The 121,896-nt window shown below is 39.9% G+C and overlaps 4 protein-coding genes across 5 annotated transcripts; 1 reads left to right on the top strand and 3 right to left on the bottom strand.

Moving 5' to 3' along the window:
* Positions 1 to 55,739: 55,739 nt before the first annotated feature.
* On the bottom strand, positions 55,740 to 64,273 carry LOC129169848 (phospholipase A2-like). The gene is made up of 6 exons (XM_054756705.1): positions 62,336 to 64,273; positions 62,090 to 62,237; positions 61,878 to 62,011; positions 61,692 to 61,806; positions 56,820 to 56,895; positions 55,740 to 56,683 (listed from the first exon to the last, which is right to left on the bottom strand). The coding sequence occupies exons 1-5, from the start codon at positions 62,382 to 62,384 to the stop codon at positions 56,841 to 56,843; spliced, it is 501 nt and encodes a 166-aa protein (XP_054612680.1). The 5' UTR covers positions 62,385 to 64,273; the 3' UTR covers positions 55,740 to 56,683; positions 56,820 to 56,840.
* ppp1r3c2a (protein phosphatase 1 regulatory subunit 3C2, duplicate a) lies at positions 55,995 to 56,818 on the top strand. The gene is made up of 2 exons (XM_054757753.1): positions 55,995 to 56,714; positions 56,792 to 56,818. The coding sequence occupies exons 1-2, from the start codon at positions 55,995 to 55,997 to the stop codon at positions 56,816 to 56,818; spliced, it is 747 nt and encodes a 248-aa protein (XP_054613728.1).
* Positions 64,274 to 64,438: 165 nt separating the features above from the next.
* On the bottom strand, positions 64,439 to 73,004 carry prkab1a (protein kinase, AMP-activated, beta 1 non-catalytic subunit, a). Its single transcript, XM_054756704.1, has 8 exons — positions 72,887 to 73,004; positions 72,038 to 72,226; positions 70,933 to 71,099; positions 70,752 to 70,845; positions 70,534 to 70,648; positions 70,178 to 70,311; positions 69,002 to 69,070; positions 64,439 to 67,326 (listed from the first exon to the last, which is right to left on the bottom strand). The coding sequence occupies exons 2-8, from the start codon at positions 72,185 to 72,187 to the stop codon at positions 67,249 to 67,251; spliced, it is 807 nt and encodes a 268-aa protein (XP_054612679.1). The 5' UTR covers positions 72,188 to 72,226; positions 72,887 to 73,004; the 3' UTR covers positions 64,439 to 67,248.
* A 5,132-nt stretch (positions 73,005 to 78,136) lies between these two features.
* Positions 78,137 to 120,931, bottom strand: phf24 (PHD finger protein 24). Of its 2 annotated transcripts, XM_054756700.1 has the most exons (9): positions 120,560 to 120,931; positions 103,363 to 103,778; positions 98,112 to 98,297; positions 91,196 to 91,274; positions 90,644 to 90,846; positions 88,887 to 89,053; positions 83,663 to 83,695; positions 82,652 to 82,729; positions 78,137 to 79,320 (listed from the first exon to the last, which is right to left on the bottom strand). In XM_054756700.1, exons 2-9 carry the CDS (start codon positions 103,774 to 103,776, stop codon positions 79,224 to 79,226), a joined length of 1,257 nt encoding a protein of 418 aa, XP_054612675.1. In that variant the 5' UTR covers positions 103,777 to 103,778; positions 120,560 to 120,931; the 3' UTR covers positions 78,137 to 79,223. The 2 variants fall into 2 exon arrangements, with proteins under 2 accessions (XP_054612675.1, XP_054612674.1); XM_054756699.1 differs by lacking the exon at positions 83,663 to 83,695 and having other exon boundaries at positions 120,560 to 120,929.
* Between the last annotated feature and the right edge of the window lie 965 nt (positions 120,932 to 121,896).

A 121,896-nucleotide genomic window follows, 5' to 3' on the forward strand; every position in this document is an offset into this window, starting at 1 on the left:
ATCCTGCTTTGTTGTTTGCAGGAGTAGCTTGAAGATGCCTGTCATGTTTTGCTTTGATTTGATGTAGCTGTTACCTGTTACCCCAGGATGCAGGGACATGGTGGCAGGTTGGTTAAATAAAGTCTTTCACAAAAGATAAGCTCACACGGAGCAGCACAACACACAAAAAGGCAAAGTCCCAAAATAACAAAGAAGGCTAGGAGGTACAGCTAAGGCAAACATAAAACTCACCAAGCGAGGTGGAAACTGGAACACGCAAGTAAAGCAAGGAATACAAGGAAACAGGAGATGCAACGGAATGCATCACGCAGGTAGCCATAGTCTAAGTTGTGTTTTCATCCTGTCCTGGCCGTCCTGGTTTTTGTTTTGTTTTTAGAAAGTTATGAGAGTGTTCGGGTTTTTACTGTTATTTTTGATAAAGCTGGATTTGTTAATAAAGTTAATATTATTTCATATTTTTTTATATGTGTCCAGTAAGAACTATTATTTTCTTACAGGCCATTTTTTCTAATACATAATACATTTTTCATATCATTATTTCAGAATTTTTGGTAATCACTCTTAACTAAATAGAACCCTAGTTACAATTCAAAAGCAGGTGTGCTCCCCAGCTCCCTCGAACCAGAGTAAAGGTAATGCATTCAGTCCAAAATGAAAGCACACAGGAAATAATGACAAAAAAAGAGTTAACCCAACCAAAAGTCCACTGTCATGCGGAACATCGCAACATCAAAATCAGATTTACATGTACCATCTAGATCATCATTTTTTTTTTCTCAAACGCTGTCTTGGACTCAAAAATGTAATTAATATGAAACCACAAAACATTCATTTCAGGTAAGCCAACACAACTAGTGCTGGGCCATTTGCACTATTTTAAAATCAGATAATTTTGTCTTTTATACAGACTTAAAACTGGTATTTTGGAAAATTCCATCCGGGGGCCATTTAACATCAGCACTCGCAACACGTTTTTTACTATGACAGACAAACTGTGACTGCTGATTTTACACACACCATATGCACAGCATGCGCCATACATTATTTGACTGTATTCATAATGAAACTGTGCACTGTTCAACCTTCAAATGCTTTTTCATTTGGATAGACAGTTGTTGTTGTACATGTGGCATTAGCCTGAGATATGCAGTCAGTTACAAGAAGAAATTACAGTACATGGTGTAGTAAACAAAACAAGCTGTTGCAATGATATGTCGTTTTTGCTTTCAGCCCAAGCTAAGAGGCATGTTAGCAGACAATGTTTGAGGGCAATACCAATGTCCATTATGAAAAAGTGGCAGCACTCACATCTGGTCAGGGAGCAAATCCATACTCGGATGCTTTTCAGCAACGCTGACTCAGTGCAAGTCAATTACACCCTGCACTCAAAGTGGCAGGCAGGGCAATTCCGCCGGTGTCTGTGCTGAGTGATTGCTGAATTTATTCATCAAGGTACAAGTGGCACTTCAGTTGCACACAGCTGAATGTAAAACGAAAAGTCATCCAAGTTTGAAAAAGACATCTGGAGGTTAACTAGGCGGAGCTGAAAACTCCTCATTAGTAGGACAGGGAAAGGTCACCAAGGTGCTTGGTACAGGCATATTAAAGTATCCCAAACATTCAGAGTTTAGATGCAGTTTCAGAAGTAACAAGCAGAGCACAGACCACCATCAGGATTAAAGTGTTCCAAAAATTAAAACGCAAGTAGCATTTCCTGCAATTACAGTAGTAGTGTGCACTTTAAGAATGAGGCGGTAAATGGCCCTTAATTGTGAAGCTACATACAAATGCAAAAAAAAAGGGAAATGTGTCCAATATAAAAATAAATACAATCTAAAACTGTATTAAAACACAGCACAACAACCATAGCTTCATCGGTATGAATGTGAGTGTGAAAGGTTGGTTGCCTAAATGTGTCCTGCAATTGGCTGGCGACTAGTCCAGGTTGTACCCGAAGTCAGCTGGGATAGGCTCCAGCATACTCCCGCGACCCTTATGAGGACAAGCAATGTAGAAAATGAATGACTAAACTATAACTAATTACTTTTTTAAAGTAATTTTCCCAACACTGCATTGGAGTGTTATGTGCTTATGTGCTTCCTCCCACATCCCAAAACCATCCATGTTAGGTTAATTGGAGGCTCATAAATTGCATAGATTTGGCATTGACATAAACAGGCCGCGCCCAGTCCGGGGTGTGCCCATGCTGGCACAGGAATGAATGTGTACATTGTCATAATAATATGTAATGCTCCAAAATTGCCTGTTACTGTTTCAACAGGTTCGTTTCAGGGTTTTGCAATAATGCAGTGAAATCAATTCCGTATACAGTTTTATTTCTCAGCAACAAGTTATTTATTGGCAATTTTTAATTGTATTGTAACAGGCTCTCAACTTGATGATATTTCCCCGCATTTGCTTGCAAATGTTTCCATATCTACATATCCTGCATAGCCCTCCTCAGGTCATCCCACAGATGATCCACTCGTCTTGTTTCCGGATGGCATAAAGCAAAACTTTGATCTTTTAGGTGGAGCCATTCTTTTGTTGTACTGCATCGTTGTTATCGTGAAAGGTGAAATTCATAGCCATAACCTGTTCTGCCTCACTTGTTGCAGTTTTTACAGTGACTATATTTGGGGTTCCTGGGGGTGGATTTGCCTGCGTGCACCTGATTGCGGCGGCAGAGAGATTTCCCTTGTTTTCACCACACCGCCATGTGTTTCCAGCTCTTCCTGTAATCTTTTTGTTCTCTGATCTAGTTCATCCAGTACTTGATATTTCTGGTTCACTCTTTTGGCATCTCTCTCCCTTTTGTGGCTCTGTCCACCTCTTTTAGTTTATTCAGTTGCCTCTCTTTTTCGCGTCTGATGTATCGTTTTTGTAAGTACCTTTTTGTATTACACCATTGCTGTGCGTTTTTTTGTTCCTAAATTGTTTGTTACCTTATCATTGTCTGCATCTGCATTGGGTTCCAACTTATACTGTGTCAAACCGTAACAGCGATCCTTCAACCGTTTAGCTGTCAAGCATATACCTGGAGATTTTGTGCCAAAATTTATAGTTGGAACTGTTCATAAATCATTCCACTCTGTTCCCACCTGAAGAAAAAGGTTCCTAAAGCATGACGCTGCCACCACCGTACTTCACTGTGAGTGTGGTGTTTATGCACCCAACGTACTATTACGGGGAAGAATGATGGCACAGACATCAGGTTCAGAGCACTATTTGTTTGAGACACAAGAGCAGGTGAATTGCACCTCTCATCTGCACTGCTAAAAAGTAAGGGTGATATTGCAAAATTAATAATCCACTTCCTGTTTGCGTGATTATAGATGGATAATTATTGAGATCATTATCACTACTCACTGTGGCAAAAGCTTAAATGCATATTCAATATATATTTATTTAATGATTTACAAGTATTTAATCTTCACTCAAAATGAAGCACAAACAGCAGACCCCACAGAGAGGGGGATTTGACCATGCAAGCACCATGGAGAGCAGCACAATGAGAAACTGGGCCAAGCGTCGCAAGAGTCTCTTAAACATTCCAGCACCATGGAGAGCTACACAAAGAGAAACAAGCGCTGCCCTACTCTGATACAACACTCATTCAGGCGGTATTTGCAAAGTGCTGGAATTGCACACAACAAACACTGTCTTCTACACAGTCAAATAAAAATGCATTACATGGTAGCTATAGCTAACCAAAGTAAGAATGATTGATGTAACTGCCACAGACCAAATAAAAATAGGTAAAACTGTGTCACAGAGAGGCTGACTAGCCAGGATGCTTTCATCATTAATGGGATAAAATGATTACTAGTCTGTTATTTTAGGGAAGACCGCTAAAGGCTCTTTGAGGACGCAATTTGAGATAATCAATCTTTAATGAGATTTTATGAGGGAGTGCAAGTTTTAGCCTGAGGTTGCATTCATTTATGGACCTTTTGGAGCCCTAGCCTGAGCCTTAGCCACGTGTTCTAGCTTTGACTCTAGTGTCGCACAGTGCCTGTCAAACAGATGCTGAGTCAAAGAAGAGCGGAACTGCCAGAAAAGCAAAAACTTGCAAGCCTCTGTGTTCAAAGGGAATGTAAAGGCAGGTTAAACACAGGTGCCAATACAACTGTTCAGAATATAAGTGGCAACACATTAGATTTTAGTACAAAAGCGTATCCTGTTCAGGGTCACAGGTGAGCTGGAGCCTATCCCAGCTGGCAAAAATTGGGCTTCAAAGATAATAGGTCTGCTTTCATGGAAGACTAAGGAAATTAAAAACTTTTCCCATTTGAGAGGCAAATACAAAAAAACAATAAATCAAATACTAAAGTAAATTTGATTAACTGGATAATCAGTTGATCATCGATCCATTGATTCATTGTTGCAGCTCTATTTAATATTCGGTATAAGATTGATGATTTTCCGTGCTCTTTGTATATGGGCACAATACCAGAGCAAAACAATACAGTACTATTTTTATCACAAAAATACTATATTAAAGTTATTAATATGGTAGAATATGATAAAAGTGCTATCTTGTCTGCAATTAATACGGAAAAAAACATGATTAAATTCATTTTAGGATTTAACAGCCCTAAAATACAACATGCAATGAAATGGCTGTTTTCACAAAAAAAATGGCAAATTGAAATTGAAATGTTATCATTTTAAAGCGGACTGACCACAATATAACAGTGAGGTGAAGTACTGTATATTTAATATCATACCAAGGAATCTTCCCCGCAAATTTACAATTACTCTTAGTATGTTTGTATTCATTCCAACTAAATTCTCATGAGAACCGACTGTGCATGGAAACAAACCGTCCTGGGTTATAAATGGAGTTCATCATTTGACATCATTGCGCTACAGGAGAACAATAACATTTTCGGTCTCTCATCTGACCTAGTTTCCTTCTGAAACTTACCTTCCTGTCTGCCCTGCCACAGCAACACACTTGAGCTGCCTAAAGGAGACTTTGCACCCACTCCTGGGATTTACAAAAGATGGTGTCACTTTGCTAACATTAATGACTGCCCTCATTCTGGATGGAGAGGATGGCACATGCAGCCTCTGCGTGATAATTGCGATGTTAATTGTGACGATACCTCAGCTAATCACGGACTTGCACACCTCTGTGTCATTCAAGCACAAGGAGAGGCCGGGGTGAACACAACAATAACACCATAAGGAATTGCTGAATGTGTTAAATTCCTTACGTTTTGACAATACGGTGAAAGCTTCACAGATGAGAAGACGCAGCTCTCATTCAGGCAAAGTATGACTAAGTACTCAAAACTAAAGGTACTTCACATCAAATTTTAAATTTTGTAACAATTGTGCGCATTTAAAGAGTGTGGTTGGCAGTGCTTTTAAGTAACCAGTCAAATGTCAAGTGCATTCTCTTTATGTCAAGTGCGGTGGCAGTTTTGTTTCTTGACACCGCTGAGCCCTTCTACTTCAAACATATACAGTAAGCACGCTGGTTACCTTCACAATGCATTACTGTAGTGCAGGGATGTCCACTTTTTTTCCCACAGAGGGCCGCATACAGAAAAATTGAAGAATTTGGGGGCCACTATGATATGCTTTGTACATTAAAGATGCAAAAACACATCCAATGTAAGTCAATATATGCTAAAATATTTGAAGAATACATTGACATCTTGGCTTTTGTGTTATAGATGACACAGCAAAATCTAAAAGTATATCTCATTAATAATGAATGGATGTATTGTATTTTCTGAGTTATAACACTTTTTTTCATAGTTTGGCTGGTCCTGCTACTTATATTTTAGATGCGTCTTATATTTCAAAATATACATATCATTTAACATGTGCTGCCATTTAAGTTAAAGTGGGGCGGTGTTTTGTTTTTTTTGACAATATCTAGTGGCTGCAATACTTCATTGAGTTGAGCTTGTGACGCAGTTAGGCAGATAAATGGAATGATACAGCGCATACCAGGCGCTTTTTGTTACAGAATGCTTTCTAATACTTTCTAGTGTCTGTAAGTAATGTGCAAGTATAATTATATGTTACCTGTATGGACTGAGAACTGTGTCTCTTTTAGACAGCGGTGTTTAAAGTGTCTTCGAGAACATTGTGACGTTTATTAAAAAGCTAATGTTTTATTGTACCCATATACAGCTAAACAAAAATGGCTTTGTCTTCTTCTGTTATGAATTTCATGTTTTTAATTTTTAGTCTGGAAAACACTGCCATTTTCAGAATATGCTAATGATGATGATCAATGATTTGAATTATTTTTTTGTATTAACCTAAGGGAGTCTATATTATCATTCATTATCTTTTATAAAAGGATATGCACATGCAAAAATCAACAGAAAATGCACACTAATTTTTGGTTTTGTCACATATTTTTCAACGCTTTGGGTTGCTGATTTAAATTGAATCCAAACTGTCCAAACATTCACATTCCAAAGGTCCACTGTATATTTTTCGGCACGCTTTCTAGGGGTTCCAGGTTTATTTGACACATCTCTTAAATGAACTAAATTATCTTCACCGAAACGCTAACATAAACCCCCGGGGCTGTGCCCTGTTATGTAGGATTTCTTTTCACATGTTCCACTAATCTTCTTTCACCCTGATGTGTTTTGTAAATGAATACATGTGTACCATTTATCTTAAAAGTAGGAGTAAAATAAAAAAAAAGAAACAATTAAATAAGTAGTCTGAATATGTTGCACATCTAAGCAAAACTGTGCTTGCAGTCCAACTATTTATTCAATGCCGAGTCTTAATCAATACTTTGATATTTCGAATCCTTTTGGTATTCACAACATTCACTACAAATTAAGCTTTAATGCAATGAAGTGTTGCAGAAATGCCAACCATAAATCTTTATTACTTTGCATGGCTTAGTAACATACAGGTGTGTGTCCTTTTGTGCTGGAAGAGCAATGTCCTTCCATAATTAGACTTGACACTTATTTCATTTGGTTCTGTGGGCGGACCAATAAAGAGGAACCAGGATTAAATTATTAGATAGAATTCCTTCTCACTGATGTGTCCAGCAGAATTTTCATTTGCAAACTGTCATAATCCTGTCTAGTTTTTTTAATATGCATTTAGAGTTTTAACTACTCTACACTCGAACACTCCAGCGTAAGATGTTTAATGCCTTAGGGTCCATCTAAAAACAAAATTGACAAAAACTGAAACATTTTTTTCCCATTAATACACTATGACAATCAAATTAATTCCAGACACCCTTGCATGTTATCGTTTGCCTTTCAATTGAGAGCAATTATAGTTTTGCATGCAGAAAACCATTCGAGTTGATTGAAGACTTGTTGACAAAGATGGCAATGAGGCAGGGACGCTCTTACATTCAATAGTGTTTCTCACCTTCTTCATCAAAATGCTGGCACTTGCAACTTTGTTTGGCCCCATTGTGGTTTATTTCGCAGCCACGATCGTTTAAAAAAAAAAGCAGAGATTTGTGGCGTAACTGAACAACGGAGTCAACTGCTGATCATGTGCAAGGGGACAATGACTTCCAGTTCTGGTTTCTGGTTGGTAGCATGCTAACAGGCACATTTTCTTCTAAAGACACACTACAAACACAGTTGGACTCGTGGGGGGCATATTTATTCATAGTAGAATAACACCCAGCTATCTCCTCATGTATGGCCTCTGATCCCAGCTCGTTCAACAGCGGGTATTACCAATAATATTGATGTTTTGATTTGAACTTGTACTGTTTTGATGCTTGACCTTGGGTATCAGCTGGCCCCCACTGTAATGTTCCCACCTTATTTACTGGAAGTACAGTGGAAACTTGGTTAGCATCATTAATCCGTTCCGATGCAAACTGAATACATTTTTCTCATAGGAAATAATGCAAATCCAATTAATCCGTTCCAGAAAGCTTAAAATGTTAACAGAAAACATGTTTTTATAGTCTTCAAATTCTAGTTTTACATACAGAAAATGCATGTAAATGATGAATGAAAGGGATAAATGAACATTTAAGATTAATTTGACCTTCAGTGAAAAAGTGACATGACGTGGCAGCAAGACCAACATCTTCCTTTTCAACACCACTTTCCTGTTTTGCCATCAGTTTTTGTTTTTTTTTAATTCAACAGTGTTTCTCGCCTCATCCCAAAATGAAGCCCAAGAAAGTTGCAAGTTCCAGCATTTTGATAAAGAAGGTGAGAAACACTACAGAATTCAATAAATAATTCATGACAAAACAGGAAGATGGTTTTGAAGAGGAAGGTCTTGATCTTGCTGCCGCATCGTGTCTTTGGGAGCTGTCACGTCGTCGGTGAAGGTAAAAGTAACCTTAAATGTTCATGTAGCCCTTTCATTTGTCATTTATATGCATTTAGAATTGGTTCATGCATGTAAAACTATAAACTGTGTTTTGTGTTAACATTTCTGAGAGTCAAGTGCCGATGACATCATAGATGGGTGACATAGCTGACTTCCAGTTGCAGTTCCATTTTATTAGCAAGCTAGGGACGCTAACGAGGACATTTGTATTAAAATATATTAAGAACTCAGTTGGTCTCGCAGAGTGTATTAATAAAATGACAAAACCTGTGCCATATTGTACGCTAACCGAAAAATGTACGTAAACTGACGCAAAATTGTGGTGTACATTTTCAGTGTTGGAAAAACACGCTAACCGCCAACTGAGATTCCATATCTGTTACTTTTCTGTCTTCCAAAATTGCTACCCTTTTGATTGGTACATGAATGGCAGAGTATGCGTGCTGTGTACACAAGCTAACCAGCGGTGGACTTCATTAGTTGTCATTAAAAGAAAGCATACCAAGCAGGCCATTTGTTGTTGTTTGGTAGCGTATGAAGTCAGCAGCCGTGCACATTTTTCTCATCTCCTCTACAAGCATTCCATTTCATGACTTATTTAGTTTGTTTCTGATTCAGCATCTGTCCGTCCCCCCCCCCCCCCCCCCCCCCCCCCCCCCCCCCCCCGTCGCTTCATCTCCCTCCCAGGGCGTGCTTGCATGTTTGAGTGTGTGCATTGGAGCGGCCGCTATTCACTAAAGGTTGCCTTTCATTTTGCTTCTTTTCTATTATTCCATGGCTGTCTTGTTCTGAAATGTCTTGTTGCTGAGACGCCTGTGTCTCCCTGCTGAGATGTTTTCTTTTTGGACTTCAAAGTTAAAATGAGACCGCACACTCCGCCTTGGGAAGCAGATTTAACTTGTGCCAAAAAGATGACTCATTTTGAATGTTCACCAATCGTCAAGAAGCTCTGGTTTGGTGGGAGGGAGCATATTTAATCAGCAGGCACATGTTATATTTCCTAGTTACCACAGGACATATGCATGTCAATAATGACTTGTACTTGGATAATACAGTATTTAGACCTAAATATATACAAGCGCACAAGCAATCTGGAATCAATCAGCAGATTATTAGCGGGGTTAAGCCTTACACCCATGAACCCCATGACTTCAGAAAGCCTGTCAAGAGAATTTAGTGGAATTTCATTGAACAATGAGTGTGAACAACCTTTCTCTCAAGCGCGTATCCACTTATGGTGGAAATATTATTATTTTTTTAACAAGACAGGGATTCACAGTGTCTACCGAGAAATCTGTCTGGCTCAGTCCCAATGAAAGCCCAGGTACCGAATGCACCGCCTGCCACTGACAAACACAAAATGTAGCTTTGAAAGCGCTCATATTACACCTAGGCAAACATTTCATTTTGGGTTTGAGTTAAGTTCTTACTTGCATCCCTGAAACATATCATATTTGTGGCAATATGTTCTCTGTTGTTTGCAACACAGCTGCCTGATTTGGTGACGTGTGTTATGGTGTGACTTTTATCTGGAGTGGATAACTGCAAGGCTTTGTGCTTCCACAGAAGTCACGTTTTTGTAACTGGGAAGTAGCTCAGTTCTAAGCTAATATTTGTTTTTATAATTGAGTCAAAGAAGAGCGGAACTGCCAGAAAAGCAAAAACTTGCAAGCCTCTGTGTTCAAAGGGAATGTAAAGGCAGGTTAAAGGCAGGTTAAACCTATTTTAATGAATTCTCTGAAACATACTGTCTGGTACACTGAATGTCTTCAGAAATCACCCATTTCGAATATCAGTAAGCGTACATACAGTCAATCGTAAGGAGATTATGATGAACAGACTGAGCTGTGATATGACACATAATGCTTGCAGGAGCAAACATTTTGAGGACAAACAAAAACAAATGAATTCATTCATAATTCAACACAGTGACAATAAAACATTTAACTGAAGGAACATGAGAGAATATTTAACCACACTGTAACAGGAAATATATGACCTGTTTGCGCTATGTCCCATATTTGCTTTTTCTTGCTTAATTTCATTTCTACAATATTCTACAAGCCAATAAAACATGAACCTCGGGCCAAACACATCTGCTTTTGTAGTTCTTTGTCAGGCTTGAGCACATGACGTGAAGTCAACTCAGTAACCACAACACGTCGACTATTTAGCTTGTTAGCCTCCTTTCTCCCAAGCGAACAATGGTTATTAAAGAGAGAAAGGGAGTGTTATTGGAGCTGGAGCTAACCATTGTGTTATAACAGTCACTTTTATTACAAATATAGATCCAACATTGGAGGAGTAGGCGTTCGCAAAGGTGGGCGTTATATCCAGAGGAAATAATGTAGTACAAGCCGACCAATCGCAGCTTTCAAGGTCCGTGTTGCAGCAGCGTCAGATTTGATTGGAGGTACACGTCTACGCAATAGGTTTTGGAGGTGGCGGAGCGAGCTGGCGTAAAGTACGCCGAGTGAAAAAATCTAACCTGAAACCAGCAAAATGTGTACCTGTAGAGCAGCAAAGCGTATTTAAGTGTCAGACGATGTGTCAAGTATGAAAAATGCGTACATGGTGGCAGGTCTCATTTGTATTAATATATATTAAACAATAAATACTCTGCTTTAACCCGAAAGTTAAACGTAACAAAAACAAAACAATTTGCTTTGGTGGGTGGTTTTATGGAAAATGATTTGTGTGAATTTAGAGGCAGATTTTTTGTGAACATTGTAGTCAGGTTTTAAATGTATGGTGCCTTTTGACTTTTGTACTTCCGCTGTATATTGTCAGGGGAAAACAAAGTCTGGGTCAAAGGAAACATCAAGTTTTACACCAAGAAATCAATTTTCCTTCTCAGGACTGTCATTTTGATAACCATCATCCCTGAAATGTCACAATATTTAACCCCCATTATCTCCGCTTACGCGAGCATGCGTTTTTTGCTTTGACCTAATAACAACCTGATCATAGACCTCAGTATATCATTGATTTTGATGTCATTGATTGAGAGAACCAAATTGAAGCGTATGGTCTGAACAAGTGTCCTGCTTAATTCGAACCACATACTATATAATTTGTTAAAATATATCTTTTACGTCAAAAACTTTTGCTTACCTGATTCTAGTTTATATAGGTTATGTCTGTTTTTAAATTATTCATTTGACCTATTTTATTGTAGTCACAGCGTTTCTGTTTTCCCCAAATTCAGCTTTTGCTTTACGTAATGCCCGAACATTTTCCACAGGAGATAAAATCAGCTTATTTTGAATTGGGGACACTGCATTTGTCTCTAATTGGTCTTTTAGTCAGAGAGTCAGAACCACACACATAAACTGTCATGGGACACTACTGCAAGAGTAAATCGGGCGCATTTCTCTCCTCCAATGGGCTCAAGTGTCTCACCAACCCCTTGGATGTCACAACATTTCTTTACCTGGGGAGAAATTGCATTTGAAGGATCTTCCAAAACAAAACCACAGTGCGGCTCACGGGTGGGCAGGGACAATAAAGAGGGCTGTTAAAAAAACTGAAATAGATACGGAACAAGGGGGAACGGGTGAGTGGAAGAGGAGCGGGAGTAAAAATGGCACAGCGAGACACTAACAGCTTGGGAGGCAGTGCGGCAGAAGATACTCCAAGACCCCTGGGGATTGGTAAACTCTACACCATCGTCATTTTCATTTCTCGGTGTGCAACCCCAGATGATTGGGGAGTAATGATGATTTTTCTAATGGCCCCTGTGATTCCCCACTTTTGCGTGATCATATGCACTGCAAGCAACATTACCATACACATACACTGAAACGTAGAACAGACCTCCGCCAAGGCTGACTAACTCCGGATCAAATAATTTACTTTGCATGCACGCAGAGGTTACCTTGGGTCAGGGGCGTCCGAACGTTTTCCAGCGAGAGCCACATACAAGTGAATTTCCCCGCTGTGGGATAAATAAAGTACAAATACAAATACAAATACAAATACAAATACATACTGAAAAATGAAAGGATGCGAGGTCCACTTTGATATTTTGTGCTAAGTTATATACAATCCTGATCAAAATTTTAAGTCTAGACAAGTTTAAAGGAAATGGCACTTTTTTGGGAATTTCATCCACAATCCTTATGTGAAGCATGACCACACATTTTTCTCTTTTCGGCGCATTCCAAAGAGGAAAAACGGCTGAAAAAAAAAACAACAGCCAGCACGTGGGAGCTAAATATGCACATAACAAGACACACCTGTTTCGACCATAAAGCCTTAAAGTGTGGTGGTATGCTGAGGGCGTACTGCTAAAGTGGCTCAACAAAACCAGGCTTTGTGCTTACGATGCAGCTCAACAAAACCCAAACTACCCAAACAGAATTAAATGGTGCTGCGATGGTGGTTATCAACTTACTATGTCAAGTGTGACTCTTGGCTTTGTGGTCAGTGCACGTTCACATAAAAGGGGGCGTTTGATGTCATATTATTCTACTTCAGTGCAAAAATGAACCGATCCCAGGCGGTGTATTTTACACAAGATGAGCAAGTAATTATTATGGAGCGTTATGAGGAGTTCAAAAAGATTATCATTGCCAAAAAGCAACACTGTCACCAGTAGAGCGAGGGAGGACTACAATTGTCTTTTCATTTTTTAATGATGTCTATATTCATTTGATATTTTACTGATCTTAATAATAGAATGTGTGTGTGTGTTTTATTGAAAGTGATGCTGAGTGTGCGCAGGCTATAAATGTTCTGGGGTTTTTTTTACTGTGTGGAGATGAACACGCAAATCTACTGTCTCTGTACAATGAAAATAAATACTTTTTTGACAGCTAGTGACTCACATTGCCGTATACGTAAAACACTGATCTGTTTATTCATGGCAATATCAAAGTGAAATTAATTATACTCTTTATCTGTGACAAATAAGTACTATCTCGATTGATGAGTTCCATCATGTTGACATGTTTTGTGGAGACTTTTCCTTTTCCTGTTCAAATAAAGAAGTGTTTTATTGCAATTGAGTGATGCCTCAGAGAGCTTTCTACAGCAAATACTATATCATAAAAAGAGTACTCACACAAAGACTGATGTGAAATATACATCTGCTAACGTTGGCCAAGTTAATATTTCATATTGCATTTTATTCCTGATGCTCAAAAAGTGACTCTTGCAGCACCATTGCTGCTAAGGCTGGATGCAGTAAGACAGTAATTAAAAGATCCTGAGGGTTTTGGAACAAAAAAGTCAAGTGATAGACCCAAAAAAATTTCGCCGGCCCTGAACAGGAGGATACAATTGGCTGTCCATCAAGACACGGACAATCCCCGGCCCAAAGGAAGGTTGTTACTAGTGCTGAGTGCATTCCAATAACCCATCAGACGGCAACTGTGAGAGAAGGCTTTTAAGAACAAAAAATGTCTTCAAAGGCCTCATCTCCTTCAACGTCACAAAATTGTTTTAAATGTTTACATTAAAATAACTAGTGCTAAATAAATAGTGCTGGAACAGAAAATAGTGCAGAAACGGAAGCTAATACCGAATGTTTTGAAGGTATATGCAGAAATTGTGTTTTGATCTGACAAATTTTAAGTAAGTTTGATCAAAAGAGGAATTACTACAGCTTCTGCTTGGACATTAACACTGCCGCAGCTGTTGAACTCCAATGAAAGGAAGTCCCCGCCGAGTGGCGAGAGGTGCTGGAAACACTGAGGTAGGTTGCATTGCAAGGTTTATAGTGTGCGCAAAGCACTTAATGTGCGGTTCAAAATTGCATCGCTTGCGCACCGCCACTTCCGTATTAGCGATGCCGTAGTTCACAGACTGATAGACCTCTGGCTGTCCTGTTCTCCCGAGACGTCTTGTCTTCAAACGAGAAATATTGTCACATTTTAATTTTGCAAAATCATGACTTGTGACACCCCTGCTTATTATGCATGATCTGTAAGTGGAATGTACATTTAAATGCCTAATTGGTTGTCATATTTAGAGGTTTTCGCCAAGTTGCCATGTAAATCGTTAATGCTAATCACCATATGGGATTCCTTTAATTAGCAAGCTCGCTGAGCACCAATTGTTGTCGATCATCAGTAGAAATGAGTCACTAACTCAAAGTTACTAGCAGTAATGTAAGTCGGGCGTACTGGTAACTATGCATTCAATGATAAGGGGACTATTATCATCATTATTATTATTATTATTATTATTGATAGAGTACTGGTATCATGGCAATCTTACGCAGCTATCTCACAACGTGTTGGACGACCCTGCCATGGCATATATTTACTATTATTATTGTTTTGTCTTTTGATACTGGCTCTCACGGTGTCTGGTGAAAAAAATTCTGCCCGGCCCACTGACAGCCCACTGACAAATGCTGTATAATTAGTCTGCACCATATGTGCACATCTGTATTGTTTATTTCCCAACCGGATTTTGGACTTAACATTTCAAGCAATCGTCAACCTATGACCTGTATAATGGCTCAAAATATGATAATTGCTTGCTTGCACTGCCTGTGTGTGTTGGTGGGAGAGAGACACAAGCTTGACCAAGTCAGTTTCATAGGAATACGCCTGTCACACCACCTGCGCCTTTCTACCTGCCTGTTGGCCACCCTTTTTAAAAATTGATTTATCGACGTGTCAGTTGGTTCCCATGTGAACAGCCCGAAGGATTATGCCCCATCCACGCATCAACTCAAGGAACCTTCATGTTACACTGACCTGTAAATAACAGCTGCCGAGGTCTGCCAGATGTGCGTGTGTCTGTACAGCTTGCATGGCAGTTAAGATTGAGGATGTTTAATGATTGTGAGGATCATTACACAATGAAACATGAATTGCTCCTAAAGAAGTCAGCATTTGCTTACTAATATTATGTTATATATAAATTAAGCAAAATTCCAGTTAAAATGTCACTGTGTGTGCTACATATGTTTGACGTCATACATCATTCAGACAATGATCAAACTGATGGGTAGATGTTAGACATTGCTTCGTTCATTGCATTCATTTTCTATAAGCTTGTCCTCATTAGGGCCACAGGTGAGCTTTAGCCTGACACAGCTTCTTCAACTGCACCCCGGACTGCTCGCCAGTCAATCACAGGACAAAAAACAACCCAGAAAAAACCCGCATGCACTGTGAGAACATGCAAACTCCACACAGAGATGCTCCAACAGAGATTTGAACCCTTGATCTCCTGACTGTGAGGCTGACGTGCCAACCACGAGGTCACCGTGTGGTCACGTTACAGACAGATGGTGCTGTTTTGATGCTGGATTGGAAACTTTGAGTTTGAGTGTCTGGGTGTCTTTTAGCTGGGAATGACACAAGAAAGACTATTATAGTAGTGTAATGCTGATTTTAGTATTCCTTTACCTTTCTGACAAAAAAAACCAAACATTATTTACACTTGCATTCCCAATGTTTTAAATGTGTACTTGAAGAGAACACTGTAGATCCGGTGTTTTCAGAATGTGAGGCGAAACTTCCCTGGGAAGCGCAGAAGCTATACAAAATGTAAAAATAAATAAGATAACTTCAGGTATATTGGAGGCAAAATGAATTGATTTTTTTTTTCTTGGAGTGAGAGTGAGATAAACTAAGTCTGAGCAGAAAACGCCACAAAATATGCTCCAGAAGAGCAGTTTTTCAAGTGGTAGGGGAGGGTCCATCCAGTCTGACTAATATCATTATGGAAAAAATAAAGGTGAGGAACACAGTACTTGTTGTAGATCAATGCACTACTTCCTTAAATTTGGTGAAGATCATAGAAACAATCGGTAAAAATAATTATTCAAGTAATTAAACAGCTACTCATGAAATTTGAATAGTCTGTGAACAAGAAAATAACTGCTGTTTCGTCATTCCTGTTGTTGACCGTTCACTTACAGGTGTTCTTAACCACTCGACCACAATTGCCTTGACTCTTGAAATGGAGCACTCCTCAGGATTTGGCTGATGAAGAAACAGATCCTATCCAATTGTGTATCCAAAGTATAAAATTGGTTGAACACGATGAATGGTGGCAAAATAAAATGGATGGATACATTTTGTAATTGAATATTCATGTTGTTCATGATCAAACTCAAAACATTTTCCCCCAAATGCTCTTTACAAAAAGTGTTAACAACTGGACAACATATAAAGTTCATTTTGATGCAGACCCCATGTTACAATTTGGTTTATTTTTTTAGGAAAGAGGATCCAGCATTGTTTGCAGGAGCAGCTGTATTTTTTGGGTTCATTGCTTTCCAATGATGTAGCCGAAAAACACATCACCCATGAAAATGGGGGCTGGCGCTGACAGTGCCGTAGGGTGCAGGCTGGGCGCTCAGCTTTGGAGTTGACAGTCATCACTGTGATGTTTTGGAGGCCTTCCAGTCCTTTATCATGCACAAGGGACAAACCCCTGCAGACTGATGGAAAAGGAAGGCTATCATCAGAGGACGCATTTAATTTCCATAAAGATGACTTTGTTTCCTAATTAATCTCCTGGCTCCATCTCCCCGTTTTGCTCTTGTCACTCCCTCAGAATGAAACATGGCCGGCAATTTGTTAAATCAATTATTCCGGGTAGGAAGCTGGGCTTTCTGTCAGCCTAACCCCACGAACACACACACACACACACACACACACACACAGAAATCACATAAATGACATGTTCACAGAAATAAGGCAGAAAAGCAAATTGATCATCACGATGCTTGCTGCGCCTGCAAGTGGAAGTGTGAACAGTGATGTTGGAATTTGGAGATTTGGGGAGGGGTGAGAGAGAGAATAGCAGTTTGTCCTTGTTGACATGGCAGCAAGCTTTTGTAAACGCTTGGCTGACGAGGACTCTCCTTGGCCTCATGCCCTAAACTCCTGCGGAAAAACAGAACTATTGAGCCCAGAGGGAGGAAGATGCACAAAGAAAAAGGAGGCAGGTGGAGATATGGAGGGGTGTTAAAGATGAACGTGAGCAGGCAAAGACAGGCGGTAAAAGGTGGATGCCACAGGCGACAAGGAATGAGAGCTGATGATAAAACCGTAGGAAAACTGCCTCATTCTCTTGTCATATCTACATAACACCTATCATACTGACTTGCATTTTATCTTTCAGGGTATTCAAATGCGCATTTAGCATCAAACATGACACTTGCTAGAAAATGCATTGGTGAAGATCATGAGGTTTAAAGTTCAAGCAGAGTACAGATATCTGAATATTTTCAACTGGACCTGACCTGTACAAATACTGTAAGATCCACGATCATGTCAATGGAGCCGTGAAGAAAAAACACGTCTTTAATATCTCATTGTAGTCACTCTTCTTATCCACTTATGCTCAATGCTGTATTATTTGCTCTGTGTTTGTTGTTTGATATTGTTTTTTTTGTGTGTGTGTGTCATTTTACTATTAAATTAGTCGTGATCCTCTAAACTGCTTGTACTTTGTTCATACTAGAAAAAAATGAATTCATACTAGAGGTTGGCTCAGGTGGTATAGAGGGTATTTCTCAACCTGAAGGATGTGGGTTTAATCCTGAGTCATTAGTAGATGAATGTGGTGACAAACAAAATGCTTTAGTACCTTTAGGAAGGAAGAAAAGCACTATAGAAGTGAAAGCCCATTTACCGTGACCATTTTATTATGTGTTATTCAAGTTTTAGTTATTTAGTTTTAGTCGTTCTTCATTCATATAAATAGATTTACTACTAGTCCCAATTTAGTCAACCGTAATTACAGTTAATTTAGTCAACTAAAATATAAAGCACAAAAGACGAGGCGACCTCATTTAGGCAACCTGCAAAGTATTTCAATAAGATTCATAAGAAAAAGTAGACCTGCTCTCTGAGGCCATGATTCTCAGCTGGAAAAGGGTGGATTGTATCTTTGGGATTGGGAGTGAGCTCTTAACCCAGGTGGAGGAGTTCAAGTATCTCGGGATCTTGTTCACAAGTGAGGGAAGGCTGCAGAGTGAGGTCAACAGGCGAATCGGTGCAGGATTTGCAGTAATATGATCGCTGTATCGGACTGTCGTGGTAAAGGGGGAGCTGATCCGGAAGGCAAAGTTCTGATCTACATTGATCTGCGTTCCTACAATCACCTATGGTCATGAGCTTTGGGTAGTGTCCGATAAAACAAGATACAAGTGGCCGGAATTAGCTTCCTCTGTTGGATGGCTGGACTCAGACTAAGTGAGAGGGTGAGGAGCTCAGTAATCCGGAAAAAACTCAAAATATAGTTACACATTTCAAGAGGACTCATTTTAGGTGGCTCAGGCTTCTAGTCCGGATACCTCCTGGATGCCTCCCTGGTGCAGTGTTCCAGGTATGCCAGAAGGAAGCCCCGGGACAGATTCAGGACACGATGAGGGAATTATGTCTCGCAGCTGGCCTAGGAGCGCCTCAGTGTAAGCCGGTGGAACTGAAAAATGTTTCCAGAGACAGGAAGTCTGGGCTTCCTTACTGCGATTGCTGCCCCCGCGACCCAAGTCCAACTATTGTATGAAGTACAATTAATCAACTCTGCATAACGCAATACGCAATCTATAATGTAACTCTGCTCTTTCTCAGCAACAAAAACAACAGTAAACATCCATCCATTCATTTTATATACCACTTGTCCTCACTAGGGTTGTGGGTATGCTGGAGTCTATCCCAGCTGACTTTGGGTGAGAGGCAAGGTACACCCTGGACCGCCAGTCACGACAGTAAACATAACCAATCAAAATAATATCAGATTATTGTGCAAATTGTCAGCTTCAAGTTCTTAGCGGTGATAATCGCTTTACACAGTGTCTTGTTCTCCATAGCGTCAAACGTGAAATGCGTCCATATGTCAACGCCGCTCTTTCTCCTAGGCGTTGATGTACTGCAGCGTGTGACTTGTCACAATATTGCAACATATGGTATTGTTTGTGCAGTGGGAAATCCAACAGCCCTACTACACAACGACGGTTGTTCTGATTGGTTCTCCTACTGTAGGTAACTCACCCCCTGCTGACACACAGCTAAAAGAGCTGTGATTTGTTATATTCCTAATTTCTCCCTACTGTTGACAAGACAACATTTAAATATGATTTTATTTAATTTATGTCAACATTTTCCGTCATGTTTTTATTTATTGATGTAACAGCCAGTTCACTTAGTCAAAGTACTCGTCAACATGTATTTGTTTTGGTGACCGTCTTGTTTTCGTCAGGAAAAAAAGTTATAACTAAATGAAAATTACTCGTCAACGAAATGAACACTTAGCCACATGTTTTTTTGCATGCAAGGTTTTGAGGAAATTGTAATGGCGCACACAAATTAAGAAAGAGTAACTATAAAACACGCGTAGGTCTTCACAGACCGAATGAAGGGTGGTGGCTCCTCCGTAGTAATTTTTCCGTGACGATTTAACCACTGTAAAAAGTTTGATACGTGATTAAAAATGTGCCCGTTTTGAGAAAAATCCTGGATCCACGCCTTCTATCCTGATAAATGCCAAGTTTTAAAGGGTTTTTCCATGATTCTGCAAAAGGTTTGCTGAAATAGATAATCCTGATAACTAACAAAGATACACAATGGCAAGGAAAAACAAAAACAAAAAGGCTAACACAACATGTTTTTAGTTGCACACCTTTACAGAATAGTGATTATTCATTTATAGATGAGGCAAGCAATGGTGAATTGCTTGCAAATGAATAAAGAGCTGCCTCCCAAATGGAAAGACAAACAGAGGTGCCTGGCGGTGGCGTTGGCTGTATTAGGGAGAAGAGGAATAGCATGGCAGGATGTGTTTAAATCAGAATGCTTGATCTTGTAGTGGGACACATTTCATTAAGCCCAGCAGCTGAGGCTGCGGCTTCACACGTCCACACATCTATCATAGGCTCCATCAGGATTGTCCTCCTCCCATGCACTGACAGCATGTGTAAGATGGCCGCCGGTCCTCTTGATCAGGCAACTCACAGACTGCCTGCACTTATTCATTTCCACTTCCGTGTCCCTTTTGTGTAAAGATTGTGTACCCCCCTCCCTTTTTCGATCTGTTGTTCAAATTCCCTCCGATCCACCATTATTTCTCCCCTCGTCGATGGTTGTTTTTCTTCCAGCAAGAGGGCAGATGTTGGCCAGCTTTGACCTGTTTCTGACCCTTAGTGTTTTCCTCTGTTTCATTCCATTCTCTCATTTGTCATTTGCCTCTCTCACTGCAAAGAAAAATAAGGGTAGCGGAAGCTCCGTCTGCAAGGATGCTGCTAGCAGGGGGAGTCAAAAGCAACTGAAGACAGGAGATATCGCATTGAAGCCTCATTTTTTCCAAAGCTTGGCCGTTGCCAGACTTTCCTAAAGTTAGGTTTGAGTATGCAAATGACAATCTCTTTGGTTGTGCCAGTCTAAAGAATAAAACGTTTTGCCTGTATTGACGTCATCATAAATAATCCTTATTTTCACTTTGGCAAAAAGTATGGTGGCCTCAAAAGGTTAAACAGACTCCATTATAAAAGTGCCACTTGTGATTTCTTATCAGTGGTTGTAACGCTACTATTTTTTTAGAATGGCAGTAATTATTATCCATCCACCCTTTTTTACTGCTTATCCTGTTTTGGGTCACATTTTTTTGTATGACAGTTTATTAGTGTGACTCATGTGTGACTTGTAAATAGAGACAATCCTACAAAGTTGTATGCAAGAATTAACCTCTTTATGTCATCTCATGGAGCATAATATTTAGCACTGAATATAATTACCGGTACAATAATGTGCATGCACTGTGTAAATATTATAGCTATTTAGTTCTGGGAATTAATGGACTGCATTTACGTACTGCTCACTACAGATGTATGTGGCCAGGGAAGGTGCTTGAAATAGCTTTGAGGTTCACTGTAGTCAAGTGGTTATCCTATCTGCCTCGCAGTCAGGAGATCGAGGGTTTGAATGTCTCACTGGCATCTCAGTGTGGAGTTTGCATGTTCTACCCATTTATACTAAATTGTTCATTAGTGTGAATCTTTGTTTGTCTATGTAACCTGTTTGGTTCAGCCAGCCCCACCTTCCGCCTGAGAGTCGAGAGCGTGAGCCATTGAGCTAAAAGCTTGGACTGTCAACTCAATGCCAAGTGCGACTCTTAAGGTAAGGCAGTGAGGTTTACCAACATAAATGCATACAGCTGCACCAGCTGGCATCCGTTACATCTGTACGTGTCATGAAGTGTACCCTGTGTTTGATGGGCAACCAATCCAGGGTGTGCCGCCACTGCTCACCTGTAGTCAACTGGGTTAGGCTCCGGCTCACCCATGACACTAATGAAGCCAAGCGGACCAGAAAATTGTCATGGTCATTCTCATAACCCTTTGCTAGTCATGGGAATCAAACCTTTCAATTCTTAACCGCTGTAACTATGATTGTCGGCAGGGTTTGGAACCGCACTGGGAGCCTCTGATAGATTTTAGATCCAACACAACACACAGTTACATTTGGGGGGTAAAAAAAAATGTAACAGTTTGAAGGACATTTCACATAATTGGAGGAGCAACAATAATCCTTATACACCTTTTATGTTAAAGAGAATGCAGTCACATATTGACAGTAAAAAAAAGTGTTTATTTGAAGACCGAGATTGACTCAAATGCAGGTTTATCACTGTCAAACTGTGTTAGCACATTGGCCTAAAAGAAAATAACACTTCACAACTGTAGAGGGGGCACGGGAGCTCTGCATCACCACATTCCATACCTCCACTTCTGCCTGATCTATGTGAGGCTCTCCAGTGTGCTCAGCAGCATGTAAACACTGGGCTGTAATTGGTATGGGTCACACAGTCTGAGGGACAAAAGCAGGCCAATTAGAGGTCTCTGGTCAGGGAGCTATGGGGTGATGAGGGGGAGGTCACAGTGTTGCTGTTCTGAGCTTGTTCTTCTGGCATTGTGCCCAACCACACGAGTCATTCTGAGCTTGGGACCTTGTGGCTATTACTCAACAATTCAAAGGTCTGATCCCTAAGATCAAGTCCATGATCTGATTATGTGTGATGTCTTCAAAGGGGCCCTTTCATGCTCCTTCCAGGGGCTTACTACATGTATATCGGATACCAATGGGGCACTATATTAAGTTTCTTACAATGTAATCCGTAAAATATTCCATAAATCTCAAATACTGTACAATGTAAATTTGTATTCCTCTCCTCTTGGCTCTAACGCTTAGATTCCACAGCCGTCTCCCCGACCACACTTACTCTGTTGCAATTGGTCGGGGATTGAGGGGTACCTCTAGAACATTTTAAATTTAAAGTCTGAAAAGTTGTAAATGTAGGATAGGGCCCATTTATTGAACCACTAGGATCTTTCTAATCTGATACCAGGAGATCATATTTGATCATATGTCAGCTCTTTATCTAAACTTGTACAAAATATGTGGTTACTCTTCTATCCATCCATCCATCTTCTATGCCACATATCCTCACTAGGGTTGCGGGTATGCTGGAGCCTATCCCAGCTGACTTCGGACGAGAGGCGGGGTACACCCTGGACTGGTCACCAGCCAATCGCAGGGCACATATAGACAAACAACCATTCACTCTCACATTCATACCTATGGACAATTTAGACTCGCCAGTTAACCGAACATGCATGTTTTTGGAATGTGGGAGGAAACCGGAGTACCTGGACAAAAAACCCACGCACGCACGGGGAGAACATGCAAACTTCACACAGAGATGCCCAACTGAGATTCGAACCCAGATCTTCCCGATCTCCTGACTGTGTGGCCAACATGCTAACCGTGCAGCCTGGCTACTCTTCTAACACAATTTAAACATAAATGTCTCGCTCTTCTGTTTCAGTTTGTGAGCATGATGCGAACGTTTTGAAAATGTGAACCTCAGCGAGACTGATGAGAAAGACTTTTAGAATGCTGAAGATTGCCTTTGTACTAAAATTATACTAAAATGTGGATACAAAAAAACGTGAAGAAAAGTAAAATCATGCCTGTCAACCATCCCGTTTTGCCCAGGAAAACCATGTATTTTGTCCTCCTTTTAAAAAACACGGCAGTGCCACATTAGGCATCCAAATGTGAATTTCTGTTATTTCCTGGAAAAAATCCCTTTCCAAGCACAAATGTTGACAGGCATGCTTTAAATAAAAAAAAACTTTTTTGTGTGTTTTAGCAGTTGCTCACAGTTTTTCTACAATATCACCTCATTCACACATTGATGGAAAATAAACTGACCCCATTCAACAGTGATGAAATTAAGAGCAAATGGGGCTTCGGTGTCTTAGTATTGGATAGATAGACAGATAGCTGATCAGTGACGTGCCTCTATTGATCATATCGTTTACACATGCACAAACAGCTGTTAAATACAAGAAATGTCACCTCGAAATTATTATTATCCCGAAATTATCCCCACCAAGTGTTTCAAAAAAGGCCATAGAGGTAAGCATTTTAGCTGCACAGTCTTAATATCAGGGGTTCACATCTCCATTTGGGCATCTCTGTGTGGAGTTTGCATTTTCTCCCCGTGCTGCCCGGTACTCCGGAGTACTTTGTCCAGCATTATTATCCAAAAAATGATGAGAGCACCCTTGTTTCTTCAGTTTAAAATCACTTGTTCTCGCATGAATAGCTCTAGCACTGTACTGCCAAAAAATTCAACTCTTATGAGCTAGTTTTGTTGTCATCTTATATTTGTCCAAACAAAGGTACCTTTAGTTTTAGCAGGCATTAAAATGAACAAGAAACTGTTCAGTTAATTGCTAATTATTGTAAATTATTCATAGGTGTGTAAGTGGATGTTTGTTTGTCTATATGTGCCCTGTGATTGGCTGGAGACCAGTCCAGGGTGTACCTTCGCCTGAAGTCAGCTGGGATAGGCCCCATCCCACCCATGACCTAAATGAAGACAAGCAGTGCAGAAAAAGGATGGATGTTTCAAAAAAGCAAACATTTAAAAAAAGGCCAGAATTAATGAAGGTCGCTGAAGGCTCCGGACTTCAAAATATTCCCATATTTTACCCATTTATGTTTCTTCAGTAATTTTTACAACTAGAATTACACAGTTTTCCTCTCCGTTCTAATTATATTGTCATGTTGACACCTTGTGCTCATAATTTTGCCAGTGGGACATTTTAGTGAACTGCTGTTGCAATTAGCACATTCTTGTGCTAAATATGTGTAAATAATCTCTTCTTCATTTTTAAAAGATCAAGCACTTCACAAGGCAATGGCAAAATAAGTGAAGCTTTATTTGCTAATTAGAGTCACCCTTATCCAATTCAGCGCTCACTGAAGCCACTGCATGCGCTGTGCACAAATACGTGTGACATTTGGACACGGAGTCAAAGCTCAGAGGAAGAAAGCTGTTTGTTTGATGAACACAATAAATTATTATTTTTCTAAATATGCAAAGTATGTTTGCTTGAATGCCTTTCTGAGCACCACACTTGACAATTAATTGAGTGCAGTGCGTTCATTAAAAGTAATTCAGTGAGTTTAGAAAATATGTCATTTCAAACGGTTGAGCGTGTTTTCATTGATTTAATTAACTAAATACATGCTTGTGAGAGACAAGTGCAGACGCTATCTTGCACCCGTCCTAGTTGAATCCCACCTTTCTTGCATCGCTGAATTTGTTAATTTCACAAGCTCAGTCTGCCTCTCTGGTTTTTCTCCCCTGCCGCTTGTCTCGCTCCTACCTCCGGGTCAAAGAGGTGGAAGTTGAATTTAGACTCTTACTGACTCACTCTTTTCCACTGTGTAATCCCTGACCGTCTGTGGCCTGATTCCTTGTAAGCGGCAGATGTGAAGCTCTTCCCCGGCAGTCCCGACACGCTCGCTGACTCCATCTGTCTTCAAACGCGTCTGCTGGCAGTATCTTATTATAAGAGCGGCCTCTGGTTTTAGTGATCTTGAGCCAATCAAAGGCTAAGTCTCAAGATCGCCACCTGAGAGCGAAGGATCGGAGCGGAGGCTTCCTACTGAAGGAAATTTAAGTGACCGATGGCGCAATTCTGGATAGAAAATGCCCATATTATGTGTATCAATATAAGGAGAACAGCGGTGCAAGGGCAATATGAATGAATGCCAATATGAAATTAAAGTGTAAAGTCGGATTATGAAAGAATTTCCCGGAGGAAATAATGGGCATTAGAGATGCTCGACATTGTCCAGGGCTTCATTGTATATATAGTATATATCATACTGATATCGACAGCAGCTCTTCCCTCAAACTAATGTGGGGTAATGAACATATTAATCTTCTTCTACTGTATGCTTTCACAAATAAAAGCTGTTTGTACAAAATAAGACTGCTGTCGTCATGATCCAACTCAGTGCACTCATTGAGTGCCATCAGATAGTAGGCTGGGCTTGCGCACTAAACTGAGAAGAGATGTTTGTGGCATACTCATTTTAGGTTTGTGCCCTGTATTCGATGAGGAAATGTGCAAATGAAGCGATTTTTACTGTTCAATGATTGGGATCATACAGAAAATAAATTTATACGAAAGTTCAAGTAGACACATTAATATTTATTTTATGTTATCATCGTGACAGGTTCTGCCTCACCTGCCCCCCCCCCTGACGGCACATCACTGCCGATATGATCCGACATCTCATTTTTATACCAATACCCGCCAATAATAGCAGTCGAACGTCCTTAATGGAAATATACATTTGCTCTTCCAGGGTCAAACTGGCACCTCCTCGTAACATTTGATGAGGTAGCAGCAGTCAAATGTCCCATCCTTATGTACATGTTTACGATCAGCACTCTGCCTGGCACAATTTTAACTGCGCTGCAGACTTCGTCTAAATCTTAGCCAAGGGTATCTAAAGATAAATTTGGTACGTGACTGTGGTGTCTGAGGGCAGGAAAATTAAGTAGGCAGACTTAATTTTTTAAGTTTCTCAATGTGTGGCGTGTTTATTGACAAGGTAGCCTCAAACGTGCAAAAAATAAGCAAAAAAAAAAAAAGTAAAGTAGCGTAGAAATAAACTTGAACTATCACCAAAAAACAGAGAAAAATATCTACTCCCTCAGTTCATTGAAATATAGCACGTGTTTGCAGCACAGCTTCCCGCCGTCACCTTTTAACAGTAAAAGGGCCCCGCTAGCTAACTCCAGCTGCTCCTTTATAGGACTCTCAATACTACCCTGAATGCCCCACTATAGCCCATAGGTTAGGTTAGTCTACAAAGCGCATCTGACATTATAAACGGTCCACAAACTGGATTTCAACAGTGCTGCTTTACATTACAGCAAATATGACAAATATCATAATACACTCATCCATACCGTTATTTCACTTCCCTAACCAAAGATTAAACCACCAAAAAACAAATAAAACGCCCAGTACGTGGTGTGATGACATCATCCACCTTAAAAAACAGGTAATACTTGGCAGCTCTTCCCCAAACATCGCCTAAGGCGAACTGCACCCCACTGGTAAGTGTCCACAGGTAAGATGATGAACTCTTTACACCTGTTGCCTAATAATCCAACTGAAACTACAAAGCTGTTGAATTTGCTTTAAATGAAACCATCACTGATATAAATGAGGTACATTTTTAACAAACAATGAAATGACTAAATTATGGGAATTGTGAATCTTGAAGGGACAAGTAATGGGTTGTAAACTCATTCACTTTGTCACAATGACCCTTTGGGATGTTCAGCTAATTTCCTAGTTTGCAAACTGCTTCACATGTTTGCATGTTTAAACCATGCAAATTGATGTTGATTAATTAATGTGTAAGGAAAGGGAAAAAAATCACTGGTGTTTTTCTTTAATCCACACAAGTCACATGAGGACTCAGTTGCTTGCCCCCCCCCCCACCCCCCCTCCATTCTATCCTCTCTGTCACTTCCTGTATTTGTCCCTACCAATGAATCATTATCTATCTGCCTCTGTCTCATCCAGTCTGCACAGGGCCAGTACTAGAACACCACTGTGCCCTTTCAGATAGGATAACCAAATCCGCACAGGAGATGCTTGAGTAAATGACCGTGGGAAATGGATGTACTTTACGACACAGTGATACAAGGTCCACACGGAGGAGGATTCTTGCTGGCTAAATCCCTCGGTCCCCAGCCTGGTGTTTACCCCTGGCACCATATCGCTCCAGATCTGAAATCCCAACAATCCTCAAAACCCCATTATAGACTCTAATCCCCAGCCATGCACTCGCTCTACCCTCGGTGCTCACAGAGACATTATGGCTAGACTGAGTAATTTAATTTCCACTGAGCCCCATGCAAATATCCTTTTGTATTGAATATTTGGGAGTATGCCTTCTTTTCCCTGCCATTTTTTTCCCCTCTAGACCTGGGGTTACATGCTACATGCTCTCAAAGACAGACGGGCTCAGTTTGCTTCACAGAAACAATAGGACTCCACGTGCCGGACCAGATGCTCCGTGTGGATGGGAGCAAAAGTACGGACAGACGCACATTATGATGAAAGCGTGATTATCTTGAAGGTAAAAGTTATTGTTTTGTTGGCAGGGCGGATAAGAATAGCAGGAGGGAGGAGACACTGATGCTAGAAAGCACGCTTCATGTCAGCCTGACTCCTTTTTGCAGACATCTAAATGGATATTTCTTTGGAAGAAGAGAATGGGAACACAGAGATGGAGTTCAGAAGAAGCGTTGACTTGCCGAGGCTGAAAATAAGCCTGCAAATGAAAGGCTGTGTAAAGTATTTGGTCAGCATGCAGTAGCGTTGTCAAAAGCAATGGGGAGTTTGAATTAAGGAAAGCAAAATGTAAGTAATGAAAGTGAAACAGAAATGGAGGAAATATCTATATATATTTATATAGTATAGTCTTATCGCTCTCAAGAAATGGCTTAAGGATAAGAGGGAGGCTGCAAAGTCAGATATCATTTTTACAGTTGGGATATGTTCCATACTAAAGGCTCAGTGTCCAATTCCGACATGAGAGGAAATCAAGATAAGTAGCCAACAAAGAAATTACTCATAAGGAGAGATTCCCGTTACATGCCACAGCATTTTTATGGTTGCAGGGGCTCAAGATACGAACGTGTATGCGGGGAAATAAATGTGTCTCCTGACATAGATATCTTCAGCCGTCTGTGCAAGAGCTAGGATTTAAGGCTCTCTGAGTCGAGTTGACCCCAGGGGAGGCTGCATGTGCATGAGCAAAGAACAAAAGTAGGAGGACTAACTTTCCAAAGACAAACACCGTCTGGATCACAGACTTTTTACGGCCTGTTCACACCATTTCGATGTGTCGCAGATGCTGCAACTTGACCCGCACAAGAGGAGCGGGTGGACGATATGTTAATTCACCAGGCTGCAGTGTTTTTATAAGGCTTATTATTGATCGCCCCACAAAGATGGGGTTGTATTTCTAATTTTATGGGACAAAATCTGCATAATATCTTCTATTTCCTTGTCCTTAAGAGGAAGGATCTCTCAGAATTATGTTGAGCCATCACTGTCAACATTTGTATTTGAAAATAAAGAAAGATGTCTGGATGAGGGAAAATAAGATTCCACCAGAATTTTTGGCCATATTAAACAAACGTTATCTATTTTTTTTGTCCAAAATAAGTTTTTCAAGCATAAAAATGGCTAAATAAACTAAAATACAAATATAGGGCATTAAGAAAACTGATTAAAAAGTGATATGTAGTATTCTACACTGGTCGCTGGGGGTCAGTAATGTCCTTGTAATGTTCAGTGAAACATACAAGCACCAGTCTTGATCGCCAGAACAACAGGCATTTCTTGCAGCTTTGAACTATCTCACAACAGGCACAATAATAACATAATCGTAACAATAACACAGGCTTCTGTTGCGGCCGTAACCCATACCAAGCTAAAACCAAGCTGAACCCCTGACCACCTCCTCTATTCCACACACCAGGAACACGTTTATTGCAACACACACAAGCATGAGTTTTAATTATGTTTTAAATGGCTTGTTTACTCTAATTATATCTACTATATTGGGTAGGACGCGTGTAAAGGCCATAGGGGTGTTATTTCATGTCTAGAGGGCTCTAATAATGTTAAAACCCGTATTTAGAAGGTTGTAAACAGGTTTTCTATGCTAACTATGAGCTAGTACACAACTATCTGTATCTGAATCAAACATCCATTGATGGCAAACAGGGAAATAATCTGTCAGCCGTTTACAGTTCTCTCTTGTCAAATGCAACGCATACGTAAAGAAACAAGTTTACCAAATAACTTTAGATACGAGTTGAGCTGAGGAAAAGTAAAAAAAAAAAACAAAAACAAAACCGCAGTGGAGGCAGTGATCAACACAACAGGAGTCGTTGTCAACTCTCGTCTTGTCTCGTAATGCGATGCAATGCGTACTCCTCTCTCGAGTACGCATTGCATCGCATTACGGTCTAAGGAATCTTGGTCGCTGTGTGTTACTGGCCCATCACAGAGCCTGAGGAGTGAATACATAAGTAGTTACCGAATGAGGATTTTTCTTTCATCACAATTACGGATAATGACGAGCTGTGCTTGTTTCATGCTCATACTGGGCAAAAATGCATTATCCGTAACGGATACTCGTATCCTCATTCTTAGCTCTAACTATGAAAATATTGTATTTATAAATAAAGAATCTTATTTCACAGAAATTCACTTATCACGGTCGGGTCTGGCACCAAATAACCATGATAAATGAGGGATTAATGTACCTGGAGTGTTAGCTCACTGACTTCTGTAACAGCTGTTTATGAAGCTCAGAGTTAACTTGCTAATGCTAACTGGCTAACAGCTCGACATCAAATGTTAATCACATGGCGTTTTATGAACTAAGCTACATGCTTTAACAGTGTCTAGCTATCCTATGCACCACGACAATTACACCAAAAATTCAAAATGCTTACCTGAAAATGACTCTAAAATGAATGAGCTGGGGTGCAGTACGCTGGTCTACCACAAGAGGGTCTCCCGGACAACTATAGAACCATGATTTATCAACATTAGTATTATCACCTAGTAAACCCAATGCCAATGTGCCATCAGTCATAATCACGATAACTATCTATCAAAAGTCTCAATGTCACTTCTGCCAGCATGTCAAGCTTCATCAGTTTGCCAATGTTGAGTCAACATCTCGCTTACATCAAAATTTAACAATCATTCTGATGATTCAGATGAAAAATGAACATTTTTTTCCCAAGGCCACCATCTGGAAAAGTTCATCTGTAAAGCCAGAAATATTTGAATTCCTCTCATTTTATTATTTACAGTAAGTAAACACATTGCATAACATTTTTGGTCGCTAAATGCTCACAAGCTTTGGTATTTTTGCCTTCAGCTGTGATGTTTAATTATGGGCCTTTAATTATGGGCCTTTTCTCTTGCCATTTGCTACAACTGACAAAAACCTCTCAGAGAGGTAAGAGTAAACTAGCAATGGTGTAGCTCATAATGAGCGTGTGATTCTAAATTGCTCGGTGCGGCTGAGAAGAACTGAAGAGCTGTGCAGTGATTTTTGAAAAGGATTTAGTATGGACTACAGCATATAATAGAGGCGAGATAAATTCCGCAATAAACATTCAGGACATGTGCGGCAGCTGTGTGAGTCTCACCTAAGCAATGCAAAGCTCCCCATCTTCCTGCAGGACTTTGCACTTATATCGGATCTATGTTTCTACACCGGCATGGCGACAAGATCCACTTGTAATCTATTGCACTGCCTGATAGAAATCTCACACTTGTATTTGTTGTTTTTTTTACTGCTCCTACAAATATCTATTACTTTTCTTGTCTGCTTATTTGGGTGCAATGGCCTATGTAATGCAGAGGACATTTTGAAAAAGACAAAGGTCAAGCAACTACGCTAGGACAAAATATTCTCATTCAAGTAGATGTGTAACATACCTAATAGTTATTGGAGTAATTGTCACTGTTAGGACCTTTCCCAGGACCCTCAAGGTATATTCCCTGAATGTGAAATCCACGTGCTAAGGGCGCATAAACAGTTCCTTTTGGAGGACAACACCAGTAACCCCCCTAATAGTTCAATGATGTATTTATTTTTTCCGAGAGTACAAGCCCCTTTCTTGCTCGTGAGGGCTGAGCAGTGTGTAAATGTGCACGTGTGACGTTTACAACCAGACTCTAACTATTGTCTTGATTTATTAAATTACATTTCTTATTATATTATTGCCAACGAGTAAGTTTACCAGCCTCTCTCCTACAAAACCTTCATGAACATTATATTTGTGTCGATAACAATATGTCCGCACATACAGTATGCCGCAAAAGTCATAAACAACATTAGATTTTATACCAATGCTATAATGACCCTTTATTACTGCAATTGCACTCACGAACCTCAGCCATGGCTGTTAAAAACACAGAATCAAAGTGGAGGATTGTATTTGTACGTTTGTCCGTCTGTTTGGTAGTTAGAAAGTAAATTCTTGATTTATTAAGAATAGATAGATAGGTGGCGCTATTACAATTTTGGGATGTTGGGGAGGTTGACTGTTGCATTGTTGTGATACTTGATTGATACATTTCCGTAGGCCTATATGATACCTTTTAGCCAACATTCCAGGATGTTCTCACAACTATTCATCCTTTTTCATACCGCTTGTCCTGATTAGAATCACAGAGACTATCTCAACTGACTTCACGCAAGAGGCACGGGACACACATATACAGGTAGACAACCATTCACACTCACATTCACCCTTATGGGCAACCTAATGTGCATGTTTTTGGATGTGGTAGGGAGTCCGAGTACCTGGAGAAAACCCACGCAAGCACGGGGAGAACGGGGAAACCTTATTAATACGTACCAATGGGTAAACTACAACAGTTTGTTAATATTGCACAATAACAGAGAAAGTGTACGAGAAACGAGGCAAATTCTGATGAATCACACAAAAACGGGGGGCGTTCGAAAACCTGACTGTATGTTACAAATCGCAAGTATTTACAAAGACATCTTCTCTCTACAACAGTGTCTACAATTACTCAATTGTTTTCTAGTTACAGTAAACAAAAAGAGTAACAATTGTTTAGTAAAATATGCAATATTCCCCAATATTCTTATCAGTAGTAAAGCAAAGAGTAAAAGGCCAGTCTTGTGTAACACAGCCACTTGTGCAAATACTGTGTGTGTGTGTGTGCGTGAGCCAGTGTATTTTAGGATCATACACTGCACAAAATCTAAATCTTTTGTGGAAATCAGTTTTGTGTCTGCTTTGTAATCCTAATCTTGTAAAACTGAGCTGTCCTTCTATTTCCTGTTTTTATTATGTCAAAAGGCATTAAACAAAGGCAGTAGTGGCCTAAGACCATTTGCATTGGTACATTGCTATTTAAAAATAAATCGGTCAAAAACCAAGAGGTTCTGGGTTTGAATCTCATCTTGGACCTCTCATCTTTGTGGTTTCTTCCCATATTCCAAAAACATGCACGTTAGATTCATTGGAGACTGGACTGTCCATGACCATGTGAATGTCAATGGTTGGTCATTACACGTCCTGTGATTGACTGGTGAGCAGTACAAGGTACATCCTCTCAAGGGTAAGTGGGAAATGCAGGGGAAATGCACAATTAGAGATAGAAGTTAATATAATGATAGGTTAAACAAAACAATTCATACAAGCAGATACACACACACACACACACACACACACACTGGCGACTGACTACGAATGTGTTGGGTGGTTGCATGTTTACTAAGAGCTTTGGAGTAGCAGTAGAGGACCTAGTGAGGCCCGTTGGCCGATTGCCCAAACTGGATCCTCTCAGACCACCCTCTTCAAGCCTCCTTGGGGGGCTTTTAATGGAACAACAGCTGTGCCAATGCTATTTCTGATTTAACTCACTTAGCTTAAGCCCTCTTATCACAAGCTCAGAACAAAACCTCTTGGCCCCTTTCAGCGCTTCCCTCATTCTCTTCACTTCTCTAACGTGATTGTAAAGTTACAAAATTTAATTGCGGATGTGGAGAATTGCTCTCTGAATCAGATCGAATCCCCTGCTAGGAAACAAATCTGCCAGTTCCCCTGCAGCAAAGCTCCCCTGGCCAGTCTTTATCCCACCGTAAGAGAGACACACACACACACACAATCCTGCACACACCCTAGAGGGCACTCTAATATAATTTGGTACAAACCAATTATTCAAGCAATCAGTCTCACTTTGATGGTGTGTCAACACTACTTGTCACTCCTATTTCCCAAACTGTTCTTAAGCTACATCTGCTAATTTCATATTCATTAAACGCTTGCACTCTCTCCTCAATTTAGATCAGAGTCTTGGCAATCAAAAGTGAACAAGCTGTTGACAAAAGGTCAGGAGTTGAGTTGTGAAAATGTACCCCCAAAAAGTGAATTCAAATGAAGCACAGTTCATATTCACCACCACCAGTTTTAAGGTCCACAAAGGACTTCTTCAATGCAAATAAATCACCATTTTATCGCAACACGTGAAACGACAGAGAAATTTTACAGGGCAAAATTCCCCAAACAAGGAGAAAAGAACAGAAATGTAATTATTGTTCTTTAGGCTCCGTTAAATGATATCGTTGATGGAGTTCTGTAGTGCAATCATCTTAAATTGTATTTTATTATTTTTGAAAATAGCTGCATCAAATCAAATGTAAAAGTCAAGTTTGAAAGTAATGTGGTTTCTTTTATTTAATAATAATATACTGGCAATTTATTTTTCTCTGACGTTGCCTCAGGTTTAAAGTTGGGCGCTCACACAATCACTCCTGGCCAGTGCTTACATGAAAATACAAATTAGGTTACAAACTTTCTCATTGGGGCTGCTGAAAAACATGTCAGCCCAATGAGGGTAATGGGGAGAAAAATATCTGTAGTGTGTTGTTTGCGGAGCCAAGTTTGTTGTTCCCTAATTCCGGATTAAAGCTACAAGGAACTTTCCACAATGGCAATGAAGACGTTCTTGCCATTCCCATACAATTACTTAGATTGTAATTACTAGATTTAATGAATTACTCAATTTTCCTAGCTGAAAGCAAGCCAAAATGGACATTAGAAACCTGCTGCGCTTGTCACTCACACACATCAAATCACGCTTTTGTCTTGTCTAGTCAGTATTCACAGTGGCGGAGCCAGAAATGTTTCTTTGGGGTTGCCAAGGTGTTTATCGGCTTCGATCCATCAAGAATTCCTTGAAAAGGTGACAATTCACACGGCTACAATTATCCGCTGGTCACCAGAGAAAAGCAATATGTGCTGGGTAAATACCTGGGATCGAGTATCATTTTTATTGCTTTATTGAATCAGAAAGTAATGTTCTTTGTTTCATTGCCATCTTTAGAAATAAGGACAGAGGTCAGCTGCAAACCTGTGGCTATACAATCTCAGTGTATTTCTCCAGAACATGATAGAAGGACCATGAAAAGGACTATGGAGATTAAGGATGCCAGATTCTTTACATATTTTTATTCCTGTCAGTGGTGAGACTTCACACAAATTCATCTCAAGGTAATGACAGGATGGGGGTCTGTAAATACACTCTTGACGTCATCTGATCATCATCTCATCTCCACATCACTGTGATAAACATGTGCGTCCTGTCAACAACCTTACCCTGTGAAATATACATCCAGCTTGCACATTTCAAATGGATCCATGTGTATCATAAACTACAAGTGAAAGACTCTAACGATGATGCTTCCAAAATATGTTTAAAGCTATGTCAAGTTGACGTGATGTCTGGCTAGGAAGAGCTGCAGCCCAAAGATAGAACACTTTGGAAATGTTCCAAGGTGTGCTCCTCAGCCCAGCAATCCCACAATGCACCTGCCCTGTGTGTCATGTAAGCCAAATATCAGTCAGGTGTTACGTAAGTTGATGAACTACTCTGCTAACTTTTTTTAAATTCAAACCATCAAACATTTTTAACAAGCTTCATCGGAGTTTCAGGGCGGCTGGGTAAGGTCTCAGTTTGTTGACAACACAAGCACCTCTTAAATTTAGCAAGTGTCAGGTCAGTCAGTATGCACACAGTCAGTGCTGCTCCACTTATTTGGGTCCTGTCAAGAAAACAACAGCACCGACGTTTGTTTGGAATTGGCGAGGGCGGACAATGACACGTTCCTGCGTGTCACAGCGAGATGCTTCGGAGTAACTACTTGGTTTCCTTAAACGAACCCGGAACTAAAGTGAGATTTGCCCTTGCAGTACGATGAATGTAGGTCAGTACTGATCCGCTTATGTTTCTGTAGTTACAATAGTTGATTACATCATTTTTTTTGTATGGTCAGAAATCAGAAATGATGGCCCTTATTCTGAGAAAATGTTCTACATCTGTTGCTTAAATAATGACTTTAGTCATTTGTTTCAAGGTCGTGGGCTGCTTAGAGTTACCTTTTTCTATGATCTGGTATGCTGGTAGGCGAAGCAAAATAAAATCAGACATACAATGGCAATTGAAGAGAGGCGCGGAGGGTTTTGGAGCGGCATCTAATCTAATAATCACTTAGTCGCCTCTGTTGTTTTGCGATGCTTACATTTCTTTCTTTCTTCTTTACCTTCTTACATAAAAAAGTAAAGAAGCTTTGCTGTATCTTTGCTGATTGGCTACTGATGGAGCACCAGAATATGCTGTGTTTTCATTCCGCCATCATCAGTGCTGTCTTTATTCGCCCACACAAGTGGTTCAGTGAAAACTCACATGCTCAGTCAGTGCAATGAGAGGCGGAAGGAAAAGTAGTTCCTGCAAACACGATATTATTATTATTATTATTATTATTAACAAACTTTTTGTGGCCTTTGAGACTTTTGCAGGATGTGAATGTAATTTGTTGCTTATTCCGAATATCACACCATCAGGACATCAGAAGATGTGGGTTCTCCCCGTGCGTGCGTGGGTTTTCTCCAGTTTCGTCCCACATTCCAAAAACATGCAGACTCTAAATTGTCCATAGGTATGAATGTGAGCTTGAATGATCGTCTATATGTGCCCTGCGGTTGGCTGGCGACCAGTCCAGGGTGTACCCGCCTCTCGCCCAAAGTCAGCTGTGATAGGCTCCAGCATGCATACCCTTGCGACTCTAATTAAGATACGGATCGATATTCATTTGTGTGCCAACATTATTTTGAGTATTTTTGGCTGTATTTTTTTCTCTAACACAATCTTAACCACCATGACCTCCATTTGTCTTTAAATCTATTAGAGCCACATGCAGATGACATACTATCCAGCTACCTTTCTTACTGAGGAGTTGGCAACACTGGATGAGGCACACCTGCTCTGTTCCATCTTACTTGGTCACAACCAATGTTGTCCCAACTGTCTTGCGAGTTATTCCTGCCCAATTATCTTAGATTTTGTATCCTCTATTGTCGGCTCTTGTCCGCCACCACCACAACAGTTATGTGAGCTTTTTCTGAGTAGAAAATAAACATTTTTCTTTTCACCTTTCACTTGTTTTTTGCATTTCTTGCATGCAGCCAGAATGGAAGGAAGATGAAGGACACATACAAGAATGTATTCATGCGCGCTGATTGGGTGTCAGAACGCAAACTGACATGTTACAAGCATTATTTGCCATTATCTCTGATGCTGAGACAAGATTTCACTGCTTTTCCATTGTCTTGTTTTCAACAGTTTTATGTCGTGATGCATCACACCACACACTCACAATTGGAGCAAATCATCTCAACGACATGCACCGTTATTCGCTTTCATCTCCAAAATATTGCACAAACGTACTGAGCGTGTATGTGGCCATATCTTATGCTGGCCCCCCGTCCGTTCACTGACAGTGACGCGAACTGCCTCTAGGTCACGTGGTTGAAACCCAGCAATATTGGCAACCCCTCTCAGTACGACGCAGTGGAGTGTTGCAAACTACCGCCAGAATAATCCAAATATATTTTCATTCGTTGCAACCTCATATGACCATTTCAATCAAAACGGAGGGCTGTTTCGCAAACAAATCCTCCTCCTCTGAATAAAGTATTTTATAAATGGGAAAAAATACAAGGCAAATTTGTCATAAAGTGACATAACTGACATTTGAGTTTACTGGCTAAATGAAAAGGTAATACTAGTAATGCCAATGAGGGGCCAAACCTCCTCTTACTGTCAACATGTTATTGACACAGGCACCCAATTGGCATGCTCCACCAGTGGTACAGGTGAAATGACAATAGCTCCCTCGCCGCTCCACGCCTGCTTTCATTTTGAGTGGCACACACACACATACAGCACTGTCACACAAACACACACACACATCCTTCAGACCATCTCATAACCCATGCCCCTTTTGCCATTTCTCATTCCATTAAACCCTGAATTATTCAAAGCAGATGAAATTGATTTCTTGATAGTTTAATCGCAAATCAAAACCCAGCGTATTCCCTCAGGGCTGTTCTTGACAATCAGATATTCATGGAGAAATGAAATGTTAGCAGATCTTTTTTTCTGCTTGTGACTGATTAGTCAGACACGTAGAATTTAGATGATGAAAAGAAGGTGTGGAATTAATGGCAAGATAAGGAAAATTGAAACCCAAATCAAATATTGAGTCTGAACCAGGGTAATTTTAAGGTTGTGTTTTGTTCATTTGTTCCATGAAGAACTCACACTTCATCAGAAGATTGACTTGAATACATCATATAAACATTTTTACATATGAACATTAAACAGTGCGTTTACCTGCCATTACTTAATTTTCAATGATGGTGCATGAATTCCATACAAAGTGGCTCCCCGCACATTTGCAATTGAGCAGCCACTGCCTCGCAAGTTCCCAAGTTTTTGAAAAAAAAAAAAAAAAAATTAAAATATTTATTATTTTTATTCCTTTTTTTCCACATAAAACACATTCACCGTAATTTGGAAAGAATTTATAATACGGGTAAAATGTAGAGCATACATGCACCACTGTCAATGTTCACACGTTTAGTTCTTTATGCTTCAGTGGTGTTTTTTCATCAAGTGCTGAAATTTCGCACTCTGTTCGGCAGTCCTTCAATGCGACACGGCTGTGTGCTGAGACGCAAACGTTTGTTTGGTACGGAACCACGAGGTTCATCTTACATTATTATTCATGTGTGGTGAGTACCGATACAGTTTATACTTTAAATGTGTTTAATAATTGTGTGAGGTATGTTTAGGATGTAAACCTGGGTTGTGTTGCGAGTGAACAATGGCGCTTGAAGAGAGAAGGGGAGGTTTCTGGAGCTGAATCTAATCTAATAATTACAACAGTCAGTTTTATTGCAAATGTTGAAGAACATCCACACCAAACTAGCAGGGTAAGGCTGTGTCAAAAATATAACATTTTTATTATTTTTTTTCATTACTTGCAGTTTTGGGCCATTCTCTGGTGGATCCAGAACATAACCTCACGAAAAGCATAGATCTACTGTACCATAAATGCTCCAATTTACGCAGCGTTTCATTTAGTCGAAGCAACAAAAAACAGAAAAACTGTCTGTCTCTGTATTTACCACTGGGCCAAAAAACATTAGCATTAACAGCTATGGCTGTAGGTAACCTCCTGATTTGGTTGTTATTAATGTATTGTATTGTATTTGTACTTTATTTATCCCACAGCGGGGAAATTCACTTGTTACAGCAGCAAGTTGCCACAAGTTGCTGCATTTGAAGTATCGTGAGCGGTCAGCATCTGGAAGCTTTATCTACCTCTGCTTGTGCTTTAAAATGCCGCTTTTTTTGCACTGAAATTTACACTTCTGTACTTAGAATTTGTATTTAAGTACCACACAAAGCTCATAGTGGCCTCAGTCTCACTTTCATGAATTTTGTCCCATTGTTTGAACAGTATTCTCAGGTCATGTATTGCAATCAGAATGACTTATAAAATCTTAAAGTGCAGGCCAGAATGTAATTTGGCACAGGCCAAATGGATTACCTTTCCATTACTAAACAACAGGAGTATTGTTCCAAGAGGATATCACCGCTGGGACGTCTTCTAATGATGAAAATCCATTAGCGATCTCTGCCATGCAGCACAATTCTGTAAGTTTCAAAATTCTTTTTCCAAGGATATAACATGAAAATGAGAGCCATTTGAGGTGATGAATGAGGGTGAGAAAAAAAAAAAATTAAAGGAAGAGATCAAAAAGCATCACAGAGAATGACGGATTTAGAGGGAATTTTAATGCAATGCTGCCAGCTAGCTAATGAAAAGCTATTGGAAGCAAAGAATGACTTACACTGACAAGAAGAACAGTAGAATTATGTATTAGTTCGACCGATTGTATTTAGGCAGGATTTGCACTGCAGGTCTAAAGCCCTTCTTCCACAGCATGGTAGCTACCTGCCTCACCACGGCAGAATCGCTACTGACGCGTTGCCATTGTTAAAATGGGATAATCCGAGGTACATGTGAAGTAGCTGGTCTGTTGGGGTTCCAATCATGCCAAACCACACAGTCGTATTCACATTTGGATGTACATTTTTGTTGACTTTGTTGGTACTTAACTGTATGTTACGGTATACATTGTACATACGCAGTATCATAAACAACTGGAGCATATCCAGTGTGATACACTGTGGTTGTCTACGTCAGTCACATGCAGGGCAAAAGACTAATAATAACATTAAATAAATATTCATATTTGATCAATGAACTGTTCTAAATGTATTTTCCGTATGGTTCCTATTGTTTTAACATTTTCTAAAGTAAAAATTGATTAATTTGCACATTTCCTGATGAAATACAGGGCAGAAAAGTGAGATGAGGCGCGGAAAGTCTCTCTTCTCGGCTTAAGTGCGCAAGTCGGGCCTACCGTTTGAGTGCAAAGCGCCCAGTGCACTGCGATGGATGGAGATTTGTGTTTGTCAGCATGTCGGCGTTGCAAAAATATTTATTCTACACCATAACATTCTACAGTAATGCCTTTAATGTAAGTGTTACATCATTATTCCTGCTAATCGGACAACAAAAGAGGAGAAATGTCATATGCTGAGGTGCTACTGTACTCATGGATGTGGCTGTCGTCCTTCCATAGAGAGGAAATGTCAGTGTTTTTATTTTTAATTGCACTGGAATACACAACAGCGACACCAGCTAGAGCTTGATTTAGCGACAAATCAAATGCCTAAAAGATATTTTTATGCTCTGCTAAATGAATGAATTAATCTGACTGCCAAGATGGATGATTATGTATCCAAGTTCAGCAGAAGGTGATCAGACAACCTATACAACCATAGAAGACCTAACTATGAAAATATTTGATTTATACGTCATGAATCCTACTTCGAAGAAATTCACTTACAATTACGGACAGATTTAGAACTAATTAACCGCAATAAACAAGGGATTACTGTATAGTCTTTAAAGCCAGCGCACTCGTTCCTTTAAAGTGTACTGCGACAATAAAATGACATACTGCATTCTTCCTTTTCATCCAATGAGCTCTGATTCATGTCCAAAACCACACTATTGCCTTCATTTACATGTGCGGCGGCACAATATTTAGGTGATAAACAGCTTGAGCAGTAAAAGTATATTTCTCATGATACACTGCCTCCCAGGGAAACTGCAGTGTTTCATTACCAGAGTTCACTTTCCTTCGGACTCCGGAGCCTTTTAATAATGCAAAAATCCACTGGATCGCCACAAGACTCTGCCATGCAATGCTTCGGGGATCCTTAGATGCATTATTAGAAAAAAAGCTTTCAGATTTCCTTGCTCCAAGGTCAACAAATGTGATTCTAAAACGAGTCGCAATGAACAGCAGCACTTCGGGTGCCTTCAGGTGTTCCATGAGATGTGAATCTATTATTTACCTGCAATCATTTTTAACACATGGGAACTTCCATGAATTCATGCAATAAATACAGTAGGTGCCTTCCCATTCCCTTTACTTGAATCCCATGTGCACCGTAAGGCATCAGTGCACTAGGAGCTTGCCTTCTCGTTGCATGTGTGAGATGTGCTCTAGGGTGAATGATGTGCTATTAGCATAATGTTTTCATGTTTTCAATTCACGTGTCTTTGCAAATGTTGCAAAGGCAGCAAAATAATAGATTGTTATGTAAAGAAAGGTGAAAAATGGAATATTTATTCTTTTTAACCCTATAGAGTACCCACAGTATGCTCCCGCATACATGGCATGACAAACATATAAGGGTCGCCCTACAATTGTACACATATTTAATAAATTATATAAAAACATAAACATTGCTTATTTTACAGGGTGATTGAGTAGACTGGTTGTTTCCCAAACAGTATTATTTATACATTTCAACATTAGGTCTGCATTTTACTTTCTAACATTTCAAATTCCGCCATTTTTAGTCAGCTTATTCAGGATATATAAGCAATCTATCAGGACTGTTCTAGAAATTTCCACATTTTCCATAATTCAATATTACCTGTGACCTTTTTCGCACTGAAAACAAACAGTCAATTTCAATGTCGCCCCTTATTTGTGGACATTCATTTTACGTTTAACATGTAACATTCTGTGGATGGTGGCATAAATCAAATTTCGGACTGGTCGTCTCCCAGCCTGATGGTTCTCAGTTAGTGAATAGATATCGAAATTTCAGTTCAGCGTCAGCATTTCAGCATTCACACGCAATTTCTCCTGAAATTGCCTCCTGTAGTCATTATTGTTAGTAATAGTAGTAAAAAAATACTTTACCTGGACTGGTCGCGAGCCAATCGCAGGGCACATATAAACAAACCATCATTCATACCTATGGACCGTTAAGGCTATTGACAAGTAGAGTTCAGTAAAACTGTCTAAATTTCAGCAAGAAGGCTAAACTTTGGTCAACACACGTCCAATACACTATGATGGGACCTCTTTGAGTATAATATGGGACATTTAGCAAGCTCCAGATCCAGTGCAAGAGCATAACACTTTCAGCTTTGAATGACTGTAAATGAGGTAGTAATTCAACAGTATATTGGTTATTGTTGGTGCAAATGGACAATATCTTGATTACACCACGACAACATTGCAAACATGTTGAATTTAACACCAAATCTGATGAGTATTATCATGTCCAGATGTACCTAATGATATGATATCATACCTATGATATGATATATGATATCACATGTGACTGGAGACAACCTGTGCTCGAGCCATACCATCAGACTGGCAGAGCACAGTGTTTGGCTTTCTCACACCTCTTCTTGTTTTAATGGTTTGCTCCATCATGATGCAGAGGAGAGAGGGCACATGTCTATGTCTGGTGCTCTACTGCCATCAAGAGTGCAGCCCGGCGGGTGCTGTATCCGTGCATTTCTCTTTTTTTCTAGCTACAGAATATGCGATGCATGTGATCAGCATTTCTCTCATGTCGTTCCCTCTCTTTGTCATGTTTCGTTGAGATGATCATCGCTAAAAGCCGTAATGTTGGTCACTTTCACCTGGATTCACATGACCGGTCCGTTTATTCTCCAGCTGCGTGAGCAAACAAACACACTCAGAACTCAAATGTTTCTCACAGCTGGTGAGCGAAATGGGAGCGTGGTCTGTGCATCAGGACACATCTGCTTTTGTAACCGCACAGATTTCTCCAAAAATTGTAGAGTAAATTTTAGGGGCCTCAGTTGATGGGTCGAGACGAGATTACTTCTAAGAAAAGTACAATGAAAAAACATAAATGTGACAATATATCGCTATCTACTAATTTAATTTCTACTAGGTTACACTCTTCTACACTCTGTGTATGTAGTACCAGTCTGGCCTCCACCCACCGAGACAAAGAGACTGTATGACTGACAAAAAGGCTCACGCTGTTTGTGCCGTTGTTCTACGGAATAAACGAGCCAAAGTACTGAAACCAATGCACAGAGTGAACCTTCTTCCTGCCTGTTTGGAGGCGAGAGACGAGGAAAACAGACACACACGCGCAATATATTAAGGACGGCAAAATTATCGAGTTCATTTTCATTTATTGTGTGATTAATTCACTTATTTATCATCATCCCAAGCCTAGTGCCCACGACGCAGTTTTTTTCTGAACAAGAAATCTTGTCACGTTTTAATCTCGCGAGATCTTGTGACACGACCTTGTGACATCCCTAATAAATTAGTATTATTTATTATTATATTGGTTATGAATGAGGACCACTCCTAGACTGTGATGCCCTGGACTGGTCGCCAACCAATCGCAGAGCTTATATAGACAAACAACCATTCCCACTCACATTCATACTGTACGTATGGACAATTTAGAGTCGCAAATTAACCGACAATGTATGTTTTTGGAATGTGGGGGTGCACCGGAATACCCGGAGAAAACCCACACATGCACGGGGAGAACATGCAAACTCCACACAGAGCTGCCCAAACGGAGATGATGTTCATTTGGCGATGGCTTTCCTTTTCTTTGGCGCACTACTGCTTGGGAGGCATAATGAAGTGTAAAAAGCTAACTAATAAGCAATGTTATTCTTCCTCAGCATGGCTGAACAGGCACATACTGCGTTGTTATGCTGCACATGCGTGTAACCGTGTGTAAAGCTTTGTGTTTACAGACTAAAATTAAGTTTTTAATTAATATTTGGCTGCACGTTCGTAACACAGAACGTCAAAAGCCGAGGACCGCCCGTATATTTTTTGTTTGTTTTTTTTGGTGAAGCTCAAAGTGATATTTTTAAAGGGTCCCAATTCCCGGATTACAAACAATTAAATGTCACTATTTAGACTATGCTGTGGATTCCAAACCACTGTGCCACTGCAATTTCACTTAACTGGTCCGATTTTTTTGTGTTTGCTGCTACAAACAATGTATCTTTGTTCATGTATGTGAACACATAGGGACAGAGAACTTTGAATGCTCTTTGCTGCCTTTTTCCAAAGTAAAATGTATTCCCTGGCTCACTAGAGGTTGAGAAATACTAAACTATGCGAACAACGTTGTTAAATTTAGCAATAACTTGAAAAGTTGAAATGGCGCCGTAGGCGTGACAGCATTGTCGGCCATTATAGTCATTAGAACGCTTTAATTGGATCATGCTTATGAATACATTTATTACACGCCATGCATGTTTTAGTGGGATTGCACGGTGCTATAGCGTGACCCACAGTGGAATGTGTTGGGGTCAGGAAAGTTACAGATTTCACAACTGAGGCGAATCAATTATAAATTATACGACACACGCGGTGCATTATACATCACACATGTGCTTCCTTCCTCGTGGGATTTTGATGTCACACTGCGCTCGGTTCCGCTTTTTTTTTTTTTTTTTTTACATCTGCCCCTGCTGTAATATACACTGCATATGAAAAGAACATGCAAATATATAATTGTGCAAGAGATTGGTGAACTTCCCTACCATTCGAACGCATCCTTTAAATATTCAGAAGTGTCAGTTAATATTAAATGTTCTATTTCTCTGATAGCAAGTACTTGTGTTGGTGTAAAAATGGAAGGCGGCGTGGTAGGAGTGCAAATACACTTCAAATATGGTTCATTGATTATACACTCAGCAGAAATATAAACACAGTACTTTTGTGTTTGCTCCTGTCTTTCATGAGCTGAGGCCAAAGATGTGAAACTTTTTCTAAGTACACAAAAGGCCTATCTCTCAAATATTATTCACAAATTTGTCTAAATCTGTGTTAATGACCACTTCTTTGCCTCAAAGGCGTGGCATATCACGGTGCGGATTAGACAGCATGATTATTGCACAGGCTGGCCACAATAAAAGGCCACTCCAAAATGTGCAGTTTTACGAGAGCCTGAAAACAAAAGTGTTGCATTTATACTTTTGTCGGGTATATAAAAAGCAAAGCTTGCCACTAAAAAGGTGAAGGATTTGAACAAGATATTGCTTTACCACACCACGCTTGCACCTCTGGACATGGTTATTGATCCCTAAGTGCCGCAGACTCCCAGGCTGAGGACTTGTAGCTGCTTCTGGCTTCACTTCATTCTGTTTTAAAGTCTTCAAATGGGTGCCTGCAGGGTCGGATATGGCAGATCATTCAGTCCAAAAATGATGCTGTGATGTCTGTAGTGTTCCAGATTTTGATCTTATCAATATCTGCTTGTGTGGCAAGACCTGATTACATTTATCTCAAATGTCTTTAAATGTACTGTACATCTCTGTGAGGAGTTTGCATGTTCTCCCCGTGCGTGCGTGGGTTTTCTCCAGGTACTCCGGTTTCCTCCCACATTCCAAAAACATGCATGTTAGGTTCATTGGAGACTGTAATTGTCCATAGGTATGAATGTGAGAGGGAATGGTTGTCTATATGTGCTCTGTGATTGGCTGGCGACCAGCCCGGGGTGTACCCCGCCTCTCTCCCAGAGTCAGCTGGGATAGGCTCCAGCATACCCGGCGACCCTAGTGAGGACAAGCAGCATAGAAAATGGATGGATGTCTTTGTAATTTCGCAGTGATGCCACAGTTAAACAAGAATTCATTAATATGTTGTCTCAGATATTTATTATCACATAATTTTTCAAAAACACTGAAGACATAGACAATCATTTTCGATAAAGAAACTCAGTCGCTATTTTTTTTTATTGTTAATTTTACAAAGCAGGTATGCCAGCCGCTTTTTGTTTGCTCTCTGCTGACGTCAGCACATTTGTCATGTCTGCCACCTGTCACACCTGTTGCCAATCTCGATTACCTGATTACCTGCTCCCTATTTATACCCTCTAGTTCCTGCTCTTCATTGCAAGTTGGTTGTACTCTCATGTCACGTCCCTAGCATTTCCCTTTTTTTGTGCTGCCTGGGTTTTGACCCTTGCCTGTCCATTGACCTCGCTTTCTGCTTGCTGTATTTGGCTACCTTTGCCTTACTGGACTGACATCTTGTGTACCGACCCCTGCCCACATATTAAACCTACCTTGAGAACTGCCTGCCAACTCTGCCTTTGAGTCCTCCTGCTCACATCAAGCCACGACATTTTGAGGCAATCCAAATTCAGTGCAGGGGTGGTCCAATTTTTTCCATCTAGGGCCGCATACAAAAAAATCAAAGCATTCTGGGGAGCCACTTTGATGTTTTTTTAAAATATTGTTTTATTTTATAAAAAGGATAAAATATATATATATTTAAAGCCAAAGCTTTGCCTTATTAATTAGTATCAACATTTCAGGTTTTTTCTTTACATTGTGCCCTTTTGCTTTTTTGTGCCATTTTTTTCCCATTTTTGCTGATATTAGTGTTTAATGTTATTTTTTTACAAACATACCACGAGCCAATGATACACGAGTCTCGGCCCGCACTTTAAACACCCGTGATGTAGTGGAACTTCGGCTGTTGGTGCGTATTGCAGGAAAAAAAACCTTCCACAATAATGAATACTGTGTTATATTAAAACGTTGATTTCAGTGTCAGTGTGGAATATCTTTGTATCTCAATTGATTGCCCTGGGGTACCTATGGAATGGCCTGTTCGTGTAGAGTCCACACTTACAGGCCATTTCATGATACACCTATGTAGACCCTAAGTTCCAAAAGTGGGGTATGCCAACTGTGATAGAGGATACGTGAATAAAAATGAAAAACAATTAGCGGCCAACACTCACAATACCACTCACTGAACGCCTCACGACGTGAGGAGAACAGAGCAGAAAGGTGACCGAGCGTGAAGTTGTGCATCATATGAACACGTAAGCAAGTTCGATGATTATTTTGTGCATTAAGAGTGTTTAATCTTGAACATTTTATTTATATTGATGTTCTAATCCTCACACGGCACAGCGGTGAACATCTGTCACTGTGAGCGGGGATTCCCTCGAAAAGGAGGCTTTATTGTTTGTTGTATGTATCTTTGTATTTCGGATACTGCTAAACAGGTTCGTGTTTTTTTAAGTGTGCAGGAGAAGGGGGTACATGGCTTCAGGTCAAATGACTGAGGGTACACCACTGTAAAATGTTTGGGAACCACTGGTGGAGACGTATCATCAACCCCTTTAGTGGAGAGGAGCTTACCTACTCTTTCCACAAGGGGATGCTGCTCCCCTCTGGCGTTTTGTCTGTGGAAGGACCAAGCAAGAAGAAGATGGGGGGGATGCAGGGGGATGGTTTCCTCAACGGGTGGTAATGGGGGTTACAGTCTGCAATTTGCTGCTCTCTCTGTAGAAGCTTACATCATCTTCTATCATCGTTCCTCTACTGAGTGGAAACCTAATCGTTTTGCCAGTGGAAAGAACATTTTAAGGCTTTGAAGATTTTTTTTTTTTTTTTACACTGCAAAGAAATTAAGTTTAGGCTTTAAACTTACTGTTATTTCAGCTTATGTTGTTATATTTGCAATGGCCGTTCATTCTGTTTCATGTCACCGCCCATCCGCGTCTATTTGCGAATCAGCGTCCGCATATTTGCTGATTTCTTATCCAAAATATTTGTTGTAAAACCCGCCCTTTTGTGCTTTTACGCTCTGATAATATGGCCTTTTTTTGCAGAAAACCCATCTCATTCAACTGAAGTTGATAAAAATGTGTAAATGCGATACAGTACAATGATAATGGCGCATAAAATGTGCTCAACAGAGAGTGATCAGAGTTTTACAACAAAGTATCAGAACTTTTTTCCTGGAGAAATGTTTTTGTTTTTTTTTACAATTGTTTTTCAGTTAATAATAAATGGGACTGAAAAGCATTTGAAAACAACAAAATATTTAACAAAAATGACTTACTCTCTTCTTTTTCTTGCCATCCTCTTAATGAGCAACCTGTATTAACATTTTAAAAAACTCCAAAAGAGGTGAAACTCACCACACGTCATTGGCTTTGAGCAACGTCGGTATCATCTCGAACTGCTAACCGGGATGATCCAAAGAAATAGCAGACGCCACGTACCACTGCTAGCTGCTTTAGAGGCAGATGGAGGCGGCGCCACAGGACATGAAAGCGTGGTCGTTGCGCTTGACCGGGGGTGTCCAAAGAGTGGCCACATACTGAAAAATGAAAGGATGCAAGGGCCAACTTTTATATTTTGTAAAACAACACATGTAGATTTGCTAATATGCAGCTGCAATGTGTCCTACCACAACTATGCAGACGACACTCAGATCTACCTGTCACTGACGGCCGGTGAACATGGTCCTGCAGATTTACATACTTATTTATTTACTGCATCAAACATATCAGTGTGTGAATGCAAAACAACTTTCTCCAGCTAAACTCAGACAAAACTGAAATTGTTGTCTTTGGCCCACAGAAACAACGACAAAGTGTGATCAGTCACCCTGAGACTCTTTCCCTAAAACCTAATCGTCAGCTTAGAAATCTATGGGTAATAATGGACACAGATCTGAATTTTAACAGTCACATTAAATCAATAACATCATCAGCTTTTTACCACCGACAAAATTAGAGAGACTAATCCATGCCTTTTGTCTCCAGCAGGTTAGACTGCTGTAACGGCCTTCTCACCGGGCTCTCTAAACGAGCAGTAAAGCAGCTGCGGTACATCCAGAACGCTGCTGCTCGAGTCCTAACTAGAACCAGGAAATACGACCACATTAGTCCAGTACTCAGGTCTCTGCACTGGCTTCCTGTTGCTCGGAGAACAGACTTTAAAACAGCTCTGCTTGTGTACAAGTGGTTTCATGCTCTTCCACCAAAGTACATATCTGACATGTTGGAGCCCCATGAACCATCTCAAGCTCTGAGGAGCTCAGGGAGTGGTCTCCTGCTTAGGCCCGGAGTCAGGCCTAAACACGGTGAGACTGCGTTTCAGTTTTATGCTGCCAAAATCTGGAATCATCTTCCAGAAGATGTGCGACAATCCTCAACTTTGGCAATGTTCAAATTTAAGCTGAAAACACTTCAACTCAACTGTGCATACAACAATGAAAGTATTTTATCTGCACTCTTCATTCTTAATCTTTTTGTTTGATGGAATCATTTATGGAACCTTATGGAATGATTTTGCCTTTCTTTTCTGTAAATCACTTTGTGAATGACTGTTTGCCCTGCAACCAGTCCAGGGTGTACCCCTCTTCTCACCCAAAGTCAGCTGGGATAGGCTCCAGCATACCCCTAATGAGGATAAGCGGCATAGAAAACGGATGGGTGCCTGGAGTGTGCCAGGGGCCGCAATTTGGACAAATTTGAGCTAGACTGACGACCAGCTCAAGGCTAGACTGCACCTCCGATTCCATCAGTCCATCCATCACCTTTCATTCTTTATCATTTCATTATCATTCATTCACGGTACGCATTCATTTTACAATTTAAAGTGTATGAAATGCAGCAGGAATGCAGCAGGTGTCTGCCCGGATCATGACACATTCCTTCTGTGAAGACTCTCAGTGTTAGATAAGTCCTTCTTTGTTCATGTTAATGCATCAGAATAATCTTTAGTGTAACCTGCACAAGAAAAAAAGCATGGTTGGTTATGGGTGTGAATGTGAGTATGAATTTGTGCTCTGTGCCTGACTAGCGACCAGTCCAGTGTGTACCTTTCCTCTCCCCCAGCCAGCTGGGATGGGCTCTGGTTCATCCGGGCCTCTAAAGAAGAATATATTTTATTAATTGAATTCAAAGTTAAACGAGCGTGTCAATGGAAGATGATTGACTGTAAAAACAACTCTTGTGAACTCTTCTAAAGGTCCACATTAATGTGAATGCTTCGAGGTGGTGTTAATAGCAATCCCCATGCTGTGTTATACGTGGTTTAACACAACAAAGGTGTGAAATGGAATCAGACAAGGCGCTATGAAAAAACGAGGCCATAAATATGAATCAAAGTGTTCTCTTCCCTCTGTTGTGAAAAATACTCATTAAAATTAAGTTCGAGCAACTTATTTGGCATCGTATGCAGTCATCTAACAAACTGAAATTCGCCCTGAATACTGTAACATTCACAGATGCCAGATTATGTGCACGACATAATTGGATGTTTTTGTGGTTTGTTTTGTTTGTCAGGAGCTGTGAAATGATTTTTTCAGTAAAAAAAAAAGTGTATATCTTTCTTTTTTGTTTTCTTCATTTCAAATATCGTAAGTTAAAAAGCAGTTTCGGGGCACTGTGTTTTTTTTACACAGCATTCCAACACTTCACGGAATAAATGGAAGCCCCTTGGCGACTCCACCCACTTGATGAACCAACACAGAAGGGAATCTAGACAGCCAGACAAAGTTGGAAATGATGCACGCCGTATATTACGCGTCATTGAACACCTGCACGCAGTAGCCAGTTTGTAGTCATCACAAACTTTTGATGATCGCACTGAAAGCTGTTCATTTCTAAACTAAATCAATATATTACAATATATACTGTACCACCTGAGCAGCTGTGAATTGTCACAATTTAGGTTGTTTACTGTAACTAACATAAGAAGACGACACTGTAAAATATGTCATCAATCATATATTAACAATCTGCCTGTGATAACTTTAGCACCTTTTTGGGAATTAATCATTGTTTTTATCACGCGTAGAGTACAAGTAATGTTTTTTTCTGCAAAATTTGGATCTTATTTAGTAAAAAAAAAGGATTAATTGGACTATATTGTGATGACATCAAGAGCGTGAGGCTGAGGAGAGGCTGCCATAAAAGGTATACGGGTACAGACAGCGTTGCGTTCGCTTGGGTGACCTCACCTCCCTGGTGAAAGTCACCAGTCTATCCATGACACACGTATGCGTCATCACTTGGAGATGTGTGCGCGCGTGTGTGTGTGTGTGTGTTTGTACATTTATGAGACAGTGTGGAGAGGATGTGTTGAGCTTGTTGTGCCTACGAGGAAATACAAAGCGCAACAATGAATCACCATGTGAGACATACTTTTTTTTTTGCGCCCCTTGTCAATGCAGTAATGCCGCGTTTAACGCAGTTAATTGGTTGCAGGCCCAGATCAAGTAGGATTCCTTATGTAGAAATGGGATATTTGTGCAGAAAACCTGTTTACAACCTTCTAAATACGGGTTTTAGCATTATTACAGCCCTCTAGACATGAAATAACACCCCTATGATCACCTTTACACTCAAATGACCCAATATAGTAGAATAAAATAGAGTAAATAAACCATTCAAGACATAAATAAGACTCGTGTTTGTGTGTGTTACTATAAATGTGACCTGAAAGAGAGGTGGACAGGTGGAGACGTCAGAAGTTCAGAGTTGAGTTTCATCTTTGTGTGAGTAACGGCCACCACTGGAGCTTGTGTTGTTATTAAGGATTTTTATGAGGGATTATTGTGCCTGTTGCGAGATACTTCAAACCTGCAATAAAAGCCTGTTGTTCCGGCGATCAAGTCTGGTGCTTGTGTGTCTTACCAAACATTGCAGTAACACGACTGACACCTGGTGACCGGTGTAGAATACGACAGTTCATCAACGTCTATGAATATCAGTATTTTATTAGTTTATTTAGCCATTGTTATGTTTAGAAATGTGTAATTTGCACATTTGATAAAATATGCATTTTTTTTCTATTAGGCCGTATTCAACCACACAACAACATGATCGGGAAAACCGTGATCACCTATAGTTTGACTATAATTGGCATTAACACCTGTGGCTGTAGGCAACCTCATTATGTCTTTTTTGTAACGCCACAAAAAGGCAATGGTTGCATTTGAATCGTGATTAGTCAATATCCAACAGCTTTATTTACCTCTGCATGCGCTGTAAAATGTTGGTTGTACAACCCCCCTGCTGGTGTGAAATCTATGATGGTAAAAAAAGAAAATACTAAGTTGGTATGTACTGTATAATGAGTTTTCAAATTTAGCAAAAAACAGTCCATCTCCAATTATCGCCTGCTCATAATTTCGTCCCTCTTTGCATTTTAGGTAAATAAAAGCCGTGGCTGCATTTAGGGTAATTTGTAAAAATAAAACCATTTCCTAGACAGAGTTTGTGCACGCTTGCTTTATCTTGTTACAGAATAGTGTTCACTAACACATTCACATATGCATTAAGTGTGTATCAAAAAATAATGACGTTGTTCTGAAGTGGGATTTTGTGAAGGACAGTTACTTTTTGCCAAGATCAGCACCACAGGCGTCAGTGCTGTAAGCCTGAGTCAGCAGTCTGCAGTGAGCGGATGCGCCAAAGTGAAAGCCTTGACTCTATCCATCACAAGTCACTTCATGCAAACGAATAAATAAAAAACGGGAAGGGCTGATATCCTCGAGACATACACTGATTCCTCTCAGTCATACGATACTGTCTATTTCATTTTTTATCAAAGTAATTTTGTACTTAAGATAAGTGGCATGGAAAATGAATGAATGAATGAATGAATATTTTGCACTTGCCAGGTGGGAGCAGTGTGACTTCTCCCTCATGTAGTTATGGTATTTCACAAATCATGTAAATAAATGCATGTTTTTAATTGGGACTTTTTCAATAGACTTTGATTGGAGTATGAGCGAAATAGGCATTATAATGTAGCTTTTCCACTTCAGAGTCAGTTTCGGGGCAGGACCCAGACAAAGCAGCTTCATTGGCTCAGTTCAAGTACTATGCAGATGAGGTGTCACTGAAGGTTCAGCCACATTTCTGAACTCCTCACAGAAGCGCAAGCTCGTAGTTTGTCTCTGCTGCTGCCTTCTTCTGGGACTTACTGTATTTGATGAAAGTGAGTACATTTCCATATGTGTCTGCACAATATTGAAGTTTTTGTGTGTACCCCGGTCATATCTTTATATTGTTTCTGTTGTTTGACTCATGAGGTTTCTTGCTTCTTTTGATATTTTTCTGTCTATTTTGCTTATAGGTCACACATTGATGACCATCATTTAAAAAAAAATTAAATCTTGTAAAGGTTTCCAGGCTAGTTTCTATGTCATTTTCTGAATGTGCACATGGAGCTCACGGTTAGCATGTTACTTACTTACTTACTCATGTCTTGCACACTTATGATCTATTGTGCTTATATAATATTGTATTACACTTTTCTTCCATTGGATCTGGATGCATCTCAGTGTTCATTTTGTTCATCAATTACTTTTTTTCCCCTAACAAAAAACTATAGCATAACTAATCAAAACAAATGCACATTGACGAAAACTTTGAATGAAAATGACAGTTTTGTCAATGAATAAAAATGAGGTGAAAGTGAATTCTAATCATCTAATTTCTTCTTGTAGACGGGTGAGGCAAGTTCGGAGTGTACGCAATCACAACTATTTTAGCTGCATGCAGGGAGAGGGGGGACGGGTGTGAGTTACAGAGGAGGTCCAATCATAATTACTGTCTTTGCAAGGTAGAGCTGTTGGAGTTACTGTATGCTGCAATATTGTAACAAGTCACACGCTGAAATACGTCTACGCCTGGGAGAAAGAAAAAGCAGCCATATGGACATGTTTGACGCTATTGAGAACAAGACACTGTGGAAGCCAGTGGCGGACGATGCATTTCCTACCTGGACCTTAAGCAACGCAGTCCATCTCTTAATACCACCAGTATTACGTCACAATTATGCAAACGATCAAAGTAATGTAATCATGTGTGGAATTACAGAACTGGGGTTGAATACCATTAGTAGTAAAGCAACAAAACTAATTAACCTTTAATCTTCCAATACATCATCTCAAAACAACTACAAACCTTTACACTACAACATCATCTGGAGCAGTTCAGAATCAGGTTTTTATCTAATAACATGGCAAAAACATAAAAATGAAATAAAATACATCACACTCACCACACACTTGTAAGCACTGATCTGGAAGTGGCCAACAAACTCTTTCCCAGGCTGACTTGTCGATAAAATGTATGTACAAACTCATTTATGTGTTCATATAATGCACACAGAGCGATGAACAACACATTCAAGTCCACTGGTATCGTTGAGTGTTTGAGTGTTAGGCATAGGCTTTCAGACGTTAACCTTCAGAGGACTGAAAAAAATGCTGACTTTACTGTACGCCTGCTAGCTGGCGCTGTGAGGCAAATCTGAAATCCGATTGGTAGAAACAGCACCATCGTTAATAGTGTTCAACTGACATAGGCCAGCACTACTGATTTTGAAGGCCCTGGCCAGATTACATTGACATTGCAGCAAGCAGCTAGAAGCTAAAATCCGCTTGGCCAAAAAAATACTCATACACGTACTGGAAGTAGTGCAGTCGAGAGACACGCTACAAAATGAAGACATTAGACTTTTGGGAATAAATATGAATATTAATACAGTTTCATGGACCAAATAGAGTAATCCCTCATTTATCATGGTTAATTGGTTCCAGACCCGACCCTGATAAGTTAATTTCCACGAAGCAGAAAAAAACCCCTGAAAGTCGGATTTCTTTTTTATAAATAGAATATTTTCATAGTTAGAGCATAGAAACTCTGTTAACAACCTTCTAAATACGGTTTTTAACATTATTATAGCCCTCTAGACATGAAATAACATCGCTATAGTCTCCTTTACATTCATATTACCTAATATAATAGACATAATAAAAGAAAATAAGACATATTAGACATAAATAACACATAGCATAGACAGCGTACTTCCCGGTGGCTATTGTCTCATCATTGTAACATTACTGAAACCTAGTGACAAGTGTAGAATACTACATATCAGAACATCTTTGAATGCGTCTTCTGAATGTGTTATTTGTATTTTTGTTCATTTAGCCCTTTTTATGCTTGCAAATGATTAATTTTGGTTAAAAAAAATTAATAAAATGTGCTTAAATGTGCATATTTTTTTTAATAATAGGCAGAAGTCATAGTCCAAAGGGGCGAGGGATGACTGTACAAGAATTTAAGTTATAAACGTAGGTCAGTGCTTCTGATAGTGTTTAGGCCAGCAGAGAAGGCTTTGCTGGCCATGACGGCAAACCATGCAGAGCAGTTATCACCGCTAACTTTAAACTTTAAAGATGCCATACACATTTTTGTTGACTAAAATGTTATGAAATTTAATAATAAATCAATTTAGACGACTGTAGTGACTAAAACTAAAATACATTTTAATAAAAAAACAAAAACAAAACTATGGCTTTAACTAAACTAAAAACTGTTTCCTGATTCCTCCTTTTTAAAAATCCTAAAATGAGTGTTTATTTTGCAGACGTGGCAAATGTCGTGGTAGAGTTTTCACTGGGAACTGACAGAATTCCATTGGCAGGGTGACTACCACGGTTTGGAAATGAACTGCACGAGGTAAGCTTCACATTTTAGGCTCTGTGTGAAAGCAGAGTCAAGAATGTCATTTTACAAAAGCCCCAAAGTATTTATACTGTTAAGTAGGGATGCGTACCAAAACTCGGTATCATAATTGCACCAGTGCAGACGAAAAGTGGTCCGGATTTTGGTCCTGCTCGTTTCTAAATATACAAATTTTTATTTCAGATTTCTTATCAGGTAAAATGTACTTGCTACATGGACAGATAATTTCACAAGTTTTAAGTATCTTTTTTCCTAAAATCTAGCTTTTTTATCTTATATTTGGACAGCCCTTTTTTGCAGTGCATATAATTATAGTTGCACATTACTTACAGACACATAGACTCCAAGGCAGACCCATATTAGAAAGTTAGGTGTCCGGTATGCTTTGTATTATTTAATTTGTCTGCCTAACTGCGTCACAAGCATATTCAATGAATTATTGCGGCCACTAGGTGTCGCAAAAAAAACAACCACCACCCCACTATTATGTTGCACGTGACTATCAGTAGCAGGACCAGCCAAAATACAAAAAAAGTGCCATAGTCTGGAATATACGCTAAATGATACACAACCCTACCATTAAGTAAGACTGTGCGACAATGTTGAGTGCAACATCAAATTACCTGCTCATGTTTTAACCCCCAGAGTTCTACATGCACTTGGCAGTCACCCTCAGCCCCCTGGGCTACCAGTTGACTTCGTCATGTGTCTGAGCCTCAGCCAACGCCGTCCACTTTATCATCTTCTGTCCATGAAACCTACTTTCTGTCATTATGAGCCGACTGACAGTCCACAGAGAACCAGCTTCCACGCTTCACGTCAATCCCTTTGTCTCTCGTCTTCTCCGGCGTCCTCAGAGCGTCGGGGTTGTCTCCAGAGGAATGGCGGCAGCCTCAACAAGAAGCGTGTGGTGTTCGCAGACGCCAAGGGACTGCCGCTAACCGCGGTGCGTCTATTCGTGCCTGATTGCTTCCCCCTTGCTTCTACGCAGCCGATGGATCTGTCCCCAACTAAACATCCAAGCTCAAACAAACCACACCGCCATAAGTATCGTCTGGGATTCCCTCAGCCGACTCTGGACTTGAAAGCCTTATTGTTACGCCTACGAGAGACATATGTGCAGTTGGAAAGCTGCCACATTTCTGAGCACTCCCTCAGCGGCAAAGTGCACATCTTCCATGGCAGCACTGACAAGGCTGTGCACATAAGGGTGACCTTTGACTCCTGGTGGCACCATCATGACATCCCATGCGTCTTCCTGCAACAGCAGCGCTGTGGTGGTTCTAATGTGGATGTTTTTGCCTTTGACTTGAGCTTACCTCTGAACATAGATCCAACGGAGGGGATAGAGTTTTGTGTGTCCTTCAGGCCTGGAGGCGGCGCATCAACGCACTGGGACAACAACAGAGGGCAAAATTACAAAGTGCATGTGGAAAAGGACACTGGACAAGATTACTGTAATACTCCTAAACAGCGGCCACCATCTTGGCCTTCTTACAGGTCCCAGGGTGTACAGAATTCCACTGACCTCAGCATCTTCAGAACAGGTTCACATGTTGACTCGGGGTGGATTGGAAAACACTGTGCCACTTCCTTCAACAGATCTATAAGGACATGTAAATAAACAGTGGTTACTGCTAATACTTATTTGGTGAACTCTGTTCGCTGGGGAAAAAGCCCTATTTCTGTGATCTCAGATACCCTATTATGTGAATAATAATTTTATTTATACTATATAATGCAAGCAGCGTTGAATGGGTCCTCTCACCCCCACACAACTCAGGTTTCACATGAATCAGTGGGCACAAGGGACACAGGACTCCACAGAGGTATCCCCAGCTTGAAGGAAATTAGTTTGTTTAAAATGGTCATTTCCTGTCGCCGCTGGGTGGTGCTGAGGCAAATTCAGCAAGTGGCCTTTGCATAGCTTCAAGGTGTCGTCTTAATCATATGAACGAATGATGAATTCTGATTGGAGCCAAGTAAAAAACGTTTTCAGTTTTAGGGCCAATTGTCAGATTGACCATCAAAGTTTGTCGCCATGCCCCACCCACATCCTCTGGCGTAGGCTAAATTAGTTCCCAATATACCATCGCCTAACTGTCTAGTATGTGTGATTTTACTTTTGGGCTCATTTGGTCACAGTCACTGCGACTAGTTTGTCAAAGTAGGAACCCTGGTTTTTGTACAAAATGTCCGCTTCAAATAAAAATGGCTGATTTTCTGTTTGTTTTGGAACATGGGTTCTTGAGATGATTTAGCGTGTCCTTCCATGATAGACGTCTCCAACAAATTCCGTGATCCTTGAAACTGTTGTGAATAATTAAAAGGAGCGCTCTGAGTGAGTTTTGGGGGTTTGTGTTCGGAATCCCGAAAATATGAAAATTTCCGTCGGGCCTGATGCCCTTGCAAATTTTGGTGCATTTTCGTGCATGTTAAGGCCCTAAAAATGCAAGGAAAGTCCATCCATCCATCCGTCCATCCATTTTCTATGCTGCTTATCCTCATTAGGGTCACGGGGGGTATGCTGGAGCCTATCCCACCTGACTACACCGTGGACTGGTTGTAATTTAAGTAACCTAAATTTGACAAACACACACACACACACAGGTCCTGCAGGGGCCTTCCTGGGAAAATGGCATCAACATGAGACAGAAAGCACACGTACAATTTCAGTAAACAAAGGTTTATTCTAAAAGAAACAAACACCAGCCTCTTTTCTCCTCACACAAAACGGATCCTGCTACTCTTCTCAAACACACTTTGTTTGGCTTAAAGGCTCGGTTTCGCGGTGTCTGTTTCATCTGGTGCGTCGTGCATTCCTGACAGGAAAAGTCATGGAACCGGAGGAAGCTCTAGGCGATATGGCACACACACTTTACATGGGCAAGCTTGTTCCAGGCGTTCCCTGATGGCAGTGAACGCTTCGGAAGATTTATGTGAGAGATTGTCAGAAATAAGGGTACAGGGGCAGTTTATTAATGTCCTTCACTGTGAAGCGTATATTCAAGTACCCAACAGAAATAATGACTGGACACTAAGGTACTTGTTTAGAACTTATCTATTATGATGTATGCTTTATCTCAGCACGTTTGTTGTTTTGCTGGAATTGGGGTCGGCGTGTTCTCACTAAAAATGCGCAGGCCTGTTGGCACATGTAAGGGTGGAGTTATCATGAGATAGTGTAATTCCCCACACATAGTCAGACAGGAGTGTAGTACAGAGGATACCGAAAGCTCATTTTTATCCTCTGAACTTCGCAGGGCTTTTACAGTGGTAGTTATTTTCCCAAAGAAAGTCAACCACAGAGAAAGCATGCTCATTAGGGGTGGGCGGATCGATCCAGATACTGAGTATCAACTATCAAAACCAAGGTAGTTTCAGAATTAATTGTTATTTATTTTATTAGTTATTTTTTTATTTGCACATAAAATATGGTTATGTTTTTGTTGTGTTGTTAATATTGTTCCATTGTTGAGATTGTTATGTCTGCAAATCATTCATTTTTGGTAAAAAAACAATATATATATATATATAATAAATACTTTCTTTCTCCAAAAATAGGCAATTTTTTTCCACAGAAAACACATCTCATTCACAATAGGACGGTAACACTTTTTAAATATGTCATAGTCTTTTGTTTGGCAGTCATCCCTAGCCACTTTGTGCTTCACATTTTACGGCTTCACTCTATCACGGTTTTTCACTCTTTCGTGGTTGAACAGCCTATTATTAGTCCAAAATATGTAAATTTAAGCAAATATTAAATATTATTTGCCTGAATTAATCTTTTTCAAGCATAAAAATGGCTGAATGAACTAAAATACAAATATATGCCATTCAGAGGACTTATTCAGACGCTCCGATATGTAAGATAAGATAAGCCTTTTAGTCCCGCAAGAGGAAATTCCAGGTTTACAGCAGCAGAAGCACAAAAGCACACAAGGGCATATACTGTACAGTGTAAAATCAAGGTAATACAAATCAAGAAGTTATATACACTATTTAAAGCTGTGTACATGTTGATCAAGCCACGGGTTTATTGCACGGTTAATTGCATGGATATTGCACAGTTTATTGCACAGTTATTTTACAGGGTTTTTGGAGCGGTTTTTGCTACGTAGAATGTAGTATTCTACACTGGACACTTGGTGTCAGTAATGTTACTGTAATGTTCGGTGACGCACACGAGCACCAGACTTGATCGCCAGAACAACAGGCTGTTATTGCAGCTACCTCATAACAGGCACAATAATCCATCACAAAAGCTACTGTTGTGGCAGTAACCCACACCAAGCAAAACTCAACTCTGAACCCCCAACGTGATTTCCTGTCCGCGCCACCAGAGCACATTTACGGCAAAACACATGAATACAAGACGTATTTATGTCTTAAATGGCTTTTTTTATGTTATGTCTACTATATTGGGTCGTACAAACAAAAAGGTGGCGTAAGTTCATGCCTGCAGGGCTCTAAGAATGTTAAAAATCATATTTAGAAGATCGTAAACAGGTTTTCATGCTCTATGAAAATATTTGATTTATAAATAAGGAAAACGATTTCACGGAAAATTGGAAAATTACTTACAACCAATTAACTGCAATAAATGAGGGAATACTGTATTGCTATATTGTTAATAAATTCAGGGAAATAAGTCCTCAGCAGGCACAGAAGGGCTTTGGGGGCAAAAAGCCAAAGAATTTGACTGAGAGCCAATAGTAGCTTTTGCTTTTGTGTACTTATTTTGCACAATTGACTTTATTTATTTCAATCAGTTGCATGTATAAAAGGGAATAATTATTTTGTTGACATTGTAACATTGTCTTATATTGTTTGAAAAATTTTAAGTAAAAAGTATCAAGTATCAAATACCAGGCAATACTGGCCCTGTATTTGCTTGGTATGGGATTGATAACAAAATAGGAAGTATCACCCAACCCTAATGATCACTGCTAGTATAAGGAAGTTGTATCAAGCAAACATGTGAACCAGCCAGTGAACATAAAGAAAAAGTTCCATTTTGAATGATGCCTTTTTTGAAAGGAACCCACAACTCTGTATTGAGATCGCTGTTAATGATGACATGCTTTGCTTTTCCTGTCATGCGGCTACCATCCCACAGCTTCACACTGATGACGTATATATTACTCTATTGGTACAGAAATCAGTGTTCTCCGCGTCTTCGCCACACTCTGAACTGACCAACCAACTTCCATAGGCAGCATTTGGCCTCAATGCGGAACATTCCCGCGCATGTCAGGTTCCATTGCAGGTGTTTCTGACAAACGTCTGAGGGTACTGAAAGCTCCAAACATGAGGCGATGGCGGCAGCAGCAGCAGCAGCAGAATAACCTGCTTGGCTTAGGCTGGAAGAATTGGCACATTTTACATGTTCCTAAATGGGTCATCATTTAAAATGGAAATGAACAGGCTTTGTTTTATTGTGAGGAAGCCTTCACACTGTTCACACTGAGCTGCTTCAATAAGTCTGTGCAAAGATAATAACCCTCAGTTTTGTTAAATATACAGGTCTGACAGACAGACCTTTTATGTAGCATACTTGTTATATCATGTTTCCTGATTTGTGCTTTGATTTTGTTCCTTCCGTTTCCTGTTTGGGGCGTAATGCTGCCACCTTACCGCGGATGACAGAATTACGGTTTCATTTCTAATCATACCTGTCAACATTTGAAAGTACAGGAAATTTGCCATAAAATAAAATAAGGGAAATTGCTTCCCCACACCGTCTTTTGTTCATTTATATTCCCTCATTTCTGTTATTTTGTACTTTATTGAAGTAGCACTTCACCAAATCATGACACAAATACTGTATGTTTTATACTGTTGCACTTATGGTGTTTTAATAAATATATACCTCACCTCCATTTCCACTTCAAGGACCAGCCACAATAATAGATAATGTGCAAGTGTATCTAATGCAGTCCTTTTGAGATGCTTATTGTTCTTGCCAATATTATTGAAATAATTCCAAGGGCTGCCTTTAGAGTGAGTGTTCTATTCAACAGAAAGTCAGCAGATAGATGGAATTTCTTTTATTTTTTTTTATTTTGCAACTGCAACTTTGAACTAATGATGCACACCGTCTTAATGTTGTCTTAAATAGTCATGTTCATCTTTAACTATGACAAGATGGCCACATAAGTAATATATATATTACATTATATTAGTGTTTTAAACATATTATTAAATAAATTAGTCCATTATGAGCATGTGTGACATCAGTTTTACTACAACCAGATGTGTACACGACACAGCACAACATGATGTACCAAATTGCAGTGACTGGAATCTACTACTACCTGCAGTCATTCTAAATATTTGTGTTTCTGGATGGGTCATTTTGAGGAATCAGTTAGATTACATTTGCAGACGATCTCACTTGCACAGGTGGCCTGGCAGGTGCTCATGTTCGGGGTTCCATGGCGACCGGGCAAAACACTCTGCAGTCTTCCTGTCACACTCGCAGATGAACATCTCGCATTTGTCGTTTTTATCTGAAAATACGGACATTGTGAATGTAAAGAAACTATTCAACAGGCAGATCTCTTTGTTTCGATCCACTTACTGCCACAGGTGACCTTCTTGTTGTCCTCATCACAACTGTAGTAATAGTGTTCAGTGTACGGGTTGTCAAAAATGGGCCAGCACTCTGGGTGCCGCATGGCTTCACTGTAACACTGGTCGTGCACATAGCAGCACCTGTAAAGGTAGAAGACGATGTGATGCAGGCGTCAAAGTTGCTTGGGGTCTGACAATGAAGCAACACTGGAGCCCGACCTATCCAGCTCATCCACAGGCGTGCCCGAGCCACCCTTTCCACAGTAGCAGCCATAGTCGGCGTAGTCAAAGACAGGCCAGCTATCAGGCATCACACACAGGATCATCTTCCTGAACTGGCTGAGAGACTTGTAATCGAGGGACTGAGCTGAAAGGCATAACATGAACGTGGTCATGGTCTCCTCACAGATGTACAGGATTACTTCACAAACCACTGTAGTCACTTGTAGCGGAGCAGCTACTTACCAACAGAGAGGCTTAAAGCCAAGAGAAGCAGAGCGTGGAGGGCGTTCATCCTGACAGCCTAAAGGTTAGTTACAGTTGCACCGACTCTCACATCAGACCACCTTTATATACCGTAGTCAAGGACCTTGGTATCTGCAATGTCAGCTGTTCATACGGCACAGGGTCGCACGCCTCACAATGCACAAAGACTTCAACATATGTATGGATAGTTAGTGCCTCTCACATGGTGTGGACCCTCTGAATTCGACTAAATGTGTTTCATATTCTGTCTGGAGTGGGGTTGTGGTGCAACACATTCTCACAGGCAGGTATAAAATTATCAAGGAAATGCTAAAGCAATATATCGCAATCCTACATTCGAACAGAATCATCAACTTCAAGGAATCTGCATGCATACAAAATAATATACTATGTAATAATAACAATTAGTACACAATTTTCATTGGTAAATGACTAATTTATATTATTTTTTTGGCATGTAACACTTTATTATAGTGATGAGCAGGATGTGAATGACGGGAGCAGACCCTTTTTCAGTATGAACAAGCCGTTTTTCCTTGTCATTTTTGCTGTCAAAGCCACACGTGATTGATGAAAATATGTAGCACTGTATGAGTCGACACGAAGCAGAAAGGTAGAGGGAGGGGTTACACGCAAGCAAGCTGCAAAGGTGAGGAAAATGAGCAGCAAGAAACAAAAGCTGAGGCATTTTTGTGTTAGTCTGAATGCTAATCTTCACTTGCGAAAATTGTTACCTGGATGCCGCTTTTAGTTTGGCACAATTTAATTTATATTTTGTTGTGTAATGTTGCGTACGAATAATACACACAATCACATTGGACCTGTTTGTCTAATGGGGATGGGTCTTTGTTTTTGTGTTTTATAATTATTTATTTGTTGCAATCTGTTCCATGATGAGCATGTAAAAAGAGCCATATAAATATTTGACATAGTTACATTTTTAGATTTGAAATTAACATTACACATATTTTGGTAAGAAATCAACTTAAGCAACACAAAAATCCGATGACCCGTTTGGGAGCCGAGGCTAAGGAGTCGGTTCTCAAAAAAGAACCGCACTTCCCATCACTGCATCATTAGGTATTGCACGTTGAACAATCGGTTGCTTGATATTCCGTAGGAAGCCTGTTACAGCTGACGGAGGGTGAAAGGTCGACTATACCTTGGCCAGACAAGTGCAAAATGATACCACACCAGCTGCACCAGTATCAGGTATGTGAACCACTAAGTTACCAGTTACCAAACACTATGTTGGCTTTTTGAAAACAGTGCTTAACTTTTTGTTGGATATCCTACTAAACCATCATGAGAACAGGTAGCATGTGCTGTTTGTGTTTTGTTTTTTTAACATTTTGATCGATGAAAAGTGAAACTTTCCATTTTGACCGGCGCCAAACCTCGCAAGACAACCTATTAAACAGCATAACTCCATTAAACAACTGCAGGATGAAGAGGACACTGGAGGTCAGGTGCCATCAGCTATAGATAGCTAGATTGGCTTTTTATCGTGGCCAGCCTAAGGCACACTTGTGCAATGTTGTCTAATCAGCATCTTTATTTGCCACACCTGTGACAGACAGATTTGCGCACAATACTTGAGAGAAACGGGCTTTACTGGATGTGTACATAGAAAAAGTTAGATCTGAGTTGAGCTCATGAAAGATGAGAGCAAAAACAAAAGTGCTGCGTGTATTGTTTTTGTTGAGTGTAAATACTTTATTGAACCCGAGGGAAATTCAAGCATCCAGCAGCTGAGGTAGATTTACAGGTAAGCAGAGGAAGCACAAGATAAATAACGCAGATAAGGTAAAAATAAGTAGTGGTGAAACAGTGCATCAGTCATCAGTCCCTGAATGTAGCGTCATTAAATCCTTAGTTCAGGCAGTTCAAACACACATATGTTATTTTTATTTGTGTGTGTGTGTGTGTTTGGCTTTATGTCAGTGGAGCTTCACAATGGGAGAAAGAGCAAATGTTGATTTCAATAAAAGGGCTTTGTGAGAAAAGAATGTGTTTGCACCTGTGAGACAGTGTGTGAAAAATTGCTTTTAGATGAACATATGTTTTTAACACCAAACAACATTTCAGAAGGTGATCTTTAATAAAAGGAGTGACAATGGCAGCATAGTTCAAAGGGTATGCAACAGTTTGAATGTCTTACTTTCTCATAAATCATTTGCTTAGTGGCCTGTGGAATACAACAGAAATATATTAATAAATAACAGCAATAATAATATCAAAGAGTGGCATATAACAATGACTAAAATTCAATAAAACTCATGAAATAAGGAGTTATTAATACTGACTGGGTAACTTGTGCCCCTTCATACATGGAAATGTCTGTAAGTATATTCATTAATAATTAAACGTCATTTTTATTTATTTCTCCAGAAGCATTCATCAAGCATACTGGATAGTATAGCAGCTTATTTGTTGCTCTGTAGAGCTCCTTTCAAAATCCTGGAATGTGTTTGTACTGTTACCAAGAAAAAGTGTGATGTCATTATTACTCTTATTGTGCAATGATATATCAGTGTAATGACGACGAATCCCGTGAAACTTTGTGTCTCCGTATGCCACAGGATGAAATGTTTTCAAAGATTTCGGAGGGAAAGTTCTGCTGCAGCACACAACCTCCAAAATATATATTTTTCTACTGTACATTTTCTCCAAAATCCTAACAAGTTCCCGTGACTTTACTGTGCGCACGTTCTACATTCATATTGATCATTGTCGTGCAAAATAATACAAATACCAGTCCTAAAGTGTGTCTCTAAAAATAAGAAAGTGAAACTTATCACATAACCAACCTACAGTAAATCAAATATAACGTGTTATGCTTCATAATGAGTGTTGTGCCATTCTCACTAAACACACGCTAAAAATGCAAAGGAATAACAACAGTGGAGGGCTACTGCAGTGCAATATCTCTCTTGCTTTAACGACACTTTCTTTTTCTGACATTATCATGATAATGGAGACGGAAGTCGTTTTCAAAAGATATCTGAAAACACTGTGTCCAGCTTCATTTCTAATATGCAGATTTAACACTACCACGCCGAACCGTCACTGTTGTGCCCTCTCAATTGCTGCATTCCACAAAACTGGGGCGTAAGAAATGTCTCCAACTACAGGCGCCAATCCCTACCTCCTGTGCACCGAAAAGCAGTAATCTAACGTCACACATGTTGGTGCCCACAGAGACACAAACTGGTGTGTAGACATGTTGCTATATGCACTCTGCTTTACTTATTCAGTGAACTTACTAAGGCTTCTAAAAATATTAGGTTGTCAGGACGGCTGACAGTCAAATTACTCTCACAATTATTCTCACTCATCAGCCATAATGTGTTTACCTCTCTGAGTTGCCATCAGTCTTGAATGTCTCATATGGTTACGAAGCAGGTAAGATTGCAAAGAAAAGTAAATTATGGGGTTACTAGCCCCTTTATATTTCCTTTTTAGGTAGTACTATGTGTAAAAGAGAATGCAGGGGTGTGAGGTTTCATACTCCACACCAACTACCGTATTTTCCGGACTATAAGTCGCTCTGGAGTACAAGTCGCATCAGTCATAAAAACGCATCATGAAGAGGGAAAAAAACATCTATAAGTCGCATTTATCGGTATTTATGATGGACTGTAGCTGAAATAAGTACGGGTGTCCCGATACAACTTTTTCACTTCCAATCCAAGACCGATATTGCAGCTTCGGTACCCATATCAGCACAGATCAGACATATGTTTAATTGCTTATTTTGTAGTGTGGAATGAAAAGGTCAAACTCAAACAGAGAACAATAATCAGCAACAGTTGATACGCGAAAAACAGACCCATTTATTTATTAAAGCATGTAGTGTATAGTTTTATTCACAACGTAGTGGCGGATAGGCATAATATAGCAAGGCCCGCGGTGCTGGTCATCTTTCCTCTTATAGCTAATTATTTCTTGTCATCCCATATTAAGGCTGCTTCAAATGCTCGATGAGTTCGGTCGTACTAAACTTCTCCAGTGCTGTGCCCCCACAGGAAACTTGTGCGTGACAAGTGTTGCTCTCAGCTGCAACGTCTTTTTTGGGCTTTACCAAAAAATACACATGGCCGTCATCACTCTTACTCGACGCTTAAGACGTTAGCACATGCTGTTGTTGTGATCACATGGGCTGCTGGGGCGGAGTCTGACTGCAACACGAGCGCATCTAAATCAATTATCGCGGCCACTAGGTGTTGCCAAAAAAATAAAAAAACACACACCCCACTTGAACTTCAAGTTGGCACATGTTAAATTATATATACATATATATTTGGACTTTGTCGCAGGACCAGCCACACTATGAAAACAGTGCGACTTATAGTCTGGAAAAATACGCTATCTGTATTTTATACATCTCATGAGTGCAAACATCAAATTATTTGCTGAGTTAGCTGCAGCTTACTAGAGTATATACAGTATGTTACGGCTCTGATGGGCTATTTTGTGGGATCTCTATATAAGAGAGGCCGATGAGTGATCAGCCTAAACAGACAAATACAAGTACTTAATACCTAAGTGCTTTCAACAATAATCATTTGTGAAATAGTGATACGAGTGGTGACTTTGCCCACAAATTGTAAAAGGTTGATGCATGATCACGTGACCATTTTTATCTCATGGAGATCTTTTCCGAATCATGTTTTAACGAGTGTTCTTGCATGTCTCATCCACAATATTTTACTACAGTACTTGCTGAATGAATTATTTGACATATTTTTTGTTAGCTTGTGTCTAACTCACTCCACCGAGGAAGGCCATTCAAATGAGTTAACTAACAAATGGATTGTATAGTCAATTAAAGGTGGTGATGACTGGTATTGCTTGAGCCAATTTGTCAATGCACCGGGCGTGGTCTTTGGTCAGATGGGTTTATATAGTAAAGTGGTGACATACTTCTTCTTGTAGCGATGTGTGGCGCTGAGTACCATTACTCCATCCTGCAACCAAAAGAAAAACAAAAGCCATCATTCATTCTGCAGCTAGTATATACAGTATCTGGGATATTAGAAAATAACTGTGTAAGTATTGTGTATAAAATGTTATTCATGAGAGATCAGCGGGAAGGTTGTGCGAATTAACAGTAAAACATGCTTGGAATGAATTATTTTGCCAAAACAAGCAACTGAATCATGTTTTTGGTAAAGAAAACTTTATTACTCCTATTAATGTACAACGTACAAACAGTGTTCAGCTGTTTTCTCATTTTGGCCTCTCTCATATGTTTGAATATTACAAAAACAGTGTGGTCCTGCTCACTTCTATCACTTCTTCACTTCATTCCTAAATTAAAAACTCAGATCATACTACCTTAAAAGCTGGCTTTTTACTGGGTTTTGTGTGCACAACCTCAACCTGCCAGCTCCACATTTGGATGTTGTACCAGGACGGGAACAGATATGTCGTCATTAATCTCAATGTCTGATTGTAAGATTGCGTGTTGCTGTGTGAAAGTTCACACACTTACTGACGCAAGCACATAAAGTCTGCATCTACTGTTAAGGCTCTAATACACCAATTTTTTGGGATGTCTGCATGAAAGAGGCCAATGGCAGAAGTTACTATAGGCAGAGGTTAGTATACTATGTACTACTGAATATACTATATTATACTTCCATTTCTTCAAGGTTAGCATGTCTGTTAGTGTATGTATTCATGCTTGAATGATGCTGGCGCCAGCAACTCATACAGTTCTTTGTATAAGTAAGTAAATAAATACTACAGGTTCTCAATAATACGTCAAATCACAGGGTCGTAAAAAAGTGTCTGTCCCCTAGGGAGGGCATGACAGAAAATAATGACAACCACTGATTTAAACATTCAAGTGTTTTTTGTGCATGTGGTTTAAAAAGTAAATACATTAAATACATTTTAAATGTCAAAAAAAAAAAATTAAGTATCAATACATCGTTCTGGAAGCTGGTCTGTGTCATTTAATTTGCATGTGTGGCGTTTTAGGATTGTTATTGAATTCAGCAGTCTTATGGTCAGGGGAAAGGTGTTTCAGAATCTTGCTCCTCACACTGTGAACCTCCTGCCAGAGTAGAGCAGAGAGAACAGTCCATGTTGTGGATGTGTCTATTGGGGGTCTACTTCCACAGAAAGTGTAAGTCAACATGTGGCTGGAGAGATGCAATTGAAACCTAAAGTTACATCAGAAACCATTAAAAAATGAAAACAGACATCATAGAGCTTGAGGATAAACAGCATGTAGAGGTTGTTTGATTTAGCTCACATTTTATCTTCTTTTGAATGTATAATTCATCATTTTACCCAGCTCTTGCTCAATTGTTTGATCATAGTTACATATTTGTGATCAAACACCTGTTTCGCTTTGAAGAAAAAACACACTTTACCGGCACTGACGAAGCCAAGTGGAAAAGTGTCTGTCTGAGCAGCTGGCTACTGATACGGAAAATACTAAGAGTGACTCAGCTGGGAATGTGAGAGCATGGAACAAGTGTGTCTATGTTTATTTAGTTTTTCTTTCCTTCCTTTTTTCCTGTCATCAACTGTGCTATTTTTATCTTGGCATGTAAGATTAGTTTATTTTTCTGGTCATCTGCTTCAAAACAACAACAACAAAAACAATTCCCCGCAGGAAGTAGACCGTACCTTAATGGAAAGAGCGTAGAGATGGTTGAGCATGACATGGTTGGGCTCTGGCAGGAGTGCAGGGTCACACTGGGCACAAAACATTTGAAAGGGTAAATCATTGAGGCTGCACTTCTAACAAATCTTTAACTACGTGTTCTCATTTAGCAAGACATTAATTATTGTGGTTGTAGTTTGAAAAGGTAGTACAAATAGGGTAAAGATGACCAGTAAAGTCACTTTACACTATTTTAGTATTTGGAAATAGTACTTGAATTTGCAAAAAAATCTGCCCATTTTAACCATGCTTAAGATTTTTTTTCGTTAATTCCCATGGAGCATTTGGAAGTGAAATTTCCTGGAATTTTGCGAGCTTTTCCCAGTATGATGCTGTGCAGTACCTTCTGAGCATTATTAAAGAATCTCTTTTGCTGTAGCTCTTAATGGGTATCATTAGATTGTGCAGGTGTACCTAATGAGGTGGCTGATGAGCCAATATTGCTTGTGCATTGCTAATTGATCAATGTTTCCCACTGGGCCGCAGTCTATTTGTGGTGGTGGTCGCTGTCAAATTAGCATTATTTGCCATGACACGTGCATGTAACTGTAACGGATGCTGTAGGAGAGAGGAATAATGTTGTGAGAGAGACAAAAAGTGAGTAAAATACATGAAAAGCAAATCAAATGTTTAGAAATGCAAATGAAGTTTCTTCTGATGCTTCTTTAAGGCACACAGTGGCACCCTCTGCTCGTTGAGAAGAGCAATACATGCCGTCATGACAGTCTCCGCAAAGATCAGAAAAACTAGATTTTCCGCTGGTCACTTTTTGAGAAAGAGAGTATCCAGACAAGTCTGAACACTTGCTAAATATTGTGACAAATTCTCTATGTTGGCAACACTGATCCCTTCTGCTACATCTTCTTACTTGCTGGCAGACCAGGCGCGTATGAGGTGTGCTAAAAAGCGGAGTTTGGAGCTTCAAAGTGGACTTGTAACGACGAGCTCCATTCACATACAGTAATGTGTTTATGAGCCACATCTATTTGTGGCGGCCTGGCACAAATAAATGAACGTATAGGAAACACTGATGATACAGACACTGGATCCCGATTTCTCTTGTACAAAACATCAGCAGAAGGCACAACTTTACCAATTAACAAACTGATGACTTTAACTGTGCTGCTCTTGCAACTTACAGATATTCCAGTATCTTTATTGAGGATGACCTGGAGCAGGTGTGGTGGAAGTATAGGTGGAGACTTAAACTTTTCCTCTTGTTTTGGAACGTAAGCATCCTGGTGATACGGCCCGGGTGGAGAGCTGGACAGGTCTAATGACGGAGGAGAGGAAGCATGTGTCGAGTAGTTAAAGTTCATGACATCCTAAATACTATTACGGTATAGTTGTATCTGACCAGGATACGACAATGTTTTAAGTGCAGAACATTTGCTATCTCCTTTGATTTTTACTCAAAACAAGGTTTAACAACTTCCTCACACTCTTAAGTGCTTTTTGTCTACCTGCATATTGGAATGCAGGGGAGTAAACACACCTGACATGTCGGAGCATTTCTGCGAGTCCACCATGAGAGCGTCAAACACCTCAAAGTCAGTTTTCTTCACCTGGATGATATTATTGACTGTGCCCAGCTGACTGGTTACAACAGGCTGTCAGGGAAAGATAGATCATAATATAAAAAACCCGAAAACAAAACAATAATAAAAAAAAGGAATGTGAAGAAATGGCTTTTTACTGCTTTTCATCACCGACCTCAGCTGGGTCATGAGTCCACTGGCCGTCCACGTAAAACTTGTACTGGTGTTCCCCTTCAGGGAGTCCCACAATGGTCACAAAGGTGTTCTGACTTTGACAGATAATGAGGGAAAAGCAACAAGAAAGAGAGAAGTTAAGCACTTGAAATTCTCATAGTGAGCTCAGGACATCTCGTCACCTTCTAATCAGAGGAATCTTATTAGCCCAGTTGTTGAAGGATCCAGACAGGTAGACCTCCTTGCCATCACCAGTCCAGCGAAAGACAGTTGGACGGTTTAAAGTTGGCCCTTTGTCTTCCGCTTCTAAGTCTTGCCATGCAAGGAACTCTTCTTTCTCTAAGGGAGCCTGCAGTGACCATCAAGCCAAAGTTAGCTATTCAGTTTCACACCTTTTTGAGCAACGACAGAATTTAAATTGCTACAAATAAGATAAAATGAATAAATGGTCCCGGGTTTGCGACACTTTTTACTTCAGCGAGACTTGCTCGAGAACTAGTTACATGGACGTGGCGGAAGCATACGTAGTCGGGCATAGCTACACTGACGAAGAGCAACATCGCTACCTCTCGCCATCCACGATCTCCCGCCCTTCTACATGTCTAACAAGCGCAAGGCAGGCTCCCGTAATGGCAGTGAGCCAAAGAAATGAAAAGCCATAGAAATGAAACCAGACATTGCAAAAATGCTCAGGAAAAAGAGAAACACTGATCAACATTGGCTGCATTTAAGGTCCGACCCGCTCAACCGCTGTAAACATAAGATAATAAACATTATTTCCTTGAACGTGTATCTTTAAACATTTATTTCTGTGTCCCATCCATTCATTTTCTATGCCGCTTATCCTCATTAGGGTCGCGGGGGTGTGCTGGAGCCTATCCCAGCTGACTTCGGGGCGACAGGCGGGGTACACCTTGGACTGGTCGCCAGCCAATCGCAGGGCACATATAGACAAACAACCATTGACACTCACATTCAAACCTATGGACAATTTAGAGTCGCCAATTAACCTCATTTAATTTTTTTGTTGTTGTTTTTTTAAATGTCTTTCATGTGCTCTGTGTATGTTGTGAATGACTTTGGTTGTATTCAGGCTTAAGTTCCATCTTCTACTAAAATTCGATTTTCATAAAGGACGGAACTCTTATTTTTTTTACACCAAGGACCTCCTCTATACGCACAAAACAATTGGCACGTTTGCTAAGCACACACTAATTTGTTTTACTGCTATAACAGCACTCATTGAGGGTCCGTAGTGTGCCTCTGTGATGTAAAGACTTGACCTACTTTCATGTCTTCCCCATGGAAAATATCTGCGTCCTCTGGGCTGTCCATCAGGATTTTGGGCCTCTCGCCATCCTTTGTGCCCCTGCTGTCCCGCCGCAGGGCCTTCTCCCCGTGGCCCATTGCGGCCCTCTCGCTGCTTGTGTTTCCCATTCCGTCAACTCTGTGCTGATTCCTTCAAGGTCACTGACACTGCAGAGTTTAAAGGAAAATGAGCATCTCAAGAAAGGGACGTGCAACTCCTGACAGGTTGTAAGTTAGCTTACTCATCATTAATTGCTGTGACTTTAACAGTACAGTCATGGAATGAATTAAATTCAGTCCGTTGCAGCATAACAATAAACATTAGATAAAAATCCAAACACACATGAACTGCACCCATGGGATACTTATAATACTGATTTTAACTAATATCTTCGTAATGATAGGATTCTTGATCTTGTTCTCATTAAAGTCTGCAAGTGGTTGTGGTTCTAATCCCTGCAGCTAACACATCAACCACCCTGTTATGCTGACCACAAAAATGATCCTGACATAACATTATTGCAACAATATACTTGCACTAACCGTGTTCATCTTCCACTACTGCATTAACAAACAAAACACTAGTGACCGCATTCGAGGTAAATGATAGCTGCAAGCCAGTGTAGATTAATTTCCATAATATACTAAATAGTCTTAACATAAACGCGTGTTGCAAAACATGAAGACTTAAATGTACCGTTAGAAGTGTAGCAGCAAGCTAGCGTCTAACGTTGAGCATTAGCGTATGGTACCATTTTGTGCCATTATCTAGAGGCTGTTTTACAAAAATATCAAACGTACAATCAGACGGTACGTATGTTAATGTACCTGTGCATGTATTGTAATGATAGAATCCTGCGTATTAGCGCTTTAGTCGCATTTCACCCGAACACAAACATAAACATTTGACCTGCACTTCCTACATCATGCGCATGCGCAGTAGTTTATCCAAGCAATAACGATCGCAGTATTTCACAAGGTTTTTATTATTATTACTGCAATAATAATTATTATTATTCCGTTAATGCTTTGATTTTTTTGTGTTGTGTCACTGCGTTTTCGTTATCTTAAAACAAATACTTCAGTCGAAATGTCAATGACATGTAATGTGTATATTTGACACTAGATGGCAGCATAGGTAAAGTTGCACCCCATGAGCGACGCGGGTGGTTCCTAAACTTTTTACAGTCACGTACCCATTTAGACGTTTGACCTGAAGCCATGTACCCCCGATTTATGAACACTTAAAAAACATAACCCTTTTCATTTGAATTAATTGTAATATTTACCATAATAAATTGGTTAATCAATTTTATAGTAATTCCAAAAATGTATATTTTGCATGGCCACATATTGATAACGTTGAGCACTGATAAATACATAAGTAATCGCATACATAAGTAATTTTATTCACGTACCCCCATGACAATTGGCGTACCTCACTTTGGGAACTTAGGTGGTACGCAATGATTTTTCTTTAATTCAAAATAGAAATCTAATTTTAATAAAATATGAAAACACAAAGCAGAAAAAATTAATGTGTATTTGTCCGTAAACTGTTTTACTGTTTGAAAAATAAAAGGCTGTTTGGTCGCCTTTATCGTGTTTCGTTAAGCATGGATTTGACCAAGAGTGGGCGGATCCGTCCAAATGTCGATGGTGTTGATATCAATGGCTGTATCAGTAGCCTAATTACATCTATATTTCTCAGTTACCGTGTGGTTTTGTTGGGCAAAGAGCCAAAGGATTTTGAATGAGAGTCGAAATTAGTTCGTTTAATTATTAGTTAGTTTTGCAGTATTTCAGTATTGACGTCATTTTTAAAAAATGTAAAAAAAAAATGTAAAAAATGTAAGTAAAAAAAAAAGCTCCAGGATTATGAAACACTTATAATTAGACATATTATGTTACACTGCAACTCCACTGTATTGAATATAAAACTCTGTGGCAACTAAACTTGAGAAAATGCCTTCCAGAACATGTTCTATAGCAGCTATTATCAATATAATCCAGGTGGAACAATTAAATGCGCGCCTGTTGTTTGTCCTCAGTCGGGGTGCAGGTCATTACAGTCTGTTACATCCTCCCTCAGTTGGCAGAAGAAAGCTGCAGCAGCGGTGAAAGAAATCATTCTGTCATCTTTGTTTTGCTCGGCGCCCACTATTAACTAACGATACCAGTTTTTCCTCAACACTATCATGTAATGACGAGCCCCCGGACGGCCCTCCAACATCTTCCGGACGCAGGGGGAGCGTGTAAACTGCGGTCTTTGGCACATAATGAGCTCAATTAAAAGAAGTGTCCAGCAGGGAAGGATGGACATGAAGGTTAGCTTTCACTGGACCATTTAAAAAGCAAAACCCTCTGATATCCAGAATGCCACAACAGACCCAATTTCCAGGCAGAGATGCTGCTGTTAATAAAAGTTTATTTTTCTCTTGCCTTCACAGACTTTATTCCCTTTTTAAAGCCTCGTTATATTGCTCGTTTCCACCCAGATGTAATGAGACCCAAATGAGAATGGTAATTACTGGTTTATTGTGCATGATTTTCTTCAAGTATGAGAGATACAGAGCTTTTTGTCACCCAAAGAATACGTGTCAGCTTGTTAGAAAGCTGCCTGCTTTAAGCAAGTGGTTGTGCTAGATGCTGGAGGTGGATGTGATGGGGGGGTTGTTTTTTGTTTTGCTTGTGGAGGTGGTTCTAAAAATATAGTATTGCTTTGGTTGGTGTCAATTATGATAATGTATGTGGGGGGTGGTGACATGACATGAATGATATGAATTTTGTTGAGAGTTGACTTTTTACAAGGTCTCAATAAATTAGAATATCATGTAAAAGTCATTCGAATTCAGGGGTTAAATTCAGACTAAGAGGCTAATGAAAGGCTCAAGAAGGTCCTTTACTTTTTTATATTTAAATTTTTTTTTGAGCTACTGAAAATGGAGGTTTTATTAGCTGTAAGCCACATGTAGAATCATCCAAATTATTTAGAAATGAAGAAATGCTTTGCATTCTTGAAATATTTCTCGGTGCGTAGTGAATCTACAGCACGGGGTGTCAAATTCATTTTAACCGTGGGCTGCATCGCAGTTCCGCCTGTAACTGTGAAACCATATACTGTATAATCACCTCATGATATTGTTAATTGCACATTTGATTCTTTACTCACATTATTTACATTAAAATCGGACGCCAAGGTACCAAGCAGAAACTAGTGTACAACTATGACATAATCCATTTTAAATTAGGTTTAACTCCAACTGCATGCAATACAAATTTTCTGTCAAAGAATAAATAAAAGAAATACATACTACAATTGAAAAGTAAGTCCCCATTTTTAAGTACTTGTAATTCATTTCGGAACTATAATTCTTACAAGAAATGAACATGAGAAGACAGTGTATTGCATGGAGTTTTATTTAAAATTCAATATGTGCGCCAGCATTCGCCACCAGTTTCTCAAGCCGCCTGGGAGCCGCAGTAACTGATTTCACAAGGAACTCTTGTGGATGGAAGACATTACTTGTCGTATTCGCCCTTCAAGTTCTTCCAAAGTCGTTCGTTTGATGAAATAGACTTGCTCCTTTAACCAACTCCCCCCAAAAAGTCACAGGGTGTTAAGTCAGGACTTCTGGCCACTCATGCGGACCATGACGACCCATCCATCTCCCATGGAAGTGGGCATTCAGCCATTCACAAACAACTAGTTAAATATGGAGGAGCGCCATCTTGCATGAAAATTAAATCTTAAATATTCTCCCAAGCACTGATAACTGGCCAGATTTCATCTCTCAGCATGGTGAGGTACCTTTCAGCATTCATGGTATCGCGAAGGATGAAGGGACCCACAATCCTGTCCGAAGTCATTCCACACAAGGTACCGCTAGCTACCTTGGGCCGATTCTGCATTTTTTCAGAGGTATAACAAAGATACTCTCCCGCGTAGCAGTGGTAGGTGTGACCGTTCACTAACCCACCGATGTGGAATACCGCTTCATCACTCCAGAGGATAGTTTTAAAGAGGTCAGACCAATCTTCATAGCAAGCCATCATCGCCTCCCCAACACGAATGTCGCAGTCTTCAGCAGAGAGTTCAGAGAGAGTTCCGGCTTTCCTCATGTTCTGTCATGATGTCCTTAGGCTTAGGCCAGTATATGATGGTATGTTCCGACATAGACATCCTCCTTATGCATGATTCATGATTCAAATGGCCTTGGCTGTCTGGGCATGTGAGTCTGTCCTTTACAGTCTCTGACTTGGAGGAGGAGATCACACCTCCTCTCACATATGTTTCTTATATTAACTAACATTTCAGCATGCGAAGTTCAACATGTTCTCCAGAAGCCGTCTGTTTAGGTTGTACTGATTTGTCTCCTTGTTTGCAAGTTTTATTCAATTGTACCTCTAATTATTCTCCCTCACTTGACTTGTCGCTCATCTATTTTCGAGCAGATTTTCCCATGACAGCAGGTGAAGCGTTAAAGTAAAAAAAAAAAACATAAAAAAGTCATCACACCATATTTTTGCTGGTTTGGTCGTAAGTTCGTTGACAGGCTACATTGTGGTTCATGGAGAAATGCATACGATGTTAGGAAAAGACAGCAGGGCTCAACTGTTTGCAGTGTGGGGCCGGGAGAAAGGTGTCATTTGTCAAAAAGATAATGGTACTATTTGCATTTTTTAATGTTTGCACCAGAAATGAGTTATGGTTCCTCTTCGGCATTTCATCCTTCCACAAATATTTGTGGACCTCAGCTGTGTAGTAGTTGTGGAAGAAAACGTACAAAGTAATGTTGTATGGATGAATACTAATAATGGATGGAATTTAACTGTATTAAACCATTGAGATCTTTAATCTAGGCCAGGGGTGTCCAAAATGCGGCCCGGAGGCCATTTTTGACCCATGCCTGTTTTTTTATTTGACCTGTGGCATATTCTAAAATAATTTAACAAGGAAAACTAAAAAAAAAAAAAAAAAAAGAAGCAATTATGGAAAAAAAATATTAAGAGGAAAAAATTGTAATCTGAGAAACAGCAATAATTTTACGAGAACAATGTTGTCGTATTATGAGGAAAAATAATGTAATTTTACTAGCATGAAGTTGAAATATTCAAGACAGATGTTATTTTTCATAATATTATGAAGACAAAACAACAAAGTTGAATTTTTTTAAATTAGGTCACAGAAAAAGTTATAATATTACAAGAAGAACATTTACAAGAAGGCAGTTGAAATACTTGGAAAATAAAAACAAAAACAAGCGCAGAAATGAAAAAAAAAACTGCTGTAATGTTGTGAAAATAAAGTCAAAATATTTAGATAAAAAGGCTGTATTCCAACGAGAAAAAAACTGTCATTTTATGAGAATAAACTCTGAATATTATAAGGAAAAATAATGTCATTTTAACAGCATAAAGTTGAAATATTAAAGGAAACATTTTTATTTTTTTCCAAAGTTGTGATATTATGACAAACAAACAAAACAAAATCAAATTGTAGTTTTTGGAAAATTAGGTTGGAGAAAAGGTTATAATATTATGCTAATAAAGACAAAATATTATGGTAATAAAGTCATAATAATACAAGAAGAAAACTTATGAAGATTATTAAAGAAGAAAGTTTAAATATTTAGAATAAAAAAAAACAACAGCAAAAATGGTTGAAATAAAGAGCAAAGACTGACGTTCATACTAATGATACGCTTTTTCACCTCCATCACAAAGCTGAGATGCAGTTTTTTTTTTCTTGAAATATAGATAATTCCTTAGCATATCCACGTCGGTTTACAAAATATCAAAGTGGCCCTTGCATCCTTTCATTTCTCACTATGTGGCCCTCTGTGGAAAAAGTTTGGACACCCCTGTTCTAGAAAATCCAATTCAAAGGCGTTTCTTTCCCATTCATATATTTTTGTCAAATCACTAGAAATGTGAAGTCCATATTGACATAGATTCCATTAGGTTATTCTGATTAGTTATGAGATGTCTTTACTGTTAACACTGCTATACTTCCCCATGTCGCCTGTGTTTTATTCGTGAAAATGGTGTAAATACAGAAACACGAACATCCTCCAGGAGAGTTAATGCCATGCATTTATTTTGAGCACTGTGACACACCCCTCACATGATCAGGTTTCATGTCATTCATAATTTATTCACAAAAAAACATAATTACATGGCATACACACATACATGAAGCTCTAGTTGTTATGCTATTATTTCAGTGATTGTAGTAGCGGTCTTGTGTGTGTCTAAACCTTCACCGAAACATCGTACAATCCTTTATTGTCCATTTCCAACAGTGCTTGCGTCACAGTAGTCCAACACCTCATTGCATTCGAGCAGCAAATTATGGCCGATGTTTTCACCGTGTCAAACAGGAACAAATGTAATATATGGCAAAATGTACATGTCACAAACTGGGTCACATCCGTATTCACACTACAAAAACAAAAGATTTATGGATTAGAGTGGGGAAACACAGGATATATCAGAAGATACAGGAATAAATACATATCTGTAATGCATTATAATAAATTAGACTAGTTTGAATAGCAGCTCTATTATATATATTTCTGTTTGATATATGCTTTCTTGCCTGCAAGGTTCATCTCCTTCCAGACAACCTTTCCCGATAAAAGTGTGCCCAAACTTAATTTGCACGTGGCTCTGTGTGCTGTGATTAGCAACTTGATAGCAAATAAAGACAAGGCCACTGCAGTAGCAAGGAGCTCTCATAAAAACATCATGAAGCTCAAAGGGATGAATGTTTGAAAGAATAACAGCCTGTCAAAGTAATACACCCGCACGGAGAGGTTAGTTCTAGCTGGGGGGCCGTCGAGTCTAGTGTCATTTAAAAAGTGCCAGCAGCCAAACAACTTGTGTACACCTACTTCCTCCAACCCTAGGTTTCTGAAATCTCTTTACCTTCCCTCCTCGTCCTTTACGCTGCACCTTTGTGGCAGCTGCTGTCACTCGTTCCACGTCAGTCAGCGTGTGTCTGTGTTAGCTTCAAGGTCACACACAGGAGACCAGAATGTTTGATCTGCTTGCTTCATTCGGTCCAGCCTCTCTCACGGTGTCATCATGTTTTACTCGTCATCCCCTAGACTCGAAGGTGCATTCTCCTCCCCCGCTTTTCTTTGCAGCGCAGGGTCCTGGACTATAGGGGAAGGCGGATGTGCATGGCCGAGCTGTTGGGACGGGCGGCCAAGATGTAGATGGAACTCTCCCTTAGAAAGTCTGCCCACGTCGTAGGCCTATTGAATATAGAGCATATTAAAAACACACTACAGACTGATTTCATGGCATCTCCTGGTGCCAATAATGCCAATAATACAAGAGACTTTCTTACCAATATTCAATATGCTGATATTGTCCAGCACTTCATTACCTGTCCTGATATCGAGCGAAATGAGCAGACATCTGCATTGACGTGCAATGTGTATTTCCGGGCTATTTCTCCATGTGTTCGTCAAAATTCAGACAATAACAAAAGTGACACTGATTCAAAATCAGAAATATGAGTATGAGTATAGATACTGTATGAGTCTAATATGACTTTGTTGTGCTTGAACGTCACCTGTGGTTGTCAAGTTGTTATAAACTCTCCCCATTTATATTCATAAAGGCTGCTACATTTACTACATAAACTACATCTCCGAAAGTATTGTTTTGAGCCTTCTATTGATGCTGTGAAGATGTTTTTGTCTAAATTCTGCAATCAACCACTTTAGCTGTCATCTGTTAAAAGCAACTCAGAGAAGGCAAACAAATGGCATACTTTTCATATCCATGGACTACAAACACGAGTCAGGCAGCCACTGATAGCAACACTGAAAGCCTCAGACACTTCCATCACGTTTGCGTTTATTTCAAATCCTTTGTGGTGGTTTAAAAAAGTGTGGCGGAAAAACACTTCTAAACCATGCAATAGGTGTACTTCTACATTTAAGTCCCACGTCTTCTATAAACCCAGATGCTTTTAATTATAAGATGACATTGATGCTGAGGAAGAACAAATCTGTTCATAAAACTCAGCCCTATTTGGAGGTAGTTATTTTTGGCGTTAGTCTTTTTTTAGAACATTTTTTTTATCATCATGACATATCTGCCCTCTTTTTCATTTTGATTTGCCACATGCTGGTACTACAAAGACTGATTTTGTCAGCGTGCGTAAACATTCTCTGATTGACAGACGACTTGACGTGTCTGCAGGACTATGCTGAGGCATTGCTAATATTTTGGTTAGGCTTGTTTAGCTACCAGTTTCAAGCAGTGTATTCCTGCAACCATAATAATAAACGTTTGTTCCATTGCTTTGTCGTAACCAGTGTCAATCAAATGGGGATATTGCTTTCTCGTAATGGATGAGCCAAGTGTAGCTGAAACTGTAGAATGGAAAATAAAAATCTGGCAGTTTGTTGACACTCGTTTCCATTAATTCTGCACATTCTTATTTGGATTCTTATGTTTTTATACGATGTTGGCCACACAGTCAGGACATCGGGATGATCTGGGTTCGAATCTCCGCTGGGAGTCTCTGTGTGGAGTTTGCATGTTCTCCCCGTGCGTGCGTGGGTGGGTTTTCTCCGGGTACTCCGGTTTCCTCCCACATTCCAAAAACATGCTTGTTAGGTTAATTGGCAACTCTAAATTGTCCATAGGTATGAATGTGAGTGTGAATGGTTGTTTGTCTATATGTGCCCTGCGATTGGCTGGCGACCAGTCCAAGGTGTACCCCCCCGCCTGTCGCCCAAAGTCAGCTGGAAAAGCCTCTAGCATACCTGCGACCCTAGTGAGGATACGCAGCATAGAAGATGGATGGATGGATGTCTTTATATGATATTGTAGCAATGGGAGCATTGTGTGTGGTTCTGAGCTGTGATTCAGTGGTTGGGCTACAGGGGGCAGTGGCGTTTGCCTACTGGTTAGACCGTGCCCAAGAGAGAAGAAGAGTTGCCGAGCCAAGGTGGCCCCCTTGAAGTGTGCCGTGCATCTTACTATAAGATATACAGTGCTGTTTTGTAGATGCCAATAAAAGTCTGATTTGTACACAGTCCTCCTGCCTCGCTGTTATTCTGCCGACATTACAATATTTTATACTCTTATCTAACAGAGCTGCTGCTACTTTGTTATACGTCTTGATTCCAATTGCAGTAAAGCTTTTGTTCATGCACAAATCTTCCTTCTGGTGATTTAAGAATCTAAAAAAAAACAGGTGTAAAATTCAGACGCTTTTATTTTGAAGTGTATTATGCACTGCACAGGGAGTCACTTTAAGCATGTTTTAATGTTGTGCACACTGCTTAGCGATAATAAGGAATTTAACAATAAAATAACAATTAAATAACAATTTAAACCACTAAAATAATGCTTAAAGTTAACAATAACTTGCTACCAAAAAATGTAATACAATACCTTTCTACAAGAGAGGAGAAATATGATCTTAGGAAAAAACTAAACTTGAAACATTTATATGCGAGAACAACACTAAAACCCCACAGCATTTCATGTGATTCCATTGTATTCCATTGTGACTTCCATGCATGTTCATAGAAAATTAAACCATAACCGTAACAATAGCATAGAAATAACTCCTTTGGGTCTCAAATGTTATGTTGAGAAACGCCATCGTCCGTTTATGTTGACATCAATGTAAGCTAATATAGGGAGAGGAATACTGTCGACCAGGACATGAGTTGTTCAACATACAGGTGGTCCGTTGTGTTACGACATTTCGCGGTTACGGACGTGTTCCCATAAATGAAGTCAAAACTTCATTTTGGTCTCGCTCCAGAACTAGCTACAGCATGCGCTGGCAAAGGAATATGCAAGATGCGCAGCACAAGAATCCAGTGTGTGCCTCGTCCTGGGTGGATGAATACAGCGTGTGCCTGCGCAGACACACTGAGGAAGAATAACATCGCTTAATGCACCTTAATGCACCTTTTTACATGTCATTATGTCTTTCAAGTGGCAGTGTACCAAAGACAAGGAACGCCATCACCATGGATGTGAAAATGAACATCATAAAACGCTCCAAGCGATGAGACACGCACACCAATATTGGCCGCTCTTTTGGTCCCAACCGCTCGAATGTCTCAAGCATCTTTAAGGTTAAAGATTTTCGAATGAGGTCATGGATTCTGTGCGCTGTTACAAGGAGATCTGGGAGGAGAAGAGGAAGCTATCCTGATATTTTAAGATGGTAGAAAGCCACAGGAATGAAAGTAAGTTTTTCTCTTTTTTTTTACTGTTTAATTTAATTATTGGATTTAATATTTTGATTACTCTATTTGATATGTCTTGTGTTCTTCTCACAGTGTGAGTGACTAGGAGTTAATCGAGTTCTGACACTAAAACGTGACTTACAGTACATTACAGTCTAGGAACGGAACTTGTTCGTAACCCAAGGACCACCTGTAGACGGTGTGGCGACACAAACGAGGCAGTTTTACTTATTGGCGCTGTAAATGAATAATACAGTCTTCCACAAGGGGTGTTTATCCTACAGCTGTATGTGAATGACAGGTTTTTAAAAGTAAGCATAAACCACAAACTAAACAAACAAACAAAAAAAACACACACCTGTTGTCATCAGTCTTGCTTCGTTCACTGTCGGAGCTGGTCGGACTGCTCTCACAAATGGGGCCAACATGACTTATACTTGTACCGAGGGACAAAAAAACAACACACAGGGAAAAGTAATTATTCACTGGCACAATCAATCAATAAACAGAACATGGCCTTGCACTGAAACATTGTCTCATCATCTAAACAGAAAATGTAATGTGAAAAATTATTTAAAGTAGAAATCTTTTTTTAATGCGGGTGCCATGAGAAAAATGGGTGAATGTTGATGAGTTCACCAATTAAAGATGAGGATTGGTGTTTCTTTTCTATCAACGTTAGAGTATAATAATTATTTCGTTGCAATAAACGACTATTTCATAAGTAATTATGAAACAAATAAAAAGTGTAGCCACCTTTTGGAGTTTGACATCCTTTGTTTGCTCCTTCACTGTTATGTTTCCATGGAGGGATCTTTTTCCACTATGTCAAAGCAGGTTATATAAACTCAACAAGACCTCACTTTGTTTGGGTACTCAGTGAAAAGTAGTCTCCCACATCTCTGTGAGTCATCACTGTTTTGGTATTTTGCAGTCTGAACCGTCTGACCTTAAAAAGAACTCGGTTTCACTATCAAACTGTGTCTCTGCATTGCAGCCATCAAAGCCAATAATGTTTGCAGTTTATTTTTTATTTTATTAGCTCTAATTAGGTTGCACTTGTCACATAGTGTTATGTGCAGATCTGCAATGTGCACTCACCCTGTCTTGGCTCATAGTGTCTATTTAAATTAACAGATCGTCTTTTAATACTGGTATTAAGAGCTGCAGATTTAATAGCACATAAGAAGAGCTGATAACGTGAAGGGCTCACATTTGTCACATTCAACTGCATTTCACGGCTGCTTGTGTCTCTGATTGCAACATGCTGGTCAAGAGTATAAACGGAGATGTCGTCCGAGCATACTTGAGCATTGCAGAGTGGAGGCAAAGGACACGAGCCATGCATATAGTGCTGAGTCACACTCACCCACAGTTTATCGGCGCGCAGAATCCCATGAGTCTGTGTGGTATTTGGTGGCATGGCAAACAGGTGAGCAGGATGGAATGGTATATGCATGTTATGAGGATGAATGAAGCACATGAAGTTCAGAGGTGAAAGGGCTCATGCACACAACATAAGCAAAGAATGAGGTGACTTCCACTGGTGACACACTACAAACAGTTCTCATAGCATTATCACAAACAGTCAGAGGTTATACTGTTCAGGTCAGACGTTTACATGCGCTCATAATGGGTTTGAATGTCTGAATTTTGGACCCTTCGTGATATATTTGAAACATATTTTTAATGTACAGTGGAACATTAGTTTGCGTCATTAATTCGTTCCAGAAGGTCAGACTCTAACCGAAACCGAATCAATTTCCAAAAAGCCAAAAATAATGAGTGAAAGACCTGATTCTTGACGTGACTGTTCCCAAAGACATGATGTGGCAGCGAGATCAGCACCTTCCTTTATTTATTTTGTAGTTATTTGTTGAATTCAATAGTGTTTCTCACTTCAATAACCCAAAATAGAGCCAAAGAAAGTTGCAAGCTCCAGCATATTGATAAAGAAGGTGTGGATCTCGCTGCCACATCGTGTCTTTGGGACCAGTCACATCTTCAACTAGAAAAGTACTCGGAGAGCGCAGACCCCCGTCAAGTGCCATAGTTCCCCCCATATTGTGATTTACACCATAAATATAAGTCCTACATTTATTTTATCGACATATTTAGATTCCTTGACCATGAAAACATACCATTAGCAATTGGATTCATAATGATATCAATATTAGTTTAGTAGTTATTCACAAAAATGGTGGTTTTCTTCTGTACATAGCTCCATAGCTTTTGATGATACAACAAATCCGTTGGCACACTCCAGATTCCACAGCGTCTTGGCTAAATTATTCCATTATCTGGATCTGTCTTTGATATTTTGTAGAACTTTGTTCACGGTCCTTGAACGCACCTTAGTTGTGGTGAGATGCAAAAGTGAAACATACGCATAACTTCTACACCGTGACTTCGATTCCATCTGTTCATCGATCATCTTACATTATTCATTAGCGGTGAGTACCTACTGTATACGCTTTATACTTTAAAATGTGTTTAATAAGTGTGTAAGGCATATTGAAGAAGAACGGTGGAGGGTTCTGGAGCTGAATCTAATCTAGTAATTACAACAGTCACTCTAATTAATTACATATGTTAATCCAAAATCGGAGGAGAATGTCACAGTCAAACTAGCAAGAGGGTTTGGAGGGGGGAGCGAGCATTGTGTCAAAAATAGACACTTTTATAAGCACCTCCATTACTCACGTATTTTCACCATTCGCCGGGGGTTCCATAACCCCCGCAAAAAGCAGGGATCATATTATCATTCCCTGTATAATCATTCCACCCTGGAAAAGAAATGTTTCAAATAAATCATTAAGGGCCCAAAATTGATAAGGCACTCGTGATAGTAAATTTCTGGCCAGAACTGGATGTGGAGCACTCTTATCTCCCTGTGATTATTATAATGGTACATTTGTACTTGTCTGCCACAAATCCTACTTTTGAAACTTCATATTGCACGATCGTGAGTGTGTTTCCTGAAATCATTGTAAGCCAAATGAATAATTAATAAAGTTGTAATATGTGTGAAAAAAGTGCCTTTTGGGTAATGTTTTTGTAGAGATTTGTTCAAATACATGTTTATTGAAGTATCTTTTTTTCCCCAGAGGCTGCTTTGTGGCTCTGTCTGTCTGTGTGGCTTACGTTGTACTGTTATTTATTCATGTTCAGTCTTAGTAGTCTTATTACTTCTCACAGCCTTCTCATCTCAATTTCTCAAGTTATTCGGCGTGTTAATGTGCATGCTTTTGTGTGAAGTGACACACTTCTAATTAGAGATGCTTGATATTGGCTTCCTTACATATTGTCCAGTACTTTATTGCTGATACAGATATCAACCGATGTCGTGTAGTGAACAAATTATGATTCTTCTACAAGATGTAGTTCACAAATAAACACTGTTAGGGCAAAATAAGACAAATAGTCGTCGCTCGCAATATCGCGGTTCGATGAACGCTCCCTCGCTATTATTGCAGTTTGTCAGAAATTAATTAATAAATGATCGCTCCTTCGTGGTAGACTATTATTATCCATTATTAGTCAAAACATATTGAAATGTAAGCAATATGTAGTATTCTGGTCACTAGGCAGCAGTAATTACATTACCTTTAAAACTGCATGAAGTCAGCCATGGCATGTCCTACATGATAGTGTGGAAAAAAGTTTTCCTGGCATTCCGTGTGGAAGTGGTAAGTATTTATTTGGCTTCTTGAGTTTAGAAGAAATAAAGTCAAGGCTAACAGGTTAGCTGGCTACCTTCTGTCACAATGCAACCTTAGTAAAATAGATTTGTTGGTGTTTGTTTTTTTTCACTTTTAGAGTGTATTTGCCTTGCCTTGAAATCTGAGTTGGAATTTTGGACATCTTCAACCACTAAAACCAGGGTCCATCTTAATATTTTCTCAAAAAATAGCCATATTTCAGTTGAAACATTGTGTGTTCAGTGCAAGACTGCTTTTTGTATGACTTTCTATGAAATTTGTCACAGAATGACACGTGCCTCTCACTACAGCAGAGTTAACATGCAGACAGCCATACAAAGGCAGGAAATGAAAGCATGGGCTGTGGATTCAAGGCTAGTATGCAACTGTGACTCATTTGCAGGAACCAACAAGCTTAATAGTAGAGGTAAATTCTGTAGTAAATGAATGTCCACCTCAACAAAATGGCTGAATTTTAAACAGCGTTGGTTGACGTACGCGAAAAGATGAAACGCTGTGTCTGTTCAATCCCATGGGTTCATGTTGGATCTCAGTTTAAGTACAAAGACCTTTAAATCGTTTCAGGTAAAATGACAGTGTCTGATTAATGACTATTTATAGCAGGAATTGTCACACTCTACATCAGACTGACAATCACCATGTTTCAATAACATCAGTGCACGTTTTATGTGCATATTTAGTGCAAATGTTTTATTTAACATGATTTTACAACTAATATACAGAACTGAGTTTGGTTTATTTTCAAATGAACTATACAGTATGGGAATTGTTTTATTACCAATCCGCTAAATCATGTATCAAACTCAGGGCCCGGGGACCTGATGTGGCCCCCCATGTCATTATCTGTGGCCCCCGTAGCCTGGGAATAATGTGTGTCAATAATCCACTTCTAAATGTATTTGTTCTTTTATTTTGACAGAAAAATTGTACTGCATGCAGTTCGTCTAAACTACTGTATTATTTGAACATGCAACAATTTATTCCAAGCCTATTTTTGTTTATTCCTATTTTTTGTTATCAAAAAGAAATACTTGAATGTCTTCTTGTCACGTTGACATTCTGACTTCCCTTCTCATTTCAAAGCAAGTTATCCATCAAATTGTTTGTAAATATAATAATCAAATGAGGTTATATTCATATTTATATTCGTATATTATGACAGTTTACAAGTGGCCCTCTCAGGGCAGCCATAACTGCGATGTGGCCCTAAATGAAAACGGGTTTGACACCCCTGCGTTAAACAGACCACAAAATAACTTGATCTGGGGTCTAAGTTATTTTGTGCAAAATTATCACATAATACGGTCTCTGGCCTTGTAAGATGTAAAAGCTAATTGCTTGTTTGATATATGAACATTATCTTGTAACATCTTATTATGTAAATTATGTAAATGATCAAATTTGTGTTTGGTGCACTGACTGACATTGTTTCCGGCATTTCATAATCAAGCTTTTTGAGCCGGTTCATTAAGAAACATGAAAATGAAAAGTGAAAGTGAAAAGTGAAGTCAATGGGGCATCACCCTGCTGTCATGTCATGCGCACAAACAACGGTGTTCGTTTTTAATGAATTGGAAACTGACTTTTGTGTTGCCAATTTAAATTAACACAGGAAACTGGTGTCAAATAAATTCTTCAGGGGAAATAAATCAAAAGTAACCTAACATTTAACAGTAATCATTTAACTCGATATTCATCACTAATGCTAAGTAGTGTCATAACAACTTCTTTTCCACAGGCTCAACATTCCAAATAGCTATGTTTCCTCAGACGAAGACAAATGAGCCCTCAAATGCCAACTCTTGACCTACTTTGTTCTCCAGCAAGTATTCCGCAAAGGCTGGATCGAGTCAACTGACTCTTCCTGTTTGTTGAAGATGTTTCACCAATAATCCAAGGCCACATTCACACTGGAGATCAATTCCAATGTTTTTGCTCACATGTGACCTGTATGTGATTTTTTTCATGTCAGTGTGACCAGTACAATTCCGATGTTTTCAAATGCGGCCCAGCACTCTTTTCTATGTGGATATACTGTAAATCCGATTTGTATCCGATGTTACAACAGTCTGAACGTTAGAGTTGCGTATATCCGACCTATATGTCATCGAAAGGCATGTTTACGTACAAGAGTTGGGAAAAGGTACTCACAGGTGTAGGCAAAAATTCTTGTCATCCCAAAATTATTTTAAAAATCTGTGTCAGTGAAGCAGCTCATGTCAATGTCCCACCACTCCTGGCTCCGACACCTCACCCGCGGCTCCTCGGGACAGACATTGCAGTAAACTCCCCACAAACTGTCATATCCAAAAGGCTTTCTCGCTTTCTTCTTAACCTCCTATGCAAAATAATTTGGTAAAGAAAATGTAGACTGCGGTTGTTAAAAAATCCTTGCAATAGCTACAAATGCGCCAAGACCGTGACCACAAACTTGGCCATGTTTACTTCTGGGTATCATCATTTCAAATTTTTTTTAGGTTTAGAGTCTCCCTATTTATGCCTCTTGTGGATGTGTACCCTGGGGGTGGTCACAATATGGTTGTTGTTGGTTTTTGTCGACCAGCCAGCCGTCTTGCATATCTTGCCTGGTGGCAAAACAGGTTGTTAGTGGCCCTTCTTCCCGTGGAATGACAGAATCTTTGGGAGTGGGAGGGGTGGGTGCCTGGACATTTGTATTAATGGCATCAGCATCGCCTTTTGGATTAAAGGTAAAAAACGAGTCTAGTTGCCTTGATTCAGCCTTTGCGGATTACCATGGCCTGGATGACTGAGAATCTACACACACACTCCCAACAAGTATTCCAAGTTTACATCTATTATGAATGAGAGCATGCAGATTTGTATGTGCCGCCTATAAAATGATACACTCACCTCACATTGCAGGACTGCGAGTCTTTGTTGAGCTTGTTGAACCATGACTGCTGGGCCTGGCGACATTCTGCTCTTGTGATTAACCCATCTTCATCCAAGTCCAGGCCCAGGAACACTGACCGAGCTGTGTCTCTCTCCTTGGCAGTCAACAGGCGCACTAGGGAGTTCTACAGAAATAAAAACATATCTGTAAATAGGTGGTTATAGACTGAAAAACTGACCGGAACCTTAATCTTGAACTCAGTATGCCTCCAAATACAATGATCTGTAAAAACTGCTGGTGTTACCAAAGATGCTCTAATATTAGGCCTAGTTTCACCCACTAATAAGGCTAATCCAGTAAGTACATTTGCCGTAAATTTAACCACAAATATTTAAGACTGTCTGATACAGGTTGTGATCTGCTGTGCTGAAGATGTGGGATCTTCTGTTCCATTGGATTCAAACAAATAGCCACTGAGGTTATTTTCAGTCGCACATCTGCTGCTTATGTAGGTTCAGACACATGTGATCATGCCGGTCTTTACTGTTAATGTGCTTTCCGACATACTTTTAATGCCGGTCCATGTTATTGATCCTTGCAACGTTCACACTTAAACTGAAGTCATCTGAACCGCATCAAAGTGCACCAGACTTCTGACTTAATTTTAACTGAACCAACCCTGACAAGCATTGACACAGTATCAGTTTTATTCACCTCAAACCCACTTTGCCCAACCTGTGCAATATGAGAACGCAAAGTGCTTCAGGTCCTTGTATTGCAGGTTAACAGGCTAACTACAGCCTGTTAAGATTTTTAAACTGGCCCGTGGGACGTTTCCAATCTTTGTCTTTAAACCTAACATCAAAGCTGTAGCCGGCAATAGGATTTTCAATGCTATCTTTAAATTAAAAGTCTTGAACTATCAGTATTATACCAATGATTTTCTGAAGCGTGAGACATTCCAGTGATATACAGGTCATTATGTAATCATAGGGACAATGTAATAACAGCTCCAAGAAGATAAGGCTTTTGATAGAAAGCAGAGTGCATGGAGGTCTGTGTGTAATATGCTAACCGAGGCATACGCTAACTGAGGTTCTGCTGTATATAGCTCGGCCTTTCTGCAAAATGAGTCAAAAGGTTTTTCCACCCCTGTTGTGTTGCAATGATACCTCCAGACCTAAAGTGAAGCAGAAATAAAACTGTCCTCATTTAAATACTCCTGCAAAAAAAAGTGGGGCATATTTTGTTTGAGTTCATTTTGGTCAACTTGGACTGAATTCAGTCTTGCTGAAACATAACTGAAATCTTTCAAAGCAGTGATGATGAGTGATGTTGAGTTTCCTTTTTAGTCCCGTGTTATTCTAAGATGACCCTAACATTTTGGTCATGACCGGACCGTTTGGCAAAACGCAATTTGAAAATGTACTTGTACTTTGTAAATTGCATTGAAAAAAATAACCTTGAAGCTAAGAATCAGTGAGAAAACATTTGATGTGAGCAGAGTACATCAAGCACATTGAAATTGAAAAAGTGGACAATGTTCCTTGAAAGTTTGAAGTAGATTTGCTGAAAATTGTGGCCGGTGTAGCACTAACAACAAACATGTAATTTGACTTTTGACCACAGCTTTAATCTGTTGTCCAGCTTGTGTCTGTTCAAGATAAACTGTTATTGGGGGAAGAGTGCCCATTTTTCTGTGAGGTGTGCAGCAATCAACAGATGAAGCAGGATCGAAAAGTAGTTGCCCTACATTCTACATTTGATCCTTTACCTCTGTGCGAAACTTTCTCATAACTGCCAGGGACTCAAAGTAGAGAAAGTCAGGCCACTCAATGTGACCCTTCTTGTCGGGATCCAGGGCCGCAAACTGGGAGAGGACCTCCTCCTCTTGCTCGTCGGTCAGATCCTTATCAAACTGCTGCTTGGAAACAAAGTGGTGGTACTGCAGCAACTCGTCTGACACCAGGCATGACTCTACAGCGACAAGGAACAATTCATCACATCCAACCTCATTAGTCACACAAAGCATTTCTCCAGTTATAAATAACTTCTGGTGACATGTTTTAAATAAAGGAACGCACACCTCCCACTGGTATAATTCCACAGGTCCTTACAGATAATGACCCTGGGGCCAATTAATGTTGCTTTTTGGTAGTAAAAATTCAGTGACGTACACCGGTAATATCTACAGTACATACAATACAATAGTTAATCTTCACCATGAACTTAAAATTAATATTAAAATAGTGCAAAAAGCAACTGTCATCACCAACACTATAAAAAGGTTGCCTTTCCTGCAGTTCCAACTGTTTTCCACACTCACCTGGGATGATTTTACACTGCTTAAAGGTCTCCATAAGGCTATACATTTCTTCTTCTGTCAGCAGGAGGTTCAAATTATCCTGCAAGAAAAGCAGAGGTAGGATTATATTGCAGTTAATTGTGTCACCTCTTTTAGAGCTCAGAGCAATTTAAAGCGCTTTACACATCACTGACAAAAAGGATTATAATAAGACAATGACTCATAATAATTCAGGCTTTATTCAAAGAAAAAAGAGGTGTAAGTTATATTTAGAGATATCAGAGACTTCACACAGTTTTATACATAGTAAGCATGTCAGGGTCGAAGAGTTTGGAACAAAAGTCTACAAATCAATTTGGAAACTGACAGGGAGCCTGTGTAAGGACACTGAAACATATTCTTGCCTTCTGATTTAAGTCTGTACTTGAGGTCTAAATCAACCGTACGTGACATTTTTGGAAGCCTGGAAGAAAATCTCAAGCAGCAGAGTATAAAAGTGTCAAAGAGACCAATGCATTTCTTCAGCGATATCTTCAAAATGCCGAAAAGAAGATTCAGAGACATAACCCCCATTAGCCTTGAATTGTAGTTCAGCTTCAATGGTAATTCTAACCCTCTCCACACACCAGCTCAGAATAAAACCTTGATACATTTACAGTCGTTGAGTTCTTTAGGACAGACGCGTAGAATCAGTCTTTCACCACAAAGATAAGAAGAAAGAATATTGATTAGAAGACAGTGGCCCTGGAATTAACGCTTGTAGAATCTTGCAATTTATCGTCGTGTTTGGAGAAACCAATGTTGATTTGTAACAATTAAATCTCAACAAGGAAGATCTGAATAAATGTGTTCAAAATGTTCAGTTGTGATCCCACAGGCCATTCATGCTCACACACTGCTTTTTCAGCAGACTTTGCTTTACAGTACGAGATGTTTAATCCCAGGAACGGTGAAAACAATGACTACTGATGATCGGAAGACGTTCATGTTTTCAGCTATTTGAGTTCCTTCAGACAAATAATTTCAATTCTAATAAAAAACATTACATTGCAAAGCTATGTTATCCTGTTGTGTTTTTCATGCTCCTACAATTACAGGGATGCTATATGCAACTCGCCCACAGTAGTTCTCCATGGTAGTCTCCATTACCCCTTTATGACAAGCGGTCACCCAAACTACAAAGAACTTTCAACTCAAATTTATTTTCTATGTTTAATGAAAATGTCACACGCTACGCCTGTTTTAGTTTTGTGCTGTTTTCCATTATGTTGTATGTTATTGCTGACCTCTCCTCTGTTTACTTGCTCAGACTGTGACGCCTTCTGAGCTGGGCGGAGCTACCGGATCCCTGCAGCTGCGTTCAATCAGCTACCGTTTTAGTCTACTCACCTGCAGCCAGCGTTCTGTGTTGTTTCGGTTTTGTTTCGCACTCCAAGTTAGTTTGTCGTTTGTGTTGATGACCTCCTGTCACTGGCAAATATGAAGCCCTTCCATAAAGCAAGCTGAAGTTTGCCTCTGACCATTTCTGTGGTATACACGTACATGTCTGTACCGCATGTAGCTAACGTTAGCAGTTAAACTTTGCCAAGTTGCTATTAGCTGACAACCAACATGACTAGTGTGCGTGTTACATCAAAGCAGGGAAAGGCGGCATACGATGCTTGCATACCTTCAAATTTTGGCGCCCTCTATGTAGCTGTAGGACCCCACTGAATGCAGTCCTTTTAAAGCCCACTTTTACTACCATATCTATCTATCGATCTTCAGTATTTTTCTCTATCTCTTGTCATTTTGATAGTTTTTTATGGGAAAATATAAAGAGAAATACAGTTGTTCCTATTGCATTTTGAATATTGCACCCTCACTCTATTGCAGTTTTTAAAAAATAAATTAATTAATAAATGATCACTGTTGAATATGGCCTATTATTAGTTTAAAAAATGCATATTTAAGCAAATTGTACATATTCTTGGTCTAAATTAAGCATTTTCGAGCATAAAATGGCTATATGAACAAATATAAGGCATTCAGAAGATGTGATAAATATGATATGTAGTGTAACATCTGTGACTTGTTGTATGCTCCTTTAAGAGGCTGAGCCGGGAAGAGACGTGTGTGATGTCAGCTAGCTGGAGTTGACTGTGTTTAGCTGAGTGTTAGCATAGTTAGCAGTGTGGAGAGCAAGGGTCTTTTAACGGAGAGTGCGAGTGACTGTTGTGAGTTGTGGCCGACAGCAGCTCCTGTGTGAATGTTCACTGCATGTGTTCTCTGCTTGTTAATCAAGCAATTGCAGCGCCAGCGCAACAATGCGGCGCAGCGGCATTTCAGTAGTATTCTACCCTGGTCACTAGGTGACAGTAACTTTACATTGATGAGACAATTGCCACTGCAGGAAGTACGCCGTCAGTGCGTGTGAGTCTTATTATGTCTAAAATGTTTTTTTTTAAATAATTACACTAAATGACTTTTAGACGTCAAATACATTTCTCCATTATTTGATTAATTTTCAAATCTGACTCTAAAAAGTATAAAGAGTATTCGGTATGCCCCAAGGAAATAAAATGGAATAACACCATAGCTAGATTTTATATCTAAAATTATCCTGGCAGCTCACTGAAATGCCACCTCCCATTTCTGGTACATATATTTTTTAGATTGCATTTATATTATCTTCTTTAAGAAAATGTTGACATTTTGTAACCTCCCAAATGAAACTGGCTGATTTAATGTGCTCTCATGAGACATGAGAAGGAAATCATGTGAAAGTAAAAAGCATTATACTGTCTATCAAACTGAAGCCTTTTCCAGTTACACCGGCAGAAAAACAGAAGCGGCGCATGAACCTTCAAAACTGGGCCGCATGGCAGTTTTCACACACGATAACAACCCCAAACACACCTCCACAGCTGCCTTGCTGAGGAAAGCAAAGGTGATGGAGTGGAAAAGTGTGTCTCCACATCTGAAACAACTTAAACCTGAAACCAGCAAGGTGTCTAACATCTACCAGCTCCATGGTGTCACCAGGGGGAAGTGGAAGAGGGTGTCAGTGGTGTATTCCAGTTGTCGCTTCCATGTCCAAGCTAGATAATAACAGTCATCAAAGGTGGGAACATGTGGTGCCAAATTGACATCATCACAGATAATAAGGGTTGACATAGCTTTCGAAGGTGTCTTTGAATGTGTCGCCTTCGTAGATCAGTCCCTTAATTAGGACCAAGCTTATGTCAGCGCTTTACCAACATCCTCAGGAGGAGCAAGGCATACTGTCGAAGAAACATTTCAGCGCTGCCATACGATGGGATACACAAACAGCCCTTCACTTGTCTGACTGGCTTCCAAACATGCAGCAGTCTACGTTGAGGACTTACTGTAATTCCAGTCTACGTTGAGGACTTAAATGCTACACAAGCAAGGTGTTTGTATAACAGCTGACAATCATGAGTGAACACCAACATGAGCTTCCTCATTCTCTATCTGGTCCACATTCCTCTCCCAGTGAAGGATCCAACCAAAGGCAGAGGTCATTTCTCAGAGTGACTGAAAGCCCCCCCACCATCCCCCAACCTGCCTCTCTGAGTGTGTTTGGCATTTGGTTTAATTCCCCAGTGCTGATGAAGTACAGTGAAGCCATTACTTCACAGTGAAGGGTTCTCCAGTAAAAGCACTCTTCAGCTCTTGATGCAGGAATTAAAACGGACTGCTAAACTCCTAGCAGGGGGCACGATCAGAAAAGGCATCAGGGTTACTATTTGTTTTACAGTTACTTCAGAAGTTTCGTGTCTTTCATGTCATAAAGTGCCAAAGTGATTACAAGTGATAGTTTTGATGTTTTCAATAGACAGAATACATCAATTTTAAGTACTATTGTGTCACCAAATCTGAGGTGCAACTATAGGGCATAACACTGGTGGGCTTATGACAATGGGACAAGCAAGTCTTAGTTGCTGTCCTAAGCTGCGTTACAACCTGGCCCGTGGAAAGAAAAAGTCACAACTGATCCAGAATGACATACGAGCAGATATGGAGGAAGAACGTTTAAGCAAAATGGTCGGCATGTCCAAACAAAGAGCATCGACCAGATGTGAGCATGCAGATTCCTCCAGAATCACCTGGGCAGAGCTCTGGAAAGCAGAACCATCACCAATCAGTTTATGATGCCTTCCCAAGCCAGGACAACCTGCACTCTTGAGTGTAAGCTGCACCAGAAGAGAGGTACTCTGGAAAATGTTAGGGGAACAGCGGTACTGCTGGTGCCACAACCAAGTGTTAAGAGCGATGTGTTGCAGATGGAGCGGCCCATGGTGATGGTAGGGTTATGATATAGAAAGGTGTAAGTTATGGGCAGCAAACACAGGTGCATTTTATTGATGGTATTGTCAATGCACGGAGATACCGTGACAGGATCCTGAGGCCCACTCTTATACCATTCATTGACGACCATCACCTCATGTTGCAGCATGATATTGCACAACCCCATGTGCTAAGGATCTGTACAAAATTTCTGGAAGCTGAAAACATCCCAGTTCTCAGTCAGCATACACAGCGAACATGTCACCCATTGAGCATGTTTGGGTAGACAAACCGGTTTTCTGACCTCCACCCCCTCCACGTTTTGGAGTGGCCTTTTATTGTGGCCAACCTGAGGCACACTTGTGCAATAATTATGCTGTCGCATCAAAATCTTGATATGCCACACCCATGAGGCGGATGAATTCTGAATTAGCCGAGCTCATTAACACAGATTTGGAAAGATTTGTGAACAACATTTGAGAGGGATAGGCCTGTTTTGTACAAAACGTTGTAACTCTCTGAGTTTAGCTCACGAAAAATGGGAGCAAAAACAAAAAGTCTTGCATTTATACTGTATTTTTTTTATAGTTAAAGAGCAACTTGAAGCATTACATTAGAACTTCAGTTCCGGTACTTGGCTGAATCATCCGGATGGCTTTAACAATAGGGTCTTAATTGCTGTCATTGTGGTGTTTTAATCAACCGGTGAGCCGCTGTTGTATTATAATGAGCTCTCCTACTATCAGGCACCATTAAGAATGCATTTCCGCTTATACAAAAAGCAGAAAACAACATATAGTTATATAAACTGAGGGAAACGGATAGTGAATTTCAGCATGTTAACAAATTATAAGTAACAACACAGAGCAGGGGTCTAGGCTGCCCTGAGAAACAACACTGATGTGAAGGCGCCACTCACAAAAAGTGTTTTATGTAATATTATTAAGTGTATATACAGTATTTGACAGCTGGTGTATGGAAGGTGACAGAGAAAGTTGTGCATGGATTTAGCTGAAGTTCCGTGTGCTGCTTCTATACTGTATAACCAACCAATGAACAAAGTGATTATATTGATCTCGATTCAGATCCAGTGTTTTTATTAACGATCTATGAATAATCAGCATGAGGTTGCATTTTCATTTGCATCAATGCACATCTAGTAGTACTAAACCAAGATACGAGCTATTACAATTAGTCCCTGGTTTTGTGAGCGTATGTGGCATGCCTGTATGTGTCCTGGCTTTGATCATGGAGGTGCAGTGAGGCATTCTTCACTTTAGTTTTGATCAAATTATGAAAATCTTCCAGTTTTGAGACAAAAACAGCACCATGAGCATCTACCATTTGCAAATATGGCCGAAATATAGAATTGTTGTCCAAAATGTACAAGGTATATTTTTTAGCATCATTCATCCTGGGGGGTGCATGCAAACAGATTTCACAGAATTGTCTGAAGTATACTTTCATGAGAGCACTTCGGTTGAAAATACAACAGGTGTTGGTTGGAATTATCCATCACATTTTTTTCATTAACCCACAAAGTCCTCAGGATAAGCGGCGTAGAAAATGATTGGATGGAAAGTCCTGGAAAGGTTTGCATGGTAGCAAGGTCAACAAGCCAAAAAAGCCATCAGGTACGGTTAGGTCCATAAATATTTAAACAGACACAAAGATTTTCCAGTTTTGGTTCTGATCAGTACTACAATGAAAATGAAATTAAACAATTCAGAGGGGATTGAAGTACAGACTTTCAGCTTTAATACAGTGGGTTGAACAAAAAGATTACATAAAATATGAGGAACTAAAGCATTTGTAACACGATCCATCTATTTCAGGGTTAAGACGTAATTGGACAAATTAAATCGCTGAAAGTAAAATGTTAATTTCTAGTACTTGGTTGAAAATCCTTTACTGGCAAAGACATCACCAGACGCTGGGTTTCCACTTTTTTAATGCTCTGCCAGGCATTTACTGCAGCAGTTTTCAGTTGCTGTTTACCTTGTTCTATGAAGTTTAGCCTTTAACCGGTGAAATGCGTGCTTAACTGGGTTGAGGTAAGGTGACTTACTTCGCCATTCAAGAATATTGTACTAATTTGCTTTAATTGGGTTGCTCTGGCTTCTTGTTTTGGGTAATTGAACATCTGTATTATGAAATGCCGCCCAATCAGTTTGGCCACATTTGGATGGATTTGAGACAGCATGGCTACGTTCACACTGCAGGGTATGATGGGCAATTCGGATTTGTTGTTTAAATCTAATTTTTTTATGTGGTCGTTTACATTACCGAAAAATGTGACTTGTCAATGTGAATGCAAAGCGTCCGGGAAGTGACGTGCATGAGCAAAAGCACGACGTCACACGCATTTCCGTGTGTTTATGAAAATAAAGATTAATGCAGTGTATGTGCTCCTCTGCGCGTGCGTGACAATTTCTGGGTTTTTGTGTAAAGGAAGTCAATATTTTCTTCACCAAATAATCCTGTGCAGCAGATTAAGAAGAAAGAGGGCAATCATTTTGGCTATGGCAATTTGTGGAGAACTTGCTGCGACGTCTGTCCCGTGGCGTGTGTGTGTGGCAGGAACCGTGAGCTGCTTCACTGACACTTTTTAAAAATAATTTCCAGACCAAAAAGTGATGGTGCTTACACAGTAGTAGCAGCTCCAGCCGGTAACGGTGTGAGCTGTGTCTCTCATCTCCTGCAAAGCCTCAGCACGCAAGTAGCCCAACTCACTCAGGCAGCCATCATGGAACACTCGAGTGCAGATCCTGCACGGGTACAGGTCGTCGGCTGTCCACACCTCACATACGTCGCACATCTCATCACTTGGAGGCTGAGGTAAAGAAAACAATAATACAATTTTCAGTGATGTTGTGATACTTTTGGTTCATATTTTTTTTTTTTTATATTATCAGACGAGTCAAGCAATGACAGTTGGTGCCCTATTTGCTCCTATTTTAGTTTTAGTACGACTGCCTTTTGTTCTGGGGAAAGCACACAAGAGTTAATTAAAAAAGTAACGGATGAAATGGCCATATTAGAGATGGTTTGATAAAAACATATTATCCTTGAACTTAAGTAAAACTAAAATAATGCTATTTGGTAATAGAAAGGTGCGGACATAGAGTTGGTAGGCAGCTACAAATTCCTGGGTGTTCACCTTAACAACAAACTGGACTGGTCCGTCAACACCCACGCCCTCTACAAGAAGGGCCAGAGTGGCCTCCACCTGCTGAGGAGACTGAGGTCCTTTGGTGTGTGCAGGACTCTTTTACGGACCTTTTATGACTCTGTGGTGGCCTCAGCCATCTTCTATGCTGTGGGCTGCTGGAGAGGGGGCAGCACGGACAGGGACAGGAGCAGGATCAATAGGCTGATCAGGAGAGCAAGCTCTGTCCTGGACGGTCCACTGGACTCCGTGGAGGAAGTGAGGGAGAGAAGGATGTTGGCTAAGCTGACATCCATCATGGACCACACCTCTCACCCCCTACATGACACTGTTGTTTCCCTGGGCAGCTCCTTCAGCAGCAGACTGTTACACCCACGGTGTAAGAAGGAGAGGTTCCGCAGGTCCTTCATACCGACCGCTATCAGGCTCTACAACACCTGCACCACCTGAACCATGTTGTAGTCAATATGTATTCTTTACTTGCGTATCTTGCTTGCTGCTGTAACAAGTGAATTTCCCTGCTGTGGGATTAATAAAGTACAAATACGAATACGAATACGAATACGAATACGAATACGAATACGAATACGAAAAAGGACACGTACGCCCAAATACAAATAGACGGAGTGGACATTATAGATTTTTAAAAATTAGCTAGAAATTTCACATCAAAAATACATAACATAAGGTGGCGAGAAATACTTCAATATTGAATAAAGTAAAATTTGTTATTGATCAAAAATCACTCCACACTCTTTACTGTTCTCTGGTACTACCATATCTAACTTATTGTGTGGAGATATGGGGTAATAACTATAAAAGCAATTTATATAAAAGCAAAAGATCAGTGAGGTTAATTCATAATGCTGCGTATAGAGAACATACAAATCCCTTATTTTTTAAATCAAAAATATTAAAATTAGCTGATTTAGTAAATTTTCAAACTGCTAAAATAAAGCATTAAGTTAACAATAACCTGCTACCCAAAAGTGTCATACAATACTTTTCTACAAGAGAGGAAAGACATGATCTTAGGGAAAAACTAAAATTGAAACATTTATATGCGAGAACAACAGCACAGCATTTCAGTACGTGAAATTAAATTATGGAACGGATTGAGCAAGGAACTCAAACAGTGGACTAAGATGAGCGAATTAAAATAACAATACAAGCAGTTGATGTTTGTAAAATACAAGGCAGAAGAGTCTTGAACTTGTTTTGTTATGCTTGTCTGTATGTATTATTATGTATTTATTATTATGCTGATTTTTATATTTATTGTGAAACAAATCTTAATAATTACATCATCATATTGTTACATTACCTTATCATTATTGTATGTATTAAAAATCACATATGGAATACAGGAAGTGAAAGAAGATGTGGAACGGATGGGGGGTAGGATTAAATAAGCTTTGCTTCTTCCTACTCCTTTGGGACATGTGGAACTGTGAATTGAAGTATGTGATGTATTCCACTGTAACTTGCAAGCATGTTCAAATAAAATGAAACCATTACCATAGTTTTAGATGAAAATACTAAAGATAGAAGAAGTTAAAAAGTGAATTTTTGACTGCACTGACTGCAGATGAGCTGAGACAAAATCAACAGCACCCCTTTTGGTTGCAGCCATACAACTCCATTTTTCTTCAATGTTATCAATCAACAATCACCCACCCACTCATTTTCTATGTCGCTCATTAGGGTCATGGGTAAGCTGGAGACTATCCCAGCTGACTTTGAGCAAGCGGCGACGTCAGCCAATACATCGGGCACATATACAGTATACACTACCAGTTAAAAGTTTGGAGACACTTTCCCATACAATAACATGAAAAAGTGTATCCAAACTTCTGACCAGTAGTGTAAAATTAAGAAGCCACACTTACATTCACACCTGTGGTCGATTTATAATATTTAGTTAATCGAATATGCATGTTTTATGACTGTGGGAAGCAGCTCATGCATGCGTGGGGAGAACGAGCCTAAACAAAGACTCTAACCCTCGATCTTCTAAATGAGAGGCCAACATGCTAACAACTCTCCACCATGCGGCCCCAATCAACAATCAGATACACACAATTGACAGAACTTCCAATCACATGTTGCCCATCTTCTATTCTGGGTCCTATGGTTTTGAAACGGCAACCTTTTGGTCCCAAAGGCAAGTCCTTTCAAACTGAGATATTGAAACTCGTTTAATAGTTATTGCTTGACAACACACACAGATACAGACATCATCACCTGCCTTGTCTGAATAATAGTAAGATAATGTTGTTGACTAATTAGAGAGAAATGATGTGTTCATTTGTCCATTTCTCACTGCCTCCATGAACATCCATGAGGCACTCTGCTGTTTCACTAATGAAAGTAACCACATGACGCTGGACTGCCTCAAACACTGCCGTGTTTTATCTCTATTTGAATGCCGCAGTACCATTTTTAGGGCTCACCTATGACACGCTCCCGCTTTTCTCCTTTTTGTGACCTTACTCTCAAGAATGCCACCACTCTCTCATTAAAGTGACATCCTGGGCCTATAATTGTACAGGAGCTGGTTTAACATGAAGCATGAATGCAAATATCATTTGGTAACCATGGGAACACACATGCCCATCAATATGTGAGCACTGGGATTTCCGAGGAGTGATGAGCTAGTCAGGCTGCAGCGGAAGGCTGTTGTTTTTTGGACCATGCTGGGTGTGTATTGGCTGTTGGATGACTTTCTCAGTAAGTCAGCTGCAGAATAAGCCTCATTTACAGCTTTGCATGAGGTTGATTTGCAGCCCAATAGTACAAATATGTCAACTGGAGTGGGAATAGCTCATACTGTCAGGACTTGGCTGTAAATACTTGCTTTGAGTAATGGAGAGAGGCCAATTGAAGACCCACAATGGGCCAGACTCTTTAGGATATTGGATATTAATTGCAGGAGAGAGCCAATTCAAGTGACACATTTGATGCAGCTGCATCATTTTGTAGAGCTGTCTTGATAATGTAGACATGTAAACTAGAGATGCTGCTCGATATTGGCTTTCTTGCCCACATTCGATATACCAATACTGTCCAGCACTTTATTACAGATACCGATATGAACCGATACCAATATAGGAGGCAGTTCTTTCCTCACACTAATGTCAGGTCACATGCTACTGGATGTATTTCACAAATAAAGACTGTGAAAAATAAGACAAATACTGCAATATGCAAGTTACAGTGTTCCATCGCCGTTCACCTTTCGCGGACTCGCTGTGTTCTGCATCCTTATTGGCTAAGGGAGAACCTGCCCATCGTGCTCTGGGTCCCTACTGACTAAGGGAGAACCTGCCCACTGTGTTCCGCATCCTGATTGGCTAAGGGAGAAACCGCCCATTGTCTTCTGCGTCCTGCAAACAGCTTGCAGAGACTCTGAACTCTGTATGTTTGCACGTTTTCTCCCTGTTCTGCACCCAAAAGGCACAGTAAGTATGCTAACCATCGCACAAAAGGACTTCTGGACATGCTGAAAGAAGGTAGATGTTACGCGACTGTAGGGTGACATTACGGAATAAATGAATCTTCAGTTGGATGAGGATGAGGGAAAATATGACGACAGCAACAATATCTTTTAACAAGGATAAAAAAAGGCATTTATTTTTGCATTTTGAAGCTCTACTTTGAACCTGCTTAAGCTCCAACAGTCCAAAATGCAAATTTTTTGCCATTTTTTCAACCGATCAATGTCCTACATTTAATTAAGTGAGATGGTGGCTGTTTTTTGGTGACACCTGTAAATCATTGAGTTGAGTTTGTGACGCAGTTAGGCACACAAAATAAACGATACAGAGCATAACAGACACTTTTTGTTATAGAATAATTTCTAATTCGCTTCTGCCTTGGAGCCTACGTATGTGTCTGTAAGTAATGTGTAACTATAATTATATGATACCTGTGTGGATTGAGAAATGTTGTATTTTAGACAGCAGTGTTTGATTATGACACTTAATTATGCCATTATTATGCTTGAAAATGCTTAATTTACGCAAAAAATACATGGAATTTGCTTCAATATGAAACCACAGGCTTTATTCATTTCTATATGTTTGAAATACCGTGATAGAGTGAGCAAAATGAATAAGACCAATGTGGCAAGGGATTACTAATTATTAATTAACTATCAATAATAAATGATTAACTAATGATTTTTTTTTCCTCTTTTTAAAGCATTTTTTGACTGACTTTTACTTTTACGGGGCGATTTACTCATGCATCTTCTGTTAATGTGTCGCGTTAGAGCAAGTGCCAACACAGTGCTCAGTCTTCAAACATAATACACAATGATGTCAGTCCTCCTGTGAATGCCACCCCATGTCTGTGCCATCCTGCATGCAAGTCACCTTCCAGAGAGGAACAAAGCGTCCCACCCCCACTATGCAGTAATCTCACAGCTCGTTTGAAATAACGATGTTTGGGAACTTTGAAACTTTCTCACATTCACCAAGAATGTTAATAGAAAAAGCTTAGGATTTCCTCGCTGAATGGCTTGGAACTTAGAAGAGGAAAGCAGATCATTCGCTGCTGTTGCCATGGAGACTGACATCTTGCAAATACCTCTTTAATCCTACGCCCTAGGGATTTATAATGTGTGTAAACTAAAGTCATTTTATACATACCTTCACTCACACTTTGCCAATAATTGTCAATGGCATATTGATTTGACATCTTTTCATGTGCTACAATCAGGTCTCACCTGCTCTTTCTTTGCCAGCTCCACCTCCAAAGGCTGATCGTCATCTGCTTCTCTTTTGGGCCGCACGAAAGCAGGCGGTGTGAGCTGATGGCTCTTCTCAAGATCTTCAGGCTCCACACCTTTGCCATCCCGTAACCTGGACCAGGCCTCCTGGTTGACCTTGCACTCATCCCGAGGAGCTGATGCCTGCTGGGAGGTGGACGGGCTTTCTGTCTGCCCTCCCTCCTCCTCCTCGGCATTCTTCTCCACAGGACCACTTGAGGTTTTTGCTGGCACGTCACCGTCCTCTGCTTCTCCGTCTGCCTGCTTGACAACGGCGGCACGATCTTTGAGGCCTGCCTGGAAGGCTGAGACAACAGCCGTGCACTTCTGCACCTTGTCCACTGGCTGCTTCTTTGACATGAGCACACCCATGGCTGCACACAAACAGAAAGAAATGACAAAGAACAATTGCATGAGAAAGCCTGCTGGGTGCCGACAGTAAATCCATTATCCATTCAAAACATGAACTTCTACATCATCTATGCACTATCGCAGTATGCTTTTTTATCGTTTTACTTTTGGTCATTGTGCCTATGAACAGCTGGACATTTCCCGATGTTAAGAAAAACGTATTCCCGGTGGTACCTAATTTATTTAACTAATTACATTAACACTGTTAGCCTAAGACTAGTTAAATTAGTGTTGGGCTAACAGATGTTCAGATGTGTGGTATCTTTGAGCTTCATTTACATTTTCAGTTTATTTACAAATATATGTAATTGTGTTATGTAATTTATCTGTATGTTAATAAAGTAAAAATGTGTCAGGATCTGTGTTTGTTGCTCTGCTGCCGCCCGTCTGTTATGTGTTGCAGTACACAGCCGTTCCTGCTGGGGCGCAGACACCCGTACACACCCGGAAGCTATCTCATTACCCAAAGTACTTTTGCCCCGTGCTTGGAATCATTCGGAGCCAGATAGTCCCTTCATGCACACTAGTTCTCCACGCTGCCTTCCTCGTGTAGCTCTCGCTTGTGTTGTATGCCTCCTGGTCCTTGTTTGTGTCTATTTATAGTGAGTATTTCTTCCCTGTTTCGCTGTTCCAACAGTGGTCTATCTGTTTCCAGCTAATGGTATATTTCCTGCTTGGGTTTTTCCGGCAGCTTTTTGGTATTTTTTTCTGGTAGTCCTTTATGGGAGCAGTGTTTTTTTATTTTTGGGGCTTTACCGGTGTTTATGTTTGGATTCTGTTTTTGTAAGCTATTTTTGTATTTGCATTTTCACTCTCAGGGGACTCTTTTTGTATTAGATCTTATTTTTGCCACCACATGTCATTCTCTGCTTTGGGATCCAAACCCGACTACAGACGATTCTTAACAAAAATGGGCATATTGCAGAAACGGTTTCAAATGGTGATTAATCATGATTAATTAATTTGCAAACTGTGATTAATCTGATGACAAATTTTAATCAATTGACAGCCCTAGTTAAAAGCATAAGAAAAATACTAACACATGTTTGGCGCAAAAAGATAAGATTATGCCACAACTGTGCCACTCTGTCTGCCCCTAAACTGCTTCTTTCATTTTAGGAATGAGAGAATAGCCATACTATTTATTTGAATATGTTCTATTGGCATGGGGATTATAATCACTTCATGTAATCAATGGGATTTCTTGGACCCAGCTGACAGCTGATTGATAGTTAACACAATGAGGCAGACGGGGCTTGACACTGTTGATTCGGTCTCAACTAGTTTGTGATTTAAAGAAAAACAAGATGTCGGCAATGTGGAGTTAAGCTATATTTACACTACAGCAAAGAGCAAAGGTGTGAATTTACGTATAAATTCCGACTTACGCTCAACCTTAACTCAACTGTCATCACAGTCAGGAATGGAACACATTTGAGATCCCTTCCTGTGAACAAATGTTAGTATTCTACTTGATAATGTTCCTAGATATAGTCTTCGAGATTACTGCCTTTGGCAAAATAAAATGTAGAATAAATTAAGCTTAAAGTATCCTTTGCAGTGCTTGCCATTTCACAAATTATCCCTTCAACAACTCCAACATTGAGCTTTGATAATTATGCCCAGTTCTCTGTCATCATTTTCCAAACCAACCTCTATAATGTAATAGTTCTGCAATGATGACTAAAACCAACTCTGTTGTTAATTCACACATGCTTCCAAAGGTGCAACAAAGCGGCGCCTGCAAATCGTCAAGGGGGCCTTAATTTAATTGCAATTGATGTGTTCCCTCCCTCAGCTCATTTCCAATTGACCAGGGAGTGACTTTCGTCCCAAATGCTTCCATATTTAACCTGTAGGTCAGAACTGGTACATTAACTTCCCTGATGAAGTCAGCTATTTAATCAGAGTAAAGAAAATACAGGCATAGAAGAGAGAAACATCCAGGGAACTGGCAGAATACTCATACACAGCACCTATCCCCACAGGTAAATATTTACATTTACAATGTCAATTAATTAAAATATATTAGTGTATCCATAGCTGCATGGTGGCCGAGTGGTTAGCATGTTGGCCATACAGTCAGGAGATCGAGAGGACCTGGGTTTAAATCTCCACTTGGGCTTCTTTGTGTGGCGTTTGCCTCGTTTCTCCGGGTACTCTGGTTTCCTCCCACATTCCAAAAACATGCATGTTAGGTTAATTGGAGACTCTAAATTGTCCATAGGTATGAATGTGAGTGTGAATGGTTGTTTGTCTATATGTGCCCTGCGATTGGTTGGTGACCAGTCCAGGGAATACCCCGCCTTTCGCCCATAAGTCCGCTGGGCTCCAGCGTACCCCCGCGACCCTAATGAGGATAAGCGGCATAGAAAATGGATGGATGGTTAATGTATCCATAAATATTCACCAACTTTAAATTGATTGACCTAATTCAGCAGACATCCAGCCAGTTGGTGCCTGCAGTGTCACAGTTAGTGAAGTGGAGTACAGTGTCAAGTACTTGTAGTATAAAAATACCTAGAGTATGTTTGGGAAGTTCAGTGTCTGGTTCATCTGTTTTCCTGCTACAATTGCAATATGAAGACAAAAGAACATTCCAAACAATTCAGAGAAAAGACAGGAGATGGCTGAAAGAACATTTCCCACTCACTGACCTGACCTGAAGGGGGTGAATACTTGATGTATGTTTAATTAATTTGTAATTATTAATTTATTAAATTTTGGGGGGGAAATTCTTGTCAAAAAAGCAAAATTAGATTCACCGTGATTTTAATTCATTTAGAAGCAGTAAAATCCTGAAGGGGGTGAATACTTTTTGCAAAGCACTGTAACTAATTCCTGCCATCCTTGGTGGTTTCAATCTTGCTTAGAGGTCAGAATTGTTTGATTTGTTAAATACATTAATTATTTTGCCAAATATTTTTTTTTTATTTTGGAAAATCTTGAATGAACATCATTCAGAAATGAAACCTAAATAATACATAGCCTGATATATTAACACCAGTGTCGAACCTGAGCATTCTTTTCTGTGGCAGCATTTTGATTGCCTCTCGTTAGATTGAACGTGTTGTGAGGGTCAAGGGCCATCTGATTATTAATGCATACATTCTTTCCGGGGTTGTTGGATGTCTATAATTTGCATATTAATTTAGAGTGTGCGACATTTATCAACGTATCATACTGGAACCAAACGGCCTGCCCTTACAAGTGGGAGCTTACAAATTGTAACTGTATTATTAAAACTGATGTCCGGATCTTGTTGACCCTGACCCAGTCACATGAAAATGGATGTCTTTTCAGGTAGATGTGATTATATAATTATGTTTAGTGAAGTGTTCCCAGTTCTACTTCTGTGAGACCATAAATTCCCTGATTGAACAAAAAGGCGCCATCATGGATTCAAGTTGATTACATGTACTTACGGGACATGTTGAAATTCAATCCCATCCATCCTCACTCCACATAAGTGCTTGTATGAAATTCTATCTCATCTATCACGAGTGAAATGGAAGCCATTCTCGCTCCCTTCTTCCCGGGCTACTCTAATAGCCTGCAAGATCCTTATTCAGTCCCAGGCTGCCTGAGCTCTTATGCTTCATAGACTATACGTAGTGGGCATTACACTCACCTGGATCAAAAACTTATCTGTAAGGGTGTCCGTCCCTCAGGTTTCATCCCAGAAAGTCATACAAAACTACTCCACAATGATGCCTCAAATGTAGGTGACTATCAGAGAATATAAAACAGCTATTATTTGGAACTATTTGTCTGAAACAGCTAACAGTGACAGTAAAATTTGCCATACTCATCTGGATCGGCACCAAAATTGTACATGTTCTTCATTGGGCCACCCTTTTAAAAAGTGTGACAGTTATGTTCTGTTTTTGTTTTTTCAGACTTGCCGACCAATCCATAATCCTGCTGACAAAAAAAAAAAGAGGACCAAAAAACTAACCCCTAATCCTGCTACAGAATGAACTAATGAACAAAACAATGGTCCGACCCGTAATCCCGCCAACCACAGAGCCAAAGCACAGACCAACCAACCTGCAATTATGCTAACAAACCAAACAAACCCCTCAAACCAGTGAATGGATGGAAAGACCAATGTTCATTGCTCTCTTTGGTAAAATTACATGTAGTAGCCATAAACATGGCAAAATTTGCTATGAAAATAGCAGCTAAAAGACAATTAGAAATGAAAACGGTGGCGAAATATTCTCTTGCATTCTTAACCAACCAACAGACGGGGTTGAAAGCGTTGCGTCTGGGGGTAAGGGTTAATCATTTTCAAAATGGCTCTAAAACATTCATCTACTTTACTGTCTAACCACAGGTCGTGTGCCTTCCTTTGCTTGAGCCCAAACTGCCTGCCAAGTCACACATAATGGTGTGCAACACACAGCTTGTCACACTCAAGGAGAGTCATTCCCTAAAGAGGTCAGTCTTCACAGTTACGATGCACTCCAGCAAACTAATAAATGACAATGACGTGCTGAGAGTTAAAACACAGATTGGAGCCCCCAGGAACGGTGAGCCATGAGATGTGACACGTTCAGGAATTCCTGAGCCTAACATCCTTGAAACACGAAATTTGCGTTATTTGTAATGTGTTGGTAAATGAACAAATATATATTGTTTTTGTCCCCACAACGTGTAAATAATATGTTGTAAAATGACAAATACATCTTTCTGCACATTCTTCCGTAACAATGGGGAAAGATGAAATTGTCTAAAAGTAGGGATGCTTCGAGCGATCAGCCTTCCGTGGAAAAGTACGTGATTGGTCTCTAGACCACCAATGCGTTTCAATGCCGATCACAAAAAACAATCATCTGTGGCTCGTACAACTGCAGTCTGCAGCTTGTAGAGAACCCTGTGTGCAGTGTAGTATCATGCTCTAATGTCTTGGGTAGTGTCTCTATCCCCCTTTCTCCACGGAGGCGTGCGGCAGCAAGCCCAAACAAACATGTCTGCTGTGTGGAACTAATATGCCATTTGTGAGAGTGATGCAAAGTTTGCATCTTGCAACACATGCCATGAAAACTATCTCGCGAGGGTAGCGCATTAAATAGCTTTAATTTACTAAGGCATTTGAAGAACAACACTTGACGGTTTATGCTGATTTTTCGAGGCTCACGGTGTGCCGCAACCAACGCCTGTAAGTTCCCTTGAAAAAGCAAGTAAATTATGTTTTTGGAAATCTGCGCCTCATGAAAAAAACTAATCCTATTGGGCTCCCCATGTTTATTGTTGAATAATTACTTTTTGTTTGGGCGCCCCTGGAAGTCAGGGACCCTTGGAATTGTCCTAACTTTTCTCCCCAGTATGACGCCTGTGGCCAAGAGCACTCATCCATAAATAAATTGAAAAATTTACAGTTAATGTGATCGATATCGGCTGATCTCACTCATGGGTGATTGGTATCGGAGTCAGCAGCATAAAACCCTGATCCGAGCACCCCTACTTAAAACAGATCTAAATGGTTGTACTGTTAATTAGCGCCACATACTAGTCGAGTTGCTTTCTATTCGTTACTGATTGGCAAGGAGCAAAGGTGATTGAAAATGGAGCCTTGCCTTCTGGTTAGTTGACAAAAAAATGCACACTGGTTCGTGCATCTTGGTTCGGATGTCATCCAATCAATAGGGTCCTTGTTCTGACAAAGCCAAACAATCCCTTGAAGTCAATAAGTTGATGTGACAGCACGCAGTGTTTAAATTTGACTGTCAACCTCAGACACCTTGACTGCAATTCCCAAACGTTTCAGAAAAACATCTTAAAAAGTGGGCCGAGGACAAGCCCTGTCAACAATGTACCTATCTTATTTGGGATCTGATAGCGATAGCTCAATATTGACTTTCTTACCAATATATCCAATATTGTCCAGCACCTGATACTGATATTGGCAGCAGCTCTTCCCTCACTCTTGAGTAATGAACACATTATGCTTCTTCTACTGGATGCACTTCTCAAACATAGTTTGTGCAAAATAAAACAAATATGCAATATGCAATACAAGTTAGGGGCCAAAAAAACGCTGCAGGCGAGTGAGGGAGTCTTCCTGAGGTGTGAAGTATTGAAGGAAGATGCCTTACTTCCCCCTCGCATAACCAGTGCTTTGTCATGTTCCGCATGACAGGTGAGACATTAGATTTAGTTTTCCTGAGTTTTCAGGTTGTTTTCTGTTCGGCCCAATGGGCAGCTGCTTTAAGGTTGCTTCAAAGCGCGTGCAGCGATACCTGTTCTCATTAGTAGTGTGTGTTTTTTGTGTCAATGAATAAAATCCTTACATTTATTGATGCAATAATAACTGGACAACTTGTTTTTCCAGTCTTTCAGAAACGGCCGAAGGTTTGCTAACTTTTTTTTCACTCTCTGCACACGTTGGTATAAAATTCTCAACATATTGCAATTTACGGTGTAAACACACTCATACAACCTGAGTCACACACGCACACAGCCGCAGCAGCATGCTCTGCTAAAGTAAGCTATCCTAACCAGCTTTCACTCACGCTCGGTGACGAGTAAGAGATGAGTTTCCAGGTTTTTTCGCCATCGTTTCAGGTGGCCACTTCAACATGTTGTTTAATTCGGGAGGGGCGGGCCCGTGTTTGTGAAGCGATGCCGCCATGGATGAGCGGTCTGCTCATCCACACAAACATTGCTTTTCCTCATGATGACAACAATTCATTCACAGTATGTCAATTTCAGCAAGATTCCGCGTTTAACAGTAGGTTCTGTTTTTATTGGCCAATTATGCAATTCCGTTAATGCGGAAAATTATAGTGCCCTAATCATTGGACATCGCTAGTATTTGACATTTTGAAACCTATCTTGGCTATCCAGTATTATGCATCCTTTATAATCAGTATAGTTCTTGCTTTGAATTACAATCCCTGAAAGGTCTGGAGGACAGATTGAAAGTTGTGGATGGTGGAGCGCATGTACTGATTTAAATGTTGCCCTCAGCTATTGTGGCCATCTTGTGTTTTATCATTAAAAATCATTATGGTTCCTGCTCAGTCACTGGGAACGGAACATTTTCTGTGATAGTGACTCTATGGCGATCGCTTTGCAGGGACTACACATATCAAAACCCTCAAAGGTTGTCAAGTTTTATGACTTCTTGTGTGTAAAGCAACTTGAGCCTAGTAAAGGATCACAGGGCTTCAAAAGGCCAAAGGCCAAAATTTGGTCAGTGGTTATGTAATGTAAAACATTGTGAATAAGGCAAGGTAGGCCAATTCTCGCATACGTGATTCACCAATAAATACATTCGCAATAAACACACACAGTCACTAAGTATACATGCAGTCAATATTCAAGTCGAGGTCAACCAAAAAATCCGCGGACAACGTCTCGAGGCACAGAAAACGTAATTTCTGCTTCTACTTCCTGTATCATGCGCAGAACACAAATTAATGTTCCTTTTGATATCCCGATAGGCGTGTACATGACCCAGTTTTCGGGTTAGAAAAGGAGAAACCCAGGGGTAATATTCAGGTTTTTAAAAACCGGAATATGAGCATATTCTGGTTTTTCCAAAGGGTTGTTGGTGTTGACATGGCTGTGCGCAGCCGGGTCATTGCTAATATTGCGGCTACGATAGGGTTATTTGAGTGCATGTAAACGTACTCACTGGTAATTATAAGGACTTCCATTCAAGGCATATTTTCACACAGGGTGGGAGCAGCCTTGGCAACACTACTAGAGAGAGACAATAGAGATGCTTGCAAGGAGCAGCTTGTCCACAACCTCCTCTTTCCCGAGAGAAATAGAAAAATGCATGTTTAAACACATCATGTAACACTTAAAAAACTGTTTTGGTTGCAATATTGGTTTTTATGACTCAGACTGCCAATGAGAAAGCTTTGCAGATAAACAAGTTCAAGGTATTGGAAAAAATAAACTGTCTTATTAAGGTAAGCTAAGTAAACACGTTTGACATATAGTGGGTGTAAATGACAAAATAACAATAAACCGAGGTGCAAAATAAGAAAAGCAAGCGAGACAATTTCTTGTTAGGGAAAGAAACACTATAGCAATAGTACTTGAAGATAAAGGCAAGAGCGAGAGAGATTTGGAAGACCGACAGAGATTTGTATTCTCCACACACTACAGGAAGGAGAGCTGATGATGGAAGTATCTGCTGAACAAACAAAGGACCTTGTCATTTCCAGGTTAACTTCTGAATATTAAACAGGACTTTATGTTTGGTTCTGTTTTTGTTTTTTTTCTACCGTCGTGGAAAGTGGATTCTGACACAATTGGGTCACTGCCTCCTTTTTAGTACTTTAGTTTACATACTTTAGTTTAAAAGAGTTCAGTAACCTCCCAGTTTGTCACCTCTAAAGCGTGACATGCTAAAGCATTCTCAATGTGTCAAAGCATGCTCAGTTGTCAATACTCAGTGTGCCTGGCTGACAGCAAGTTTGTGTGGCTCGATTACTCCATGCATTTTCTACTTTTCTCTCCACGGTGCCATTCTGGCTCATAGTTACGGCAAATATATTTTGATTAGCATCTAAATGTGTTCAGTATAGCGATAAATATCTCAACTAAGATTGATATTTGATTTGAGTTTCTTACTTTGACAATTTAAACCACTTCAATACTTGCTCAAAGTACAGTCATGCCTTGTGAATTTCCACAGAGTAGGAATCCGTATTTATAAATACAATATTTTCGTAGTTAGACCATAGAAAACCTGTTTACGACCTTCTAAATACAGTCTTTAAAGGGTCCCTGACATGATTCATCATTATAGCAGAGTAAACAAATGGTTCTTGAGGTAGTTTGTCGACTTGGTTCAATATATTTTTCTTCAAAACAGTAGTTGTGTCAAAAATGTTGTGTTGCTGCTGGATGTTCATAGTATCCGAGTGAAAGTGTAAGTGCAGAGAACGAGAGATGGAACCCCACATCGAGTTCTGTCCTTTGCAGTGATCATTTCACTAATGACTTCTTCAAAGCAACACCAAGAAGCATTTGGCTTGAAAAAGGCTGTTATTCCGCCAATCCGCAAAACAAGGAAGAATGACCACTGTGTCAAAGTTGCCACAGAAGCGAGTAAGTCATGTCTTGTTTACATAATGTCTTCTAAATGCCATTCCACCATAGCGACAAGGCTGCAAAGCATTGTACGTTTTATATAAACATATTTTCACAGCGATATACTGTGGGGGACGGGGGCTGCCGGCTGGCGAAAATTTTTCTACATGCAGCCACATATACAATCAAACTTCAAAGGCTATAAAAACACCTTTACGCCCATTAAGGAACCAATTTAAAACAATAATTGATGGACCATTCTGTGTTTTGAAGGCAACCAATCTTCATCTCCATGTCTCCATGGCTTATGTCCACGTTGTGCAAGTTCTCTATTTCATCTCAAAATGTTTCTCCCTTCTTTTCTCCTCCAAAACCATTGACATATCACCAAATCTTGGCTATAATCACTGTAAACATCCTCTGTCTCCAACACTACGATGTTTGTGTAGCTGAGTGATAATACTCCAATGATGTCACATCCGGCATTGAGGCTGAACTGCGAGAGCTAGTTCCTCATGGGTGGCGCAATGAATTTTGCGACTTTTTGGCTTTTAAAAATTAAAAAATGTAGAACATGATTACAAACAATATAAAACATATTTAAGCCAAGTTGATGAATCATGTCAGGGACCTTTGAACATTATTAGAGCCCTTTAGACATGAAAGAACACATCTATAGTCACCTGTACACTCGTATTACCCACTATAGTGAACATAATAAGAGAAAATAAGCCATCTAAGACATAAGTAGGAGTCATACTGGTGTGTGTTGCTGTAAATGCGTTTCGCTGGCACGGACGGTGAGTGACATCGGGGATTCAGAGTTGAGTCTGAATACCTTTTATTGTATTTTGGTTCGTTTAGCCATGTTTATGCTTGAAAATGCTTAATTTAGGCTAAAAAAAGATATCTTTTGCTTATTATATGCATAGTTTAGAACGTATTCAACCACAAAACAGCATGGTTTTTAATTCATATATTTTTGAAAAACCATGATCCGTGAGTGAAGCTGTGAAATTCTAAGCGCAAAGTGGCCTCAGCAGAGATCTCCGCTCTATTGGGTGCTATTCTTGTTTATTTTTGCTCAAAATTAGCACTAATTATCAACACCTCATTGACACTGAGTAGCTCACAGACTGGATTTACGCACTTGTGTAGTTTGGAAGTGAGATTATTTCTGAGAACAGATGCTAGCACGGACACAAAAATGTAACCCCATGGTGGCGCCATAACTAATTATAATGCGTTTCTACAGTGACATGGCTAATAAGGTTAGGAGTCTTTTAAACTCTCTCTTCAAAAAATATATCAGGAAGAAGGCATATGTCTGTTAAGCTTGACACTGATTGCACTCCTCCAATGTTCTCTTCTACATCCCAGATGCCTTTTGAATGATTTACATGCCCCGGGTTAAAAAAAGGTCCAGACTAAGGGAAGTAAAGACACTCAAAGCAGATCGGTCCTGACATACACTGCCTGAGGAGTATTATTTTCAAAACTTCATTCAGAATATTGATTTACCGTGACACTGGATCAACACGCCTTGAAAATGAGAAGAAAAGGGCGAAAGTATGTTCGGTCTTTTCGCTGAGAAACCTTCAAAAAGTCAAGCTGAAAAGTACAAGTGTGAAGGTGGGGGTTCAATACAATCATGCACTTGAGTTCTGTCTTGTTTGAATGAAATATTGATAAATTCAGAAGGGAGGTGAGACCAAAGCACTCTTAAAATCCTTTTCATTTATTTTTCTGCTCCCCTGAGAAATCTTTTTGTGGTCTCTCCCCTCTCTAACTTAACAGTATTACAGCTTGTTGAAGGGTTTGCATATTATGATTCAACAGGAAATGAAATTTGAAGCTAAATTTGATTTTTTTCATTAAGTAGCGGTGTGGTGCAAACCCACAAGGCACATTAAGGTCCATGTTACTGCCAACCTCCTGTCAATCATACACAGGGAAGTTACTGGAATCAGCTCTTCTAATAGACAACAGTACCACCAGGGAAATAACCATAGAGAGGAAAGGTAGCAATGAGATAAAAAGAAGCTACAGTACGTACGCTACAACCATAATAAACCCATCAAAGTGGTTCTGTAAGATTCTGTATTGCCACTTTCCAGTCATGAGCATGTATAGTTTTGCATTTTATGTGAAACGCAAATATAGCTTGAAAGTAATGCAACATAGAGATGTCCGATATTGACTTTCTTACCGATATCCAATATACCGATATAGTCTCTTCCCTCAAACTGTAATGGCGTGTAATGAGCACATTATGCTTCTTTTTTCATTGCAGTACCACCGCTTGCTTATCATTGTTGTGCTGCATAGCGTTGTGTGTGACTCAGAGTGATTTTCCTGAGATGTGATATTAGATTGATGGAAGACGCCTACTATCCCGCTCACGTTACCAGTGCTTTGCAATTATTTACAATCCAAAGGCAAAACAATTCCAGACCACGAGCATTTTGACCTAGCAAGCATGCTGCTCTGTGGAGCACCGTGCAGTCTCACTCATGTGCTGATGTTATGTTTGAGCACAGTTTTTTTGTGTGTGTGTGTGTGTTTGATCTTTTGTTTGGTTTTGGCAGGAAGCAGCTAATTGGCTCCACCCTTTCTGGAGCCTATAAATGAGAGAGTGCAGGTGTGCTTTGCTTGTTCACTCGGCTCTCTACTCACTGCGGTTGATTGCTGATGGTCAACTTCATAGCAAAAAATACTCAAAATAATGTTGACACACAAATGAGCATTGATCCCTTTTCTATGCCGCTTCTCCTCATTAGGGTCGTGGGGGTACGCTGGAGCCTATCCCAGCTGACTTCGGGCGACAGCCAATCGCAGGGCACATATAGACAAACAACCATTCACACCTATGGACAATTTAGAGTCTCCAATTAACCTAACATGCATGTTTTTGGAATGTGGGAGGAAACCGGAGTACCCGGAGAAAACCCACGCACGCACGGGGAGAACATGCAAACTCCACACAGAAATTCCGAGCGAAGATTCGTTCCCGGTCTTCAGTCTTCCCGATCTCCTGACTGTGACTATGTGGCCAACATGCTAACCACTAGACCACCGTGCGGCCCTGACACTCAACTTTACCAACCACATGTTGACAACCGTAAGTAAAGAATGCAATGTTTTGAACAGTTTGCCAATAAAGGTATATTCTCAGTCAGTTGAGTCAATTTTGCTACATTGCTACACATAGTCACAATAAATATTGATTGTATTTTTGTACATTTATGAGAGATGTCAAAAACAAATCATAATAACAGATTTGCAGACGTGTGGTAAATTTTAGCTTGACTTTAATTTTCAGTTCATTTGGAGCTGTTAATACAAACAAATATATACCATCGTGTCCTGTCATTCATCTTTCTGTTAATAAAATACTGTAAAAATCAGAATATTTCAGACAAATGGTGATTAATCACTATTAATTAATTGGATTAAATTTGATTAAATTGACTGAAATTGAATCATTTAATCAATTTTTTTTTTTTTTTTTTTAGAATTGTGTACCTGTATACTGTATATGTGTATATGTGCATACTTGTGTAGGTGCAGATGTAAGTGTATATATGTATGCGCGTGTTTGTATGTACACACATGTATGTATTAGCAACTGATGTGCTACGAAGAAGGGGTAGGATTAAATAAGCTCTGCTTCTTCCTACTCCTTTTCGGACATATGCATGTTCGAAATAAATTAAACCAAACCAAACCAAACCAAATTTACACATATGCCGCACACATAAAAGTTATCAGCATTGCAATAAATGCACACATCCGTTTATGTTTGCAGTGTTGTATCAGTTAAATAATAGTATTTTATGACAAACTTGCTAGGAAAGCGTTAATATCTTTAATTGATGAATAAGCTCTTCCTCAAACACCATAATTATGCCAAATACTGTTTTCGTAGAGTGGATGACGTGCTAAATTGGGATGGTGCTTCCATTTTTAGAGGTTTCCCACATGATTCTTGTGCGAATACATGATGACAGTTACATGTGAACGTTTTGATGTGCCACGTAACAAAGTGTTGTACAAGGTCAACTTTGCCATGTTTCAACTGGGAATCATCCACTCGAGCAAGGTATTCTATTTTCTGAAATGTTTTATTGTGACTATGACTTCAGAAATGCAGAGTTGGACTTCATTGTGTCCCCCCCCCGACCTCCAAAGTACACTAACTTACCGCATCATGCTAATTATTGAGTGGTTTCTGGAGGTCTCTAGAGTAACAAAAGCACTACCTTTGAATGTGACCGTACAGCCTGTTTGCTGTCTTAGCATTGATCAGCCATTAGTAGTCTTGACATGTTCTGTTTGCACAAACTGAGTTTTTTCACGAGGAAAAGGACAAAATAAAGACAAAAAAAGAAGTTAAAGACTAGACTAGACTAGACTAGACTAGACTACTAGTCTACAAAGACTACTCAGCTCAGTTCGATCTACTGAATTATCAAAACACACACTGTTTTGCATGAAAGCATTTTTCTTTTTATAAAAGGCATGAAAAACCTACAACAACAACCAACTTTATTCATGGTACGGACTGGTGCCCTGACTTCCTGGTACTTCCTGGACCCCCTTTCCCAAAGCTGTTGGATGTCACTGGTATGTCCTGATTAGAATCCCAACCAGCACTCCCTTTCATTGCTTGCCTCAAGAGGGAGGGGCGGGGGGATTTTTTTTTCAATGGAATCCCCACAAAGCGTAGTTCTTCATGGGAAAGAATCCGCCCCCTTTAGCCACAGAACTGACCTACGGACCAGGGATGCGGAGCCCTGGAACTAATTACACTAATGAGTTTAGCCGGAGACTTCCATCGAGTGAGCGAGTGGAATCACTCTCAAACATTTAAAACACGCAGACGTACGTGCATTCGTACATGCAGCGCTTAATGAATCGAATTAAAGATGCTTACAGATGGTTTTGAGAAATATGCATTCCATATAACCTACAGGTTGGTGAAAACATTCAAAAAAGCTGTTGCTCACAGAAAAACATGCATGAATGATGGAGGAATTTCAGTCTTAATGCATGCGTAGACTAAGAGACATCATATTGGCATGCAGGCGCTGCCAGAGCAGAGAAATGTGTGTGCCAGCTCGCAGAGAGTCGAACAATACGCAGCGGAGAGGCGGCTTAGACTGCAGGGATCTGTCACACGCTGAGGAGCCGGATTCAGTCCAGTGTTTGTGGCAAAATTGGCTCATTTGTGCACCAGTGTGGGCAAAAAGATAACACACGAACAAAGACTGATGAAAAAGTAAACAAGGCGGTTTGAGATGGAACCAAACTGTTTCAACAACTCTCAACGATACAGCCTTTGTACAATTTAGTTTAGGGCTGTCCAAAGTGCGGCCTATTTGCTGTTTTATTTCACCGGAGAAATAAAATTAAACACACAAAAAACAGAAAAAGCTGAAATGCTGATACTGGTAACTCCAACATATCAATATCACGATAAATTGGGCAGCGATACCTTCATAACAATAAATGCACGATAAATCCTCGACCACTATATAATGAAAATAATTGCAGGAAATGCAAATTAACTGCAACTCCTTCATTTATTGACCAACTGGCACACATTACTGTCAATAAAATATAACGCACGTAATGGGACGCACCTATTCCGCCTATAAAGCCTTCTGAAAAAACCTCCAAAAAGCGCCAACAACGCTCCATTTCCATCTACGACAGTTTTCATACTGACTTTGCATTTCGTCTTCTTTCGCTCAACATCATCTTTGCGGAACCCAAAATAAATCTCCGTGGGACTGCGGTCCACAAATATGAAAGTATGGTACACACCCTGGCCTACGACATCCTGTACACACACATGCTAAGCTAACATGACTGACATCACGTCTCATGCAATTACATTACCAATGGCCACTTATCACACTGCACAAGAAGAACAGCGTTGATATCAACCCAACTTACCACCACCACGTCAGGTAAGATATTCCAATAATAATAATATCATTTATAAATATAATGACTTTTTTCTAACAATTCTATTCAATTCCAGACATTCCATTGTCATGTTATTTGCCTATATGCGTGTGGCATGTTGGCTTTCGAAACTGGATAGATAACCATCATCAAAATGATCATTTACACAATAAAAAGAGGAATTCACATGTTCTCGTAGCCACGTGACCATCTATTCTTGACATCAAGCAAAGCGTGGAATCCTTAAACTGCTACCAACAGCAACCTAATCATGGTTTCCCGTAGAGACGCTGTTGTTCTTTATTTGTGAATTGTCAGTTTTGCATAATTGGCCATGATGTTTTTGTTTTTTTAAAGGCTTTAAAAATCCATATATTTAAAGCAAAGTATTTGTGTTAGTAGTTTTTAGTATCATTCGGAGCGGCGGGAAAGCAGTATAGTACGTCACAGAGAGCAGTCATCTTTCCAGCAGCGCTCCAGTATCCAAGTGATAACGTAGCCAGTTAGCCACGTCCGCGAGCGCAGCTCGTACGGATGAGTGTCATCGCGCGTCGACGCAAGTTGCCCATGTGAGCCAAGAAAAGTTGTAGGAGACTTGTGGATTTATATGGAGATGCGCCAAAGTGTTACTCTACTTTGATTCACTTTGTATGGACTTATTTCAGGAGCGAAATGCGAATGAAAGGGTTGAAAAACCTAGTCAGCACACACAGTCAAAACAGATAAAAAAGACTTTTATTTAACTTTTTTATTAAGACACCAAATTTACCGACATGGGCAAAATGACGTCGGTTATCGTGGTAAATTTCGGTAACGGTAAGTTTTTAGTGTATCGCTCAGGCCTATTAGTAACTAATAATAACACAAATATACATTTAAGTACATTATTTTTTATTTTTACAAAATGTAAAAATGTATGTATAAAAGTAGCATATAGCTGCCTCCCCGCATCCTTTTTTTTTCAGTATGTTTTTGGACATCCTTGACTTAGAAGGTCATGCCTCCTAAAAATAAACATGCAGCGACTCTATAACTCTCAGGTGCACCATGTAATTTCTACTTACGTGGGTGCAAAGCCAAACAATCCACACCCAAGTGCATGCTGACCTAAATATGCTTCACGCCATCTCTAAAGAGGCTTTATGCACTCTAAGAAATAATAATGCTTTTGCTCCCTTGACTTTGAACAGCTTGCTAGCACGCCTGCACTATTTCTGTGCGCCTAAATCCACCTTGCAGTGCAATCATGATAATATCTCCAAAAAACTGCCATGTGGCCCAGTTTCCCCAAGGAGGGGATCAGGCTCTGCCTCAGAATGTCACCATCTACGTTGGAATTCATGTTTCCCTGAATGAACCGCGGCTTCCCAGCATTCATGCAGCCACCACCACCACCTGACCAGGCACAATTATCTTGGCAGCTACAATGTATTTAGACAAGAATGGCTGTGTGTCGAGTCATTAATAAAAATCAACACTGTGATACAAGCCATACACTGACTTATCTAAAGTATATCTAAGTTTCATTTTTATAGTATTGCTCCTTAAGAAACCGTCGCTCTATTAGTGTAGATTGGACCTCCATTGACTAGCTAGTAAACATTGTTGTATGTGTGACATCTCTACACTGCAACTATCACCCTGTATTAGTGTGTGTTATGTAACATGTGGAAAAAGGTGTGTGGGAGAGCTTGAGGAATCCCGTCGGACTCACCGTTGAAGGGGAAAAGGCTGACGTTCAATTTGGACTTAATCTCCTCGGTGTCCTCAAGCTGGGCCGTCCAGCATGGTAGGACTTTGGCTCGGATGAAGTCAGCGCGCCTCAATGGCAGACTTTGCTACTCCTTTCTTCTTTCGTCCCTCCCCGAGAGGGATAATTTACAGTCAGAAGCGGCGTGGACAGCTCCAGTGCTGAAATGTAGTTGGCTTCCTTTCGTGGGCTGCTTCCTCCTGTGTGCCTGTGAGCGGCCACGCAGAGCGGCGCCACTCGCGTCAAGAGGAGAGACCTTGGCGCTGCTGACTCACACGCAGCCAATCAACTTGCACCGCCGATTTATGAGCGTCAGCATCCTCACCCTCCCCTCCTCTCTCCAGTCGAATGACCACTGAGGTTCATAAACTTGGGGGAGCCCCGCCCCTCCAGGGCTTCACTGTGACTTCGACACGCTAAAGACTCGGGGTGGTCAGATCGATCCAATATCGACACCAAAATAGTATCACATCGGATTGATACTTGAGTGATGAGGTTATGTTGGTTATCACAAATATCTACATTGTTGATGTTGTTGTATGTCACGGGTGTCCGAACTTTTCCCACTGAGGGTCACATACTGAAAATGAAAAGATGCCACTTTGATATCGTGTAACCCAACACGTGCAGCTATGCAGGAGTTATGTGTATTTCAAGAAAAACAAACCTTAGCTTTGTCATATCGGCGATATTAATGGTATTAGTTTGAACCGTGGTCCTCGCTATTTTGTTTCCCATTTTTTCTGTAATTACAGCATGATTTTGTTTTGTTTGTTTATCGTAATATTACGACTTTTAAAAAATAAAATATTTTCTCTTTAATATTTCAACTCTACGCTACTAAAGTGAGATTATTTTTCCTCATAAGATTGCGACTTTTTTTCTCGTAGGAATACAACTTTTTTTTCTTCATAGTTTGACTTTATTTTTGTCAAATTTCAGATTTTTTTCCATGTCTGTTGTTGTTGTTTTTTATTTCAACTTTCTTCCCGTAAATTTTTTTCCAGTAATTCTGACTTCATTCCCATAATATTTTGACTTTATTCTTGTAACATTAGAACTTTTGCTGAATGCTAATTTTCCAAAAATGACAACTTAATTTGTTGTTTTGTTTGTTTCTGATAATATTACAGCTTTAAAAAAAAAATGAAGTTTTTGTCTGTAATATTTTGTCTTTATGCTACTAAAATCATGTATTTTTCTCATATTCCTCTCATTGTGTTCAAATGACTACCTTTTCTCGTTAGATTACAACTTTTTTTCCTCTTCCTATTTTGACAAGATAATATTTGATAAATGAA

This window comes from Dunckerocampus dactyliophorus, chromosome 17 (assembly GCF_027744805.1).
Source record: "Dunckerocampus dactyliophorus isolate RoL2022-P2 chromosome 17, RoL_Ddac_1.1, whole genome shotgun sequence".
NCBI lineage: Eukaryota > Metazoa > Chordata > Actinopteri > Syngnathiformes > Syngnathidae > Dunckerocampus > Dunckerocampus dactyliophorus.

Excerpts from the sequence above, each read along its gene's own strand:
- ppp1r3c2a (XM_054757753.1), top strand. The coding sequence starts at position 55,995 with ATGTGTCTGAGCCTCAGCCAACGCCGTCCACTTTATCATCTTCTGTCC. Across the intron at positions 56,715-56,791 it reads ACAGAGGGCAAAATTACAAA|GTCCCAGGGTGTACAGAATT; the intron begins GTGCATGTGGAA and ends GCCTTCTTACAG.
- LOC129169848 (XM_054756705.1), bottom strand. The coding sequence starts at position 62,384 with ATGAACGCCCTCCACGCTCTGCTTCTCTTGGCTTTAAGCCTCTCTGTT. Across the intron at positions 62,238-62,335 it reads GGCTTTAAGCCTCTCTGTTG|CTCAGTCCCTCGATTACAAG; the intron begins GTAAGTAGCTGC and ends TATGCCTTTCAG. Across the intron at positions 56,896-61,691 it reads CTGCCAGGCCACCTGTGCAA|ATCTGTTGAAGGAAGTGGCA; the intron begins GTGAGATCGTCT and ends ATGTCCTTATAG.
- prkab1a (XM_054756704.1), bottom strand. The coding sequence starts at position 72,187 with ATGGGAAACACAAGCAGCGAGAGGGCCGCAATGGGCCACGGGGAGAAG. Across the intron at positions 70,312-70,533 it reads GAAATGCTCCGACATGTCAG|ACCTGTCCAGCTCTCCACCC; the intron begins GTGTGTTTACTC and ends CTCCGTCATTAG. Across the intron at positions 69,071-70,177 it reads ATAAAGATACTGGAATATCT|TGTGACCCTGCACTCCTGCC; the intron begins GTAAGTTGCAAG and ends TTTTGTGCCCAG.
- phf24 (XM_054756700.1), bottom strand. The coding sequence starts at position 103,776 with ATGGGTGTGCTCATGTCAAAGAAGCAGCCAGTGGACAAGGTGCAGAAG. Across the intron at positions 82,730-83,662 it reads TGCGCGCCGATAAACTGTGG|TATAAGTCATGTTGGCCCCA; the intron begins GTGAGTGTGACT and ends CCTCGGTACAAG. Across the intron at positions 79,321-82,651 it reads AGCAAGACTGATGACAACAG|GCCTACGACGTGGGCAGACT; the intron begins GTGTGTGTTTTT and ends TATATTCAATAG.